Source organism: Jatropha curcas, chromosome 7, assembly GCF_041381405.1.
Source record: "Jatropha curcas cultivar XTBG-Jc1 chromosome 7, XTBG_Jcur_1.0, whole genome shotgun sequence".
NCBI classification, from domain to species: Eukaryota; Viridiplantae; Streptophyta; class Magnoliopsida; order Malpighiales; family Euphorbiaceae; genus Jatropha; species Jatropha curcas.
In genome coordinates, this window is record NC_143157.1 from 13533132 (window position 1) to 13677310 (window position 144179).

At 35.2% G+C, this 144179-nt stretch overlaps 2 protein-coding genes, 1 non-coding gene and 2 pseudogenes across 3 annotated transcripts; 3 read left to right on the forward strand and 2 right to left on the reverse strand.

The window, feature by feature from the left end:
- Positions 1 to 35491: 35491 nt before the first annotated feature.
- Positions 35492 to 65600, reverse strand: LOC105637275 (alpha,alpha-trehalose-phosphate synthase [UDP-forming] 1). Its single transcript, XM_012220705.4, has 18 exons — positions 65197 to 65600; positions 52571 to 53031; positions 52236 to 52333; positions 51729 to 52117; positions 49583 to 49697; positions 49321 to 49422; positions 48102 to 48252; positions 44714 to 44802; positions 43453 to 43501; positions 42105 to 42205; positions 41001 to 41188; positions 39735 to 39852; positions 38124 to 38300; positions 37915 to 38037; positions 37742 to 37829; positions 37514 to 37644; positions 37309 to 37407; positions 35492 to 36173 (listed from the first exon to the last, which is right to left on the reverse strand). The coding sequence occupies exons 2-18, from the start codon at positions 52956 to 52958 to the stop codon at positions 35772 to 35774; spliced, it is 2808 nt and encodes a 935-aa protein (XP_012076095.1). The 5' UTR covers positions 52959 to 53031; positions 65197 to 65600; the 3' UTR covers positions 35492 to 35771.
- Positions 65601 to 83658: 18058 nt separating this feature from the next.
- LOC149494705 (uncharacterized) lies at positions 83659 to 84309 on the forward strand. The gene has a single exon (XM_089724413.1). It carries the CDS (start codon positions 83659 to 83661, stop codon positions 84307 to 84309), a length of 651 nt encoding a protein of 216 aa, XP_089580539.1.
- A 14108-nt stretch (positions 84310 to 98417) lies between these two features.
- Positions 98418 to 99277, forward strand: LOC149494706 (uncharacterized; annotated as a pseudogene).
- An 18199-nt stretch (positions 99278 to 117476) lies between these two features.
- Positions 117477 to 119855, forward strand: LOC149494707 (uncharacterized; annotated as a pseudogene).
- On the reverse strand, positions 117909 to 118015 carry LOC149494708 (small nucleolar RNA R71). Its single transcript, XR_016321906.1, has one exon. It is a non-coding gene; the product is annotated as a small nucleolar RNA R71 (small nucleolar RNA).
- Positions 119856 to 144179: the final 24324 nt, after the last annotated feature.

Consider the following 144179-nt stretch of genomic DNA (forward strand, 5'->3'; position numbering starts at 1 on the left):
AACCTACTTAATTGACATGGAATTTAAATAAAATACCAAAAGTAAATTGAAGCTGGGAAACAGTCGCGTCACGCAGCTGTCCTACAAAGAACAGTCGCGTGACGCAACTCTCGTCTCTTATTCTGGAGCTTGTAACAGTTGCGCCACGCAGCTGTTCTACGAAGAACAGTCGCGTGAAGGAACTCTAATTACAGCCTTGTAGATTAGAACAGTCGCGTCACGCAGCTGTTCTATGAAGAACAGTTGTGTGACGGAACTTCTAGCCGCGTGACGGAACTCCTCATAGTTTATTCAAAACACGCAGACACTTCGATTATTTATTTACAGTGAAACACTAAACAAAGTATAAAAAGAAATAAAAACTGTGTACTTGAATAGCTGCGTCACGCAGGTAGTCTAATCCAAGATAAGGGATTTTTGGACACGAACAGTCGCGTCACGCACGTGATAGCTGCGTGACGCGGCTGCTCTGGTCCACAACTACCTTTCAAACCTACCCTTTTTTATGTATTCTTTTATTTTAAGCGTTTAGAACCAACCCAGAAGGGTTCAACAATAGGCAAACTTGTGTTTTATCAATAACAGTCCAGTCAAATAGTGTGAAAATGGGATTTTAAGAGGTAAAATACTAGAAATGAAAGAGAAAGGTTAAGATTGTTACCTAACCCTCAGATTTGAGGATTGCATACGTTGGTATTGATATGGAAGTAATGTTTCACAGTCACAGGAATGTAATCACCAGGTTCTTCTACGAAAACAAAACGATTTTCCTCTCTTTTCCTCTTTCTTTATCTTCTCTTTTTTTTTTTGTTATTTTTCTTTGATTTTAAATCTAGATATCTATGACTTGATCTATCCCAAATTTACTCAGACGAGTTCTTGAGAAAGAGCTTTAGTCGTTTTTTTGATACCTAAGCTCAGAAAATTATGTCTTAGAGAAAAACGAGAGAAAAAATCTTAAAAAATGTCCAAAAGTCCCGTTTTTGCTATGTAATGTAGTATTTATATGGCTAGGGCGACAGAGCAGTCGCGTGACGCGGGTAGAAGCTGCGTGACGCAGCCGTAAACCTGCGTGACGCGACTTACTTTTCGTACTGTTGCCGCGTATCCATACAAACAGTGCAGGCCGTTGCACGGGAGCGCGCCAGGGGTGTCAGACCCGTTAGAGCTGCGTGACGCAACTAACAGTGGCGTCACGCGCGTTGTAGCTGCGTGATGCAACCCTAACGTGGGTCAGGCTCCTTTAGACGGTTTGATTCAGGTTTTTTGGTTCAAACATTCCTGGTTAACCGTGAAACTTTATCCCTTGTCCTCATATCATCACCGGGTTAGGCGGGGCATAAAATTACGCATCAACATGCCGATGCAACCCATATCCTCCATTTGTCGAATCATGGGGCAGAGTCACAAATCCCCAAAGCCTGGGTCCTTGTTGAACAAGAAACCAGCTAATAAGTAGAAAACCAAGGCCCGCATTCTCAGCCTCACACGGTCTGGGTCGTCTGATTGAACCTCTGAAAATTCGTCAATCAGGGGCAGCAGAATTGCTTTCTGGTCACCAACAATCATGGCCCTAGCTTGTGGCCGGCTGAACTGAAACAGGCTTTCAAACGACCAAACATACCTAATTTTGACCTCATGCTTGACTAAAGGGGCATTGGGATTGCACCCTATAATAGCGCAGATTTCCTCAAAAAGAGGGCACATCTCCTCCATCATGGCCCCGAACCGAAAAACGTGGGCCTCTGGGTCCCAAAGTCTGATGCAGGCCCGTAGAAAATTCCAGTCAATTACCACTCCCCTAAGGGTAACGATAGGAGAAAGACCGTACCTCCCTAAGTTGATCTTTTCGACTTTGGAGAGACTCTTAGTCCAGCTGTGCATGCTGTGGTTATAAAAAGGGTTCATCTTTGAAAAAAAAAGAAGAAGAAAAAAGAGAAAAAGAGAAGAAACTGGCTGAAAACTGTTTTTCTGGCACAAATTTCGAGAAAGAATGAGAGAGTCTGGAAAAAAAATAGGGTTTTTATAGAAAAGCGTGCCCGAAGGCTGTTGCAACCGCCGTCGGAGGAGATCAGACCCGCCGTCGGAGGCGGTCACACCAGCCATTCGAGGCAGTCACGCCCGCCCTTGGAGGCAGTTGCGACCGCCCTTGATGCTGGTTTCTCCTGCTGCTGGCCCTGCTTCTTTTCTTGCTGTTTTTCATAAGATTTTTCTGCACTTTCTCAAGCATTTTTGGTTAAAATGTGGGGAATAGTGATATTTCCCTAAAAAAAAATTTTCACAAAATAATTTTTTTTCTTCAAAATAATTTTCTCAAAAAAAAAATCGAAAAAAAAAATGAGAAAAAAATCAAGGAAAAGTCGGAAATTGAAAATTAAAAGGAGAAATTCTGTTCTTTCTTAATTGAAGTGAATAAACATGCATACATATAAGTTGTTTAGTACTAACCAAATGCAGGCACAAATAAAGTACAGTACAGAAAATACAGGCAAAGAAAAGTACAGACAACAACAGAAAAGCCTAGCAACCATGGCATCAGCGACGGGGCATCCTCCTCCTCTGATCATCAAAGGCCCAGAAGTTCACATTTTGTCCCCTAAGGCCCAAAAAATTCTCAATTTGGCCCCAAAGGCCCAAAAGTTCACATTCTGGCCCCTTAGGCCCAAAAATTCACATTCTGGCCCCAAAGGCCCAAAAATGCCCAATTTGGCCACAAAGGCCCAAAAGTGTCCAATTTGGCTACAAAGGCCCAAAAGTTCACATTTTGGCCCCTAAGGCTCAAAATTTTCCATTTTGGCCCCTAAGGCCCAAAAGTTCACATTTTGGCCCCTAAGGCCCAAAAATTCCCAATTTAGCCCCAAAGGCCCAAAAATGCCCAATTTGGCCACAAAGGCCCAAAAGTTCACATTTTGGCCCCTAAGGCCCAAAAGTTCACATTTTGGCCCCTAAGGCCCAAAAAAAATCGAAAAAAAATGAAAAAAAAAATCAAGGAAATAGCCAAAAGGCGGGTCTTCTTGACGCGTCCGATTTTCGCCTTCAAAATTTGTTTTTCAAACAACCACCGACTCCCATAAATCATTTTTTATGGTTGCCGGTGGGGGGCAACTGTGAATACTCAAATTTTGAGGCTCAAAAAAGCATGTTTTCCCGGACTTCAAACAGTCCAGCCGGACTGGAGGCAATTCGGAAAGTTCACCGAAAATATGCCAATATCGTACTTGAAACGTCCGGAAAATTACGAGGATCGCGGAACTGGTCCCGGAATATTTTTCGGAGGTACGGAACTTCCAAAAAAGCCTTTGGAACGAAAAACTAGCGAGCCAACAGGATAGGGTGGCAGCAGCCGCCGTCCACGGCGGGAGCGCCCGCCCGCCGTCCACGGCGGCGGCGTCCGCCCTCCAGCCCGATTTTCCCTATATAAACAGCCCCGATGTGACTTTTTTACTCACTCAGTCTGTGTTGACGAATGCTCTCTTTTCCCCTACGCTCCTTGCGGTTCTTTTACTGCTTTTCTGCATTTAGTGTAGGCTTTTATTACTCTGCTGTTGTGATATTTGGCCACTTAATTGAATTAATTTTAATTAATATTTCCCCAAACGAGGAGCTTAATCTGGAATTTTCAAGCTGAAGCTAAGAAGCGGCCGCCGTTTGACTCAGGTAATAACGAAACCCTGTCTACTTAATTTCAGCATTTTGTGCATATTTCTCTTCTACTCCAATTCTGAATTAAACTGCTGCATAAATGCATTCACGTCATCAATTTGGCAAATAAACCACCTCAATTAAATATGATTAAGCTTAAATGCCCGATTAATTAATAATCGTGGTGTTAAAGCCTAAATCCGAACATACTGGCTAAAAAGCCTAGTTAATTAATAACTACGGTGTAATTGCCTTTATTTCGAACAAGTTCGGCTAAAAGTCCAATTAATCAATAATTGTGGCTAAAAGCCTTAATCAATCACATTTTGTGGCAACAAATTGCCTACAGTTTAATCAATCACATTTTGGCAACAAATTGCCTAAATTACACATCAATTTTTGGCAAAATGCCTTGAATTAATCAATCTTTTGGCTAAAAGCCTTAAATCAATCATTTTGGCGACAATCGCCCAATCAACACTTTTGGCAAACAAATTGCCTAAATCAACCCATTTTAGCTAAAAGCCTTCAAATAATCACTTTTGGCAAATAAATTGCCTAAATCACATCAACTTTTGGCAAACAAATTGCCTAAATCAATCTTTTTGGCTAAAAGCCTTAAATCAACACTTTTGGCAACAAACGCCTAATCAAATCAATCAATTCTTTGGCAAAATGCCTAAACTAAATGCACGAAGCATACACACACTCATGCATTAAGCATACCCATTCAAAGCCCTTTAAAAAAGGCCTATCGAACTACGTCGGCTTTGATCTCTCATTCAAACGAGAGTACGTAGGCACGTTCGGGATTTAACCCCGAGCGGCAAGTCGAAATCATCAAAATCACTTAAACATTTCATTGGTCCAATTACATCATTTACCCTGCAAAGCATTCATTCATTGGTTAGTTAATCAGCATGACATAGTCTCGGGATCTACCTTGGGTTCGTAGATTGTGCCTTAAACATTGGGATAATTAATCTAGTAATTAGGTTAATTAAAATTGGAGTCAACTTAGGGTTTTTTCCTAGTTTACCCTAAAATAATTAAACAAGGTGGCGACTCACACATTCACGTGCATTTCTGCCCTTAGTCATATTCATTATATGCCTATTTTTGGGGGAGGGGTTCACAGGCGCAGCTATGGAGATGTGTGGCGCATCTGTTCTTAGGATGCCAAACTTTGAACAGTTGCGTGACGCAGCTATAGAGTTGCGCGGCGCAGCTGTGGAGATGCGTGGCACATCTGTTCTTCAGGGTGCGCAACTTGGGTAAGCTGCATGGCGCAGCTTTGTAGACGCGTGACGCGGCTATGTAGTTGCTTGATGCAGCTACGGTTTAACCCGAGACTTGGATTTTTAATTTTCCCGGTCATAGAACAAAAGTAAATAATTGTCAGTATCATACTTATTTAAATTGAGAATTTTTCTTACACAGGTTGATCTGGGCAAGGCCCGCTCTGGTGGATCGTCCACTGACGCATTTGCATTTTGGGATCTGCTGGATCCACCCATGCGAGCTCGGGTCATTACTGCCGGCTTCGGTGACTATGCTATGGGGCTCCGCCGCACACAGCCTCATTTTCCACCTGCCATGCGGTACGCGCTGATGGAGCGGTGGAACGACTGCACGCATACGTTCGTGTTTGGCTTCGGTGAGATGACACTCACCCTGGTTGACTATGCAGCTATCACCGGTCTCAGGTTCGTTGGTCCAGTCGCTCCACTGGACGCTCGGTACCAGACCGCCACACTTGGAGCCCAGCTGGTCTGCTCTCTGCTCGGTGTGACCACTCAGACCAGGTACACCACGCAGGGATGCATGTCATATGAGGTGGTTTATCGGTTCTGGGCCGAGAGGATCAAGACGAGGCTGGCGGCATGGAGGGAGTTGCCAGCGGAGGCCCAGCCTGCTACCCCTACATATACTCGGGAGGAGAGGGACCAGGCTGCTCGGTCCTTCCTCTTCTACATCATATCGTCCCAGCTACTATGCACCTCCCAGAATAAGGGAGATCCGGCGGTGCTAGTATGCCTGAGGGACTTGAGCCAGGTCGGGTCGTTCGACTGGGCCACCTTAGCTTTGGCTCGCCTCTATCACGGTCTGGATGTGTGGACCCGTGGTAGCGGTGAGTCGAACTGGCAGTTCATCCGACCACTGGAGTTAAATTCTTATTCTCTTCACCTTTCTCTTTGTCATTTTATTTTCAACTGTTCAACTGTACACTGACATCACTGTAATTTTTACTGCAGGTATGGGCTTATGAGTACCGTATCTACCCAGGCGGTCCGAGCGGTGACACTCTTGCTGAGTCTAGGCGGATCCCTCGGTATCTGGCCCATTGTCACCACACCTATGCCAGTGGCGAGGATCCCGAGTACTGGAGGAGCTTCCTTAATGATAGGGAGCTGTCTGATGTAAGTACAAAAACCTTCTGAATAACTTAACTTTATTTCCCATCTCTTTTACTATATAAGTACTGATTCATCCGTTTTGCGGTTACTCCTGACTCCTTGGGAGGGGCATGCCTGGCAGTCTTATCCGGGTCGTGAGGTAGCAGAGCTGCATACCCGGTCGAGGCTCTTGATGCGGGGTACTGGGCTGACCGGTATTACCTTGGGGAGAGAGTTTATGACACTCCGGTGGCCTCGACGCGACGGTGAGTGCCTCATGCTCCTCCTCGCCATATGTGCTTACTAGAGGGCATGACCCGGGAGGACCTGGAGGAGGAGTATAGGGGCTTTTCTGTTAATGATTTCCTATCCGCTGGCGACTTTACCCTGTACTTCTCCACTCGGATGCAGGCTCGGCTTCCAGAGGTCTTGGAGTACACCCAGGTGATCTTCTTGTCTTCAACCTTATTTATTTTTCTTCAACTGTTTAATCAACTGACTAATTTTCTTCCTCTGTGACTTGTCGCAGGAGCGGAAGACGCATAAGACAGCGGCCCATTATAGAGCTGAGGCTGCAGCTGAGGCAGGGGCAGCAGCTGCTCCGGCTGGACCGGCGGGAGTCGTATTGGGCGATGTCCCGTTCCCACCGGGTATGGAGGTGGTGCTGGATCCTGGTCTGGGCCTGGGATCGGGCATCATCATTCCTGCTGACCTCGGGTGGGCTGCTCCACTACCGCAGCTGGATCCTGAGCATACCACACATGTGAGTAATTACTGAATTTACAAAGTTATGAATGTTTTACCTAAATGAGTTCTTATTGAACGTCTTCCTGTGCTTGCAGGTGCCTGCCCAGAGATATCTGGAGGTTTGCCAGAGATTCGGCTTCGCTCGGTCTTACATCGCCCAGCTCTGCTCTGAGCGTCACGAGAGGGTATGTATGATCTTCATGTGCTTTGTCCTCTTCTTTATTCATTGCTTACCTTTTCTTACATATTCCTATTTTTACAGGATCTGGAGATCGGGAGGCTGCGGAGGCACCAGTCTCGCCAGTCCAGTGCTGTGAGCCGACTCCAGGCAGAGGTGGATCGGCTCCGGGCAAGATTAGAGGTAGAGGGTATCCCATTAGACTCCTCCGAGAAGACGATGACGGCTCTTCTTCCGATGACGCACCACCGTCTCCACCCCCTCAGGCGGTTGCTGGTTCGAGCCGGAGGCGTCGGTAGCCCTGCTTCGGTGTCTCAGCCATTTTTGAACTTTTTTGAACATTTAGTAGTTTGTAGGATTGATGTACAGCTTGATTAATTTTATGATATTATTTACACTTCTTTATTATTATTATTATTATTATTATTATTATTATTATTTTACAGTATTTTGCTTTTATTACATTATCATACATGTTTATATTTTACAACTGTGAGGTCTTCTTCCTGCAATAACAAAACACAAACACCAAAAACACAAAAATAGCGGTGTCCCATTTATTTACAAAAGTGGTCCACCTTGTTAGCAGTCAATGAACTAATTTATTGTAAATGAATAAATGAAATGAAATGAAATAAATAAAGAATAAAATAATGAACTTAAAATGAAATACGACAAAAAAATCAATTTATAAACAGAAGTGGATCGTAGTACTTAACTGACAGGGCGGTTAATGCGGTCATAAAGACTCAACCTCCTTATTGTACAAATTGTCCTTCTTACTAATACAAGCTTAAATGTCCACCAATCGGAGCAATCCATACATAAATGCCTTTCCAACCACCATGGGCAGTAAACATCAGGTCAAATAATGATGGTGCTCCTCTCCCTAAACCTTTTTACTCTTCTATAAATGGAGGCTTCCCTTTTACGTCTCCTTCACTTCTAGCATTCAAAGCAGATCCGTTTCTTAGATAATCCTTTTCCATGGCCTTCAGAAACCAAGTTTCATCCTTTGTCCAATCCATCCCTAACGACCTATGGCAAATTCCTCCTATGAACCAACTCACATGGCTGAAATATTTCAAAGACTTAAAACCCGACCATGGTTTCTTGTCTTGGGTCGTTGCACATTTCAATCCCAACACCATGGTTTTTCGGTTTGAAGACTCTAAAGTAACTTCGACTTACGAGGACATGTGTGCCGCGATGGATCATCATCCTGAACAAGATGAAACTCCGACTTTACCCCCAGGTCCTAGGTATGATCTAGCCGAGATTGTGACCCTGTGTCCGGTTTACCTCCCTGATGGTATAAACACGGATCAAGGTCTTCCCTTTGAGCCTTTTCTGAGTAAGGTTCTGTCCATGGATCTAAACCCCTCTTGGATTCGAGCTTGCTGCTTCTTGCTGTTGAATGTGTATGCCATGAAGAATTGCCAACCTGGAATTGGAGATTCCTGACTTCTGACAGTTGTTCGTGACATGCAAATGTATCATCATACTGTCTTCATGATGATCATGGGACAGACGATGTGTTGGGTCAAGGATATTGCCCTTCACATCACCAACTTCAATGTTCATCATCGTGGTTGTCCAATGTTGTTGCAAGCCTGGGCTCTAGACAAGTTAAGCCTGATTCTTCCGGTTCCAGATCGTTTAATTCCAACCTATGGCCCCGCCAACTTTCGGTCTCGAACTCGAGGACGTTTCGATTTTGGGGATAACCCTACAATTTGGTGGACTTGTCCTTGGTGGAGGATCAGATTGGTCACCATCGGAAGCATGAACCTCAACTATGTGCTGTATGCCAATCTAGACCGTTCTATGGCTTATTTCCCAGATAGGATCAGCCGTCAGTATGGAATGATATAGTGTGTCCCCCGAATCCACAACTTTGAAAGTGGTCTGATAACTCCGCATCTGTTGACCAATTTGGCTGACTGTTGGCAAAATCGAAACACTAGGTACTTAGATGAAGGAACGATGCAGGACATTGTGACACCTGCATATGTCAATTGGTTCTTTACCCCATGATGATCCTAGGTTCTGTGAAAATTGGCATCTGATGATAGTCCCTACTGGAATAAAAATGTTGTTGTTGTTTTTCTTCTCTGTCTTCTTCTGTGCTCAGGCCATGAGCTTTTATTTAGTGTGTCTGCTTTTCTTTCAATTAATGACCTCGACGACTCTGTCTTTATTAATTCCTATTTTCTGCACACATGAATCAACGAAAGACAATAAAGCTTTTCTTTCGAAATCATTTGTTGTGTTAGTTATTTGGGCCTCCTGCCCCCTAGTTAATAAATGAAAGCTTCATAAAAATGAATTATTCTGTAAAGATAAAAGCTTACACTTGGAAACAAAAAGAATGGGGTGACTATTTTATTACCTGCACAGATCAAACAAAAACAACATATGTAACTCCTTTATGTATGCATGAACCTATATGAGTACTAAGGTTTTATTCATGGTTTTATGTTGATCTTTCCAGGGAAATTGCTGAGAAAATGGTGTTCGTCCTTCTAATCAATGTTTAAAAGAATTCATTGCTTAGGCACGACCAACAGCTAGAACATTTTCGTCATAGACGAGTCAATCTTGATCAGATAAGCAGAGAGGAAAGTCTTGCATTCTTTGACCATAACCCCGAAACAAAAGGAAGAAAAATTTTGAAATTCAGATCCTTTATTAATCTTATTTCTTTTCAACATTATACAAAAGTAAAGAAAACTTATTTTAATACAATGGTCATTTATTCTAACTACTCATTTTCCTATTCTCCTTCAAGTCAAGTTGATGGCGTTGAGCAACCAATCACACATCTATCACGAACGTATGGCATAGATTTCGCATTTAAACTAAGCACCACGCGTTGATCCCGAAAATTTTGCTTTTTATTATTATTTTTTTATTCATGCTCTAACTTTTGCCTAGGCCGCACTTTCGGGTTTTCAACCTAGCGAGCTCATTTCTTGCCTAAGCCGCCCTTTCGGGTTTTCAACTCAGCTGAATTTTTTTTTTCTAACGAAATCATCATTTCAGGCATAAAATCTTTTCATTTGATCCTGATTGACAAACCGGTTGACAGGCTTCCCTTCCATGGTGATTAATTCAGCGGCACCTTTAGCTAATAGCTTCTAAACTCTGAACGGTCCATGCCAGTTGGGTTTGAATTTCCCACCAGGATGATTCTGGGTTTCATGATCCAATAATCTGATCAATACCAAATCTCCATTTTTTAAAGCCCTTGGATGTACCCGTTTGTTGTAGAAATGAGCAATCCTTCTTTTTCTCATCTGATCCTGGAATCGAGCATTCAATCTTCTTCCATCTAAGAGCGCCAAATCTTCATATCTCTTCTTGACCCATTCTTCCTCGGTCAAACCAGCTTCTACCAAAACCCTGAGAGACTTCTTTTCAAGCTTTATCGGTAACACTGCCTCCATTCCATATACAAGTTCATAAGGAGAGGCTCCATTCACTGATTTGAAGGTAGTGCGATGCCCCCAGAGCGCGAAAGGAAGTTTCTCGGCCCAGCTTCTTGTTTTCGCCGAAATCCCAACCCCGGAAGGATTCCGAAAAACATCATTTTTATTTTGTTTATTTGTTTTGAAAAAGGTGATAAAAAAGTCATTTTGGATATGCGATGCCGATAAATCGGTCTTATAAATTATTTTGAGTCGCCACCCATTTTTTCGGCAATGGGACCGTTTCCAATTTTATTTTATAAAAATGACTCCATTTTAAACCCAATTTTATTCGAGGCCAAATTATTTAAAAGACTGGTCAGGAGAACCAAGTACGGTTCTGGGTAAGGGAATTGGGTACGCCAGCCCGTTGGAAGCCGACGCCCGGAAAACCGGCCTCTTTTAACCTACAATTTCTAATTGATTTTATTTTAGAAAAGCCAATTTATTTTATTTATTTAAACCCAACCCGACTAAATCAAACCGAGTTCCTATGTGGAAAATTAATTAATCATCCTAATCAAATCTAATTATCACATAGCAATTATTCAAATTAAAGCAATTAAATCAAAGCAATCAAACCAAATAAATAAAAAGACCCGATCTTGCCTTATGGTTCAAGGCGGGCAACAAACCAAATCGAAAATATTAAATCAAATAAATAAATGACCCGCTCTTGCCTTATGGTTCAAGGCGGGCAACAAACCGAACCTAAAATACATTCTATCTGATTTAAATCCAGCCCATAAACCCAAAATCATGCATATCTATTATTTAACACTAGAAATGCAAATTGTTAATAAACATGCAAATTAATCTTAAATATAAATAAATCAACAAACATAATTTTATTTTTCATTTAAACATAAATTGCAAAATTCATATAAATGAACACATAAAATTACATTTTAGTATTCTAAGTTTAATTAAACTGTGATCTGTTCATAATTGGGCATTTTCAAGTTTATTGAAGAAACTAGATTTTATTTTCGTATAAAATTTATTATTATTTTTTTTTTTTATTTTTGGAAAAATCGATGAACAGTCGCGTGACGCAACTGTTCTTGGATGAACAGTCGCGTGACACGACTGTTCTTCATGAGCCGTGAATAGTGAACAGTGAATAGTACATAGTCGCGTGACGCAACTGCACAGTCGCGTGACGCAACTATTCTTAGATGAACAGTTGCGTGACACAACTGTTCTTCCAGGAACAGTTGCGTGACGCAACTGTTCATGGATGAATAGTTGCGTGACGCAGCTGTTCATCCAGGAACAGTTGCGTGATGCACTGTCCTAGCCCAGAATTCATTTTTAAATGTTCTATTTACATTATTTCTTACTTAAATACGATTTAAAGACATATAAAATGGCCAAATATGAACAGAACATGATTTAAAGAAACTTAGATTACTAAAACCACAAAAATATTACTAAAATCACAAAAATATATAAAAAAAAATACAAAGAATGTTAAGGAAATTACTTAATCCTCAGATTGATGCTTGCAAATGGATCAAATCTCTTAACAAATGATAGCTAAGATTTCCAAAAGCCTTTCTTTCAAGGATTTAATTGTGGTTTCTTTATAGTGTGTTTTTTAGGGTTTCAAAATCGTGTTCCTCTTCTTTTTGTTCTTCTCTCTTTTCTTTTCGTCCCTCTTTTTTATCAAAATTGTGAGAAAGAGATGTATTTATAGGGTAGGTCAGGACACAGCTGCGTCACACTACTGTAGCTGCGTGACGTAGCTCATTTTCACAGTAGGGTGACGCGACTGGCAGTGGGGTGACGCGACTGGCAGTCGCGTGACGCGACTGGCAATTGGGTGACGCGACTGGCAGTCACGTGACGCGACTGGCAATGGGGTGCCAGTCGCGTGATGTGACTAGCAATGGGGTGACACGACTGGCAGTGGGGTGACACGACTGGCAGTGGGGTGACACGACTGGCAGTGGGGTGACACGACTGACAGTTGGGTGACATGACTGACCCAACCAGAAACTTAAAATTGGTTTGATTTATCCTTGGATTAAAAGACTTCTAGATGGCATTAACCCATTCATTTTGCATCCTCGTATCATCATTGGATCAGGCGGGGCATAAAAAACACGCATCAACAGTTTGCCCCCCCACTTTATCATTAATTGTATAAACGATTAATGTTAAAGTGGTCCATTGACACGCCTTCAATCTGGTAATCATCCTCGAAGCTCGGTTTAGTCGGTTCGAAAGATGTTGGATTGATTTGATCATCTGGCCACCTATTCAGCTCAGTTTGATCGGCTTTCATCGGCTCCAGTCGGGTATGTGAATGACTTCAAAACTCGGTTTGATCGGCTTTAAAGACACCTCCGAGGCTCGGTTTGATCGGCCTGAAGGATTTGAATGCCTTGGCCAACTTCGTAATACACCATCATTGACCAGGAAGAGAACCCAAATAGCTTCGTAATACACCATCACTGTTCGGTCATTGAAATTGTCCTAATCAGTTTCGCAATACACCATCACTAATCAGGATTTGAGTCAACCTCGAAATACACCATCATTGACTCGATTAAGGATTCCAAAGCTCAGTTTGATCGGCTTTGTTGTCCACCTCCTCAGCTCAGTTTGATCGGCTTTAGAGGATTTGAATAGAGATTGTCTTGATCAGCTTCGCAACACACCATCACTAATCAAGAAAAGGTCCAAGCAGCTTCGCAATACACCATCACGGCTTAGTGGGATTTGAGATTGTGCTGATCAGCTTCGCAATACATCATCACTAATCAGGAAAAGGATTGACTCGATCAGCTTCGCAATACATCATCACTAATCGAGAAAAGAACCCAAACAGCTTCGCAATACATCATCACTGCTTGATGGGATATGAGATTGTCCTGATCAGCTTCGCAATACATCATCACTAATCAAGAAAAGGATTGATTCGATTAGATTCGCAATACATCATCACTAATCGAGAAAAGAACCCAAACAACTTCGCAATACATCATCACTGCTTGATGGGATTTGAGATTGTCCTGATCAGCTTCGCAATACATCATCACTAATCAGGATTTGAGGATTGACTCGATCCGCTTCGCAATACATCATCACGAATCGAGAAAAGGATCCAAACAGCTTCGTAAACACAATCACTGCTTGGTGGGACCTATCGGCTTCGAAAAACCATCACCGGTTGACCTAAAAAATTGTTCAACAGAAAAAGAGCGATATCTGTGTACAAACAGACCTTGCCTTTTTGTTAGAAGAATGTTGGGACATCATATGCCCCCATGCATTAATTATAAATTTCAAAAGTTTGCATCAGGGCAAAAGATTATACTTTTGCCCCCAGTCCGGAATTCCGACTTAGGACCAAAAGTATCATCTTCTTAGGCAGACCTTCAATGTTTATTGTCAAATTTTGGTTTGAAAGGTTTGCAAAAATTTAGTAAAAATTTTAGGCCAGAAGAATTTTAAGCCTGAATTTTCAGGTATACCCTTCCTGATGCGGTGTTTGAGAGAAAACTTACCTGAGGGTAATTTGGGCAATTTGATGCTCCTCCCCCTGTGCGGTGAGTAGACAAAATCGCTGAAGTGTACGAACTGCATATCGACGTCAAATTGCTTGAACGGGTCACTATGGGCTTTAAACAGACCATTTGGGCCTTGTGGGCTTCACGAGTGTGATGGGCCCTTCCTTTGGGCTTGAGGGTTGTTGATGGGCCCAGCGCTTACTTATAAGTAAGTTTCTTCTAACCATTTCATTTAGCAATTGCACCAAATGTTCTTTTCTGTGCTTGCAGGTGCCTGCTCAGAAGTATCAGGAGGTGTGCCAGCGGTTCGGCTTCGCCCGGTCTTACATCGCTCGACTCTACACTGACCGCAACGAGAGGGTATGTATCTCATATGCGTTACTTTCTTCTTCTTTTGTCTACATACCCTTCTTACATATTTCTGCTCTTACAGGATTTGGAGATTGGGAGGTTGCGGAGGCACCAGTCTCGCCAATCCAGCGCCGTTACCTGATTCCAGCTGGAGGTGGATCGACTTCGAACAAGGTTAGAGGTGGAGGGGATTCCGCTAGACTTCTCCGGAGAGATGATGATGGTTACTCATCCGATGACGCATCGCTATCTCCACCCCCTCAGGCAGCTGCTGGTCCGAGCCGGAGGCGTCGCTAGCCAGGCTCCTGTTTTTTCTTTTTTGACCATTTTTGAAACATTTTTGTAGTTTGTAGGATTATATATACAGTTTTATTAATTTTATGACATTATTTTACATCTTTACAGTATATTTGCTTTTATTACAGTATCATTTATAAATGTATTTCTTAAAATTTGTGAGATCTAATTCCTGCATAAACAAAATACAAACACAAAAACACAAAATAGCAGGGTCCCACTTATTCACAAGAGTGGTCTACCTCGTTAGTGATCAACCAACCAATTTATTATAAATATGGAAATGAAATAAAATAAAATAAAAACAAAAATAAGAAAACAAGATAAGATAAGAATCGACCTGTAATAGTAAATGGATCGTAATACTTACCTGATAGGGCGGTCCACTCGGTGAATGCGAACGTAATGGCTCAACCATCCTTTCTCGGTTAATGCGATCATAAAGGCTCAACTTCCTTATTGTACAAACTATCCTTCTTATTAACGCAGGCATAAATGTCCACCAACTGGAGCGACCTATGTATAAATGCTCTTCCAACCACTATTGACGGTAAATATCAGGTCTAATAATGATGGTGCTTCGTTCATGAAACCCTTTACACTTCTATAAATGAAGGCTTCCTTTTATGGCCTCTTCACACCCAGCATTCAAAACAAATCCATTCCTTAGATAATCCTTTTCCATGGCTTTCAGGAACCAAGTTTCATCCTTCGTCCAATCCATCCCTGACGACTTATGGCAGATTCCCCCTATGGACCAACTCGCCTGGTTGAAATATTTCAAAGACCTAAAACCCAACCATGGCTTCTTGTCTTGGCTCGTTACGCACTTCAATCCTAACACCATGGTTTTCCGGTTTGAAGATGCTGAAATAACTCCGACCTAAGAGGAAATGTGCGCCGTGATGGACCATCATCCTGTACAAAATGAAACTCCGGCCTTGCCCCTAGGACCCAGATATGATCTAGCCGAAATTGCTGCCCTATGCCCGGTTTACCTTCTTGACGGCATAAACACGGATCAAGGTCTTCCTTTAAAGCCTTTTCTGAGTAAGGTTCTGGCCATGGATCTAGATCCCTCTTGGATTTGAGCTTGTTGCTTCTTGCTGTTAAATGTGTATGCCATGAAGAACCGTCAACCCGGAGTTGGAGACTTCCATCTTCTGACAGTTGTTCGTGACATGCAACTGTATCATCGTACCGTATTCATGATGATCATGGGAGAAACGATGTGCTGGGTCAGGGATATTGCCCTTCACATCACCAACTTCAATGTTCATCATCATGGTTGTCCAATGTTGCTGCAAGCCTGGGCTCTAGACAAGTTAAGCCTACTTCTTCCGGTCCAAGCTCGTTTAATTCCAACCTACGGTCCTACCAACTTTCGGTCTCGGACTCGAGGACATTTCGACTTTGGGGATAACCCGACAATTTGGTGGACTTGTCCTTGGTGGAGGATCAGGCTGGTCACTATTGGAAGCATGAATCTCAATTATGTGCTGTACGCTAGTCTAGACCGTTCCATGGCCTATTTTCCCGACAGGATCAGCCGTCAATATGGAACAATTCAGCGTGTTCCTAGGATCCATAACTTTGAGAGCGGTCTAATGACACTGCATCTGCTGACCAATTTAGCTAACCGCTGGCGAAGTCGAAACACCAGGTACCTAGGTGAAGGAGTGATGCAGGACGCTATGACACCCGAGTATGTGAACTGGTTTTTTATCCCATGATGATGTTAAGTTCTGCAAGGATCAGTGTCTGATGGTAGCCCTTACTAAAATAAATGTTGTTATTGCTTTCTCTGTCTTCTTTTGAGCTTGAGCTTTGAGCTCCTATTTAATGTATCTGCTTTCTTTGAATCAATAAATTTGCTGATTCTGCATTTATTAATTCCTCCACACATGGATAACACCAGACAACAAAACTTTTCTTTCGAAATTATTTGTCGTGTTAGTTATTCGGGCCTCCTGCCCTTGGGTTAATAAAGAAATGCTCATAAAAATGAATTATTTGATATAAATACAGAAGCTTACGCTTGGGGAGAACAAGAATGGTATGACTATTTATTACCTGCACAGATCAAACAAAAACAAGATATGCAACTTCTTTATGTATGCATGAACCTACATGAGTGCTAAGGTTTTATCCATGGTTTTATTGATCTTTCCAAGGAAATCGCCGAGAAAATGGCACTTGACCTTCTGATTGCTGTCTAAGAGAATCCAATACCCGGGCAGGACCAACAGCTACACATCTTCAAACCAAATGAGCAAATGCTGACCACATAGGCAGAGAGGAATGTCTTGTAATCGACGATCATGCCCTAGAAACAAAAGGGAAGAAGAATTTGAGAATCAAGCTCTTTATTGCACTTACTTCTTTCAACATTATACAGAAGTGAAGAGAAATTATTTCAATACAATGGTTATTCATTCTAACTACTCATTTGCCTATTCTCCTTCTAATTAGGTTGATGACATTGAGCAACTAGTTGCAAGCATGTCACAAATGCATGGCATAGATTTCGCATTTAAACTAAGCACCATGCGTTAATCTCGAAACTATTTATTTTTATCATTATCATTTTTTTTTATTATTTTTATTATGCCCTAACTTTTGCCTAGGCCGCCCTTTCGGGTTTTCAATCTAGCGAGCTCATTTCTCGCCTAAGCCGCCCTTTTCGGGTTTTCAACTTAGCCCTTTCTTTTCTTTTTCTTTTTCTTTTTCGCTTTTTTTTTTAATCGAAATCATCATTTCAGACATTGAATCTCTTCATTTGATCCTGACTGACAATCCGATTGACAGGCTTCCCTTCCGAAGTGACCAATTCAGCGGCACCCTTATCCAACAGCTTCTGGATTTTGACTGGTCCATGCCAATTGGGTCTGAATTTCCCTCTAGGGTGACTCTGGGATTCGTGGTCTAACAGTCTGATCAGCACTGAATCTCCACTTTTCAAAGTCCTTGGATGTACCCGTTTACTGTAGAAACAAGCAATCATTCTCTTTTCTTTTTTTCTTTTTTTTTTTTTTTTTTGGTAACAAATAACATGTCATTCCTACAGTACTGTCACTCAGGACATCCATATGTGGAAGAGGGAGATCATCTCTGGGCAAGGCTTTGGTCGACACGGGCTGTTAGTCTCCCCCTTTCTTGAGCATAGGGACTATGTTTGCTGACCACTCAGGGTAATGCGTTACTTTCCCAGAAACTTGCATCTAGCTCTTTCCGAACCACAGCCTTCATCTTGTTTTGCCACTTCTAGTTTGACCCGTCTCCTTTTCCGCTTTACTGGCTTGATATTTGAATCGGTAGGGACGACATGTCCTGTAATCGGCTTATTGATCCCCCGGTATATCAGCATAACTGTAGACGTTCTTGGAAATAGTTTTTGAGCTCAAGCTTAAAGTCTGATCCTATTTCGATTATTTTTTTTAGATTTTGGGCAGTGCTTAGGTTAAATGCAAAATGATGCAATGCATTTATGCCAAATATGCGTGTGGTATAATCAATGCTATAAACATAACAATCAGGAGAAGTAAGAAAATAAGTAATCAAAATTCATTCCCATTGATTGAAATAGTAAATGAAGTTCATTCAAATTGTTCTTAAAGCAATATTCAGAAAAACAAAAAGAAAGATTAAGAGCTTGATCAATTCGCCCATCAACTAACTTTAATGGTTTCTGGGCGCCGACTTATTATGCTCAGGAGGCTTGGTGATCTTCCCGCTATCTATCAAATCTTGGATATCATGTCGGAGCTTGAGACAATTATCAGTAGAATGACCTTTACACTGATGATATTCACAGTCTTGATCAGCGAACCTACCCTAAATAGGCTTAGAGGGATTAATTGGCAACTTTGACAATACGCCATTCTCAATGCAGGATCTTATGACTGCGCTTAAAGGCATGCCCAAATCAATGAATTCCCTTTTCTTTTTCTCCTTAACAGCTCTAACTGTATTGCTACTCCTTAATTGGTTTGTAGCTGCATGACCAACATTTCTGTTATGATTACTGCTGGAAGACCAGTAGTTACCAAACCCTCGGCTCTTCTTTTTCTTTTTGTTGTACAGTTCTTCAAAATTCAATTCAGCCCTCCGTATCCCCAGATCCAGGCCATCATATCTTTTCCTATAGTTCTTGTACGATGTCTGAGGAAATCCTCGCAACACATCCTCTTCACCGTATTGGTTCATCTGAGCAACACGGATGGACTCCGACAAATGGGACCTCGGGTCATCATTCTTCGCGAATAGGGTATGCTTCGAAGAAGTGGAATTTGTGGGCTTCAAGACATACTCTGTCACATGAAAATTGATGACTAGATCTTTTTCTTTCGAAACAGATATTCTCTCCACCTTGTCCTTTAGTTCTGCTATTTGCTTAATCAGCTCATTCTCAGTCGGACTAGCATTATCTGCTGATGCTTGACTACCCAAGGTGTGTTTTGGAGCCTCTCTTCCCTCCACTATAGGCTGATTACTTGAAGTAGGCGGCACTTGGTTCTGGGCTCTATCTTGAGCAAGGGCAGCAGCTATTATTTCAGAAACGGTCCTTATCTGGGCTGGAGAGAAACCCGTCTCATTCACAGTGTTATCAGCCATCCCAACCAAATATGAATCAGAAATTGAATCCGAAGAACTTGAATGAATCACAGGACTAAACGGAGCAGGCTCGGGGATTGGGATACTCTGACCAAACGTTGACCAGGGCGCCGATGCCAAGCTCTCGAGGTGATTTTCCGGGAAGGATCAATTCTGACTGACAAATATACACATCTGAGTTAAAGTAGGTCCTGCATATATGCATGAGAAATAGCAGCACATAGCATGAGAAATGCAGTTCTAATATGCTAATGACCGGTATGGAAATAAGATCTCGATTTCAACGATTGGACCCAAAATTCGGTGTGAATAACATGGCAATGACTTATTTTGTATTCAAACATTTTCGGCATTATCTATCGTCGACCGTCCCTTTTTGGAATTTACAGTCGACTATTTTCTCTCAAGTCCCTAACTTTTGCCTTGGAATGAAAGAATCTCCAAGCGGGAATTTTATTATTTTTTCGTGTCCTTAATTTTTGCCTTGGAATGGAAGAATCTCCAAGCGGGATTTTTCTTATTTTTACTTTTTTTTTTATTTTTGTATCCTTACTTTTTGCCTTGGAACATATGGTCCCAAGCAGGATCTCGTTTTGTTTTGTTACAAATTTCGTAATCTCTTGCTCACTTATTTTCAGATAATGCGAGAAATGTGACAATACAAAGGAATCGCAACCCCCTTATAACTCCCTTTTCTTTTGGGTATTGATTCACTATAAGTGATTGCATTATATTATTCAAAACGAATTTGAGGTCCAGTCTCAAAATCAAGGTCAAACGTCCATATCGAAAATTAGCTCTTATTAATGCATGGCTGAAAAAGAAAATGTTACATGGTGCATGAATGTCACAACATATGTACAGTTTATATCATACAGGGGAACGGGAGTTGGGAAATGCATACCTTCCAACCTTATTTCTCCCACACACGGATTCCATTGGTATAAATTTCGACATCTGTTTCCTAGGAATTGGTCTAATCTCGACAACCAACATGGGGTTTTGAGATTGACGATATAATCTCTCGGAAATGAATGCGGTATAACAACAGCAAATAGAATCGGGTATTTCCTTAAGGGAAGTAACTACGGCTTTTGAACTATATGCATTGGCTTTAGTCTTATTGGGCTTAACAAAGTCTGGGTTCCGCAAACAAGATTCGGGCTTTGTTAGGCCTACTCCTTTTGACACACCTTTAAGGTACTAGGCTTGCGGTTGGTAGTAATGTTAATTCTCGGATGGATGCGCCTAAAACGCAAGGTTTAGGCTAGATCCACCGTCAAATTTAACACCAGTACCGAAGGGTGATATGGGTAGAATGAGGTGAGAAGCAAGGAATGCAGAATGAATGCAAAAATCCTAGAAAGAAAAAGGAAAGCAATTAAGCACATACGGACGATTAACAATTTTCCATCGGCTTTTCTAACCAATTTTATTTAGAAAAAGTAGGCTTTTTAGAGTCAATTCCTAATTGCAACCACTAAATTATTTATTAAAAACAACTGGGGATTAGTGGGTGCAAAATCCCCAGTGAAGTCGCCAAACTGTTTTCGCCGAAATCCCAACCCCGGAAGGATTCCGAAAAACATCATTTTTATTTTGTTTATTTGTTTTGAAAAAGGTGATAAAAAAGTCGTTTTGGATATGCGATGCCAATAAATCGGTCTTATAAATTATTTTGAGTCGCCACCCATTTTTTCGGCAATGGGACCATTTCAAATTTTATTTTATAAAAATGACTCCATTTTAAAACCAATTTTATTCGAGGCCAAATTATTTAAAAGACTGGTCAGGCGAACCAAGTATGGTTCTGGGTAAGGGAATCGGGTATGCCAGCCCGTTGGAAGCCGACGCCGGGAAAACCGGCCTCTTTTAACCTACAATTTTTAATTGATTTTATTTTAGAAAAGCCAATTTATTTTATTTATTTAAACCCAACCCGACTAAATCAAACTGAGTTCCTATGTGTAAAATTAATTAATCGTCCTAATCAAATCTAATTATCACATAGCAATTATTCAAATTAAAGCAATTAAATCAAAGCGATCAAACCAAATAAATAAAAAGACCCGTTCTTGCCTTATGGTTCAAGGCGGGCAACAAACCAAATCGAAAATATTAAATCAAATAAATAAATGACCCGCTCTTGCCTTATGGTTCAAGGCGGGCAACAAACCGAACCTAAAATACATTCTACCCGATTCAAATCCAACCCATAAACCCAAAATCATGCATATCTATTATTTAACACTAGAAATGCAAATTGTTAATAAACATGCAAATTAATCTTAAATATAAATAAATCAACAAACTTAATTTTATTTTTCATTTAAACATAAATTGCAAAATTCATATAAATAAACACATAAAATTACATTTTAGTATTCTAAGTTTAATTAAACTGTGATCTGTTCATAATTGGGCATTTTCAAGTTTATTGAAGAAATTAGATTTTATTTTCGTATAAAATTTATTATTATTATTATTTTTATTATTTTTGGAAAAATCGATGAACAGTCGCGTGACGCAACTGTTCTTGGATGAACAGTCGCGTGACACGACTGTTCTTCATGAGCCGTGAATAGTGCACAGTGAATAGTGCACAGTGAATAGTGCATAGTCGCGTGACGCAACTGTTCTTGGATGAACAGTTGCGTGACGCAACTGTTCTTGGATGAACAGTTGCATGACGCAGTTGTTCATCCAGGAACAGTTGCGTGATGCACTGTCCTAGCCCAGAATTCATTTTTAAATGTTCTATTTACATTATTTCTTACTTAAATACGATTTAAAGACATATAAAATGGCCAAATATGAGCAGAACATGATTTAAAGAAACTTAGATTACTAAAACCACAAAAATATTACTAAAATCACAAAAATATATAAAAAAAATACAAAGAATGTTAAGGAAATTACCTAATCCTCAGATTGATGCTTGCAAATGGATCAAATCTCTTAACAAATGATAGCTAAGATTTCCAGAAGCCTATTTTTCAAGGATTTAATTGTGGTTTCTTTATAGTGTGTTTTTTAGGGTTTCAAAATCGTGTTCCTCTTCTTTTTGTTCTTCTCTCTTTTCTTTTAGTCCCTCTTTTTTGTCAAAATTGTGAGAAAGAGATGTATTTATAGGGTAGGTCAAGACACAGCTGCGTCACGCTACTGTAGCTGCGTGACGCAGCTCATTTTCACAGTGGGGTGACGCGACTGGCCGTTGGGTGATGCGACTGGCAGTCGCGTGACGCGACTCGCAGTGGGGTGCGCGACTGGCAGTGGGGTGACGCGACTGGTAGTGGGGTGACGCGACTAGCAGTTGGGTGACACGACTGGCAATGGGGTGACACGACTGGCAGTGGGGTGACACGACTGACAGTTGGGTGACACGACTGACCCAACCAGAAACTTAAAATTGGTTTGATTTATCCTTGGATTAAAAGACTTCTAGATGGCATTAACCCATTCATTTTGCATCCTCGTATCATCATTGGATCAGGCGGGGCATAAAAAACACGCGTCAACACTTCTGTACCTTTCACACATCTTCAACAGGATTCTTTTAATCTCCTTATTCGCAGCCTCTACTGCACCATTAGCTTGAGGGCGATAAGGAGAAGAGTGGTGATGCTCAACCTTATATCTATAAAGCAACTGACCAACATCTGCTTGAAAATGAGAACTATTATCTGTAACTATGTGATGGGGAACACCATAGCGACATAAAATGTTCTGTTCAATGAATCTAGCCACATGTTTGGCGGTTAAGGTTTTGTAAGATTGAGCCTCAATCCATCTAGAAAAGTAGTCCACTGTAACCAATATATACTAATGGCCGTTCGATGCTGCTGGCGTGATTTTTCCGATAATATCTATGCCCCATGCAGAAAAAGGCCAAGAGGGAGCTGTCGGATGAAGTTCAACAGCAGGTAAGTGGCTTTTATTATCATGATATTGGCAGGCTTTGCAATGATGCACATAATTGACACAATCACCTTCCATCTGTATCCAGAAATAACCTTGCCTCATGATTTTCCTTGCTAGGCTCATGCCGCTTAAATGAGTACCGCAAACTCCCTCGTGAACGTTCTTCATTATGTCTTCTCCCTCTTTCTTACTCACGCATCTTAGCAGTATCCCATCCCAAGCTCTTCTATAGAGTTCACCATCGGCCAAGACATAATTCAGAGCCATTTTTCTGAGAACTGCACGGTCTTCTCTCGTCGCATCATCAGAAAAAGTACAGTCTTTCATATACCTCAGAATATCCGTAAACCAAGGTTCTTCCTCTGATTCGACCTGGTTCACAAAATGTTCTTGATAGCATGGGATATTAGCTGTGGTAATGATAAATGGCTTCTTCAGGACTTTACTCAAATCCTGTCAAGCTGATGCTAAGTTTGCCAAGGCATCTGGAATTTTGTTATAGGTTCTTCCTATGTGAGTGAAGGTGATCTTATCGAAAAGTGCTGCCTTTTTTAACAAATACTCAACATAGGGCTTCAATCTTTCTTCTTCTACCTTCCATCTCTCGTTGGCGTGTTCAATAACCAATAATGAGTCTCCTATTACCTCGACTTCCTTAGCACCAGATGCAAGAAGAGCTTCCATTCCCATGATGCAGGCTTCATATTCAGCCATATTGTTAGTGACTGGAAACAACAATCTTTTGCACATTGTGGTGACCTCGCCATTAGGTGCTTCTATTACGATACCAGCTCCGGCTCCATTTCTGTTGGCTGATCCATCAAAGTACAATTTCCAAGCCCCTGTTTTGATGCACAGCAAGTGTTCATCTGGAAACTCCAATTCCCATGGTTCGTCATCTGTAATTGGGTTTTCAGCTAGGAACTCTGCCACAACCCGACCTTTGACCGTTTTCTTTGTTACAAACTCTGCATCCACACTAGAAATCTGAATTAACCACTTAGACAGCCGTCCTTCTAGAGTAGGCGTTCTCTGCAAATACTTCAGAGGATCAATTTTGGAAACGAAAGTGACCCTGAAGGAATCAAAGTAAGGCCTCAACTTCTTTATCGACCATACTACTGCCATACACGTTTTCTCCACCAGATTGTACTTCTCCTCGATAGGCAGTAGTTTCTTGCTAATGTAATAAATGGCCTTTTCTACTCCGGCGGCGTCCAGCTGTACCAACATTGCTCCAACTCCTGCATCCTCTATAGACAAATACAGGATCAGAGGTTCTCCTAGTTTTGGTGAACTTAACACTGGTGGATTCATCAGATACTTCTTTATGTGATCAAAGGCTTTTTGGCAGTCCTCGTTCCACTTAACCGGCAGATTCTTCTTAAGTAGCTTGAAAATTGGAGCACAAGTGATGGATAACCTCGAAATAAACCTACTGATGTACTGAATTTTACCCAAGAAGCTTCTTACTTGACGTTCTATTCTTGGCGGCTCCATGTCCTGAATGGCTTTTATTTTGTCGGGGTCAACCTCAATCCCGTTAGGTCCTACAACAAAACCTAACAACTTCCCTTTTGTTACTCCGAATACGTACTTTTGGGATTGAGTCTTAGATTGTACTGCTTGACCCGTGCAAAGAAATTTTCTAGCATTTCTGCGTGCTCTTCCTGCGTTCTTGTCATGATCACCATGTCATCTACATATACTTCCAACCCTTTATGGATCATATCATGAAATAATGTTGTAGCCATTCTCTGATATGTTGCCCCGGCGTTCTTCAGTCCAAATGGCATCACTTTATAGCAGAAGGTACCAAAGTCCATGGTGAAGGCAGTCTTGTGCTTGTCAACTAAGGCCATCAGTATTTGGTTATATCCGGAAAATCCATCCATGATAGAATAACATCGATTCCAGCAGCACTGTCGATCAAAACATCTATGTGTGGAAGTGGAAAGTCATCCTTAGGCAAAGCTTTGTTCAGGTCCCTGTAGTCGACACAGACCCTTATCCTCCCATCTTTCTTTAGCACAGGAACTATATTGGCCAACCATTCCGGATAGTGTACTACTTCCAAGAATCCTGCATCCAACTGTTTCTGGACTTCAGCTTTGATCTTATCCTGCCATTCTGGTCTGACCCGTCTCCTTTTCTGCTTCACCGGATTAACATTTGGATCAGTAGGAATGAAGTGCTCTGCTATTGTTCTGTGGATTCCTGGCATGTCAGCGTAGCTCCAGGCAAATACCTATGAATTTCTTCTAATGCATTCTTGAAGATCCTGTCTAAGCTCAGGTTTAAAGTCTAATCCGATTTCGATTATTTTAGGATCTTCAGTGGTGCTTAAGTTAAATGCAAAATGATGCAATGCATTTATGTCAAATATGCGCATGGTATAATCAATGCCATGAACGTGACAATCAGGAAAACAAGACAGCAAATAGTCAAAGTTCACTTCCATTGATTGAAATAACAAAGGAAAACCATCCATATTGTTCTCAAAACAAACATCAGAAAAGCAAAATACAGGATTAATTGCCTGCTCAATACATTCATCACAAGTGTTCTTTATTGCCTGAATTACTTCGTTTGCATCTGCATCTTCTTCTTCTTCCGGGGTAGCTTCCGCTTTCTCCTCTTCAAGCTTCATCTTCAGCGCCTTCCTCTCTGCCTCTTCGGCATCTTCAGTAGCTAGTACCGACTGGAGGATCTGTGCCTTGGCTTTCTGCTCCTGCACCATCTTGGAAGCTTCATCCCCAATCCCCAAAAAGTCTTCAAACTCGGATATCTTCTTCGACCATTCAGTTTCGGCACCTACTTGCGTCATACCCACCATGAACTCTGTTCCTTCAATCAGCTGTTCCATGGAAGGTTCGGGCGACTTGATCAATTTCTCCTCAAAGTCTGTCATGAATATCTCCAGGCCGGGGTAGGTCTTTCCCCTACTCTGAAATTCTCCTGCAGCTTGTGGGACAAAGAAGATATGATTCAGATTTGACTCTCTAACCGGAGACCGGATCTCATACTTCTCCTTCTTTCTATTCTTTGCATATCCCAGTCCGCGTCTATCTTGTTGTCCATATCCTGACGAGAGAGGTTCAAACCTTCCTTGTAGCTCCCTGCCTAGACCTTTGCCATACTGCCACTGCATCTTTTTCATCATCTTCCTTGAAAAAGGACTCATTCTGTTTACTGCACTCTTGCTCTCATTAGTGGGCGCATCAATCACTGGCACTTGGAAACCAGACAATGGCACTGCCATCTCTAAGCCTTCCACTGTTGCCACATTCAAGTCCTCTTGCGCCTTAACGGTCACCACCTCCGTACCCCATGGAATTTTTACTTTTCTGTGTAGGGTAGACGGAATTGCACCTAGAGAATGGAGCCACAGCCTCCCCAACAACAAAGCATAGTTGGCCAGAATATCAAGAACAACCACATCCACCCAGCTCTCTACAGCCCCTGTGGAGATCTTCGCTCTGAAAATCCCTTTTGCGTTACGTGTTGTATTGTCATAAGCTTTGACCACCATATTTGATGGTTCAAGTTCTAACTCCTCAATTTTGAACTTGGATAGCATCTTCAATGGGCACACACACAGGGCTGACCCGTTATCCACCATTACATTTCAGGTGTCACGCCCATTAACGGCAATCTGAATGTACAAGGGCTTGAAGTGGTTCCTTCCTTCTGGCGGGAGATCCGAATCAAAGAAAGTAATTTCGCCGATTCTGCGCTGCAGCACATTGATCATATCCACACTCTGGATCCGAGCAGGCACTCTGACAAAGGTCATGGCTTCCAACAAGGACTCTCTATGTTCTTCAGATGCTATCAGCAAATCCCATAATGAAATATCTGCCCTTGTCCTCTGCAATTGGCTCAACACTGAACTGGCAGTTACACCGCTGGGTGCTCGATTTTGACTGCTCTCACCTACCTCGAGAGTCTTCTTCTGCATTTTCACTACTTGCTCTTCCTTCTTCTTTTCTTTTGGCTCTTCTCCGCCCTTTTCTGTTGTCTTCTTTTTCATTCCATCAGCAACAACTTCTTTTCCCTTAGCCTGCACACTGCTATCGGGATTGTATACTTGCCCACTCCGGGTTAAGCTCTGAATGCCTACCTCATTCACATCCTCTTCGCTGCTATAATACCATTGCTCTTCTTGATCTGCTAAACTTTTCTGGATTGCGAGCTGGACCTGCTCGTCTTCGTCCTCTGGTATCTCGCCCACTTTCACCGTAATGCTCTTCTCAATCTCTATTTTCACGGGCATTTTTCATTCTTCATCACTGCTACAATCGTCCCATATATTTAACATTACACAGATTCGTTCTTCCCACTCAACCTCTGCCAACACAACTTCTTCCAGCAATCCACTTCCGATTGCATTGACTGATCCACCCGACTGAGACTTGCGGGGCAGATAGTTATACTGATATTGAGGGAGTGGATTGTTCTTGGTGCTGGGCTTGCTCCTTTCAGAAGGCTTGGTAATTTTTCCGCTGTCAATCAGATCTTGGATATCGTGCCTCAACTTGAAACACTCATCAGTCGAATGCCCTTTGCATTGGTGATAATCACAATTCCGATCCATATACCTTCCACGCACAGGTTTAGTCGGATCGACTGGCAGCTTTGAAAGTACTCCATTCTTGATACATGACCTCATTACTGTACTCAAGGGCCTTCCCAGGTCAGTGAATTCTCTCCTCACCCTTCATTGACTGCCCCCACTGTATTACTGCTTCCTGACTGATTCTGATTGCTGCTTCCGACATTTCTGTCATTATAGGAGGTCCGATAGTTGCCAAACCCTCTGTTCTTCTTCTTTTCCTCCTTATACAGCTCCTCTATGTTCAAACCAGCTCTTTGAACTAGAGCAAAATCAGTGAGAGGTTGGTTCAACATTCTCTCTTTAAAGAAGGGTAACAAGCTTCTACTGAAAATTTTGATTAGCTCTTGGTCCTTCGGCCTCGTCTGGACCCTGTATAGCTTAGTTCTCCACCTCCTGTAATAGTCAGAAAAGCTTTCATCTTTCCCCTGTCTGAGACTCTCCAAATCACGCAAGCCAAATTCGTCACTCTCATCAGTCTTAAAGTGCTTAAGAAAGGCGGTTTGCAGCTTGACCTAGTTCTTCTGAATCTCCTCATCTAAACCATCATACTACCTCCGATAGTCCTTATGTAGTGTTTGTGGGAATGCTCGTAAAACATCCTCCTCATTGTACCGGTTCATTTGAGAAACCCGAAGGAATTCAGACAAATGGGAACGGGGGTCGCTCCCTCAAACACAGTATGCTTGAATGTTTTGAACGAAGTGGAGCTGGTTGGGTGCAAGGCATACTCAATTATATGAAAGTTGGTGACTGGGTCCTTTTCCTTCACTACAGACATTTTCTCAACCTTGTCTTTCAACTCAGCAAGTTGCTTGATTACATCATTCTCAATAGGGATAGTGTTTCCCACTGAAGTCTGATTATCTGAAGCAGGTTCTGGGATTTGTCTCTCTTCAACCACAGGTTGATTGCTTGAAGCGGGAGGAGTTTGATTTTGTGCCCTATCTTGGGCGAGAGCAGCAGCTACAATTTGAGCAATAGTTCTTATCTGGGCTTGAGAAAATCCAGGCTCATTCTCCATATCATCAGCCATTTCCATCGGGTCTGAATCAGAATCTGAATCCGATGAACTTGAATAACTCACAGAACTGACTAGAATAAACTCGAGGATTGGGGATGTTCTGACTAGGCATTGACCAGGGCGTCGGTTCCAAGCTCTCGAAGCAGTTTCCCGGGAAGGATCAATTGTAATAAAAAATGTCTGAGTTAAAGTAGGTCCTGCATGTATGCATGAGAAAATGAAAGCACATAGGATGGGATATGCATTTCTAATGTGCTAAGACCAGTATGGAAATAAGATCTCGATTTCAACGACTGGAACCAAAAATTCAGTGTGAGTAATACAACAATAACTTATTTTGTATTTGAACATTTCGGGCATTATTTGTCGTTGATCATTCCTTTTGGATTTACGATCGACTATTTTCTCTCATGTCCCTAACTTTTGCCTCGGAATGAAAGAATTTTCGAGCGGAATTTTTGTTATTTTTATTTTATTGTGTATTTTTTGTATCCTTACTTTTTGCCTTAGAACATATGGTCCCAAGCAGGATTTCATTTTATTTTTATTACAAATTTTGTAATCTCTCACTTATTTTCAAATAATGCGAGAAATGTAAAAATATAAAGGAATCGCAACCCCTTTATATCTCCCTTTTCTTTCGAGTATAAGTTCACTACAAGTAATTGCATTATATTATTCAAAATGAATTTGAGGTCCAGTCTCAGGATCAAGGTCAAATGTCCATACCGAACATTAGCTCTTATTGATGCATGGCTGAAAAGAAAAATGTTACATGATGCGTGAATGTCACAACATATGTACAGTTTATAACATACAGGGGAACGGGAGTTGGGAAATGCATGCCTTCCAACCTTATTTCTCCCACACACGGATTCCATTGGTATAAATTCCGACATCTGTTTCCTAGGAATTGGTCTAATCTCGACAACCAATAGGGGGTTTTGAGATTGACGATATCAACTCTCGGAAATGAATACGGCACAACAACAGCAAATAGAACTGGGTATTTCCTTAAGGGAAGTGACTATGGTTTTTAACTATATGCATTGGCTTTAGTCTTATTAGGCTTACAAAGTCTGGGTTCCGCAAACAGGATTCAGGCTTTGTTGGGCCTACTCCTTTTGACGCACCTTTAAGGTACTAGGCTTGCGGTTGGTAGTAATGTTAATTCTCGGATGGATGCACCTAAAACGTGAGGTTTAGGCTAGATCCACCGTCAAAGTTAACACCAGTACCGAAGGGTGATACGGGTAGAATGTGGTGAGAAGAGAGAAATGCGGTATGAATGCAAAATCCTATAAAAGAAAATAAAGCGATTAAGCACATACGGACGATTAACAATTTTCCATCGGCTTTTCTAACCAATTTTATTTAGAAAAAGTAGACTTTTAGAGTCAATTCCTAATTGCAACCACTTAATTATTTATTACAAATAACCGGGGATTAGTGGGTGCAAATCCCCAGTGAAGTCGCCAAACTGTTTTCGCCCCTCCCGATTTAAAGTGTTTATTGGAGAGTTGAGGTCCCTTAAAAACCCTGGCAAAGGACCTCAGAAAACTTCTTTTTTATTTGTAATTATGATTATTGAAAAACGGTGTTAAAACCTTTTGGGAATACGATGCCAATAAATCGGTCTTTATAAATCGTTTTGAGTTGCCACCCATTATTTCGGCAATGGGACCGTTTCCAATTTTATTTTATAAAATGACTCCATTTAACCCAACTTTTTATTTATTTAAGGCCAATTATTTGAAAAACCGGTCAGGCGCACCATATGCGATTCTAGGTAAGGGAATTGGGTACATCGGCCCGTTGGAAGCCGACGCCCGGAAAACCGGCCTCTTTTAACCTACAATTTCTAATTGATTTTATTTTAGAAAAGCCAAATTATTTAATTAAACCCAACCCGAATGAATCGAACCGAGCTCCTATATGGAAAATTAATTAACCGTCCCAACTAAGTTCATTCATTGCATTCATCATAAATCACCATCACATTCATCATCCATTCATAGCAAAAATAATTAAAAGACCTGCTCTTGCCTTATGGTTAAAGGCGGGCCACAAACCAGGTTTAGTAATACAACTTAGACAATATAAATAATAGATCCTAAAATCCCAAAAGCATAGTAAATTAGTTTGTTTGATTTGATTAGAACACAATCTGCCCATTATTGATCATTTCTTGAATTAAAGTTAAACATTTATTTAATGTTATGAAATTAAAATAAAATAAGAAAAGTGTTCTGGAACCCTAGAACAGTTGCGCACGCAGCTGTTCTATGAAGAACAGTTGCGTGACGGAACTACTAGTTGCGTGACGCGACTGTTCGTGAGCTTATTAAAATTCCCAGTTTCATTAACTACTTATTTAAGATATAACATTAAATAAAAATATGAAAAAGAAATATAAACTATGTCCACGAACAGTTCCGTCATGCAAATGGTCCAAGCAAAGTCAAGGTCTTTCGGACATGAACAGTTGCGTCACGCAGGTAGTAGCTGCGTGACGCAGCTGCTCTAGTCCGTAACTACCTTTTTTACGTGTTCTTTTTATTAACAAAGGTTTAATATAACTCAGAAACACTCAGAAATGGGCAAAATGTTGTTTAACCAATACCAAACTAACCAAATACTAAGAAAATGAGATTTTCACAAATAAACAACTAAAAATGAAAAAGAAAGTTTAGATGATTACCTAACCCTCAGATTTGAGGATTGCATACGGTTTGGATGATTTGGGAACACTACTTCACGATCCCAGAAGTGTTTAACACCAAGTTTTAGCAATAAAACGTTTCTTTTCTTCCTTTTCTCTCCTTTTCTCTCTTTTTATGTCCTTTTGTATTTTTAAGTTTTCAATCTGTATATCTAATAGCTTGATCTTCCTCAAGGTTACTCACTAGAGTTCTTGGGGAAAACCCTAGCCGCAGTAGATTACTCTCAGCCTAAAATGCCTTAGTCCAGAGAAAAAAATGAGAAAAAGTCCCGTTTAGAAATGAAGATGTTGTATTTATATGGGTAGGGCAACAGAACAAAGCTGCGTCACGCAGGTAGTAGCTGCGTGACGGAGCCGCGAGCTGCGTGACGCAGCTTACTTTTCGTACAATTGCCGCGTATCCATACGAACAGTGCAGACCGTTACACGGGCGTGTCCCAGTGGTGTCAACCTGGTTAAAGTTGCGTGACGCAACTATGAGTGCCGTCACACAGGTGATAGCTGCGTGACGCAACCCTAACGCGGGTCAAACCCTTTGGACCGGTTCGATTCAATTTTTTGTTTAAGAACACTTCTGGTTGACCGTGATTCTTTATTCCTTATCCTTATATCATCACCGGGTTAGGTGAGGGCATAAAATTATGCGTCAACAGACATCCATATGCAAAATCTCCTACTTAAACAGATTCGGCTGTGCCCTAGCTTAAACATTTAAGCCTTTCTCCGAAAGCATGCAAGACCAGACTTTGCCTCCACTACCCAAATATTAAACAGGCACTCATATACAATCCCTTAGACACCACGATTATTCAGAACCTAAGACTTTTTTAGAAAGCACCTTAACCAGAACTGAATACACACTAAACTAGATCAAGAAAGCTTACCTGAAGCAAGATTGGGCTAGCCCCCCATCCACTCTATAAGCCTGGGGCTCAAAATAGTCTCGGCCAAAGTCATGGTAGCTATCCTGACTCCTCACTCCATCTGAAGGACTAGGTCAGTCACCCTCAAGTCACCCTAGCCAACTGAACCAGTCAGTACACAAGTTCTTACCAAGCAGAAAATTAAAGCTCCCTGGCCTCCTCCACAGACAAGCCCAATATCCTCATGAAACTCCTGAAAAATTCAGTCCTGGTCGGTGCAGCCACTGGAACCCTCTAAGGGTCACTCTGATTTGATAAAAGATTACAAAAAGGACCCAGAAAATCAACTGAACTAGAACGGCTCCAAATAAATATTCTAAAAATCAAGCAAGATTTTCACAAGATGTTCCAGACATCACCACGACTTGTCACATATGGTTCTCAGACCAAAATTCCATTCAGAAGTGCTGAAATCGGGGGTCCAAAAGGTCGGACCTTAATCAGCTCCGATCTCTCGGAGGGGGAAAACTGTTGACCATGATTTTAGCATCAAGCTTTAGGAAATTCTACTACTGTTCAAACGGAGCGAGAATCAGCTCGATCAGACATTGTTTGGGCTTCATACGGACTTCTGAAAGCCCAAAAACCCTAAAATCAAATACCAAAGGCAGGACAGTAATTTGCCCTGTTTGGTGCAAACCAGCTCCTGGACGACACCGATCATCCCCTAATCAATCTAGCTAGTATCGAACACCTCAATCGGTACCGATTCATGTCATATCAGTACCAATCTTGAGGTGGTTGGCACCGCTGTGTCCTCTGCCCAGTAACCCTTTAGCCTATAAATACGACACTTCCCCCTCATTTTCAAGCACCTCTTGTTGCTTGATCAAGCGCTTCACAAGCATCAACGATTCTCACTCTCCCTTGAACGATTCTAAGGCTATATAGTCCAACATTGCTCTTCTTCCTTAGTTGAGTTTAAGGCATGACATGGTACTTAAAAGTTAATCTTTTCGACTTTCACTCACACTTTGATCTTCCTTAGACCAAAGCTACTAGCTAATTAATTTATTACTAATTAATTTAAGAATTAATTAATAATTCGTTAATTAACAATATTATAAGAATTATACTAGGGTCCCGTGCTCGTCCTTTGCTTATTTGGAGGAAGACTCGATCTCTTTGGTCATTTTCCATCATGGAGCTTCGCAACCACACACTTGCACCATCCGACCTCTCAACCCCGGGACCTAGGGTATAAAAACTTTAATTTAACCTTTGTCAATTAAGCCCGATCCGTCTGGCACGTTATTAACTGTCAAGCTCGATCCGTCCGGCATATAACATACTTTGAAGCCCGGCCGTCCGACAAAACCAGTTTTTAACTAAGCCCGGTCTACCCGGTACACCATTTAAAGCCCATTCCACCAAGTGACACCTTCAAAACCCTACTGTCTTAATCAATGGTAAAACTTCGTGCGCCCTGATACTCATACAAGTGAGGTACAAAGGCATACATACAGATTTCAACTTAAATAGCGGACCCTCGACCAAACTGATCGGTCAGAATGTAGGGAATGTGTTACACGACCTAGAATCCTTGATAAACGAGGCTAAAGTCGAGCTCCCCTCCAAATTACACCATTAATATTACTTTTAATCATTATATTTCCGATATTGTCATGCATTATTAGTATGCTCATGCATCGATAATCTAACATTCATGCAAAACACTGATTTTGATTTCTCAATTATAACGCAAACCATTGATTCATTTTGAAAGAAACCGAAAACCTAGTCCCTGAACCCAATGATTCGAGGCTAGTGCTTTTATCCTGAAAAGCAAACTGAAAATGGAGTCCAACACAAGTTTTATTCCTTAGTCTTTTCCCCGAAAATAAAAACAAATTAAGTGGCAACTCTATCACACCACACACCTATCAAAAGCGCTCCAAAGAGCCAACCCGACATCACTTAAAGCGCTAAACCGAGCCACAATTTGACTAATCAATCTAAACACCTAAACAACCAAACAAAAAGGAATCATAAGGAGTTACTCCCAGTTTTCGTGACGAACCAACCAAGGGGCTCGACCGGATCAAAGGACTCCGTCATTCGAACATCCTTTTCCTCGATGCTCGGTCGGGGGCACATGTCGTCTCATAGATAGGTGACCCATTTATAACACGAATCCGTACAACCAAACAAAAAGGAACCATAAGGAGTTACTCCCAGTCTTCGTGACGAACCAACCAAGGGGCTCGACCGGATCAAAGGACTCTGTCATTCGGACATCTTTTTCCTCGATGCTCGATCGAGGCACATATCGTCTCATAGATAAATGACCCATTTATAACACGAATCCGTTTAACCTCAATCCTAATCTATTTATTTTGCGTAAAAGGCGAATTTTGTTCACATATCTTGACCCATTTTGGCATTCCTAATAATTTTTTTAATACTTACATCATTCTATCTAAAATAGAGAGACTCAAGCGTTAACAGAAATCATAAGGATTAATGATAATCAAAAATTAAAGAACCTCATAAATCATAAGGATTAATGATAATCAAAAGTTAAAGAACCTCATAGTTGGACTATAATTTTGAGAACTAATTGCTCAGTCAATTGATAACTAAGAGGCTAGTTTGAATGGAAAAACCAACATATTAATCAAATTATAAGTTAATGAAGTTAGATTTTCAAAGTAATGGTCCTCGTGTGTTACTATTAGTCTATAACTCAAGGATGAACTTATTTATTTTTTTCCTTTTGTCAATCAGATAAATTTTTTTACAATTAAGTGCATTGACCAAAATTTCTTGATAAAATATCAAAAATAGGAATAACTCGTCATACCCCCATCCTTTCATTCCATTTATTTGTTTAGATTGTATTTTTATCTTTATTTCATCCTTTGACTTCTGTTAATTCATTTTTGAAACTTATGAAAATTCTTTATATTTCTCTTTTTTAAAATAAAAAATTAAGACATATAAACTCTAAAATGAAAAAAAGATAAATAAAAATGGATGTTTATCTATCGCATGATTCACTAAATAAAATTGTAATTCTTGCCAATTATACTTAATTGAAAAAAAAAAAATTCTCAATTTAAACACTTGATCATAAAAAATAAACTTGAGATACTAAAACAGAAAGATTACCAAAGTTCAGGCACCAGCTATACAGTAAAAGCATTTTGGATAATATATGTAAAAATGAAATTCTTACGTTAGCAGAATATAAATGATGCAATTGGCAATAAAATACCTATTGGATCTTTCAATGATGAGTAATTACTGTGGTTTGATCATTTCTCTTTCTTTTAGAACTCATCAATTTTATGCTTTCAGTTGAGTAAGATTCCTGTTAAGGAGCGCATAATAGCTTGAAACATCTTGCAACTTCACCATGACTTGTCAGAAAAAGATGCATTGGCTAGTTTCTTTAGAAACGAGACAACATCATCCGATGAATGTAGTAAATAGCGAGCACTGGTTCGAGTTCGGCCAACAGCACAGGAGAAATAATTGTCTCCTTTGAGATCAAGCACATTCCATGAAATTTTTTCGGGTGACTGCCGCCGCGCACTCCCGCAACTGTGGTTGTTAGTTCTCTTCTCAGGATTTGGTGAAGGTCGCTGTGTCTTACCTTGGTACGATTTTGATCCACTTTTACTGGCCAGAAGCTTAAAAGGAGGTCGCTTTTCCCCAGGTGACTTTAATCCATCTGTTTGCTTGGTTCTTGTGATACCTATGCCATCAGAATTAGGTAACAACGGCTCGAAGAAGGTATACACATCTTCATCCTGAAACAACAGGGAATGAAAATCTGATCAAGAGCATGACAATGGAAAATTTCACAGCTCAAAGCACAAGCTTATCAATTCAGATATAGTTTTTTCTGCTTCTCCTCTTCCAAGAATCTTCATCATATGGTACCAAACTTAATTAACCTAGAAATGGAAATCGAACTATGCCTTTCAAGCATACAAGAAAAGCACAATCCAGTTAAAGTTATGATTTCACCAAATGATTCTAAAACTTAAAACCTTAACGCTTGCAGTTGCAGGACAAAGATGTATTACACCAAGCAAATATTTGGCAAAAGACCATGCTTTATTTTTCATTATACTGTAGGGATAGAGAAACTCATCTACACCATGGCAATTTGAATTTACTCTTTTATTTAAAGGGAATAAAGAGCATACAAAAAACTGTAAGACAATTCATAAAGTTGGCCATATTCATTGCAGGTTCATCGTGCAAATAATACAAGCAAAAAGTATAATCTATGCTTACCAATAATTAGCTTTTCATGATTTCAGTTTCCTATTTTAACCATCAATTTGATACTGTTCCAACTTCCTATATATGATACCCAATTGGAGCTCATTAAAACAAAATAAAATAAGCTTAAACTCAGATTGTCAAGATATATCCAACTCTGTTAACTAAGATTGACACCACGGTCTAAGATTATGAATAATGGTATCAATAAGACAGTATCAGTACTGGACTGTACTTAGCCATATTGCATTTGTTTCAACATGACCGGACAAAGCATATAGAGATTGATAGACACTTCATAAAAGAAAGGTTATTCATGGTGTTCTGAAACTCACACACATGTCCTTGGATAATCAGCTTGCAGCTGTCTTTACTAAAGAGCTAAACAGAAACAGTTTTATAACTTGGTTTTCAAGTTGGGCATGTGCAATATCTATGCACCAACTTGAGGGGGAGTGTTGATTTATATGATTTCAGAATATTATGCAATTATTGTAGGGAGATATTTGTTCTTTTTCTATATTTTTCCTATTTAGATTAGGATTCCTATTTAGACATAGACCTATGTATATGAATTATACACAATTGAAATAGAGTTCTCTCTCTCAAATATCTTTCTCTCTTCACTATCAACATATAAGTTATTCAAATTACCTTTCCAAGAAAGTGGCCAATACACAAAACATAATCAATTGGCATTGTCATGGATTTACTGTGAACGATCTCCCCCAATATTCGATCAATAGCAGCACCCTGACAAGAAATGGGCAGTCAAATATATAGACAAAAAACTCCAGTACATGCAATCATAAGTAAGTACTTTACATAGAGAATTAAGTGCATTAAACATGCATTTTACCTTTGTTACACCAACAGCTCTAACCTCAACTGATCGGCTGCCTTGGACAACATCAACGGATGCATTAGAAATTGGGCCTGTCCAGAGATGCTGCAACATATCCCTAGCTTGAAGTCTTCCAAATTCAACATCTACAGTCATAATAAGATGGGAATTAACATCAAGGCAGGGAAGTGAAAATACTCCTTCACAGATTAGCCCAGTCAATCCTCCAAAATGAGCAAGTACCTGCATACTTGTAATTCCATACAAGTGATGTTTCCCGAAGTTCATAATGTGAGCGAGGTGTACGTTCTGTGAAGTACTCAAAAACATGCTGAAAAACAAGTTAACAGAGTCACTTTATTTGTTTAGAGCTAAGGATGCATGAGTGAAAACTGATGCAATGTCAACAGAAGCACCTTCACACTATCAACCCATTCCATGTTCAAGTGTTCTGGCATTGTTGTCATCCATTCTCCCTTGGTAAGCCGTAAGAACATTCCATGTTCTGCAGCTAACCACATGTCAAACTCCCCAAAGTTCTGTGTAAGTGAAAAGAAATCTCAGCTAACTATTATTACACTTAAGGGTTAGGAAAAGATAATACAGATGAAACTAGGAAAGATACCTCATCTAAGACACTTCTGTCACTCCCGCTCAGAACAACAATGGTTGTCTTTGGATCACTGCACAGTGCAATTAGTGGTTCTTTCAACTCTGGGTGCAACTTAAGTTCCATTTCTCTAATTTGATCACCTCTTCTCCCAGGAGTGTCAACTGGTTCAGTCAACGTTGCATTGAATCCCTGTAATTTAAACACCCAAAAATGAAAAAGACAGCAGCACAGAAAAATCATTTACAAAACCTCAGAAAAATCAGATACTGAAGGCATTAATTGCCTAACGATTATAGTTAGTCTGGTTCTCTTTGCACCAAAACCAATAAAATAGGGAGAAGAAACCATCCTCTAGATTTCTGAGTTACAGACACTGGAAATACCAGGGGCATGCATACTTGGACAAGAAGAGAACTCAACCTAATTGTACTTAGGTCACAATTTGATTTGGAAGAAATAGCTCGTTATTGAGCATGAAGCTATTTGTTAACAAATTGTTGAATTTATCGCTTAGAACACAAATGGGTGATGCAATTTTATATGTAGGTAGGGTAAAGTGCAACCAATTTAAAAGCCTTTGCATAGGGTTTAAAGGAAAAGCATGGAGAATAGAAGAAGGATGGCTTTTGCCGTTTTTGAGGCTAGTTAGAGATGGATTTTTCCTTGAAATTAAATCTTTTATTTAATTGGTTTCATCTTTAAGAAAAGGATGAAAACATTTGCCATGTAATGCGTACTTAACTTCCTATTGAAGTAAGGTACGGAGGATCTGGTGTATAACCAAAGTGAAGATAGATGTAAATTTAACCAAAGAGAAGACTTGATACATTAATTTTGATGGCAACATACCATGCAAGTATCTGCTGATTGGATTGTCAGTTCTCACTCAGTGTTACCAAAATCACGAGTTGCTAACTCAATAAATCGTGTTAACTCGTGCTTAAACTGGGAAACTGGTGAACTCATGGTAAAATTGTAGCAAAATCGGTAAAAACAGTAAAATCGAATCGAGTCTAAACCCTCTGTGAAATAGTCCATTGGGCTGAAAGTTTTAGCCCAAAAAATGATAAATAGGCTATTGGCTGGTCTTATTGACAATAAAAATTGAGGTTTGGGCCAGGTTTGGAAGCCTGAAAATTAGAAAAATAATTGAAAAAATAAAATTACACAGTAATACAATTAGGGATCAATCACTTTCACGATCCCCTTCCTATTTTGTCTCTCTATGCAGTTTCCTTTCCTCCTTTTTAGCTCCTCTTTTACCTATAACCTTCGATCCTTCCTTACCATAAATAAACAGCAGGCCATAACAAGAAGAGATGAAAAGATTTAAACCATATTAAAAGCCCTGCAAGAAGCTAGAACTACAACAACTCCATCAAGATTGAAGTCTTTTTACCTTTTCTTGCTATCATTTTTGGTTCTTGACTTGTTAGGAATGTAAATATGGGGCTCTGTTATTGTATTTTATGTGGTTTGTAAAATCTCATGATTTTACAATTCGATTCTACGTTATGATTTTGTGGACTGCCCACCGATTCTAGGTAAAAAAGCGAGTTTGACAACCAATGAGAATCTCACTCGAGCAACTTTATAAATTATTAAAAATCAAACAGGACATACCAGTATGAGCAACCTATTATTAGAGTGTGAATAGCGTCTAATTGCATCTCCTTCTGGAAGCATAGGCGGAACTTGTCTAGTTCTCAGCTGAGCCTCAATAACTGTATCATTTAGTTCACTGCAGCAAAATAAAAGAAAATTTTGGATGTTGAGACATATAACAAACAACTACAAATTATGAGCTAGAGTGCTCATTCATACAAGTAGAATCGCAATTGTAGCAGCATGTGATAAAAGTGAGAGGACTCACTTATACTAAGTTGAACGATATTATAAAAAGCACGAAAACTTTTTTTTTTTTTTTATCATTTGATATTTGATAAACCTGCATTAGATCTAATACTTTACCCCTGTAGATAGAGTACTTCAACTTTATATCATCGAATAGATGTGAAGATACATATACAGATATATCACAACATTATATCAAACTTTTCTTTGATATAACTTAGGAAAAGATTTTACATACTTGTTTTGTCTGAATACTTGGGAATGATACAAAATACTTGCAGATATGGATTTGAAATTTGAAGTACTTGATTTATCTGAGTAGATTTTAAGTCTAATGGGTTGACCTGTCAAGGAACAGATCATATGACATGTAACTTACACTTGAGAGGAATCCTTCTCTTAAGAACATTTATATCTTGACCACCATCTCTCCTGAATAAGTACATGAAATGCAGATTTTTCATATGCATATGATGTACTATATTCAGACACATATGCTATGTCAAATCTTCTAATGGGAAATAAGCAAACAATTCTTGTCAAAGGCGTAGAACCAAAAAAGTAATAATAATTTAAATAAATATAGCTGATCCAAACTTTATTTCCTCCACTCTCATGGCATGCCGGAACCTAGCCTTACGACCAAACAGTAAGCCCAGTATTCCAAAGCTCAATCCCATATTTCAGAAGATCAAATATGTGAAAGGACAATACATGTAAATCTTCTTTATAACAAAATGTCTTAAAATAGACTTGCATTTAAAGGTTCCAATCTAATGTTCCTATGAAATTACAAGCGCAATAAACATATCTAGCAGAGATTTGTCCCAAGCTCCATTATTAAGGATAGACACAATTGCAAGCATAGGTCTATATAATTTGTAATCCCTAAAATTCAGTACTTCTAGTATTTTTGCTGAAGAATTGAGTGCAAATAGTGTGTTTTTTTTTTTTTTTTTTTTTGGCAAATTTGAAGAAATAAATCACTGCAAACCAATAGTTAAGCATACCCAAATTCATTTGAAAATACCATACCTCACAAATGTCTCAGCCCATTCCTGAGCAGTGTGAGTGGTCACATGTTTAAAGTTATGGCGATGTCTCTTCTCTCTGTCTTCACATGACATAGTCAAAGCTTCACGTATTGAATCAGCAACTTCAGTGATATTCCAAGGGTTCACAAGAATTGCTCCAGCACCCAGAGACTGTGCTGCTCCTGCAAACTAAGAAACAGATACACAAGCGCATTACAAGTCGAAAAGAAGCAGAAGCATTAATTACTATGAAAAATGTGAGTGCCCTCTTAAGTCTAAAACTTGAACACCATTTGCTTAGACTAGGAGAGGATGTCCTTTTTTTGGTTCTTTATGCCAATTATGACAAAAAAAAAAAATAGTAACCACTTATCTCTATCCAACCATCATCAGATAAATCTTAACTGATTACAGAAAATGCAAAATGCAGCATGCAGACTTATAAGATACAATGCATTATCTGCAGAACTCATATTAGGTCAACAGTGATGTAACACCAAAAATTTCTAAATTCTATCCAAAACAAGACAATTTAATTCATATTTTACATTTTAAGAGCAAACTGCAAGACCAAAATCCTTCACAACTCAAATCAGATGCTACAGTTCAAAAAGCATACCTTCCAACTTCGGAATTTCTGTTTCCCATATTGGTTTGAGTTAGAATTGGGAATTTGTAGTCCTCGATACTAAATGTTCATAAATGTCACAAAGGAAATAAAAATCTCCAATTTCTCCAAGTTTACCTAGTTATGGTTAGTCGCATGTCAAAGGAGAGGTTTGTTGTCCATAACTAGTCTGAAGATAAAAATTCACTACTTATTGAACTTACTAATTTCAGGAAAAAAAAAATGCTGACTATGTTTCTTAAAGCTGATTTTACATTTAGGTGACCTGATACCAATCATGGTACCAGATTTAAGCAATGAAATGCAAAATCTTTAAGCAAAATGAGAGATTCATCAAATGGACATAAAACCACAATTAGATCTTCAAACGATTCCTACCATGTCATTCGCATACATACATTATGGTTTTTTATCCATTTGAAAGTTCACAGAATGAGAAGGGGAAATAATTTCACACTTTAAATCTTGTCTTATTACCTCACTAAGAATGAGAACACCTTTCTTTGAATCTTGGCATGCCACAAACTCATAACTGACTAGATTCATTCCATCCCTTAAAGAAGTTACAAGTGCAACATCTGTACAAGACATGAGCAAGTGGAAGAGACAGTATTGGTCACAAACATGAACAAATTTCTTTTTTTTTTTTTTTAGATAGAAAAAAATATTAGTGAGAAAAAAGATAGAAATGAATGTACGATATGCAAGACAAGAAATCCTCTTAAGCTCAAAAACAGCTAAAAACCAGAAACATAAAATACAACCTAAAATGTAATGCCCTCCAACTGAAGGATAACAATCAAAAAGATCGCTGTAAAAAAGCTCTGGAAGCATCAGCTCACATAGAACCCAAAAACACCATTGTCTCACAACAAACTGATGGACATGCTCTGATTTTGAAATACATGCATCCTACATCCAAAGAGTCCATGTGACTGTAAAAAGAAAAGCACAATTCCAAAGCATATTGACATCTTTTGTGCCACCAAACCCTCTTAAACCAACAAAACTGGGGACACCCACTATGCTCCAAAAATTGCTAAAAGCCTACTCCAGATAGCCAAGCCACTTCATAATAGGTGAGAATGAACTCACTATGCTAAATAACACACTGTCAGGATATAAAACCTCATTTGACCTCTTTTGCGAAAGAGTATTAATATTCATCTTTTGAAGAATCAAAGACCAATAAAAGCTCTTATTTTGAGTAGAATTTTAGCTCTCCAAATTTTATTGGAACATTGAAATGAATAGTTTCAAGAATGGAAAATAAGCAGGGAATAGAAAGTTTTTTACAAGAAAATTTTTACAAAGGAATCCAAAGACCAAATCCTTCTGTCTACACTAGTAGATAATTGAACAGAATCAAACAGAACAAGCAGTGATTGAGATTTCTAAAGAAGGGAAAATTCCAAGAAAGAGTATAATTATCATGCACAAAAATTTGGAAAACATGAGCATTAAGCAAAGCAAAAATTCTGTAAAGATGAGGAAAGAGATGAGGACAAGGAAAAGGAAAATAAAAACAAAAATAATACACTCAAGGAGAATTAAGTTGCATAATAAACATGGCAATTAAAGGACTCTAGTAGTGTTCAATAAAGATTTCAGAAATAGATGTTGTTGCTAAAAGAAAGCTTTTTTCCCCATCTAAAAAGTAGGTTCAACCCCAACTAGTTTGGGACTAAGGCTTAATTGTTGTTGTCCCTAAAAACTAGGTTGAACTAGGAAGCAATATAGAAGAAAAGTTTGTACGCAAAAAAAAAAAAAAACAAAAAAAAAAAAAAATTAGTGAGCCTAAAAGTTGGAGAATGTAGAATAGTACCAGTTACAGCATACAATGCGCATAATGCATGGAAGTCAAGAGAACGATCCTGCAGGCACAAATAAGACAATTTTAGGAAACTTCCATTGTCTCTTTGGTGATAGTATCAATGTCAGACCTTAAGAAAGAAACAATAAGATCAGATCTTCTTAAGTAAAAATCACGCTTATAATATTGGTCATAATTCACAATAGTTAGGCACTTTGAACAATGCATAAGGTAACAAAACAATGTCCAATATTATGCTTTGCTCTGTCTAATTTACAGAATTACTTCTAGTTGTTGCAATGTTTTTCTAGCATTTTAAAATATTTCAAATATAATTATACCTAATATGCAACATGCATAGGATTAAATTCAAATCCTTACACCTAGTTTATTCTTTTGACCGTTCAAAGGGTAATTCAGCATTTATTGATATATGCTTTGCTTAATTATTCAAAGGGACTACTTAACCATGAAAATTAATTACTCAATTTTCAAATAGTGCCAGAATTTTGGAGAAGTTTTATATGAAAGAAATGATTTACAATGTTTTGAATTGATGGAACGAGAGAAGACTTTTTAAGAAGATGCAAATCTAGGTAAAAACTTATAATGGACTTAAATGCTAACCCATCTATTGGTTGTTATTTGTGCATGGACAAATCAACATTTGGAACTTATTTTATTGAGCTATAGCCACCTCCCTCATCAATAAAAGCACCACTTTGCATTTTTCATTTCGAGAGGATTTTCACTCATTTCTGCTACATGGCTAAGTCCTCGCATCCTACCCCCTCCTTTGCCTCTCTCCCCAAATTATCTCCTTTTCTTTTATTTTTGTAGCCAGAACAGGTAGTGGTTCCACTCCCATTAAAATAGCAATTGAGAATGCAATGGAATGGAAGGTATAATCCATAAATATTGACATATATTTTTTCAGTAAAACATAAATCAAACTCTATACTCTGAATTTTCCCAAAGTACTATGATAATTCAATCATTACTATTGTAGTTTAACTTAGAACTTCCACAAAGGAAGTTTGTGGAAGTTCTCCAACCATGTTCTACCTGAGCCCTCTAAGATGTCCACTCTTCTCATGTCCTTTCTACTTCATCATGCATTGCTCGTATGCTACATTGGTTTCATGCTTCCCTTAAGAAACCTGACAGGCTCGACCAACTAATATCAATCAAGCTGGACCATATGCATGGAATACAAGGAAGATGTCACAATCTTCAAACGCAAAATTTGCAGGTTGAGCAGTCAAAAACATACCAAATGATGTATTGGAACAGCAGTTAATGTTCCAAATCTACCATTAATGCGCCCAACAATTTCATGAACCTGGCTTGTAAGTTTTTGATCTGTGAGTAGGATAGAAAACATAAATCAATGCATAGTTATCTTGAAAGACAAAATCCACAATTACATAAGTGACAAAAGGATAAATAGTCAATTATTTAACCCATCGCAACTGAGACCAAACTCAAGCAAATTCAAATATAGAAAATAATGTCATTGCTTCTCTCATCAAAGATTAAATATCAAATCCACTTATTTGACTGGTCGTAACATCCCAACTTGTAGCAAGATAGTATCTGGTTTAGGAGTCTCAACGGATCATCCCTTCATGGTTTTGTTTTTGATTAGAGCCTTGTCTAAAAGACCTCTTGCTAGTCTAAAGCATCTCCACACTTAGTACATCACTTCGCCTTGTGCTTATTCGATGAGGGATCTTCCTGGCAGTGTCACATACACTCCCCTTATGAGACTAAACATCATTGCTGAGATTTGTGCCGCCACCAGACAGAGGGACAAAAGTTGGCTTTCATACTAATTGTTACATAATAGCTTGTCATAAGAAATTGTCAACTTTCGGAGGTTCAATGGTTATCCTCTCACAGATCTTTTTCAAGTATAGCCTTACCATTCTACCCAAAAAGCCTCTTGCTAGTCTAAAGCATCTCCACACTTAAGTACATCATTTCCTCTTGTGCTTACCCAATGCGAGATTTGCCTAAGGGAGTTAAATATTGTAATATCCCAGCATCTGTTTTGGAGTCTCAATGAGTCATCCTCTCATGGTTTTATTCTTAAGTAAAGTCTTACCATTCTACCCAAATGGCCTTTTTATTGTAACATCCTAGCCTTGATAGGTCACTACCCTCACAATTTTGTTTTCAAGTAGAGCCTTATCACTCTACCCAAAAGATCTCTTGCTAGGCTAAGGTATCTCAACACCTAAGTACATTACTTCCCTTTGTGCTAATCTAATGTGGGATTTGTATAAGAGTTTTACATTGGTATCCACTAGTAATAGAATATGAAATATCTTATTAATGGTTGAAATTGAATCACTTTTTCTTTTGCCATTCTATACAAAATGTCACAAGTCTAAGTTAAGTGAAAATTTTCAAATTCCTTACAAAATGTCTCTGTTAGAAATTCTAATTTGAGTACAAAATTCTCTTTATTTCTCTATTCATACGTGTTTTGAATCACTTTTCTTTTGCCATTCTATACAAAATGTCACAAGTCTAAGTTAAGTGAAAATTTTCAAATTCCTTACAAAATGTCTCTGTTAGAAATTCTAATTTGAGTACGAAATTCTAATTTGAGTAGAAAATTCTCTTTATTTCTCTATTCATACGTGTTTTGTACATTTAATATCATTTATGAATTTAGATAACTCTTAACTCTCAAGCATTGGGACTTACCAAGCAAATCACTTACTTTGGATGTATACACTTTGAGAATTGAAGCCTTAAAGATGTAGACCAAACAACATACCTTGTTACTCGACACTTTTCCTTGAGGATTTTTTTAATATCATTGTAGAAATAATATCATTTTAGTAACATTATCCATACACCATGGATAATATGAAATTTTTCTTTTCCCTATACCATACAAGTATTATATGACTGTGATTTTAATGATATTGAACAAAACAAATAGTCCTCAAGAAGAAGTGCTGAATCACAAGGTACTAAAATGATACTAAAAAATGACTATAGCAAATCCTTTTTTCTTTTCAAAATGAAAGTTTATTGTGAATAGAGTTCATATACATTTTGTTGGCAGCCATATAGGAATTATTAATGGAACATTTGATTGGGCTTATATACTGTAACACATAAACTTCTATGCAATCCTTTTACCACATAAACATAACTTTAGCGACGCAAATCAGAATGTTACTAAATTGATAATAGACGGAATTGCAGCTACTAAAATGATGTAACAAAAACTATATTCCTAAAGTGAAAAGGCATTAAACTGCAACACCTGTTTCTGAACTTTTATTTCGTAAAATAAAAGTTTAAGGCATTGACCAACAGAAAGAATACTTCTAAACTTGAAAGAAGAAAGTTCAACAAAATGATGGCCTGTTGGAATGAGGAGCTCTCCTTAGATCCCATTTTCCCAAGTTCAATACATGGATTCAATGACTCGCCCCATCGTTAAGTAAAACCTTGCTAACAGTAACATACTTGTTTCTTCAAAAACTTCTCCCAATAACATATTCGAACTTCAGGAACAGTCTTAAGCTCATTATCCCACCATTTCATCATCCAGTCAACATCAAATACACGTAAACATTCTCTTCCACCCCTTCTCAGGGTAAGGGGCATATCTAAGCCCATTGTTTTCTTATCATTTGCTAGTTATAATCATGAATTATTAAATGCCACTGCAACAACTTACTCCACAAAAATGAATGTTGTTTTGTCATAACGCATTCTACATGTCAGATATGTAACACCCTTCCGACAATACCTTCAATGTAAGAGAACTAAATCATGCCTATGGAGTAGCACCTATCCAAACACCCGAGTTGACATAGCATTTTGATAACTATGAACCAAAACAAACTTGATTATTGATACCAAAGATCCAAAATGAGTACGACCCATTTATTAAGCAAATAATAAAAGCCCACAATACTAACCACTCAAAAGTCCCACTTAACAACACAGCCTAACATAAACATTTTTTTGGCTAATTTTTCTCTCTTCAATTTACTTGAACATATTTTAAAAAATAAAGATCTACATTAATATCTTTAAGATTATGTTAAGTATAGCACATTAACATGTGAAAAAGCTAAAAGGTTGATTTTATTTGGTTAATTAAACATTTACTTTATCATGCCAAAGACATGTCATTATAGGTTTGGTTCGATATAATTTCATCTCATATTCTCATGCCAACATGAAAGAGTTAAAGCAAACGCAAACCATGTACTCACTTGATAGGTTATGTCTCCCCCTTAGACAAACAAGATTAGTTTCAAAGAAGAAATTAATAATAAAAATTATGCGACAAATGTGATTAAGGCAAAAGTTACATAATCTAATAATATAGGGCATATATTCCAATCCATGAAATGTACCAAAAAATCAAGACGACTTTTTCTTCAACAATTATAATTTCATCCTACCCTGCAAATAGAAATGGTCATGCGGACGTATCCATGTCTTTGTGTATGCTTGGAGGTTGCATGGGTTGTGTATGTTTATTATCCCTTTCTTTCAGATCCAATTGCTTAGGCAAGTTTCTTCATGTGCACAAAAGTTAAGCGAAAAGAATGTCTAATGTCTAATGCAAACTACAAAATAATAGTACTACTCATGAAAGAGGAGCATGTTAAGAAGCATACACTCAGGTACATCAGTACGTGTTGGCACCGCAATTTGTAACAGAACAACTTTATCTCGCCACTGAGAGTTTTCCTCGAGGAATTTTTCAAATGCAAGTATCTTTTGTGGAATTCCCTTAATCATATCAAGGCGATCAACACCTAACATTACCTGTTAATTAAAGAAAAATATCAGTAACAGATGGCCAATGAAACAGAACTTCAACACATTTAGTTGGAAAAGTGGTATGATTCAAGGTTTAGCTAAGAAACAAAAGTGCCGGGGAATTATAAAACATTCTTGTGAATGAATGGAAGAGTTCATATTAGCGCCATACAATTTTTCAGGTAATGAACAAACCACAAGTAGCGGCACTTAGTACTGCATTAACAATCATAGTACATTGCATTATCTTTAAAAAAACTCTCCATAATGTAAAATCAGCTTCATTTCAGAAGCAAATTCACTATCTTTATCCAGAAATATAATGAAAAGGGCATCCTGTGATAAAAATTATATAATTCAGTCCCTCTCTTGTAGAAGAACAGCTGACTTCAGTGATAATTCAAACCTTCGCAACTATAAAAGGTTATTTTAAAGCCAAATCAAAATATAAATATCTTCACCTTGCAGGTGGACTTGTTAAGGCCCGCAAAGATAAAAGAAACAACTGACTGTTCAACAGAACCTTAACATTAACAGAAATAAAAGCTAGTTTTATCGAAGGCCAATGAAAAGATTCAAAATATATGTTTTGGCAATGAAGATACTAAACATTGTTATAAACAATATATCAATACTCTATTATGAATTCAAGCACACGTAAAGCATAGAATGGAATTAGGAACAAAAACCATCACCAGATAAATCTTGTAGCAATTAAATAGTGCGAGAACTCAACCCAACTTTAAAACTGACCCTCCAGAATTAAGTCCATAGCAACATGCATCACATGCTATGAAAAGTAAATTAACACTTTAATCTAATATTTCCATTCATATATGAATATGATTAAATCAAGATCAAAAAGCATTATTTTTTATTGACTCAAATAGAAACCACATCATTAGAATAGGCTAGAAGTTCTATGATTTAAGTATAGCAAGAACAGAATTATCTCAAACTATACATATCATGAGCGAGGTTGAGAATATCAACTTAGTCAGACCCAAAGCAACTCACAAACATCAGAAGCTAAGTTGTATAAAATAAACATCATGAAGGAAAAATGATGTCTACCTTTCTGCCAGAAAATCTTTCTTTCAATTCTTTGATATGATCCTGGACTTGAGGGAGCTCTAGTGCTCTTATAAAACGCTCAGAGTCTATACCAATAGGGAACTGACATTACAAAAGAAAAAAGACCATTATTAGTTTAACAAGAATAACTATGTATTTATTCAACACAAACTGTTGAGTTTGACATGCTAGATGCAACAATAAAAGCAAGGGTGATGAAAGAAGGCAATGGCAAGCAACAAATGACTCTACTCAAACATACAGCTGCAACTCGAGTCAGCCTCCCTTGATCCTCAACTCCTTCAGGTGTGCCCTCCAGTCCAAGAATACGAGTACAAGCACTAACAAAATGCCTTGCATAGTCATAGGTATGAAAACTGGAGAGACGAATAAAACTAATTTTAGTGTTGCATGAATATAAAATAATACAAGCAGCGTTGGCAACTACAGGAAGAATGAATTTCTGAAAATTGAAATGATGAACCAACAATTAAATAGAGTATATCACAGTTCAAGCTTAGAACATCCAAGCAATGTTTTTAAAATTCAATATTCAGTAATCAATAATGAAAATTCAAACCAAAAAATGAAAGTAACTTCATATATACATATTCTCCTTTCTTGCTCTAAAACATATGCCCTACCCATGTAATAAAAATTTTCATGTCTCTTTGTGTTATTCTTAGAATAACACGGTGTTGAATGCACCTTCCATCAATGTCTCACCTCAATACTGAGACCAGAGCCTCAGCAGGGTGGGGTCAAGGGTTAAATTGTATAAAAGATCAGAAAAGGTTGTTCACAAATAACAATAGCCATACACAAAACAAAATGTATTTTTAAGCTTCGTGTGGTAAATTTGTCCTTCTTCTGTTCTGCTATTGTATTTTATAATGCGAAGTTCAGAAAAGGTTTCACCAACCAAAAGCCTTACTAATTCCTATCTTGACACTTTGACAACTTCACTTGTTCTAAGTGATGCTATCCTTTATTGTCTATGATTACTGGAATGTAATGAGTGACTTGCAGAAGTTCCAGGAACCTCATATTTGCGAACAATATCTGGAATTTATTCACAATTGCATGTCATTGAAAATTGAGATTCATGGTTTCACATAAAAAGTTGGCAATGAAATTTTCATGTCATGTGCAACTAGCAAAAGTCCCTGCCTGATATTTATCAATTTTTGGAATTTAAAAACAATTCCATGTTATTGAAAATTGAAATGCATGATAAATGTTCATAGTTTCTTTCAAAAAGCATCATATGAATCAGACTCTAGTTGCTGACAAGATAAACATGTTTTTTTTTTTTTTTCTTAGTGAGGAACCTACAAATGGTCCAATAAACAATAAACCAGACAATAGTAGTTATTTTTTGTTAGGTATTTCTGAGAATGGGTTATGCAAAGTTAAGAATTACAACAGGACGACATTCATATCCCTAGTTGTTTGGCAAATTTGGATATTCACATAGAAAAAACAGGCAGCAGAATACTGGATAGCCAAAGTGATTAAAAGGGCTTATTTATTACATGACCTTTTAGACATTTGCAAGTCAAGGTAGTATAGCTCTCTGTTTCCAAAGTTAGGTTCCTATCCCTACTCATATTTCTACCAGTATTAGATATGCTACGAGTTGCTATAAAGAATCTTCTGTACATATTTTTTTATTGTGCTGAAAAATACTACACAGATCCCAGCAGCCACTGAGCTCTTTTGAGCAGGAATAATTGTATAGGGACTCTAGATGTGATTGCCTAATTTTATCTTCATTATCTGTAACCCTCTCCTTTCTAAATTCCAAAGCCAAGCTGCTGAAAGCTAGTCACCTAGTTCCCGATGTCTACACACAAGACCTGAACCTCCAGTTTTTTTCCAATAAATGATGCCAAATTCTAAGGTGCCAGATCCAAATTTGTGGGATTGTGCAGGCATCAGCTCATGATTTGATCATATATGAAACATACAATCACTAATTACTCATTTCCTGTAGATTCCTTCAGCAACTGTAACAAACATAAGCTGAAGTTCAATATCAGACTTTGAACTTAATAAGGCGAGACAAGACAATCAAACCTTTTATCTGCTGTATGGGAGCCACTATATCAACAACTTATGCCCAAGTCATAGTTCACGACACGTCATGCATGTATCTACAAATTATAGATAAATACTGAAAATCAAGGAAATCCAGCATGCAGAAAAAACGGATCAATTAATACACCATCTAACATAGATGAGATATTTTCTTAAAAGTGAAGCATCTAAGAAAACATTCAAGCCTAATCGAATTATAAACCTAATAATCTAATGGCATTAGCTTGGTAGTATTTAACATGCTACAGCAGGTATAAGTGGCACACTGTACAATTTAATAGATATGCTGCATGAAAAGTGAAGCTTACCCAACTAAATCGGCAGCTAGAACTGAACGCAGTAGCTCAGATCGAGATGGCAGTGTCCTATGGATTTCAGAAGAAGGAAAGGGAGTGTGGAGAAACCAACCGACTTTCATGTTACCGTTGTATTCTTTTAGGCATTTTGGGAGGAACATGAGATGATAATCATGGCACCAAACAACATCACCCTCTTCATAGTGCTCATTCACCACATCAGCAAACATTTGATTAGCCTTCTTATATGCATCAAACTGAGACTGGAAACTTCTGGTTGTGGCCAGGCGATCTTCTTGTGGAAGTCCAAGATAATGAAAAAGAGGCCACAATATGTTGTTGCAATAGCCATTATAATATTGATGAACAATCTCTTCATCCAGAAATACCGGTATGCACCTCTAAAGCAATTGAAAGATAAGAGATTTCAGCCCATTATAAAGTGAAATGTAGTCAAGATATGTGTCTTACAAAGCAAAAATTATGCAGGATTGAAGTTTTGGATGCATAAAGATGCACCTTTTCAGCCAATGCTTTGGTAAGTGCCCTCTGTCCTATCTCATCGGGCACGTTTACACCAGCCCAGCCAATCCATCTAGCCTCAAACTCCTTGACACCTTAGATGACATCCAACATACATCAGGTTCCTTATTGCAAGTGGGAACAAGAAAATGTAATCAAGTGAACTTGTGAATAATTAACAAGAAGACGACAGAGTAGAAAGAGATATATGGATGAATATTCAAACAAAAATCTCAACTAAAATTAGCGTTGATCTCAGAAAGTTGGAATAATTTCTTTCTAATTAGGGTTATATTCTCCATGAATTAAAGAAGTGTAATTGAACCACTTACCTAGAAGAGCACTAACAAGGCCTCCTGCACTTATCTCCAAAGACCAAGAGTCTTCACCTCTTCTAACTGCAGAAACTGGCAGCCTATTAGCCACCACTAACAGCCGTTGCTTAAAAAAAGGTCTGCCATCCTGCTTTTCACATCCCTCAGAAGGTGTTCTTGTAGCTGCAACAGCCCCTTCTAGGTATTGCTCAATATATGAATTGTTTGAGTTGTCACCTTCTCTGAAGCGCGAATCGGTTTCACATTGTTCAGTAACTCTATGGTTATCGGTCACCTCATTTGAATGAGCAGCTTTGTTGCTTCGTTTTAGCGCTCTTTCTCTCAAGAGTCGTTGAGTACGACTTGTGTAATGGTTTGGATTACCGTTGCACCGGTTTCCAGACATGCGCTCGCTCTAGAATTCAACCTCCAGCCACCAACAGTATTACTTCTGGTTGTTCTTAACGCAATTGTATGTCCTACATTTCATTAAAATAAAATTAAGTCATCAGTGAAACTGATAAATCAACATTAAACCTTCAAACTTCCAAATTTCATGTCAGTGTCAAATCTTTATACAGTAAAGCATATTTCTACTGCAGTATAGAACTTAATCCATCTGTGAAGTTAAAACCCAAAAGCATCTTTAAGTATATTCATCAAACAAGAGATCAACAAAATGACACAACTTGCAAATAGAAAAAAGATAACACAAAAAATGGGATCCACAGAATTGCACGAGGTAACGAAGTGGGGACTACAGAAAATCCTGACCATCTAAGCCCAAAATCTTAGAGACCCACATTCACAAACAAAACTTGGAAATGGAAAATCCACCGTTCTTAGCAAATCCAAGGGAAAAACAGAGCAAGATATCGTCTGACAGCAGACAAAAAGAACATGAAAGAAAACTCTCTGCCTGTTGTATTTTCACACAGATAAAAAAACAAACACACACATTGCATGAAAATTCCACAACTAAAATCAACTTGGTCACAAAATGTTTCTTTTCATTTCCAGATGAAGCTAAACAAAACAAAGTTAAAATAACTGAAATAATAAGGGTTAATTAGCAACACTTACAAAAGGGTACAAAAAGAAGTAGCTTAGCACCAGACCATTCAAGCAAAAACCAAAAGTTTGCTAAGAACTCATTTTTCCACTAGTAATGCATGTAAAATTCTATTAAGATGAGATTTTACTCTGAGTTGAGAGCAAAGAGGGAATAAGAAAAAGGAGGGAGTGAGGGAGCAGCAAGATACTCGTGTAAGCTTTATAGGGTAAACCAAGCCTAAAATCAAAGCCATGCAGAGCAGGTGGCACAAAAAGATTCATACTTGAAATTGGAGAAGCATTATATTATATATACATATATAACCCCCAAACGAAGGAAAGAATCAAGGAAATAAATAAAATTCGGTCTAATTTCGTAATTCCACTCAGAAAGCGAATAATACCCATCGATCCTCTGCACCATTAAACCTTTTTAGAATAAAATTAATATTAAGTTTGGTGGAGATTATTAAATTTAAAGACGCGAATTCGCGAACATCGGAGAAGAGATGCATTTTTCCTTTCTTCAGAAAAGCAAAAGAAAATCTCTCCTTCTAACCACAACTTTTCCGCCACCATCAACTTTCTTCTGTATACCACTTTACATCAATAAATGTTTTCGATTTATTTTCTCGGTCCTATAAAAGTTGTCATTTTTCTTTTTTTTGCAAAATTTAACTTTAGTTATCACTTAAATCCCTATATTTTGAATGAATAACTAAATCATCTAACTTTTGAATATGTTAAACTATTGAGTCCTTCGGCATTTTTGCCATTAAATGGAAGACTAAATAGCAATACTACATTAAATATAAGAGATTAAATAGTAATACTTTTATTAGATGCGAAAAACTAAATAATCAAATATCACTTGATACAGTACAGAATGATTAAATAGTTTAACAAAATCCAAAAGTTATGATTCGATTATTTAGTCAAAATATGAATACTAAATAATAATTAGGGACTAACAATCATTTACCATAATTTAATATATACATGCACTAATAGATACATTTTTAAATTGAAAAAATAATAAAGAGTAAATAGAAAATTGAATTTTATAAAATGAACACATATTTTTAAAATGGATAGTTTTTTGAAAAAGAAATAGTATTAAGATTAATATCATGACCAATTATTTTAATAGTGTAGCATAATTTTTTATTATTTATAATATAGAGTATGTTTTTTATTATTTAGAATGGTAAATTGTTTTTAGAAAAAACTATATGAGTAAATTCAAAAGAGTCGAGGATTCACTTGTATTTTTATCAAAAACATAAAAGAAATAAGGAAAATTAAGAGGATAAGCTAACTTAAAATTTTAATGGCTTAATGATTAGGGTGTGGTAGCCGTTAGCTTTTTAAATAGTACGATTGAAAGTAAAAGTATTCAGTAAAAATAGTTATTTAATTGACAATTAAATTTTAAAATGATAAAAAAGGACATTGAAATGTTAATTTGGAATTTTCACCTATAATGATAGAATGTAACTCATTATATAAAAAAAATGCGCTAAACCTAAATTTTCAAAATTTAAGAAAATAAAAATTGAAAAGTTCATTATTTTATAAATAAAAGTTTCTTGTTCACTATTTTATAAATAAAATGAGAAACTTTTAACATTTTAAAGGATCAATATTTTTAATTTTTAATATTTGCTTGAATTCAAATGTAAATATATAAACAACCAATTTTTTTCTTTTACTATCAATTAAAAATTATGAAATTATAGTTGTTTAAACTTGAGACCAACTAAACAATATATATAACGTAAGTTAAATATAAAACAATTGTTTTTGGACCCATAATTTGACCTGAACAATTAGTCCGCGTATATGCATCTATATTCCCTTTGAATTTAGTCCAATAGATAATGCGTAAAAAATTTTCAATAAAAAGTTGTAAAACTTTAAAGGTTAGGGGCGGTAACATTTTAGAAAGCGATATCTATCTTTTCAAAGTTACTTATATATTAGATCACTGAACATTATAATTTAGAAAAATAGTGTTTTAATTAGGCCAAAACATTAAAAGTTATTCTAAATTACACTATCATCTAAGTTAATTGTTTAAGTAGCGGTTTAAAACAAAAATATTCTGTAAAAACAACCATTTGATTTAACTATTAAATTTAAAATTAAAAAAAAAAAAGTTAAGCAAAGGGAATGATTTTATATTACCGATGGAGCTGGGTAACGTGTAAAAAAGTAATGGATATAAATGTCTTCGAAACGCTAAAACGTTAACTGGAAAAACACTCTTTTAATCTTTAAAAGCTACTATATAAATTACCTTACCGAACATTACAATTAATAAAAATAGTATTTTGACCTAATCAAAACGTTAAAAGTTACATTCAAAACGTTTGACAATTTTATCCCTCCTCTACTGAGGTTTGGCAATTTCAACTCTTCCATAGGCATAAAATATAACAGATTTTTGAAAAAAATAATGTTTTAGAGAGCTTGTCCACATTAAAAAGAACCGGTTATTATTATCTAGAAGATCAATGTCTTTTATTAATATTTTCTCTAAACAAAAGATTTCAACTATTGTTATTTGTATTTCTTATTTCTATTATGAAATTTTATAATGTACTTAGTCTTATGTTACTTATCAATATATTACCAATATTTTCTAAAAAAAAAAAAAATTTATTTTCGCTTGTTTTTCAGTAACGAATTTAGTCAAGTCTACAAGTCCTTAAGTTGGCCAATGTCCTAGTGGCAGTTACATGTCCTTAAGTTGACATCATGACATAAATACTTTTTTAATTTATATATTTTATCCCTATAAATAAGAGAAATGATAGAATATATAAATTCATACTTGAATTTTTATGACACTTTTAATTTTTAATTTGACTCATCAAATATTTTAATTTATAAAATCATTTTTCAAACGCTTCAACTTGTAAAACCATTTTATTGAATACTTCAAGTTACCAAATTAAATCATTTAAACACCTATTTGAATGTAAAAAATATAAAATTATTATTCTTAAAGCTATATTAATCACACGTCAAATCATATTTTACATATAAAAAGCCAACAATTCTAAAAATTATTATTGTAAGTTTGAAACAATGCGCATTTTATTAAAATCCATACACTAAACCCTAATTTTAGGGGAAAGTACTATAAAATTAAAATAAAAACAAAATTCATTGATGAATTTATGTATTTGTCCCAAGAGAGATTGCACAATTACCTAAAATTAAAATGAAGGTCGACAAATTTCAGTAGTTTCAAATGTTTTCTTCAAAAAAAAAAAAAAAGTTTCATATATGAGGATATTTTAATAAAAGAATATTTAATTTATTTTTTTAGAAAAAATTCATAATTGTAACAAATCTCACCAACTAAATAATAATTTGATTAAATTTGATTAATAGTATGAGAAAATGAAGTATTTTGATATTCTAATTTTTAAATTCCTCTATGTTTAGTATGAAGTATTTTGGATGAGAGGTTTTAAATAATTTATTGATTTTGATTGGTCAAATACTTTTTTTACACAACAAAGTAAATACTCACCACCATCATTCATTTTGAGGATTGTTGAAATTTTACATGAAATATGAAATTTTTATAAGATCTCTCATTTTAATGAATGAGAAATGTTTAAAAATAATTATTTATAAAGTATCCTTGAAATCTATTGATTTAATCTCTATATCAAATATAAAAGAAATTATTCAATTAAAAGTTAATATTTTTCGTCTTATGAATTTGGGCAAATTTCATAATTACCCCCGATCCAAACATTGCGTAAAACTAACGTACGAACAAGCACATGGCAAGCACGAATTAAATGGACGCAGAGTCCTGAAACACGCCATCTCCTTTAACGGCCCTTTGCATCTTTGCTTATGTTGATTTTCATGCTAGTTTTGTCTTTCTTATTCTCCTTATTCAGTTTGACTTTTGAAGGCAATTAAGGAAAACCCTTTTTATTAAGTGTTTTTTTTTTTTTTAATTGAGCATGTGTCACACATTATTTATATTTATCGGTAATTTAATTTTTCATCTATAAATTTTTTATTAATTCTTTTATAATATAATATATTTTAATATTAAGATTTCTAATTTAATTAAAATATTTTTTCTTTTCTAATAGAATTAAAATATTCCTAACTAAGTTAAAATTATTTCACCTTTTTTTTTTGTTTTACAAAAATATTATAAATTCTAGTTAAATTTTGATATTCGTTCTTTATTGTTATAATATTAAATTACTAAGGATGTTTTTTTAATTAAGTTAAAATAATTGTCTTTTTATTCATATTTTGCTGCTAATTAAGTTGAAACAAAACTGATTGTGTATATGAATAATATAATAATACCATACAACCAACCTCATATCAATAAAAAAAATTCAAATTAGTATAATTCATCAATCGAAACAACAACAAAAAAATAAAGAAATTTATTCCAATCAATTAGAATTGTAGAATATATAAAAACTTTTCAAAACACTAATTAAAGAAAAGAAACAAATTGGTCTTTATAATATATCCTTAATTATATCCTCAATAATCATAAAAAGAATTTTATTTGAGTAGATGAGTAAATAAAGTAAGCAATTAAAGGATAATAATCTTCTCTCTTTTTTTAGAGAATAATAATCTTCTCTCTTTAAATTAAGAGTAATGTTAATTTCTATTAATTTATTATCCATCAATCACTACCATAGACATAATAAAATCAATAGCATCATCTATAAAATAAGACAAACAAACAAAAAATAGACCGTTTGAAAATAATTTTTTTTTAAAATACTATAATATTATTTTCATAATATTTTACCTGCTTCAAAAAGCTAATGCTTCATTCCATTGGCCTAACATGATATGTTTATCCATTAAAATAACTTCACATGTTTTTTTTTTTTTTTTTTTTTTTTTTGAAGAAAAACTTCACATGTTTATTAAATTGAATTGGTTGACATATTTACTAAATAATATAAATTTAATGTTTATATGCAAATATGTTAAATAAAATTCACATTAATTGAAATTTAATTAAATTAATTGAAATTAACTTGCCGAAATAAGAATTTATAAATTTCACTCTAAATTTTTGTTTAATTTAAATTGAATCTTTCAAATACTATTTATAATTTTAGTAATATTAAATTAAATTAATTCTTAGGTATCAAACATATGAATGAATGGAATTAAAAAATATATATTCACATAGCAAAAGTACTAAAAATTCATAATAAATTGAAGAAAAAAAAAACTTAGTACCAGGAGGTTGGACTTAAATATTAGGTCTGAATAGAATTCTAGTCTCAACTTTTGAAATGTTAAGCCCAAATTTGTCTCAACCCATTGTCACAAAAGTTCATCATGGCATGTACTCAGGAGATGTTTTTATTGTTTTGAAAAATTATAGTATGATTATTGTAGTTTGCGAAATAATTAGTTCATCCCTATCTTTTTTAAAATATATTAATTTATCTTTATATTTTACTTCCATTATATTGCTAGATCCTTCTGTCTTTTTTCGCATGTTTCCTGTTAAGTTAATAAGAAAATATAAAGATCAAATGAGAGATACTAAAATATTATAGCAAAAAAATTACAATACAATCCCTATAGTTTGAAAAATATAACTAATATGTTCCTGTGTTTTTAAAAATAAAAAAGATATTTTCGTTATTTTATAAGTTACTTAATGGAAAAAAAAACAAATATTATACGGAAAGACCTTATAGTTTGACGAGAGTAAAATATAAGGATGTTTTAATCTTTTTTTTAAAAAGATAAAGACGGATTAATTGTATTTTGTAAATCATATGGATCATACTGTAATTTTTTCTATTTTTTATATACAAATTAAATTTTAAATATTTTTTCCTAATAATATTACTTGTAATAAATACAGGTAGCCAAAATTTTGGAGTTGGAACCGCCGGTTCGAAACAAGTGGGAAACGGAACCGGTCTGAACCGAAATCAAGGGTCTGCTGTCCGATTTTGGTTTTAGCTTTTGAGGAATCATGAACCAACGGTTTCAAGAACTGGTTAGAACCAGCGGTTTTTCCAAAAGGTTAGAACCGACGATCCACCCGGTTTCAATAACTTTTTTTTTCCAAATATTTTTGTGAAATCTCCAAATTAACCCTTCTAATAACAATATAGCGACTAATTTTAAGGGTATTTGTGAAAAATTGATTTTTTGGATTTATTATAAATATCTCTTTTCATTTAAAACAAAAGTAAGTTCAAGCCGTTTAAAAAAAAAAAGTAAATTAAGTTCAAGCCCTTTTTCTAAAAAAAATAAAAATAAAAATAAGTTTAGGCTTTTTTCTAAAACAAATAAATTAAGTTAAACCCTTTTTAATTTTTTTCTTTAAGTTTTTTCTAAAAATTATTTCATAAATATTTAAATTTTAAATTTTTAACAAAAAAATGTTCTCTAAATTTTGATCTTATAATTATGTGATTTACCTGAAAATCAATCGAAAAATCGACCGGAACCGCCGATTTAGAATTGTTAAAGAACTGAAATCGAAACTGTAATTGTTCGGTTCCAAACCGTAACCGGAATCGTCAATTTTTGGTTCGATTCCGGTTCTAGATTTTTTAGAACTGGAACCGTCAGTTCCGAAGCCGTGACCACCCTAAGTTGAATTGACTTGGGTTGGCTTTTATAGATATTTTTTTGGATTGGTTTGGTTAAAGCCTATTTTTTTGACCTTCATGAAATGAAAACCGAACCAAAAAAAATTATGGGCTATTCATTCAAACAAAAAATAAAATTCATGTATAAAAATCGACTCAAGCTGGATTGGGTGGCTCTATCCAAATTATGCTCAGCCCGAAAAGACTAAACTTACGGATTTTTTTTTATTAAGTTTTGAAAATTTAAGAGCTAAATTTTTAAATGTTAAATTTTGTAATAACTAAAATTTTTAAATTATGAATTGTTTAAAGCTAATTATTACCATTAGTGCATATTTTAATTTAAAAATTTTAACTTATCATTTTAAATGAATTTAAATTTAGGTAAGACTTTACATTGATAAGTAAACAACCATTATCAAATAATTTAAAACTAATAGTTAGCTGAAAATATTAATTTTAAGTATTAAACTAATAATTTCCATATGGATCGATTATTTTAGGAAAATGTGGGTGTATGCTCTAATGCTTATTAATATTTGTTTTTATACTTGCTATCAATAGTATTCTCAAATCAACTTACAAATGAGACTAAATTACTTCATTAAACTGTTTGAAAACTGCACTCTTCTACGTGAAGTGCTGATCACATTTGAAAAAACCAGTGTATTATTCTATTTGAGAAAATAATTTATTCTAAAATACTTATTACATTTGTGGTTTCAAGAAGTAATAAACATTTTTTTTCATGTTTACCCTTTGTATATCACCAATAATTATTACTTCAATTTAATGGTTTTCATAGAAAATTAGTATTAAATTAAAGATAATAGAATCAATTTACTCAATAATTTATTATAAATAAGATAAATTTAATGACTTTTTTAAAAAACATGAAATTTTAAATGTGACAAGTACTATGGAACAGAGATAGTATTTTAAATAATCTATTCTACATCAATTTTAATAAAGAAAAATCAAAAAATTTTTTTTTATTTTCAAATCGAATCTTATTAAATTAAAAAAAATAGAATTTAAATTTACTTAATAATATTTAAAATTGAACCAAACAAATACTGATGCAATTATGTTTGATTTGACTTGATTTGAATCAAGCCAGCCGACCGCTCCATGTAAAACCATGTAAAACCGTTTATGATTAATTTACGGCTGAATATATAATTTAACCTATGAAGTTTACTAAAAAAACATTGTGGCACTATGAACTTTAAATGGACCTTATGGGACCCTCACTTTTCTTTTTGCAATAATCTCACATTTAGAAACAATAAATGTTTAAAGTTTTTGGATTTAATATGCAAAATATTAATTTGATATATGGTTAATATACATTTTGAAATAATAATTTTTATATTTTTTAAATATTTAATAAATATTTAATCGATCTAATTTTATAAATCAAAATATTTAATAATTAATTAAAATATTTAATAAATATAATTTTATAAATTAAAATATTTATTAAATTAAAGTAAAAATAAGTGTATAAAATATTTATAATTTTATAAATTAAACTGTTTTATAAAAAGTATATAAATAAATCGTGGTCGCCCCGTTAATGCACTACCAAATCGAGGCCCCATGATGGACCCGAGAAAAAAGAATTGACAATGACTGTCCAGAGCCAGAGGCAGCAAAAAATCTAATTCCATGCTCTAAGGAAAAAAGGTTGTCGAATAGACAAGTGGATTGCATCCAACAACTCACCAACTGCTGGCGCCAAAAGAATTTAGCCCATGCTGGAGGAAACACATGGGCCAGGATACATTTCTCAACTCTCTACTAGCAGCATGTCCGAAAAATCTCGAGGAAATGTGATATTTATTTTGAGCAGGGATGATAGTTTTACTAGACCTTAATGCTACTCTGATCCTATTTGATTTGATTTTGGTGAATTCAGATAGTAGATAAATGAGTTAGGAGCGGATTTAGATAATATTTTTACTATCCATATCAGATTCAGGTTTAAAGACTTAGTACTGGTTATGGTTAATCTTTTAAAAATATTTTAAAAACTTTTTTAAAGAGAATTATATGTACACCTTTTTACTTATAAATAATGCTATAATTATAATTTATATTATATTTTTTATTAAGTCAAAATAATAATTTTATAATTTTAACTTCTTTATTTTTGAAAAATAAAAATAAAAAAATATTTTTTTATGCTAGACGTAAATGGATTTAGTTATTTAAACGGGTAACTATAGTAGTTTCAGGATGAATTCAAGTACTAAAAGTGAATTTATAAATGGATTTCAGATGAATTTGAATACCTAATTTTATAATTAGGTTCAGGTAGTGCATCTTAATTGGGTTTCCGACATCCCAAATTTTGATGGGAAAAAAATTAATGAATTTGATATCATGCATTTTTCATCTAACCCCAAGGAGAAAAATGGATATCTCAAGTTATCATTTTTGAATGATAGAGAGAAATCGTTATCTCCCTCCACTAGTTCATAAAATTGGAAAACGTTTGATAAAGAACCATGTACTTGCGACCAAATTAATGAATACGCCAATAGATATGACGACAACAAAACGGATTTTTATTGGCAGAAAAGATTTGCTTGCTGTTTGTTTTTTCTCTGCTACACTAAAGCTAGTGGAGTTGGGACTAGTCGATTGAATGGATTGGATTCAGTTCAGTCCAATTTGATTTTTAATATATTCTCCTCGGTTTTAATCTTAATCGGAAAAAATTAGAAGTCTTTCAATTCAATTTGATTTTTATGAAACAAAAGAATAAAGTCTAAATCCATATTTCGCAAAATTAGTTGTTTTACCAATTATCAGTGACTAAATCATTAAAAATACTCTAAACTTTGCGGATATTTTTAATTATACTCTAAATCAAATTTTCTTCTCTTAGTAACTTTAATTTTAGTTATAATAACCTTAATTTTAAATTATATTCAATTTAATAAATAAAATATTATTTTCATTGGACCTAAATTCTCTCTTATGGTCAGGGTAACTAAATATTTCTTGTTTAAAATGCCTCAACAAGGAATTTAATTTTATAAAAATGAAGTAAAATAATAAATTTTAGTTAGTTATAATCATAAAATATTAGTTTAGATTTTTGTTGTCATTTTTTTAAGCATGACTTAGATTAAATCTCTTATAAAAATAGATTTTATTCGTTACGACGTCATTTTATTTTTGCAGAATCATTACTTGTTGTCAATATTATATAAATAAATAAAACTATTTATTTTTAAGATGAAGAAATTATTTTTATTTTCATATTTATTTATTTATAAACAATGATGGTGGGGAAAAGGTTAAATTGAGTTTCATAAAAATAATATTTTATTTATTAAATTGGATACAATTTGAAATTAGGGTGTTGTTATAACTAAAATTAAAATTCAAAGTATTAGGACAATAAAGTTGAATTTATGGTACAATCAAAACTACCTATAAAGTTTGAGGTATTTTTAATGATTTAGCTATTATTAATTGTCCTAGTAGTTTTTACCTGTTTTACTACCTTTTTTGTGAAATTCTAAACACTACACTACAAAACACTATAAATAAAAGAAATAGTCAACACATCAAACTATATATAAAAAGCTGCTGCCGAATATGGCATTAATCCATCCAATAACAATTAAAAATTAAAGTGAACCTATTTGATTCCATTCAATTTTATACACTATTTAATTTGATTCGATTTTCATATTAAGAAATTGAATTGTATTGGTTAGTTTGATTTTACCCAACGGATTGAATGCTAACTCCCAAGTGGAGTAGGTAGCAAAAACATGGGATTCTAGAGTAGAAGGAGAGGCCCGTGAAGTATAAGACAGGGAATTTGCAAATATGCCACAAATTTGTCACGCATGCAATAAGGGTTGAAGGAACTCAAAAATTTTTGTGGGTCCCCGTGGTAAAGATATGCTAACTCTTGGCCAACTGACTTGATTACGAACTGCTTCTTTCTAACCATTCAATCTCTGCTTCAACTTTTGAGGAATCATAATGTATTTTGAAATCTTTATGGCAACTTGGATATGCAATGAAAATGAAATAGATTTAAATTGAAAAAGTGTAGTTTTAAATATATTTTTTAAATAAATGCACATAGCTTGATAATTATATTAAGAAATTTAAAATAATTATTTGTTCTTTATAAATTAAATATTTATATCATATGTTTAATTTTAGAATAAACCAAACATGAACTTTTATTCTTTCTTCTCATATAGAGTTGGTCTTTTTCTTTATTTAATATATTAAAAAATTTTTAAATGACTTAGTCTAAATAATAGGAACGAAACACAAAATTCATTTTCTTCCATATTTCCTTCCTCTCAAACAAACGTAGCCCAACAGTAATAAGGAGGAAAAACGAAATATGCAAAAGTTCTAACAATTTTTAAAAATAAAAAGATAAATTAGTAAAAATCCTAACAATTTTTAAAAATAGCAATTCAATCTAGTGAATTGAGTCATTCCATTAACAATAAGTAATGCGGTGAAGTGAGGCTATCTATAGGCTGTCACGCAATAGGTTCAAATCTGGTAATTGCTAATGGAAAAATTTTTTTCCACCAAACACTGAAAAATAAATACAAAATAAACAAAGAAACATAAAAATTGATGGCCTTAATACAAACACACAGAACCTAATTAACATTTTAAAAAAAGTTTATATTTAACTGAGAAAAAGTTTTTTAATTAGTTATTTTGTTACAAGTTGTTATTTAACTTTGATACCTTAATCATCTTTAATTAATCGTTAATATATAAAATAAATTGGTTAAAAATTATCTTCTAATATAACAAAACTATCTAAAAATCGTTACTCCATCATTATCAGTAACCGCAGCTCTCTCTTCAGACTTAGCACCAAAATTGAAAGAAACCAAAATCATAACAGAAGACCTAAAAATGTACAGGGAGATAGAAAGAACGGCTAACCTTGAGATTGAAGTTGTGGCCGATCAATCTCTGCAGTCTGTAGAGCGGCGCTGCTTCTAATCGTCCAGAGAGCGAGAGAGAAAGATCGTACACTGATAGGTATACAGAGAGAGAGAGAGAGAGAGAGAGAGAGAGAGGCAGAGCGAAAGCAGAACTTAGAGGGAGAAAGAGAGAGATATTAATAGAGAGGCAAATTGATATGGAAAGGAATGGGAGAGAGATTTTAAGGATATATATACAGAAAGAAGGGAATCGAAAGATAGGATATTATTTTGGCAGGATCGTTCACCTTTTTTTTCTTTGGCGCGTAAAACAGAGACAGAAAAAAGAAGAGAGATGAGTCTTTGGGTTTTGTCCAGTCATTGGAGGGAATTTGTTCCTCTTTCACTAATTCTTCTAGAATTTGTTCCTCTTTCACTCATTCTTCTAGACCCACAGTTTTCCAAATAAATATTTGTTTTCACATTTATTTATGCCAAATGAAGGGGAAAAAAAAAATCCGATAATTAGCCTCTTTTATAATTTTGGTCATTTTTAATTGTATTCATCAATACTTTATATGAATTTATTTTTCACAGTTGCAGTCTCCATCCTACTTTCGTCAAATTTTTACTGACATGGCTCAAGTGAATTGCACAGCACTTAATCATTCGCTGACTCAATTTTTCACTATATAGAAATTTAAATATTTTTACAAAAGAAGCCCCAACTTTCATAATTTTAAGAATTATGGTAGAGTCTTTTGATTTTATCAATCGGTACCATTAATTTTTTTTTAAACAATTACAACATCCGTCACTTTGTTGTTCAATATAGACTGATGTGATCGCTAAACTGAATATGTAGGTATCCTTGCTTATAAATGCTAACACTGAATGGATTCACCTCTACCAATCTTGTTCATTATTGGTGTTCACCTACCTCGGCTTGTTCATCTTTGAAAAGTTCTCAACTTTCTCTCATTTTTTTTTAGATGAATCAGTCGTTAGCAAAAAGTGTTAGATTATTTTAATGGAATGATGATTAGTTAGAATTTTAATATCCTTCCTCTACCTTATAAAATAGATCAAGGAAATCAACAGTGTATGTTAAGAGAAAGTGACGGCTACCGCAAACATATAGCGGTGATAAATTGTTTAAGAAAACGTGAAAAGATAACTCTCGTTGTTGTTGATAATTTTCTGACCATTAACAGAAAACTTACGAACAGAAGGCCAGAGTGAAGAAATACAGATTTACTGTTATGGTGAGAATCGAATTGTTGCAACGAGGTAATCAATAGCTATAGATCAAGATACGCTTCCATTTATTGTGTAATTTTATTAAGCAAATTCTATGAACAATAAGATCTAGGCTATATTAAAGTATATAACATGTGGTATCAGATCCTTTCTTGTTCTAGATTTGTTTGATAGATTTTCTATTTGGTTTAATTAATAGAAATTAATTTCGTATTATGAAGTTGATTTTAATATGGTATAAACGAAGCCAAAATTATAGAAATTGAAAAACTATTTGTTTTCTTTATGCTTCATAAATTATTTTGTTGTCTTATTTATAAACGAAAGGTTATGACATCTTATTGTATAATGTCATTAATGTTTTGAGATCTTAATTCAATCTCATAAAGTTTAGCATAAATCAGTGTTTAATGAATGGAAAACTTGTTAGTCACTAAAGTGGCCTTGTTTGGATCAGTTTAGACATTTGATTATGCGGCTTTCAATTGTTCATATTCGTGTGATGCCTTAAATAACATGAAAGATAAAATTGAACAATTGAGATAATTGATTATAACGTTGTAAGGTTACCTAAAGGTAGACCATTACTTATAATTAATGGCATTAAAGAGACTCATCACTGTACTTGGTAAATATGAATGTATATCAAAAGATAACATGTATATTGTATGGAGCATTATTGAATAATTAAGGAGTAAAAATGTAACTGAATTCCAGAAAGGAGCACGGGCATGCTGCAATAAGCACGAGCGTGCTATGGACTCCGAGGTGTGCTGTAATGAGCACAGGCGTGCTGTGGATTCCAGAAAGGAGCACGGGTCGTGCTGTAATGAGCATGGGCGTGTCCTAAGCTCCAGAGAGTAGCATGGGCGTGCTGAAATGAAGCACGAGCGTGCCTTGAGTTCTAGAGAGAAGCACGGGCATGCTGTAGTGAAGCACAGGGGTGTCATTGATTTTGACTTGCATAAAGATTTGTAAGTTGCTCCGCATCAATGAAAGTCGATTAAAGTATTTTCTTCTTAGCATCATTATTAGTTAAAGCTATGTATTTAAGTATTACCCAAAGGTGAATTTAAATGCATAATTTAAGATTGTTATTTGTTTGAATCCATTTATGTTTTCTCAAAGTATTAACGTATGAGTATATGTATAATGTTGCAGCTTCTTCTAATATGTTTACTATGGGGACTGGGTTAATTAAGTTCAATGGATTGAAATATGCTGATTGGTCCGAACAAATCCATTATCAATTAGGAGTTTTGGACTTGGATCTAGCATTAGTCTCTGAAAAGCCAGCAGCAATTACAGAGACCAGTTCTGAAGCTGACAAGTCCCATTATAAGGCTTGGGAGCGGTCTAATAGGCTGAGCTTGAACTTAATGAGGATGACAATGGCTGAAATGTTAAGCCATCAATGCCCAGAATAGACAATGCTAGAGAGTACATGTTGAAAATTAAGGAATACTCCCAATCGGACATAGCTGACAAGTCCATTGTAGGATCCTTGATGAGTGAGCTAACGACTAAGAAGTTTGATTGGTCATAATCCATTCATAATCATATGACTGGCATGCAGAATTTGGCAGCCAAATTGAAGTCAATGGGAATGGATGTGAGTGAATCCTTTTTAGTTCAATTTATTATTAACTCACTTCCTCTTGAGTTTGGTCCGATCCAGGTGAATTACAACACCCTCAAGGAAAAATGGAACATTCAGGAAATCAAAGCCATGTTGATACAAGAGGAAGGGAGATTAAAGAAATTAAAGGAATACTCTATCAATCTCACATTTCATAATGGAGCTAGTAGCAGCAACAACAAATTAGGGAAGAAAGGCAAGAAAAGGGACAAAGCCCCAATGAAGGTCAATGAGGACCAAATCCGTAAAGAGTTGAAGTGCTACTTCTGTAGGAAGAATGGTCACTTTAAGAAGGATTGTCCTAAAAGGGAGATTTGGTTCAAAAAGAAAGGTATACCTTATGTTTCAGTATGTTTCGAATCAAATCTTATTGAAGTGCCTAATAATACCTGGTGGTTAGATTCTGGTGCAACTACTCATGTGTCTCATATTATACAGGAATTCCTTTCGATCCAACCCATAAACAAAACTGAAAAGTTCCTGTATATGGGAAACGGAATGAAGGCACGTATAAAGGGAATTAGGACTTATAGATTGATCCTCGACACCTATTATTATCTGGATATTGAAAAGTGTCTCTATGTTCCTGAATGTGCCAGAAATTTGGTTTCTGTAGGGAGGTTGGACAATATTGGTTTTAATTTTAAGATTTGTAATGGTGTTTTTTCATTTTACAAACATAAGTACTATTATGGTTTTGGTACTTTGATTGATAGTTTGTATCATTTTAATCTTGATGTTGAATTTGTTGAATCCCTGTTTAATGTTGATTACAATATAGGTAATAAACATAGTACACATAATGAATTTTCTGCTTTCTTGTGGCATCAAAGGCTAGGTCACATATCCAAAGAAAGGATTTTGATGTTAGTGAAAAGTGAAATCTTACCTCAATTGGATTTTACTGACTGAGACGTGTGTATAGATTGCATTAAAGGTAAGCAAACTAAGCACACATTAAAGAATCCAGCCACAAGAAGCAATGAATTACTTTCTAGAAAGCCATGGAATGTGATAATTCTGAAAAGTGGTTTAATGCTATGAAAGAATAGACGTAATCAATGAGTGATAATTAAGTCTTGGACTTAGTTGAGTTGCCTAAATGTTCAAAATAAGTTGATTGTAAATGAGTCTTTAAAACTAATCGGAACTCTAAGGGCAACATTGAAAGATATAAGGCTCGAATTGTTGCTAAGGGTTCCACTCAGAAGGATGGCATTGACTATAAAGAGACATTTTCTCCAATTTTCAAAAAGGACTCTTTAGGAATTATTTTGGCTTTGGTGGCTCATTATGATCTAAAGCTTCACCAAATGGATGTAAAGACAACCTTTCTTAATGGTGACTTAGAGGACGAAGTATATATGGACCAACCAGAGGGATTTGTGGTCAAAGGAAAGAAAAATTTGGTGTGTAAGTTAAAGAAGTCAATATATGGACTGAAGCAAGCTTCCCGTCAATGGTGTCTTAAGTTCAATACTACCATCACTTCATATGGATTTATAGAAAACACTGTTGATCGGTGTATTTATATGAAGGTCAGTGGGAGCAAGTTCATTATGTTAGTCCTATATGTTGAGGACATTCTTCTTGCTGCGAATGATATTGGGTTGTTACATAATGTAAAGGGTTTTCTCTCTAAGAACTTTGAAATAAAAGATATGAGTGAGGCATCCTATGTGATAGGAATAGAAATATTTCGTAATAAATCAAAAAAATTGTTAGGATTGTCTTAAAAAGCTTACATTGATAAGGTATTAGAGAGATTCAGAATGGAAAAATGATCCGTAAGAATAGTTCCAATTCAGAAAGGAGATAGGTTCAGCGAAATGCAATGTCCTAAGAATGATTTGGAACGTAAAGAGATGGAGTCTTTTCCCTATGTGTCAGTAGTTGGGAGCTTAATGTATGTTCAAATATGTACTCGACCGGATATTAGTTTCGCCGTGGGAATGTTAGGGCATTATCAAAGTAATCCCGGGATGGACCATTGGAAAGCTGCAAAGAAAGTACTTAGGTATTTACAAGGCACTAAGGATCATATACTCACCTATAGAAAGTCTAGCCATCTAGAAGTGATGGGATACTTACATTCAGACTATGCCGTTTGTGTAGATTCGAGAAAATTTACATTTGGCTACTTGTTTCTCCTAGCTGGAGGAGCAGTTTCATGGAAAAGTGGAAAACAATCTGTCATTGCTACTTTCACAATGGAGGCCGAATTTGTGGCATGCTTTAAGGCCACTGTTCACGCATTGTGGTTGCGGAACTTTGTCTTTAGTCTAGGTATTATTGACGGTATGATAATTTCGCAGCTGTTTTCTTCTCTAAGAACGATAGGTATTCTAAGGGTGCAAAGCATATGGATTTAGAGTACCTATCTGTAAAAGAAGAAATGCAAAAACACACGGTGTTAATTGAGCATATTGGTACTGATTCGATGATAGCAGATCCGCTAACTAAAGGCTTACCGCCAAGAATCTTCACTGGCCATATTGATAGAATGGGCATTATAGATAAGTCCATATTAGCATGATGTTCAAACTTGTATATATATATATATATATATATATATATATATATATATATATATATATATACACACACACACATATGGTTATTTTGCTCATATTATTGTGACACTTGGAAATTCAATTAAAGATGTGTTTTTGCTTATTTATGTGTTATCCACATTATAGATGTATACAATAATGGTTTGAGTGCGATAAAAATAATGTTGATTGTAACAATATATTGTTTGTTGAATCATTTTTCGATTACAGTTCTTATGAATTAAGATGGTCTATGATGTATGGAAAGAATCATGTCGATTAATGACTTGTGACCGCCATAATCCGACCACTTTAATTCTAATTAAGTTAACATGATAAATTCAAGAAATGCATATGGGCCAAGTGGGAGATTGTTAGATTATTTTAATAATCTATGTGGCCCATGTAATTAAAGGGCTGGTTCTAATTAAGGTGACCCAAAATGATGGTTATTAGGCTTAATAGAATGAGGACCAGTTAGAGTTTTAATACCCTTCCTCTGCCTTATAAAATAGATCAAGAAAATCAATAGCGTATGTTAAGAGAAAGTGATAGCTACCTTAAACATATAGCGGTGATAGTTTATTTGAGAGAACATGAAAAGATAACTCCCATTGCTGTTGATAATTCTCTGACTATTAACAGAGAACTTATATATAGAAAGCTAGAGTGAAGAAACACAAATCTACTGTTACGGTGAGAATCAAATTGTTGCAACGAGGTAATCAATAGCTATGGATCAAAGTACGCTTCCATTTATTGTGTAATTTTATTAAGAAAATTCTATGAATAATAAGATCTAGGCTATAGAAAGACGAAATTAATAATTATTAAGAAATAAAATTTCACAGTAAAGATTTGATTAGAGTTATAATAATAATATAAACTCAAGCTTTTTTTAAATTTTTTTATAAAAATGATCAAAGTTTTATATAGTGAAAAATCTAGTCACCGAGTGACTAAGTGTGTGTAGGACTCGAATAACTGTCATATCAGAAAAAATTTGACAGAAGAGAACGGATGCTATGATTGTAAAAAATAAATTAGTACAATATACCACTTGATACAATTAAAAAAATTAGCCAAAAAATTATACTTCCTTTCTCGACATTTTATTTATGTAGAGAAATTTACTTGATTTGATAATTTTGGAAAGAATGCTACGTCAAAATGTTTAAATATCCTTAATTTTGTTTTGAGATAAGCATTAATTGTGGGTGAATTACAAGATAATGGCAGATAGAAAAATAGGTATGCATTTAATGTGGAGGTATTACCGAAGTACAACTATTTTTAATTTTCATTCACGTCTTTGAAGAAAATATGTACTTATTCTTGTTATGAGCATTGATAGTGGCGCTCATCTTTTGAAATATGAACCTAATTCATTCCTAGACATAACTAAAGCATTTTTTTCTTACAATTAGAAATGACCACATAATTTAATTTCCACCACACTTTAAAATGGATTGTAGTTGACATTACACTCTTTTCAACACACATGCATGCTCTACTTTGGAGAAGAAACCACTGCCAAAGTCATTTAAATGTATAAAATGATCACGTTTAGTAAAATATTCATATGATTCGAAGATTAAAGGAGAAAACAAAGATTCTCTCTAAATGGCATTGCCTAACCTAGTTTTTATGCCCATTTTATCTTCCCCTGTTTTAGATAAAGGGTTTATAAAAAGAAAAAGTGACCTGACACGCATATCCCTTTACACCTCCATGCCTTCTACTCTTTTTTGCAATCATCAAATCGTTTTCCTTTGTTGACGCTGGTCTATGAATATAGATGTGCCCTAGGATAAAGAACCCGGCCGTTTATGCAACCAAAAAAAAAAAAAAGTGATAAAAGAGAGACATGCCTCATCCTCCAAATTCTGTTCTAGCAAGAAGAGAGTATGAAAACACATTACCAAAATAAAAGCCAGGAGAGTAGTGATGAATTTATTAATAGTTATGTGTTCATGGATCCTTCTAATAAGGATTACTACAACTAGAGATATTAGAACTTAAAAAAGCATTGGAAATGTAAAAGAGGACATAAAGTTATCTCTTTAATTGTTTTAAAAGGAGCCACCTATGATAATGAAGCTTTACGAAGGTAAAAGAGGAAAAATATTTTCTTTTTAAAAAAAAAAAAAGAAAATTGAAGCACTAAAAATGGATAACGTTAGCTATTCGAGGTTAGAGAAAAATTGGAAAAATAAATAAATTAATTAAAAGGATATCAAATCAGATAATATATGAATTCACCCCTCTATTTCGTTACTTTAATCTTACAGCACAATTTTTATTTTAATAATGGTGAATAATATCATTTTTTTTTGGTTGTTAATTATTATTTTATTTAATAATATATTAAATTTATTCATTTTTATTATTTTATAAAGACTATTTGATATTTATAAATTTTATATTAACTATATTTAGAAAGTATATTTAAAAACATTTTATATCAAAAAATCCGGTTGGACCGTATTGAACCCGGTCAAACCCTTTGGTTCAGTGAACCCCTACCTCTACTAGTTCGATGACTGGTTCGGTTCTCAGAACATTGGTAATTATAGTTAATTTGTAAACCTCAATATGTTTTTTTTTTCTTTTCATATTCTTTGGTTTCTATCAGTTTTAATTTATAAGTTAGTTTTAAATTTTTTTTTTGTTTTTTGGTTTGTAATTATATTTAATTTATAAATGTGAATAGTTAATTTATTATGTTTGTTTTGGTTAATTTAGAAATGTGAATGGTTACATTGTATGTTTCTTAATTTTATTGGTTTATTTGGTTTTAGTTTTAAGTTTATATGTATTTTGAGTAATGTTGTCTTTGGTTATGTTAATTATTAGTTTGTTAATTGGTTTTATATTGGTTTGTTTAGTTTTGTTAATTTGTTAATTAATATTTTACTTTGCTAAAAAAATTTGTCTAAAATTTGCAGATTGTACCTCAATAAATTTCTTGAGCAATCGCAACTCCTATTAGCTAATTCTTTATCTCTCCATTTATGTAGTAGGTTAAGTGGTATACTAATTGTAGCGTTTTAATTAGGAAAGTAACAAAAAAGAAATAGTATAAGCATAATTAAACTTACATGTTAAGTAATCGCAATTTTGTTAGCTAATTCTTTCTTTCTCCATTTTGTAGTAGGTTAAGTAGTATTCTAATTGTAGCTTTTTAATTAGGAAAGTTACAAAAAAGAAATAGTATAACCATAATTAAAATTATAAGCTAAGTAGTATACTAATTGCAGTTTTTAATTAGGAAAGTTATAAAAAAGAAACTTAGAATAACCATACTTTAAACTTAATAAGGCAAATAATGGAAGTATAAAAAGTATAAAACTTAATAATGGGAAGCATAATTAGCATATCTATATACTTAGATTTTTAATAAGGAAAACATAAAACTTAATAAGGCAAATATGAAGCATAATAAAGCATAAAATTTAATAATAGAAAGCATAATTAGCATATAACTTAATATGAAGCATAAAAAGTATAAAACTTAATAATGGAAATATGAGACATAAAAAGAATAAAACTTAATGACAGATAGCCTAGTTAGTATATAACTTAATATATGCTTTGTATATTTTTTGATTATGCATTGATGGTTGAAATTTATTGGATATTATGTATTTGTGGATGAATTGTGTTGATTAGAAGCCTAGTACTGGCTATTGACGTGGATGTTGACTTATAGATGTGTTTTCTTTTGTTTGTGTATATGTCAAACATTGTATGGATGAAATGTGTTGATTGGAGGTCTAGTAGTGGCCATTGATGTAGAGTAATAGTGTTGACTACTAGAAGTTTTTGTTTTTTTTTTTTTATGTTTCATAAATTTGATTTGTTAGTTTTTAAAGGGAAACACTACTGAATTTTTATCGTGAAATTTTGATAATGAGCCGTAATCAACCTAATTAATATAAATAGTGTAAGTAAAACTTAGTTGCACATTTGGTATCTTTCTTAATTCAGATGAAAGAGAAGACATTGAATTGTCTAAGTTCGACAATTTAGGAATGTCTTTTAGTACAAAATGTATGAATATATACAATAATTACCTAAACATCTTTTAGCTGATTTCAATTGTATTTTCTTGTTATGTTCTCGGTGTGCACAGTCCGATGTTAATATTTCACTTTGTGCACCTAGAGAACTAGGGGGAGATGCTGCCAAAATTTCATTAGATGCTTATTATAATGTTGTGGGTTTGTGCTATATACTTATAAGACATTTCGGAATGTGCTAGGTTCCCACCCAAATTTTAGGACGCATAATTTAATTCAAAATACACCTTTATTTTATAATAACAATCTAGCTACTCGTAACTAAACAAGATAAATGTCTGCTGATCAAATATGGATCTATCAAAGATACAAATTGAATTGATTATTAAGGAAAGAATTCATTGAGGGTTTAAAATCATGTATTCAGTAATCCATGTTGTATGGATGGAGGGAAGATAAGGTGTCTATGCAAACTTAAAAAGTGCAAAAATATGACTTTTTATGATGTTGAAACAATGAAGCTCCATTTACGCAAAATCCAATATTACAATTGCAAGATATGGTCATAGATGTGGCTGGTCCTGATTATCATTAGGAGAATATGGAGGAGTCACCAAACATGACGGCATAAAAATTGTTTGATATGCTATGTGTAGCTAATCATGAAGTGTGGCCAGGTTGTCAGAGTCATTCTTTGCTTTCTGTAGTCGCACGAATGTTGAATATTAAGTTAGAGCACCCCATTTCAAAAAGGTTTTATGATGATTTTGTGCAATTAATGAAAGAAGTGATGTCGTGTGATAATTCCATGGTTGATAACTTTTACCAAAAGAAGAAGCTGGTTCAGGATTTAGGGCTGCTGGTTGAGAAGATAGACTAATGTCATAATAACTATATGATATTTTTAGGGTAATGATAGTGAATCAAGAGCATGCAAGTTCTACAGCCTTTCTAGATATAGAAGGCGATGTCAAGGAACTAAGAGACAACAGAAAGAGAAAGCATATTAAGAAAATGTATTACTTTCTCCATGACTTCCCAGGTTATATGCATCTCATGCTACAGTTGAACAGATGTGATGCAATGTGAACATGAATGTGAAGCTGATGTAATGCATAATCCATTAGACTCTAAGCATGGAAACACTTGATGACAAGCATCCGTCATTTGCTACTGAGATTATGAATGTCAAGTTAGGATTGTGTACAGATGGTTTTTAAACATTTGGACAATTAGGCCAACAATATTCATCATGGCCTGTAATAATCACACCATATAATTTACCATTTAGAGAATGAAGAGTAGGACTGGTATAATAGATGGATGCATCCATTTAAAAGTTATATTTTAAATTTACACCATTTTAGTCACTTAATAATGAATGGTAATATGCATATTATGTTTTGTTTCTTATTATAGACATCTTCACATACTAAAGGAGAATGTAGGTAATAAGGCAAAGGTTGAGGGGTCGATATGCAACGCCTACTTAATGGAAGAAGCTTTCCCATTTAGGTCCCATTACTTTGCACAACATGTTGATACTAAGCATCGACGAGTCTCGCGAAATGATGGAATGGATGAAATGGAGGAGAATTTAGAAGGCAATCTGTCAATTTTCACCTATCTAGGACGTACAATGGGACAAGCAAAAAAAAAAAAAAAAAAAATGCATTTGAACGAGGAAGAGAAACATGCAGCTCAAACTTATATTTTGTTGAACTACAAATAGGTGATCTTATTCTTTGGATAAGTATATATATATATTTATTAAACCAGTTACTATATTACAAAGAGTAGTAAATTCGATGTGATATGATGCTACATTTTATAGGAAATATATTACTGAATTACGAGAATGAACTCTTGGTTTACTCGATGGTGTTGTTGATGCAAGACTCGAGGAGGAATTCACATATTGGTTCAAATGTTATGTAAGCATCAGTTCTGAAACATCCCTAATTTTTATTTTCAAAACTCATGAATTTTTTATCAAATCAAAAATCAGAAATTACGACTGCTTGGGCTGCAAATACTGTTTAGTCTGATTCAAGCCCAAGTTTATGAAGTTGGGCTCAAGCCCAAAGCACATTATCGAAATTATCGGATTGAGAACCTTTATAAATTTTTAATAAATAATATGGAGCCCTAATTGTTAATGTATTTTAAATATGTAAATGTGAGTGTGGTTACTACATGAAATAAATTATTGGGCCTGAAGCCACATTACGAATAGAAAATGAGTTTAACTAATATAGGCTTACTATGGGCTTCGGGGGCCTTAAGCCCACCCAGGTCCTAGTGCCGGTCCAGCCAACGGAGATGGGTCGTGACAGGTTCAAACCTACTTTTAATTACACGCTTAATGAAATTAATATTTAAATTATTGTTCCTATGTTATTTGTATAGATACGTAACTCAAAAAGTAATATTGATAATAAATTCATTGTTGATCTAGCATAAGGATCGTTGTCAATCGCAAATGCATACTCAGGTTACTTTGTTAATGGATATAAGTTCCACACCAAGCATTATGAGTCAACTAGAAAAATAGTAAATATTGGAGTATGTGTAAAGGATCAAACTATAGTGATCAATCAAGTGATTTTTACAGGATGCTGCTTGAGGTATTGGAGTTGGAATATCCAGTTATGCCAATAACACGAACCATATTATTTAATTGCGAATGGTTCGATCCAATAACCAATGTTGGAATGAAAGTTCATACAAAATAAAACATAATAGAAGTTAATAATAGAAAAAGATAAACAATGTATGAACCATTCATTTTAGAATTGCAAGCAGATCAGTTGTACTATGTTCCATATCCATCAATGACGCAAAATCGACTAGATTGGATGGCAGTGTGCAAGATTAAAGCTAGACCAATTGTAAAAGAAGTCCAAACTAAACAATTTACCTTAACCATGATGTTTGAGCCATTTCAGGTTCATGAGGTTGAATTACTGGTAGAAATAGTTGAAAGTTTAATAGAAAGACTAGATGATGAGGATGGGAGATATTGTAACATCCTCTTGAGTTGAGTCGGGTTGAACCAAACCCGGTTCGGATAGCATGAGATGATAAGTGGACTTATTTGCATGGAAAGTTTAGGCCTTGTTTGCAGCCAAACATACAGTGTGGGTATTAAGTTGTGTCTTTGTACACTTGAGGTACCAAGTAGATATGTTACACAGCCAAGTCATTTCTTCTAGAGACTACCCGTTCTTATCAGCTCACTTTCCCATTTTCATATTCTCTTCTTACTTTCCCTCCCGTTTCCTTGCAAGTTTCATGCACGTTAAGCACTAAGTCACCTCCAAGTAAGTAGAATTCCTTGAAGTTATATGTTATCCACTCTTTAATTGAGTTATATTGGAGATGAGTTATGAGAATTCTTGTGTATAGGAGAAGAAAGTTCCAAAGTTGCAGAAAAGAGAAGTTAAAACAGAGCCCCAGCTTTGTGGCAAGACAGGTTTGATATCTCATGTTGTCTACTATTTTCTTTGCATGTAAATTGTGTGGAGTGTTGCTCATGAGATGATATGTTGCTTGTTGTTGGGTGGAAGTACTGGAAATGATGTGAAAACAGGGGATGAATATATGAAGCGGAAACAGAGTTTGCTGGAAATGTTACCAGCAACTTCATCTTGATTTTGAACCCATATAATGATGGAATTAGGAATTGTCATAGAAGAGTTATTTGTTCCTTTCTGTGTTAGCTTTACATGGGCTTTTGAATCATTCAATTTGAAGTTGTATATTGAGAGTTATGGCCAAAAGAACACAGACTGCACAATCTGGAATCACGTCGCGCGCTCGCGCATACTGGAAAGCAAGTCGCGCTCGCGATTTCCCATTGCGCGCTCGCGACTTGAGTCAGGTAGCTCTCTGACTCTCAAATGGCACAACTCGCGCTCGCGACTTTCACATGCGCGGTCGCGACTTTGGCCAGAAGCTCTCTGACTCTCAGTGTGCGCATCTCGCGCTCGCGAATCACACAAGCGCGCTCGCGACTTCATCTCGCGCTCGCGACTTGTGCTGCGCGGTCGCGACTTGAGCCAGAAAACCCTCTGACTCTCAAATGCACTTCTCGCGCTCGCGAGGTTTGAAGACGCGCTCGCGACTTCTCTCTGGGAAGCATCTCGCGCTCGCGACTTGGAATGTCGCGCTCGCGACTGATGCTTTGACACTCTTTTGCTTTTCATTTGCTATGCAATCACATTCCTTTGCTCAACATGCATGCATCCAATCATTTTACAACAAAAATACAACATAAGAACATGGATTAAAACAACATGTAAGCATTTATATGGTGTGAAATCAAATCAATAGGATGAACTATGAAGTTGTAAAACCATTTATGTGCTATTGTGTTATATTGTTGATATGCTAATATGAAGCTCCATTGAGGTTGGGTAGAAACCATGTAGATAAGGCTATGTCGCGACATAGAATAGCAGATCTGCGCTCCATATAGTTTGGAACTCCGGCTACAGGCCGTTGAGTGGATATGATTAAACCGTGCGGTGCGAATCCGGTTAGGGGCACCAAAACGGACAATATTGGCATAGGCGAATCCGGTTAGGGGCCTATAGCATACAGTTTTACCCAGTTTCATACAGTTTATCTTATCACTTCGGTTTCACTATAACCTTATGGAGCCATTCAGATATCTTGACATAACATTTCATGAATTATACAGGATTATAAACAGTACAAAAGATAATCAAGATATCATGAAAGTATCATAATGTGTGAACTTATATGTGCCATATATGTTTCCATGGTTCTTTCTATATATGTATGTGTTTAATTGTTTCTTTATTGTTGAGATATCCACTGAGCATTATTTGCTCAGCGAGTTACCTGTTTAACTCACAGGTTTTGAGACTGGTCCATAGAGAGTCCGCGTACAACTGCTGCAGTTCATCTGTAGAAGACTCGGTCTTCAGGGTAGAAACTCATTTTGTTTTTCTTTTTATGGCATGTACAGGGCACACAGTTGGGCCCATTTCATTTTGTAAACTTGTATCATGTTTTGTAAATTACATTATTTTTGTAAACAGTACCAGCATGTTATTATATTCAATATACAGTATGTTTTCAGCATGTCAGACCATACAGTCAACCAGTTTGTAGCATCTCGACTCGGTTCATTCGGGTTTACGGGTGGACCGGGAAGGGGTGTTACAAATTTTGGTATCAGAGCCCTAGGTTTAATTTCCCCGGGCTTGAATGCATAAGTCAGTATATGTACATGCCATGACTACCCTGATGAACTAAGCAGTTGTTATTATTTTAGGAGGATGTCTCAAGAAGGAGAAAGTGAGTCACACGCCTCCAGAGCAGTGGAGGGTGAGGCCCCAGTAGCACCAGGTCAAGCTAGAACAGTGGAGGGTGAGGCTTCAATGGCACCAGGTCAAGAGGTGCTGTTAAAGCAACTTGCAGACACTTTTAGACAAATTGCAGGAGTGATTCCTCAAGCACCCGTAATAGTAGAAAGAGAGAGAAAGCCCCCACTGGAGAAGCTTAGAAAATATGGTGCAAAGGAATTTAAAGCTAGTAAAGATGATAGCCCAGAGCTTGCTGAGTATTGGTTAGATAGGACATCGAGAGTCCTAGAACAATTGCAGTGTACAGCAGAAGACAAGTTGATTTGTGCCACTTCATTGCTGATAGAGGAGGCATATACATGGTGGACCACTGTGCAACAGAGAGTAACAGCAGATCAGCGTACTTGGCAATTCTTCTTGGATGAATTCAAGAAGAAGTTCATTACCGAGGCTTACCTAGATGCGAGAAGGAAAGAATTCTTATACCTGCGACAGAACAGAATGTCCGTAGCCGAATACGAAAGAGAATTCACTAGACTTAGCAGGTATGGTAAGCAGATAGTGTCTACAGAAGCCGAAAGGTGTAAGAAATTTCAAGAAGGCCTGAATGATGAGATTCAGATGGGAGTGGTAGCTTCCAGATTCAGAGAATTCTCAGCTTTGGTAGAGGCAGCTCAAGAGATAGAGCGAATACAGGCCAATCAGCGTTCTAGACGCCAGCGGTCTCAGCAGAGAAGAGACCAGACTCAGAGTGCACCCAGTACACATCAGCCGGAGAGCAAGAGATTCAGAGGTGCAAGTAGTTCAGCTGGTTCTAGACCTTCTTTTAGCCAAGGCATAGCTAGGGGTGTTCATGCACCAGCAGCATCAGTTGTGGCTAGTTCTGCCGGTGGTATTCGAGGTTCAGGCAGAGGAACTGGTAGAGGCACCGGTAGAGGTGCAGAGTCAGCCGGTTATCCGTATCCACCTTGTGAGCATGTAGTTTATGCTTTGATTGATCCTGACTCATCTCATTCATACATTAGTGTACCTAAACCTTGGGTTAAAGGGTTAGCAGTTGCACATGTGAGTCAGGGTATGTTGGTTACCAATCCATTAGGAGATGTAGTAACAACTCATACAGTGATCAAAGACTGTCCAATTGTTATTCATGGAAAGGAATTTCCAGGAGATCTTATGGAGTTGCCATTTAGAGAATTTGATGTTATTTTGGGTATGGATTGGCTATCTAGACATAATGCTCTAGTTGATTGTGCAAAGAAAAGGGTGACGTTATCTACGCCAGCAGGGGAAGAGATTACAGTAGTCGGGAAGCGGCGAGAGTTTTTGAGTAATGTGATATCAGCCATGGCAGCAAAGAGATTAATTCAGAAGGGTTGTGAAGCATACTTGGTATGTGCGTTACAAATAGAGAAAGAAAAGTTGAAAGTGGAAGACATACCAACAGTGTGTGATTATCCAGATGTATTTCCAGATGAGTTACCAGGGTTACCACCAAGAAGGGAAGTAGAGTTTACCATCGATGTCTATCCTGGAGCAGCACCAATATCTATTGCACCTTACAGAATGGCACCAGCCGAGCTAAAAGAGTTAAAGATTCAGCTGCAGGAGTTATTAGACAAAGGCTTTATCAGACCCAGTGTATCACCTTGGGGAGCACCGGTATTATTTGTTAAGAAGAAAGATGGATCATTCAGATTGTGCATTGATTACAGACAGCTGAATAAGCTGACGATCAAGAATATGTATCCACTGCCTCGCATTGATGATTTGTTTGATCAATTAAAGGGTGCAAGTATATTTTCTAAAATCGACCTCAGGTCGGGATACCATCAGGTGCGGATAAAGGAAGAAGATATCGCTAAGACTGCATTCAGGACCCGATATGGTCACTTTGAATTTTTAGTAATGCCATTCGGTCTCACAAATGCACCGGCGGTTTTCATGGATCTCATGAACCGCGTGTTTCATTCATACCTGGATCAGTTTGTGGTGGTGTTTATAGATGACATTTTGGTCTACTCCAGAGACAGGGCAGAACATGATAAGCATTTACGGATTGTACTTCAAACATTGAGAGATAAACAGCTGTATGCTAAGCTCAGTAAGTGTGAGTTTTGGCTAGAAGAAGTTTCTTTCTTAGGACATGTGGTGTCATCAGAGGGTATCAGAGTGGATCCTAAGAAGATTGAGGCTATTGTTGATTGGAGACCACCCAGGAATGTTACAGAAGTTCGAAGTTTTCTGGGTTTAGCCGGTTATTACAGAAGGTTCGTAAAGGGATTCTCCATCATTGCATCACCTTTAACAAGATTATTGAAGAAAGAGGTTGTATTCCATTGGGATAATAGATGTCAGCAGAGTTTTGACACTTTGAAGAGAACGTTGACTGAAGCACCAATGTTAACTCAGCCAGTGTCAGGTAAAGACTTTGAGATTTACAGTGATGCCTCTCATACTGGGTTAGGATGTGTGCTCATGCAAGATAAGAAAGTGGTCGCCTATGTCTCCAGACAATTGAAACCACATGAGTTGAATTATCCAACCAATGATTTAGAACTAGCAGCCATTGTTCTAGCATTTAAAGTATGGCGGCATTATCTGTATGGTGAAAAGTGTTACATTTACACAGATCATCAGAGTTTAAAGTACTTACCAACACAGAAGGACTTGAATTCAAGACAACGGAAGTGGATGCAAATTCTGGCTAATTATGATTATGTCATTAATTACCATCCGGGCAAGGCTAATGTAGTAGCTGATGCCCTTAGCCGGAAATCCTTGTATGCTTTGAGCTTAATGAGAATCAGCATGGAGTTGCAACAGCAAGGAGCTATTCTCGCACAGATGCAAGTACAACCATCTTGGCTTCAGGAAGTTGCAGAAGCACAAAAGAAAGATGCACAAATAGCCCTATGGGTTAAACAAGTCCAGGCAGATCATGGTGGGAAATTTAGATTGGATAGCAATGGAGTTTTGTTTTATGCAGATAGAATTGTTGTACCACAGACAGGGAAGGTCAGACAAAAGATTCTGCATGAAGCTCATAACAGTCCATATACAATGCATCCAGGTAGCACCAAGATGTATCAAGATTTGAAGAAAGGCTACTGGTGGCCAGGCATGAAGAGAGACATCGGAGATGTTGTAACAAGATGTTTAACATGTCAACAAGTAAAAGCAGAACATCAACTGCCATCCGGGTTACTTCATCCAATAACAGTGCCAACATGGAAGTGGGATCAGATCACGATGGATTTTGTTACTGGATTACCTCAGACGCAGCGGAAGCATGATGCAGTATGGGTAATTGTGGACAGATTAACCAAGTCAGCTCACTTTCTACCAGTCAAAACGGACTATTCTCTCGACAAGTTAGCAGAAATTTATGTTGGTGAGATAGTTCGACTACATGGAGTTCCATCATCCATTATCTCTGATCGTGATCCAAGGTTTACATCAAAGTTCTGGGGTAAACTTCAAGAGGCATTAGGAACGAAACTGCATTTCAGCACTGCATTTCATCCGCAGACAGATGGGCAATCAGAGAGAGTGATTCAAATCCTGGAAGACATGTTGAGATCATGTGTTATTGAATTTGAAGGCAGTTGGGACAAATATGTATCTCTCATGGAGTTTGCCTACAACAACAGCTATCAAGCGAGCATCAAGATGGCACCCTATGAAGCATTGTATGGTAGAAGATGCAGGACACCTGTATGTTGGACAGAACTTAGTGAGAAGAAGATTTTGGGTCCAGATTTGGTGAGAGACACAGAAGAGAAAGTAAAAATCATCAGAAGACGGCTAAAGGAAGCAAGTGATCGACAGAAATCCTATGCGGATTTAAAGAGAAAAGACATTGAGTATTCAGTTGGGGATAAAGTATTTTTGAAGGTTTCACCATGGAAGAAGATCTTAAGGTTTGGACAAAAGGGTAAGCTAAGTCCTAGGTTCATTGGTCCATACGAGATTGTTGAACGCGTAGGACCATTAGCCTATCGCCTAGCCTTACCTCCAACTTTAGATCGAATTCATAATGTCTTTCATGTATCAATGTTAAGGAGATACAGATCAGATCCCTCACATGTATTATCAGCGGAAGAGATTGATATTCAGCCAGATCTCACTTATGAAGAAGAACCAGTTCAGATCCTAGCCAGAGAAACTAAAGAATTGCGGAACAAGAAAATAGCATTGGTGAAAGTTCTTTGGAGGAATCATAAGACAGAAGAAGCAACTTGGGAATCAGAAGACACCATGCGACAACAATATCCGCATTTGTTTACAACAGGTAAACTTCGGGACGAAGTTTTTATTTAGAAGGGGAGAACTGTAACATCCTCTTGAGTTGAGTTGGGTTGAACCAAACCCGGTTCGGGTAGCATGAGATGATAAGTGGACTTATTTGCATGGAAAGTTTAGGCCTTGTTTGCAGCCAAACATACAGTGTGGGTATTAAGTTGTGTCTTTGTACACTTGAGGTACCAAGTAGATATGTTACACAGCCAAGTCATTTCTTCTAGAGACTACCCGTTCTTATCAGCTCACTTTCCCATTTTCATATTCTCTTCTTACTTTCCCTCCCGTTTCCTTGCAAGTTTCATGCACGTTAAGCACTAAGTCACCTCCAAGTAAGTAGAATTCCTTGAAGTTATATGTTATCCACTCTTTAATTGAGTTATATTGGAGATGAGTTATGAGAATTCTTGTGTATAGGAGAAGAAAGTTCCAAAGTTGCAGAAAAGAGAAGTTAAAACAGAGCCCCAGCTTTGTGGCAAGACAGGTTTGATATCTCATGTTGTCTACTATTTTCTTTGCATGTAAATTGTGTGGAGTGTTGCTCATGAGATGATATGTTGCTTGTTGTTGGGTGGAAGTACTGGAAATGATGTGAAAACAGGGGATGAATATATGAAGCGGAAACAGAGTTTGCTGGAAATGTTACCAGCAACTTCATCTTGATTTTGAACCCATATAATGATGGAATTAGGAATTGTCATAGAAGAGTTATTTGTTCCTTTCTGTGTTAGCTTTACATGGGATTTTGAATCATTCAATTTGAAGTTGTATATTGAGAGTTATGGCCAAAAGAACACAGACTGCACAATCTGGAATCACGTCGCGCGCTCGCGCATACTGGAAAGCAAGTCGCGCTCGCGATTTCCCATTGCGCGCTCGCGACTTGAGTCAGGTAGCTCTCTGACTCTCAAATGGCACAACTCGCGCTCGCGACTTTCACATGCGCGGTCGCGACTTTGGCCAGAAGCTCTCTGACTCTCAGTGTGCGCATCTCGCGCTCGCGAATCACACAAGCGCGCTCGCGACTTCATCTCGCGCTCGCGACTTGTGCTGCGCGGTCGCGACTTGAGCCAGAAAACCCTCTGACTCTCAAATGCACTTCTCGCGCTCGCGAGGTTTGAAGACGCGCTCGCGACTTCTCTCTGGGAAGCATCTCGCGCTCGCGACTTGGAATGTCGCGCTCGCGACTGATGCTTTGACACTCTTTTGCTTTTCATTTGCTATGCAATCACATTCCTTTGCTCAACATGCATGCATCCAATCATTTTACAACAAAAATACAACATAAGAACATGGATTAAAACAACATGTAAGCATTTATATGGTGTGAAATCAAATCAATAGGATGAACTATGAAGTTGTAAAACCATTTATGTGCTATTGTGTTATATTGTTGATATGCTAATATGAAGCTCCATTGAGGTTGGGTAGAAACCATGTAGATAAGGCTATGTCGCGACATAGAATAGCAGATCTGCGCTCCATACAGTTTGGAACTCCGGCTACAGGCCGTTGAGTGGATATGATTAAACCGTGCGGTGCGAATCCGGTTAGGGGCACCAAAACGGACAATATTGGCATAGGCGAATCCGGTTAGGGGCCTATAGCATACAGTTTTACCCAGTTTCATACAGTTTATCTTATCACTTCGGTTTCACTATAACCTTATGGAGCCATTCAGATATCTTGACATAACATTTCATGAATTATACAGGATTATAAACAGTACAAAAGATAATCAAGATATCATGAAAGTATCATAATGTGTGAACTTATATGTGCCATATATGTTTCCATGGTTCTTTCTATATATGTATGTGTTTAATTGTTTCTTTATTGTTGAGATATCCACTGAGCATTATTTGCTCAGCGAGTTACCTGTTTAACTCGCAGGTTTTGAGACTGGTCCATAGAGAGTCCGCGTACAACTGCTGCAGTTCATCTGTAGAAGACTCGGTCTTCAGGGTAGAAACTCATTTTGTTTTTCTTTTTATGGCATGTACAGGGCACAAAGTTGGGCCCATTTCATTTTGTAAACTTGTATCATGTTTTGTAAATTACATTATTTTTGTAAACAGTACCAGCATGTTATTATATTCAATATACAGTATGTTTTCAGCATGTCAGACCATACAGTCAACCAGTTTGTAGCATCTCGACTCGGTTCATTCGGGTTTACGGGTGGACCGGGAAGGGGTGTTACAAATATGTTGATATTGGTATGTCAAATGAAGATGATGAAGCGGAACCCAAGTCTTAGGTACTTTAGAAGAAGAAGAAGAAGGAGATGAAGAAGACGAAGAAGAATGGGACAAAGAACCTTAAAACAGTTAGTATATGTTAAACCTAAATTCAAAACCTCATGCATAGTTACCATATTGTAGAAACTCGAAGCTTGAGCATCTATGGTTGGTGTAAAAAATTTCTAATATTCATGTTAACTACTATATTGTATTGCATATCAGCTTCTTTTGGTTTAGATGGATACAAGCAGGAGGGTCGAGGACTCTGTATGAGGGGGTCGAGGTCGTGGTATTCAAGGACGCAGTGGTTGTGCTAAAGGACATGACACTCATACAATCACACGACCCCCTTGCCTCTGCATCCTTCTATCTCTCTTTCTACTCAGGTACCTACTTCAGATGCTCCAACACCATCTGCACCAGCCCCTCCACTTGGTTATATTCAATATACTATTGTTCTTCCTTTATATTTTGAATAACTTATATTTTCATATGTCAATATATGATTAAGATAAGCATAAAGCATTTATATTTTGTATTTTTGCTCCTTATATAGTTAAGGGAGATTCTTGATCGAGATTGAAGATCGTGAAAGGACATAAGTCACAACAAGCAGTTACTGTTTATATATTGCCCATTTTAATTATAAGATAGAATTTTGTTGATAATTGAAAATACTTTTATTTTTCTTTACATTGTTTGACAGGTTTTTCATTCTCTGATGCCTCCAAAGCCAGAACGAGGATCTTCAAGCTTCATTTGGATAAAAATGGCTAGTGTTGGGGAGGTATATTAGCGGAGGCTAGGCAGTTTTATTGAGATGAGTTTCTAATAAATGTTCATACTTAAATTATATATACCTATAAAGATTGTGAAATATCTCATAAAAATGTTTCATTTTCTATTTTTTTACTGAGGAGTTTACATAGGACTCAAATGCTATAGAGGCCAAATTTAAGAAAGCAAGGGAGACACAGTCAGCAGAGCGTTACTTTGACTTCCTGTATAAGATGCGAAGCACACTAAAGAAGCAAAGGTGTGGCTTGACGAGTTATGGGTTAGCTGGCAGTAGGCTTGATCTGATCCTCAATATATGAGAAAACGAGAGATTATGGCACGTAATAGGCTTAGTGAGACAAATGGTTAGGGAGCTGGTTCGTCTCGACACATTGGCAGTTCCATTTCAGTGGCTAAGATTACTAAGAAATCGATAAGATAAGTCCACCTAAAGAATTATAGCTTCATTATTAAATGATTATAAATGTTTTACGTTTTATGAATTGCATTACATGAATAGAAGTACTGTCGTGAGCCTACCCTATGAAAGTCTTTACATATACACATACGAAGAACCATGACAGGGTCACATTCATTGATAGGCGTGTAGAGCTTGTCAGAGTAAGCTTACAAAGTAATTCTTTACTTTTCCATTACTAAATTTATATATTTTTGCATTATTCTTATTTTGTATACTATTTTCATTTTCAAGATAATTATATTATAGCGAAAGAGCGAGTGACTTCATCTTAGGCTTAGAGTGGTGAGCAGCCTACGATCAATGAGTTTCAGCTTTACCTCGAGGTTGTAAGAGGTGAGAAGAAGAGGAAAGTCTATGACCTTAATTAGCAGTCCTTGATTTTCTACAGCCACTCCCATGGGGCTTTAGTGAGTAGAGCCACACTAGCTAAGCCGGAGACACGTCATGAGGAGATCCAAGATTAACAACAGCATATTACACCGCTTATGTTATAGTAGCAATACCTGACAGATATATATGCTGGAGACTGACCTAGTGTACCGCCAGCTCCTTCTGCCTGACAACTTACTCTGATCCACCGGCTTCTTCCACTCTGCCTGACTTATTTGCTTCTCAAACTCCTATAGATCTTTATGATTCGCCACATTAGACTTCTTTTTTTATGTTTTATGTTTATTTTGTATATTTTAAATTATAACTTGTAAAATTTTTTGTACACATTAGTATTCTGTATATTTTAATGGTATTTTAGTATTTTGTTCATTAGTGGTATAAATTTGTGTCAATGATTTCAATTAGTATTATATATTTCCTTTTTTAATAGGTGGAATTTTTTTTAAATTAAAATTTGAATTTGTTTATTATAAGCTTTAATGACGGATTAGTGATGGACATGCGACTGATAAAAAATATTTAAAAATCAGAGATAGATTTAGTGATTGCTTTGTGACAAAATTAGTAACAGATTAGCGACCATTCTATGATAGCCTAATTAGGAGAAAGAGAGTGAGAGAGATAAAGCAATGGACAAAGGAGAAGGGATGGTTTATTTTATTGCGTAAAACGGTGCGTGTTCAGAGCAAAAAATGCATATGTAGGGGCTTGAATTAAGTTAACCAAGATTAACTCATGGACCCAGTAAAATATTTTTTTATTATAAACCCTAACCCTAAATGCATTCTGGAGTGTTAATATATTATGTTTTAGAACGAGGGTGCTTCGAGCACTAAGGTCAAAATAGAGTGATTGTGTAACAAGTTGTAAAATTGAGGGTACTTTTATAAGTTTAGTCAAACGAAAATAGGACTATATTTTGGGACATATGAAAAGAAAAGTGAGCCTATACATGGGATGGAAGGAGTATTTATTCAACATTTATTAGATTACAAAACTTTTGTTATTTTTTTTAGAAAGATTAAAGATTGTTTTTTATTTTATTTATATCAAGATTTATTTAATAATAATTTAATAGTTTCATTATTATATTTGTTTATAAAATTTTTTTTTTTTTTTTGAAAATACAAAGAAACATAGTTAAATAAGGCAAAATAGCCAAATATTACTCACTTCTAAAAAAAGAAAATAGGACAATAATTTGAGATGGATGAAAAAGAAAACTAAGACAAAAATTATGGGATGGATGATGGATTATTCAACGTTTTAATCCAAAAATAATTATCTAAATTTTCTATGCATTCAAAATGTGCATTGAACCTTTATTAGATTTTTTTTAAAAAAATTGAGTTAATAAATAAATAAATAAATAAATGTCCTCCCGTGTATTAAAAATCTTACTTATTTATCTACGGATTGTGACTCAATAGATAACGTAAATTGGGCATGTGAAAAAAAAAATCTCGAATTGATCCTTACCAAATGCAACGACAGGGAGAGATGAAAAGTCTGAACTGTGACTAAACTCCGAACTAGATCAAAATCTAAATATCGATGGTTTAAAAAAAAAATACAAATATTCAATGTCGGGCGGTGGATTGATAAAAAATATAGAGGGAGAATTAATTCTTGAAATCCAAAATTTTTTATCGTTCTTCTTAATCTAAATCTATAAATTAATAATTAAAGGCAAAATGGGTAAATCCTACCAAAATTTTTTTTTCCCTTTTTAATGGCCTTTTATTCTTCACCACTACTTTCTTGTACTAGTCTAGAGCTAATAACATTAATTTAATGACGAGTCAATACTACTTTTTAGTTTGTGCAAAGAAAGAATACTTGGTGTAAACAAAGAGCTAAAAAGGTTGTGGGAGATTTATTAAACCTCATTAATTTATGCATGGCGATCCAGTGAAGCCGACATGATTATAAGCTTTTTGGGTGTCACGTGAGTTCACTATCTTAAAGTTGTTTGTGCCTTTTTCTTGTCTATAATGCAAAATATTTAATTATAATGTTGCTTCTAACTTTCTCAAAGTATGTCAAAATACGTTTCCCCAGACTCCAATTGATTTGTTTAAAATAATAGTGAAAAGTAAAGTTTCCTAGTGCAAGATAATGGGTGTTTTTTGTTAAAAAAAAAAAAAAAAAAAAAAAAAAGGAAGAGCGTAGCTAAAGGGGAAAATTTTTATTAGGTCCCTGTATATATTGGAATATAATTATTCTATCCTTATTTTTTTAGAAATGCTTTTTCAAATTTTTATATTTTGACACCGTTAACTAATAGGTCCTTCCATTCAATTTTACAGTCTTTTTCATCAGTTAAATTCAAAAAATGATAGTCAAAAGGGAAATAATTAAATTTTATGCCTATTATACCCTTAAAAATTCATCTCAGGTTTTCCTTTCTCCCTGATCTCCTGACCTCTTTCTCTCTCTCTCGAACCCCATCTATTGCCTCTCAAACAAATCTCCTTGTACACAAAGTCCATCGATAATGGCGTTCTTTCTTTCTCCATTAGTATTTGTCGTCTCTCAATTCTCTATGGAAAGCACAGCCACAGCGTTGATGAGCTTGTGCTTGCTTGAGTGCTGCCATTAAAGCATTTAATACAAGCTTACTGGAGAAACGCAAATGGCAAGGTTGAAAGAGTACATCGTTGACCATGATTACGTAGCTTCTGCGGTTGAGTGATTAGAACACTGATGGGAATTGTATCAGAACCCAGATGATTTAGAACACCATCACGAAGGACCTTAGAGATCTAGCAATGTTTTTGACTCATGTGACACTCGTTTTACCACAAGCAAATGATCCAGTTAAAGAATCATGTTATTCAAGCTTTCATTCTTTTAATTAATTGAAAGGTACTTTTTTTGTCAAATGAAATGAATTATTTTATATAAATGAAATTATATTTCTTACCGATTTTCAGTTTTCTTCAAGAATTGAAATTTGAAAATTATTCAATATAATGATCTTGTTTGATTAATAATCTTGGCTACTGTCCATCATTTTTCTTAAATTTTTTTAATATTAGAATCAATCCTATAATTAGAAAAAAGAGTACAAGAATATAGTAATGTTGCGTCAATTAAAATTTTGGCCATGATTATAGCTGTGGCTATTGATGAACTTGAGTTAAATCTGCAGCAATGCTAATGATTGTAACGATGGAGGAGAGAGATTTGGATGTTTTGGTACAAAATGAAAATGTGAAAGGAAAATAGTGGCATTTTTGACTTTTCATTAGGCATTAATGGTAAACAATGGATTTTTTAAACAAAAGGACCTATTAGTTAACGATTTTAAAAGGTAAAAGATTTCAAAAAATCATTTCTAGAAAAGCAGGGATAAAGCAATTGTATTTTCATATATACGAGAATGTAATAGTAATTTTCCCTAGCTAAAAAGAATCTAAAGACAAATTTAGAGCACAACACCATATCAACATCATAAACAAGTCATTGATTTGAATCCATTGGAAAATGAAGAAGAAAGAATGCCTAGAGAAGTAAAGAATATAAGACTTCGCCATATTTACAAGCCTGTCTGCATATTGATTTGCCACCCTTTGGGATGGATAGTGGGGATTTATGTCAGTTAACTTTTTTTTTTTCAGAATTTTTCTAATATATATGTATACTCCTTTTGTTTTGTTCAGAATGAAAAAAATTGTCATTTTAGTTATTCTATTTAAATAGAAAAAATTACCTTATTTGGTAATTTTGGAAACAATGCTTACCCTTGTTTAATTTCTAAAAAAAAAAACTTTAAATAATGGAAAGAGTAATGAGATAATGGCAAAATCATCCCTGGATTAATAAAGGTGAACATTTCATAAAATAAACACTAAAATGAATGGAATAATCTATCTATCTATACCATATAAAGGTGGGAATATGAGGAATAATGAGATTTCTGATAGCGCTTTTAATGAAATTTATAATATCTTAAAATAACTTTAGTCATACGCAATTAGAAAATTACATTTTATTAGAATGTATTTATAAAAATTATTTTTTAAGCTAATCATGTGTAATCTGATAATCTTCTCACTTATGTGAGAAGTGAAAGGTCTCGAGTTCGAATCCTTTCGACCGCAAGTGTTTTCACCAATTTTGTAAGTAGAGGTTATTCCTTATTGTATAGCACACATTGTTATTTCGGCCCATTAGGCCTCCTAATGAATTAAAATAACTATTTTTGAGATAGATACATATAGATAATTAAGCATTTAAAAATTTAAATTTTATGTTTAGTAAATTTATTTTCTAATAAATATGGTAATGAGACATTTGAAAATATTTTCATATTTTATTTATCAAATATTTAATTTTTTTAGGATATCGATAACAAATAAAAAATATATATATATTTTTATTAATATTCTTTTTTCTTTATTTTGTATGATTTGATTGGATATATTTTTTAAAAATAAATTTTTAAATAAAATATATATACTCCCTCTGTTCTTTTTATATAGATACAACTAATTTTTCATCAAGATTAAGAAAGTAGTTTAACCAACTTTTTTGTCATTATTTCCCTAATTTACCCTAATATATCATTTATCTCTCCTATAATATCAATGCATGTCTTAAATTATGTTTCAATTTTCAACAAGGTGTTAAATGCTTTGTTGGATGAATGGAATACAAACAGTGACAAAAATGAAATTTATGCTCTAACATGTGGAGATGAATTCGTTTTTTGTCCTTTATTAAGAAAAGTTGGATGAGAATATGAAAATTTGTGTTCATTTAACCTTTCAACTGTCTTTTGATTATTGAAAACATACTTTAAATATTGCATAAGTTTTTAAATTTTCGGTGAAGTCCATAAAAATTCATTTCAATGTAGCCAACTTGAAAATTTTGTGGCCTTTTCTATTCAAACCATATTTTAATCAGTGTACATGTAACCTATATGAGCACATTTTTTTTTACAATGGAAATTGATGTAAAAAATCCATTCACCAAAATTTATTCACATTAAATGCCCATCTATACTTTTATCTGCTACTATCTTGAGAATCTCCCATACTAATAGCTTCACAAAGGACTAAAACAAGTATAAGATATACTTTTCATATTGGCATGGTTTTTAAAATTATCAAATTAGGCAAAGTTTTCTATATAAAAAGAACACATAAAAATGGAAACTTTTCCTATATAAAAAAAACGGAGGAAGTAATATTTTATTTATGAGAGATAAAAAATGAAGAAAAAAATATATTATTTTTATTAACATTTTTCTTTATATTTGTAAGATTTCATTGGATATATTTTTTAAAATGTAAATTTTCAAATAAAATTTACATAATTAAATTTAATAAACAATTGAAAATTTTAATTTAAAAATAGATATAATATTTTATTAATATATTTACGTGTCTATATAAATTAGAATATTTTTTATTAGGTGAGTTTTGAAAGAATTTTATTCTCAATAATAATTTTTCATTTTCTTTTTCGTTACTGAATAATTTGTAACTACTATCATTTTAATTTAGTAAGAGATTTATATCCCTTTGCAATAAATATATGGTCTATTGATGATTAAGCATTTTTAATTTTTTATATTTTTTTTCTCTTATATCCTAAATCTGCTTGATTTGAAAGAAAATAGTGTTTAAGAAACTGGAAAAAAAAACTAGAACTATATAGTTCTGTTTGGGTCACTTTTGGGGTTTCAAGAGTTTGTGTATATGTGCATATATTCCTTTCTCTAATATACTGGGTAAATAATATTGCTACCATAGCTAAAGTAATTTCCATTATTAATTCAAATCATCCGCTCATTTATTTTCTTTTACCTAGTAGTAAAAAATAATTTATTATTATTTTTCATTACAGTTATATATAGATATTGATTTGGGATTAGGGGCAGGGGTTGAAAATTGAGTGATAGCTTAATTTTATTTTTGGGCACCTATTAGGATTTTAAAAATCAACATAGGATTAGGTCTAGGGATTGGATTGAATTTTATTTTGAGAACACTTCATAATATAAAAATAGAATTAAATATATAAGAAATTGCATTGCAAGTAGTTTTCAAAGTGCAATTAACTACTTGTATTTATTTTAATCTAAATAAAACTTATGCTTTAATATTATATAAATAAAAAGAATGAGTATATAATGAGCATAATCAATGTGCAACGTACGTCACACAAAAGATTAGCACTATATATAAAAGTTGGAATGAAGGGAAATAATGGGATTACCTGTAATAATCTTAGTGAACCTTTAAAAATTTTAAAATATCCTTAGTCATTGGATAATTGATAATAGTTTGAGTTTATTAAATAACTTCAGTTTCTAATAATTGATAAATTATAATTTTTAATATTTTTTATTAATTGATTCAAAAAGCATATTATTATATTATTTTAATAATATCTTTTTTTAAGATAATATTATTATTTTAATATATTATTCTAATTGAACTTTAATAATTGATTATTTATGATATTAATAATTTCAAAAAATAAATTATTATTTTTAAATTTAAAATAAACTTCAAACTGCAATAAATAAATAAATAAATAAAAACATCTATTATTTCACATGTATATATACTTTTAAAATTTTGAATTTTTTTCTTATTTATATCTATTTATCTATATCTAAGTTTTTCATGAATTCAAATCAACATTGAATAACGTAGGATCATCTTATTTAGGTTTTTTTTTTTTTAAATATGCTAATTAAAGTTTAACCTTATCATTTTCAAAAAAATTGGTCTAACCTTATCTATAATTATTTTATTAAATACACTTGACTTCTAATGTTGTCCTATCATATTAAAATTAGTTTAAGAAAAATATTATTCGCTTATAATAAATTAGTTTAAGAAAAATATTATTCGCTTATAATATGAGTATTATTAATTATGTCTTAATATTATATAAATATCTAAACAATATAAGAGAAAAAGTATAACCATACTTAATACTATATAAGAATAAATTAATGAATATAAACAATGAGTAATATCCTAAAACTGTCCCAAAATTGTAAGACTTTTGACCGCAAGTATGCACAAACTTTGACATTTTTACCGTGTTAAAGTCACTTTGCCCTACCGACCATGTCACTTAATTCCACAAGCCAGAGTTCCATGCGTGAACTTAGATGTATATTTGATAAGTCAAATATCTTATCGATTAAGATAAAAGGACAAAAGGATGACAATAAATAATTTTTGACGTGTGAGGTGAAATAATAAAAATCTATTTTTCTTTGATTAGAGATTTCGAATTTAAATCCTGAATATAAAATCCCTTTAAATACTCGAGAGAGATAGATTAACAGCATACAAAAATGTATCAGATTGGCCAATAATATTTTATCCCAAACAAAATAATTAACAAGAATTGAAAAGGTAATGATAAATTCTTCATATGGCATGATTAGTTTTGACGTGAAATCCAAGCATTAAAGTTTTAGCTTCTATGATCCAATGAGGAATTAAAGCCAACACTAAAAATATACACATGCAAATCAAACCCGATTCCGAAACCAACATCCCAATTTGAAATTCTGAATCAGTTCTTTATTAATATGCACAAAGGGATCTTTGTTGTCTTGTTTAGTTATATTGATTTTCTTTTAGACCATGATCTCAAAGATGGAATTTGAGCTCCCAAAAGACCAAAAAAATTAAAAAGATAACTATTATTTCACTCCTCAAAATATAACATTGATCCTAAACAGATTGTATTTGATAGTGAAATTCTGATTGTTTTCCTTTTAATCTGGAATTATTTGAAATAATTGTTTAATTTTTATTTTTAGAGTTATGTAATATTATCAATGAACATGATGTCTGTTAGTATTTACTAACTTTTAATGTAAAACTTATTTTTGAATATTTTTAAATTTAATTCTCTTTTAATTTAGGCACTAATATAGCTGGAGTTAATATCAATATATTTTTAATGATATTAATAATATAATTTTTTATTTTTTAAATTAATTAAATTAATTGTGACATCCCAAGATTGGGGCACAACACCTTAGGCGAATCCCACATCGGCTACGCACAAGGTGGAAGTCCTATACATAAAGGGTGGCAACCTTAAACATGGTAGACGCGTTTTGGACTGGCAGAGCGGAGGTTTTTCCTGGCCCAAAAACAAAAACCGTGAGGGTTCAGGCCAGGTTTGACACCCAAAGCGGACGATATCTACCATGGGCTGGGCTGTTACATTAATAGTGTCACTGATATTTTTTAAATTGATAAATCAATATACATAAAGCAGACAAATTTTCCTCTGGAGTTGCCACATAGAATTTCAAAGAAATGACATGTGTAATGCTTAATCATTTGCTTTATAATTATGTGAATACAACATAAGATTCCAAATTAATGACATGTATAGTGCCTTAATTGTTTATCTTTATATTTATTTAAAAATAAATTCAATTATGATTGTTTATTGATTGAATTAGACCGTGTTAAATATAATTCATTAGTATAACGTTAAAGAATTAATAGCATGTTAAATAATAATTTATATAACTTTTAACAATATGAATAAATTACTTAATTTGTCTAATTTAATGATATGAACAATTATTATTTTATATTAACAAATTAAATAGTAATTATTTTTTATTAAATGAAATTATATTAAATATAATTGATTAATTATAGCGTTAGAGAATTAATAACATGATGAGTTCTACAACTTCTAATTATTTAAAATAAATCATTTTATTCATGGATTTTAATGAAATAAGGAGTTATGTTAATTCTAAAACAAATCAAATTAATGAATTCTCTAATAAATTTCATTTTATTTATTTATCTCTATAAATTTTAATATTTTCAATTTATATTTCTGAACACATGTCTATCTACTAATTTTTATTCTATTAATAAAAAATCAAGGCTACATTTTTTTTACTATTGAAATCTTTATTCAAAATTTTTAATATCATAATAAAAGAAATTTCACTTGTTATTATTAATTATATATTCTTTTAATTTTATTTTTTTTAACCATGCATAGAACAAGAATATTACTAGTATCATCAACATTAAAAGTTAAAAGTTTCTTTTTTCTTCAATAATTAATATAATTAATAATAACATTAATTGATATTACATTATTACTAAACTTGAAAGTCAAAGGTAATATTTATCTATTGTTTTGATCAAAACTCGTGTTGTAGACAGTATTTTTGAGTGATTCAATTGCATTGGAAATTAGAATCTAAAGTTTCCCAACGATATATGTCACGAGTTGCCTCCCTTTGGCCTAAAGCCAAGGAGGCATAAGAGTTCTAATGGTGCCCCATTATATATATATATAGCCAACGAAGTCGGTGGAGGAAGGGACTAGGCCAATCTCCATGATTCTAGAAAATTCTAGAGAGAATAAGACTCCAAGGAAGAGTCCAGAACTATGTGGGACGTTCTAGCCAAGCCTAGAGAGTGCTAGAGGGATATGGGGAGATCCAACGGGTTTTAGCATAATCTAGAACCAACCAGAGGGTTGGAGCATCATCTGGAGATCTCTAGAGAGTTCCAGCACTTGAAGGAACAAGGAAGACTTGTGGGAAGCCTTCCAGCACCATCCAGGTCCGCCCAAGGGCCTCTAGAGCTTTCTACCGAGATATAGGTCAAGACAAGCCTAGAAAGCTCTAGGAAGTAAGGGCATCAACCTTGTTAGGAGCCAAGGTCAGCTGGCATGCCTATTAATAGCAAACTCAACTAACTTAGGAATAGATAGAAAGGGACATTGTTGTATGTGAGCCACCACACTTCTCTAACTTGTGTATACCTTTGAACCAAGTTTTGTAACTGCTTGTATAACATTTTTACCACATTAATATAAGGTCTAGCCTTTTGTTATTTGCTTAGCATACATGTGGATCTCCACCTTATTTTAGCCTTAGCTTGGATAAATCGGGGTAGGAGGTAGGGTGACTAACGGGTCAAGTGCTAGTGCTGCACGGGGAAATTGGTTGGAGCAATAAGCAATAATCTCTAATCCCATGACAATTGGTAGCAGAGCAAGTCAATCCAAAGGAGGTTGTGTTAGGACAACCTTCTTCATTTAGCAACAAGATGTCTAAATTGAGTGACACTACACATTCTGTTGAGGGCCGAAACCCTGTGGAGGAGGAGCAGGGGACATCAAAGAAAAGGGGAAGGTCTAAGTCTCGAGACCCCAGGGTGTAGTTAGGTGATCTTGAGATTAAGCTAGCTAAGATCGAGATGCGGCTGGTCGATGGAGAAGACCAGTTTGAAGACCACGACACTAGGATTAAGGAACTCAAGAATGGGCAAGAAGAGTTCTGGGGAGAAGTCCAACAGGTCGTAGATGCAGCAATCGAGAAGCTTGCTAGTGAAGGTGAGACTCTTAGAAACTCCCTCCATAATGATGTAGATGAGCTTAAAAGTGAAAATAAGGCTTTACAAGAGGAGAATAAGCTCCTAAAGGAGAAACTTAGGAGCATGCTCACACAATTGGGGGAGATCAAGGATGAAGTGATCCTCCTCAAGAAGGTTGTTGCTCAAAAGGAAGTAATGCGACCACGTCCTCCTCAATTGTGACCCCTTTAAAGGTGGAAGTTCCACAACCTAAGGTGTATCATGGGTCAAGAAATGCTAAGGAAATAGAGAATTTCTTATGGAGCATAGAGCAATATTTCAAAGCTATTGGTATCACTAAGTATGCTAAAAAGATAGATCGTGCTCCTTTGTATCTTGCCGACATCGCCCTCGTATGATGGAGAAGGAGGTGTGGTGATATTGAGAAAGGTCTTTGCACCATTATTACTTGGGAAGAATTCAAGAAGGACTTGAAGAAGCAATTCTTCCTTCATAATAAGGATAATGAGGCTAGATCCAAGCTTAGGAGGCTCACTTAAAGGGGAAGCATTAGGGAATATGTCAAGGAGTTCTCCGAGGTTGTCTTGGAAATCCTTGACTATCCTGATAAGGAGGCCCTCTTCTCCTTTATGGATGGGTTGCAACATTGGGTCAAGACAGAGTTGTAAAGGAGAGGAGTTTAAGACCTTGCCATTGCTATCTCTGTTGTCGAATCCCTCAGCTTGACAAGCAACAGAAGCTGAAGGTAGTCAAGGGCAAAAGTAGGGGAGAAAGAAGCAATATTAAGGAGAGTACCCCCAAGCCATTCCACAAGCCAAAGACAAGGTCATTCAAAGGTAAAAAGGAAGAAAAGAGTAGCATCGATCACCCTCCTTTGAAGTGCTTCCTTTGTAATGGGCCACATAAGGCAAGGGAATGCCTTAAAAGGAGTAAGCTTTCCACCTTAATTGAAGAAAAGGAGTAAGCTTCTTGTCCGCAAGAAGGCTCAAGCATGGGGTCCTAACAATTTGGTACCGCCTTCCAAGCAAAGAAGGAAGTCCCAAAAGCTGAGAAGAAGGGTCGCATGAGCCAAGCCCTCGTAGATACTAGTGCTTCCGACAACTTCCTCACATTGGAAGAAGCTAAACAGTTGGGCGTGTAGCATGAGAAAAGTGAAGTGAAGGCTGGCTCAAAGCCGTGAACTCATAACCAAAGAAAACTTACGGTGTGGCCCATGATGTCAAAGTGGACCTTGGAGATTGGCATGACCTAACTAATTTCTCCATTGTGGACATGGATGGCTACTCTTGTGTAATTGGCATGGACTTCATCGATAAGGTAAGAGCTATGACTATCCCTTTTGCTAATACAATGTGCATCTTAGAGGAAGGCAATCAAGGCAGAGTCCCTTTAACCCGAAGGAGGCTAATTGAAGCAAGCTCACTATCTGCCTTACAACTATCCAAAGGCATCAAAAGGGACAAGCAACCTATTTAGTAGCTTTAAAGGAAGATGTTAAAGATATCCACATAAAATTATTTTAATAAATTAGTCATATATGTGGATTCATAAACAAAATTTCATTTATGAATTGTTCGATCTTCAGGCTGAGAAAAAACTTTACATTCCCAATATTTTTCATCTCAAACTCTTCTTTTGAGGAATTTATAATCTTTGAAAACTCTTTAGGAGTTTCAATAATGTTTATGAACTAACCAATGACGAATTCATATTCAAATCTCTTTATAAAATTGCAAGAACATATAACAATATTATTATAATATTTTTTCAATAAATATTCACTAATCAAGGGTTCACCTTACTCATGATAATATATAAAGTAAATATCAAAAGTATGAAAATATGTAACTTTTAATAAAAGGATATATATAATATTATCATAATATAATATAATATTTTCTTAGCTATAAATATCATAAAGGTGATTATACCATATGTATTGAGATTTCTTTAATTCATATAGAAATCTTTAATATATTTATCAGAGACTCAATTTGTTTGCTTCAAGCATTTTCAATATTTCAGGGATATCATTATCCACTAATCCATATAGAGCTCTATATAATTTAATTGAATAAATTTCTTGAGAATTTATTTTTATGCTTCAAGCAACTTAAATCCTTCAAAGATTTTTATATAGATACCTACATCAAATTAGCTACATAAATAGACAGTCATTAATTCATTAGACGCATTTCAATTTTTCATAAATTGCTAGACTAATCACATATCAAATTAAATTACATCCATCACATGAGAGTATTTATCCTTATAATCAATGTCAGTTCTTGCAAAAAAACTTGTGCAACAAGTTTACTTTATATCTTATGACCCTATTTCAATTTTGCACAAATATATATTTGTATTCTACTAGCTTGACATCTCTTGATGCACATATTAAATTTTCAAATTTACTTTTCAAGTAAATTAAATATCATATGCATCGTTCTATTATGGCCAATCAATTCTATGTCTATGTTTCCCAATAAACAATACACAAGATGCTAATTTTTTCATAATATCAAGCGCTATATTATATACAAAGATATCGTCGATACTTATTTTTATATCAGTTCAACCTTTATCTAGCCATGACATAATTTATTGAGATCTCATCATTTTCAATGATTTCAGGTACCTGAGTTTCTTTTGGAAACTTATTATTCATATTAGGAATTTCTTCTACAATTTGCTCTTTTAGAGCTTAAGCATCTTGAATATTTACTCCTTTCCTTTTTTAGAATTTTTATCCTTGAAATTGATTAGTCTGCCACGCTTCAGGCGTGTCTTAGAATCATTAGCACAGGTAGTTTATCCTTCAGGGACTTTAATTCTAATAGGAGTATTTTGCAGCTAGAATGTGAGATTTAGTTATCTCCTTTTGGATCAGAAATATATCTAGCAACTAATTTGCAATATTTTAAAATGAATTATCTTTTAAACTTTTAAAAATCACACTGCCTTATATGAGGATCAAGATAGAATAATGATAATTCTTTTCCAATCAATTTATTCTTCTAGCCACTTATTTTCTCCCCCTAATATTGGTATCCATAACAATTCGCAAATTTGGCCATAAATAACTCTTATTTGAAAGTTCTAAATAGATAGATTTAAATCCATACCCGACATATTTTTCAACCTCTTTTGAGGACCCATCTTAGTGTCTTTGTTAGATACAAATTCAAATGGCACAACAGAATTCCACAATTAGTGGATCTGATATCAATGCTGATATCAATGTAGTTAGTTGTTGTATAATGCAAATCTTTTCTCTAATACTCTTGTATAAATGTCATATACTATTAATGAAAATCAATTGAGTTTTCTTCCAAATCATTCTTCTTCTTATCTTAACATGGTATTAGAGCCTTTCTAAGGTTAAACAACCAATATGTCAGAAATTCCTTTAACTACACAAGCTGTCCTGGCTAGTCCCTTGCTGCCGACCACTCCACCTGTTCCTTCCCCCTCTCCTCTTTTATCTCATCTACACACTCTTCCTTTTTCATAAAGCTTACTATAAAAAACTATCTTGCTTGGAAAACGCAATTTGTACCTCTTCTTAAATATCAAAATTTACAATCAATTCTTCATGAATCACCTCTATCTCCTACTATACTTGATGATCAAAGCATTCCAAAGCCGAATCCACAATATCAAGAATGGTTCAAAAAGGACCAAATGTTACTTTCATTGCTCTTCTCTTCCCTCACCGAAGAAACTTTCCCATACATTACTAGGCTCACCTCCTCCAAACAAGTGTGTTATGCCCTAGCCTTCACTTTTGGCTCTATGTTGCAGAATAGACAACTACAATTACACATAGAACTCTAAGAATTGAAAAGGAATCACATGCCAATAGCTGAATATTTACAAAATGTAAAAGCAAAAGTTGATGAACTTGGTGCAGCTGGAAAACTGCTCACAACGGCTGAATTTAATGTTGTCATATATCGAAATATTGGTAGTGAATATCATTCCATCATCACTGCATTAAATCTTCAGCCTCAACCTGTCTCTTTTTTTGAGTTATATGGTCATCTCACCGCTCATGAGCAATTACTTCTTAGTATAAGCCACCCCCAGGCTAACATGGCACTCAGGCCACCCTCCACATCTCCAAACAATTACAGGCCGAATACTAACACACCCTATACCACACGACCTCCCTCCTCATCTTCTTTCCATCCACGTGTTCGTGGCCATGGCAATGGCCAAAGATCTAAAGGCCCTTGTCAAATTTGTGGCAAGTTGAATCACACCGCTGCTGTCTGTCGAAGCCATTATACACCACATAATCAGTTTCAGCCATTTTATTCTATCATCACAAGCTAATTATGTGCATGCCAATCCTCAACCATGGTATCCCGACACTGCTGCTAATTACCGTATTACTCCTGACATTCAATCTCTTCAGTCTGTTCAAGGCTACAACGGTAATGACAACCTTCATGTTGGTAATGTACAAGGTTGGTCGATAACTCATACCGGTACTACTTTCTTATGTGTTCCTGCCATTGTTAAAAATTTTCTTTCTGTTCAAAAATTCACCAAAGATAATTCCTGTTTCTTTGAATTTTGGTCTACTCACTTTGTTGTTAAGGACCAGGTCACCAAGAGGACACTAATGCAAGGCCCAAGTAAAGATGGTGTTACAGGCTTGGCACGCTCAAGCAAGCACTAATGGCTTATGTTGCGACACTGGATGACTGGCATGCCCGGCTTGGCCATCCGAACATTTCCAAGTTACAAACTTTGGTTCACAATAAAAATATTTCAACCTCATCTAGTAAATTAAATCCTTATTCAAGTTGTCTGTTAGGAAAAATTTCTAGGCTTCCTTTAGTTGCAGTTGAGCATAAAAGTCATTTTCCGTTTGATATTGTTCACTCTGATGTTTGGGGCCCAGCACCCGTTTTATCTTGTAATGGTCATTGTTATATGGTACTGTTTATTGATGATTTTACAAGGTATACATGGATTTATTTTTTAAAACAAAAGAGTGCGTTTTCAATGTTTTCTTACAATTTGAAAAAATAGTTCAATGATAATTTAATTTAAAAATAAGGGCATTTCATTTTGACACGGATGGTGAATACCGAAATTACATAAACATTTTCACGATAGTGGTATTCATCATCGAATTGCATGTCCCTATACACATGAAAAAAACGGCACAGCTGAAAGGAAAATTAGACATTTAATCGACATTACTTTAACATTGCTTGCACATGCTTCTCTTCCCTTAAAGTTTTGGAACTTTGCTTTAGAACAAAGTGCTATGTTAATTAATATTTTTCCAAGCCATTTTGCGTCAAAGAAAAGTCCTTTTGAACTTCTTTTTAATTGCAAGCCGAATTATTTAGATCAGAAACCATTTGGTTGTGCTGTTTACCCGTGGCTCCGACCATACCATTCCTATAAGCTTTCAAACTGTACATTTCAGTGCATTAATCTTGGTTTAAGTCCTAATCATGCAGCTTATACGTGTTTTCATAAAGATACAGGTCGAATTTATTTTGCAAGACATGTTCGTTTTCATGAAAAAATATTTCCATATTTTGCAAGTGTGGCCAGTCAATCCAGTGTCACTCATCCCTCCACACCGTGGCTACATCTTCACCATCTGTCTACATCTTCTTCAATTTTGGATCCTCAAATTATGTCCACTCCAGGTTTGACTCCTTCGTCACTTGGTCAATCTTCATCTCTGCCATAACCAATTTCCTCTTACCTCGGCACCTCATCTCCAACACCCTTAAACCAAACCCAAATATTCCATTCAGCTCACCCTCTCTTCCCCCTCAAGCCACACAACATCTACCCACACAATCCTTATCTACAACTAATTCCAATTTAATTTTAACTCCACCTCAAAATTAAAACCTCTCCTCCTCCACTAACATTATTTCATCTCAACCACATCCCTCCCAAATTATTCCCTTACCCTCTCTACAACAATCTGACTCACCCGAAACCCCACTACCAACCCGTATTCATAGCAAGCCCCAACCACCACCACCCAAACAAACCCATTCTATGGTCCTCCGTCCTAATTCGAAACCAAAGAAGTATGCCCATGCCGTGTCTATCACACCAAATTACCTCTCCCTCGAACCTAGAACATTTAAACAGTCCATGACTATTTTAGAATGGAGAAAAGCAATGCAGGAGGAGTTAAATGCACTCCTTCAAAACAAGACATGGAGATTGGTTCCTCAGCCTCTAGACAAAAACATCATTGGCAATAAATGGGTGTATTGGATCAAACACAATTCTGATGGGAGTGTCCAATGCTACAAAGCACGTTTGGTTGCGAAAAGGTATGCTCAACAACCGGGTATTGACTATACAGAAACATTCTCCCCAGTCATCAAATTCACTACTGTCTGTAGTGTCCTCTCTCTAGCGGCCATTCACCACTAGCCTGTTCAACAAATTGATGTATCTAATGCTTTTCTGCACGGTGAATTAAACGAAGAGGTTTACATGGAACAACCTATGGGATACCATCATGACTAGTTTCCTCATTATGTCTGCAAACTGCAGCGATCACTGTATGGCCTCAAACAGGCACCTCGTGCTTGGTTTAACAAGCTCACTGATTATCTTCTTCACATGGGCTTCACAGCATCTAAAGACGACACCTCTTTGTTCTTCATCAATCAGGGCAGTCTAATTTTCTATTCTTAGTCTATATTGATAATATACTCTTAACTTGTTCTGATCACGGAAAGCTAGCATCTTTTATTGGTCAGATTCCATAGACCTTTCCAGTCAAAGATTTAGGTCTTATACACTATTTTCTTGGTATTCAGGTCACACGACATGCTCATGATATGGTTCTCACACAACAAAAATATCTCCAAGATCTTCTGATAGAAATTGGTATGGCCAATTCCAAACCATGTAGTACACCTATGTCCCCTGGTGTTCAACTTTCAAAACACTCAGGAACCTTGATGCCGAACCCTGAAACCTACTGGCAGGTCTTAGGAGCTCTCTAATATCTCGCATTGACACGACCCCATGTAGCCTTCCCGTTCAATAAATTAGCCCAATTCATGCATTGCCTGACTGATGTTCATTGGCAAGCTGTTAAACGCCTCCTGCGCTATCTTCGTGGCACTCTTACCCATGGTCTTCATTTTACACTCAATCCTAGTATCCAATTACAAGCCTTCTCTGACAGTGATTGGGCAGGTTGCCCCGATGATAGATGCTCAACTAGTGGATGCCTTGTTTACATGGGTGACAACCTTACTTCTTGGTCTTCAAAGAAGCAACAGACGGTGGCCCGGTCCTCCACAGAATCAGAATACAAGTCCATTGGGAATGCAACAGCCGAATTGTTGTGGCTAGGGTCTTTGTTTCATGAAATTGGGTTCTCTGCTTGCTTTCCGGCATAGTTGTGGTGTGACAACATTGGGGCATTTTAGATTACTGCCAATCCTATTTTTCATGGTCGAACGAAGCACATTGAACTAGATTTCCATTTTATTCGCGAACAAGTTCACCTAGGCAATCTACAAATCAAGTTCATTAATAGTTCAGATTAGTTGGCAGATGGTCTTACAAAACCTCTTGGATCTCGGCTTTTCAACTTTTTTGGGACAAACTTCGTCTACACGCTGCTCCGACATCCGTTTGCGAGGGCATGTTAGATACAAATTCAAATGGCATAATAGAATTCCACAATTAGTGGATCTGATATCAATGCAGTTAGTTGTTGTATAATGCAAATATCTTCTCTAATACTCTTGTATAATTGCCATATACTATTAATGAAAATCGATTGAGGTTTTCTTTCAAATCATTCTTCTTCCTATCTTAACAGTCTTGTGGTGGAGCAATTATGTAACACCCACCGACCAATCCTGGAGAAACAGACGGCGAATGCCATAATTGGTGCTAGAGCACCGTCTTATGTCACTTATTAAAGCTAGATCACAAATTAGAAGTGGTTAAATTTTCATAAGGAGGCAAGTAATTAACATTTTATTATTATTATTATTATTATTATTATTATTTTTACAAAATAATGTTTCAGGACATTCCTACGAAAATTTCGCAAGAGTTTCTCTTAAAAATTAACTTGCCACACAAAGAAAATATACACACTTCCAATTTTCTCCAAACCCCCAAAACTCCACTTCAACACAACATGCCACAAGCACTTCTAAATATCTATCAGCATACGCATAATATTTCAAACACATTCTTTTCAAGGAATCTATAATCATCATACACCAAAAATATAATAAGATGTTATTCCCTTAAAAAATCATAACTCTTAATACATTATAAACTTATTATATCCAACCTTCACAACACAATATTTATATACATGCCAAAAATCACCATTTACAAAACATCCTACCCAAAATGTGATATCTACTCTGATGCTACTCCTCTGGTCTTGAAGAACACCCTCCGCTCCTAACCTGCGCGTGATAAAAATCAACGCGCTAAGTGGAAGACTCAGTGGTGCTAAATAACCAACAATTTAATTAATAAGAAATAGCCAAGGCAAAACTTAAATTACTCAATTATATAAATACCGAAATCGCATTCATTTAATTCAAATACTTTGAAAGCAATGAGAAGATTATAAATACAAATATGTCTTCATTCTTTTATAGCAACAATAAATTTCATTTTTTTTTTGTTAAGGCTCGTACTCATGCAGAATGAACATAAGCAGATTTGATCGTGGCCTATATTAGCGCCACCCCCATCACATACTCGTGGCCTATGAAAGCACCACCGTGGCCTATGAAAGCACCACCCTCATCACACAATCGTGGCCTATGAAAGCACCACCCCATCACACAAATAAGCGCGTCCGCCTATTTATAAGGGCTGATAACCTTAGCATATGATCATAGCTTCACAATAACAAAATCCATCTCATCATACCACGTCTCAATCATGCATAGTAGAGCCCAAATCAAAATCATTCTTTCACAAAAGCAATAATTCTTAATCAAAACCTCTTCATTTCTTAATACTCATCAGTTCAAAATTATAGATATATATAAACTTAATATAGTATAAAAGTACATAAATCAAGAACTTTTCAGCATTTTCATAAACTTGCCCTTTGCTGGGTTTTTAACACATAATTTGAGTTATGGGTCTCTAAATTGAATGAAATCAGATACATTAGAAAGCTAAGACAAAATTGTACAAATGTTCAGAAGGGACCAGAGCCCAGATCAAATGGTAAAATAGCAAACAAAAGCTAGGAACACAGGCCAACAGATCAGACCTGATTCAACAGAACCAAGTCCAATGTTTCTTGAATTCCTACTTAACCAAACACTCAAATGAAACCAATCCAGAACGAGAGAAGTCTCAAGACACAGGGCAACAACTTTTATGAAGAACTCAAAACCTAATCTTGTCATTATAGTGGTCAAAATGGGCACTCAATTTAGTGATGCATGTGGCCCATCACAACAGAGTCAGTTTGGGTGTTTCAGCCATAAGTTGAGCTATGTATCTCCAAATTGGATAAAAGAGGATGTATCTCCAAATTGGATACAAGAGGATGGGTTGAAAAGATAAGAAGTAAAGATACAAATTTTATGAAGAACATAAGACATTATTTTGCCATTTGAGTGGTCAAAATGGACAATCATTTCGGACATACAGGTAAGACACCATAACAGAACCAGTTTTGGTATTTAAATCATAAGTTGAGCTACAAGTATTAGAATTAGACATAAAAATATGTTTTGGAAAGCTGAGAAATAGAGCTACAACTTTCATGAAGAATTCAGAAACAGATGGGAAGTATAAAGGGGTCGAAAATGAGTTCCAATCCCACAGCAGAACATATCTCACATTAAAATTCATCAATTTAACCAAAACATACAAAGTTCCCAAAATATATTCAAAACCCTAATAATGTAAAAACAACTTAAACAAGTGAAAGTATTATTGCACTAACCTTATTAACAAGCTTGAATAAGCTTGGAAAGCCTTACTCCTTGGCTTTCTCTTTACCCTTTGAATATGGTTCTCCAACCTCTTCAAAGTATGAGAAATCAACATTAAAAGCAAAACTTGACAAAAGAAATAGTTGGAGCATGATTTAATGCATCAATAACATGTATAAACCATGAATTCTACTTAACAATTCTCAAAACTCAAAAACCACAATTTACTTGCTTCAATAGTAACTTCACTTCTCTTTGCTTTTAATCACCAATCTCAACTTCTACTATTTAATTCTTAAGAATTAAGTCCTATTCTATGGTTTAATTAGGTAGTTTGGTGGTAAATTTGGAGGTAAGAAAATGAAGAAAATGAAAGAACAAGGAAGAAGATGGAAATGGCGTGGAGAAAGAGAAGAGAAGAAAGAAAAAGTGTTGTGGTGTTACTTTAAGTGCCAAAGTCAAATTTGACTTCCTAAAATCATGCCAAATGTGTGACTAAGATCAAGTCCTAAGTAATCTCATCCAATGGCTCTAAATAGTCCTCAAATAATGCTCTTCTACTTATTATTTAACTCCACCAATTAATTAAATTAACTCCACTAAAATAATTCCTCATTTAGGTGGTAAATTTGGAGGTAAGAAAATGAAGAAAATGAAAGAACAAGGAAGAAGATGGAAATGGCGTGGAGAAGGAGAAGAGAAGAAAGAAAAAATGTTGTGGTGTTACTTTAAGTGCCAAAGTCAAATTTGACTTCCTTAAATCATGCCAAATGTGTGACTAAGATCAAGTCCTAAGTAATCTCATCCAATGGCTCTAAATAGTCCTCAAATAATTCTCTTCTACTTATTATTTAACTCCACCAATTAATTAAATTAACTCCACTAAAATAATTCCTCATTTAGTTCTTAATATACCGCACTAGAAATATTATGCATTTAAGACATAAACTCTCCAATAATATTAAGTAAAGTTTTGCTACCCGCCTAAATCATGCAAACATGCTCCAAAAATAGTAAATAAAATATTAAATAGGCATAGTAATTTTTCCGGACTAAAATAATATCAAGTCCCGGACCGATAGTACTATTCACAGACCGGTAACTTACTATTACCGACACGAAAAGAAAATCAATCTGTTACAAATTTGAACATATAGCGACATTTAAAAATTCATCAATGGGTATTTGTCTTTTGATCTAAAACCAATTATAAAGGGGAGAACATACAATAATTAATTGGCCTGATGCAAGTAAATGCTACTACATATAATAGCATGTCCCTCTATGAAAATAGGGAGCTTTGTTCTCATGATAATTGTCTTGCAATTATAGGCAATCATTTTATAAATGATTATACTAAATTATTTTGAGCAAAAAACAAAGTTGCCTTAAAATTATTTCAATCCATACATGTCACAATCATTAAAAGCCTGATGTATAAATTCATCATCATTCTCAAGATTATGTCATAATCTTGTTTTATTAGCATAATCTGAAAATTATGTGCTTAGTCGAATTATTTACGTAAATAATCTTGCAAACTCCAGGTTGCAAGTTAACAATAACATTTGCAAATTCCAGGTTGCAAGTTAATAATATGTAACTATCATTTGGATGCATCCATAAAATATTTAAATAATCCACATGATGGATGAATTGATCAATGATTTTCCTTTATATATTCCAAAAAATGCAAGCAGTTGAATTTGAACTCTATTTGGTGATTGCTCAATGATTAATTTGCTTTGAAAACAAACTAAGTATAAAAAATTCAGTAGATTTGAAGGAATTTCTGGTTTTTCAATAAATACCCACATAAAGATCTAATTTTCCTTTTCGCATCATTATTGATCGGGATAGTCTAACCAATCATGCCAAAAAATATAAATACTTAGATTTGTAAACTTCTGTTTTACAAACATATTTATTTCAATCGTCATCTTTATATCATATCCATTTTAATGAATATCTTTGGAATAATGTTATGCATAAAATCCATTCCTCTAGATAGTAGTACTTGCTCTTCTTGAGCCTTTACATATATTCTTTTACTACCAAAGCCAAATTTGTCTTTTAATATTTTGGTATATAACAAGTACATAACCAATATTCATATATGCCACATTATTTGTACCACTTTTGGTGGTAAAAGATATTCTTAATTATGTGGTCACTATAACTGTTAATATCATTACTTCAATTGTGATCTTATTAATATTCTCAATGATAAGTATATCTTTTTCATTGTTTATGTCCACACCCAATGTCATATATTATTATATCCACTTCAGGGAATGCATCAAATCTAGTTAGGTGGATTTCACTACTCCCATGTCCAGTATTCTAAATTTAAAACCTAAATATATAATAATAGTATCATTGTTATAACTAACAAATAAGGTAATTAATCCTCAAGACTCATATCAATTCTATTATCAATTACTAAATCTAATAGATCAAGAAATAGTGATGATTATAATAATAATATTAAAACATACAGTTGCAATTTTTGTGCTATTATTACAAACCAAACAACATATCGGCATCCAAAATAAAAGAAAGGTGTTGGCAAATTAAAGAAGAAAAAAAAAAACTATTCGATGGAGAAATATATAAGATGAATTCAAGATTTGGGTTTCACCATCTCATAAATATTCTTGGCATGAATAAGAAAATCTCCAAAAAAGTTTTTTCTTTCTTTAATTATTAATTACCTTCATTATGTAACGATTTTATTGGCTTCATTGTTAAATAAATTCAAAAACATTTACAACGATTCAAAAGCAACATTGGATCTTGTTGCCTTCATTATTAAATAAATTCAAAAAACTATCACAACAGTTTTTATTACATATTTAACTACTCAAAAATATTGATTTAAAATAAATAAATAAATAAATTCAATATCATATAGCAATTGAATATCAATACACAATGAATTATTTGATTAAATAATTCTAGCATTAAGAAAGGGTATATGGAGTTACCTTTTAAATACGAACAAATTTGAATTATACCAACATTAATAGGTCGATAGCGTGTTATAAAATAATAAAAAATAGAGAGAAAAATAAATAGAGAATAAGGAGAAATACCAAAGTTTTATCATTCTTATTGATGAGAAGCCATATATATAGGGACATAAATAGAATCCTAATAAAGTCCTACACAAATTAGAAAAATAGAATTTGCAATATTTAGAAATACAGACTGTCTAGCCCATATAACACATCTATGTATTTCATAACAATTGTTGGTTTTTTCCCAAGAGAATGAACTCATTAGAAAATTTCAATAATCACATATCAATTAGTCAATTTATGGCAGTTGGTCATTCTTGGCTATCATCATAATTATTATTTTATTTATTCTTCCTCATATTCAATAATCAATAAAACAATATATTATGTTCTTATAACTATAAACAGTTTTGTAGTTTTATTTTTTAACTGCATATGTGAATTTTATTTTTATAGTATTAGGTATATAGGATAATTTTTTATTTATCTTTTAGATTTTTATTTAATAGATGGAATAGCTTTTATTTCATTATTTTTTTGAGAGGTATTTTATTACTTATTAAAATGGATTTTTGTTTTATTCGGTTTATATGAGACGATTTATATATGAGTATAAACAAATTTTTTTTGTTATATATCATTTGTATTATATATATTTTCATAATAATTATTTCTTAAAGATATACAATCATTAGTATGTATTATAAAATAATTTAGTAATTGCTCTAAAAAATGAGATGGTAATAAATTATATAAACATTTCATGGTTATATGAGTATATTTATGATATGATATGGTTTGTGTGAATTCAAAGTCTTATTAAAATATTCTGCCAAATATATAATTAAACTCCCTTTAACTTTGACAAATAAATTTTATGGCATCTTGAATTTTATTTTTTAGTAATTTTACTCCTTTTTACACTAAAAATAACGATTTTTAAGGTTTTTGGTTTTTAAATATAAAATATTAATTTGATATGTAGTTAACACAGTTTTTGAAATAATAACTTTCACATTTTTCAATTATTGGTGTCCAATAATCAAATTAAAGTATTGAATTATTCAATGGGTCACAAATACAAATTAAAGGTAGTACAAAATTTTGAAAATTTATATATTAAGGCATTATTATTGTGATTCCAAATTTGGCAATTGATATCATATCCCTTGAGCCAAAATTCACTGTCCCTCTCTAACTACTAGACAGGCTGAGTAGATGTACACACTTGAAACCTATTAGCCCTAGCTATTAGTACTCTAAAGAGCTAGCATGAGATTGATACTAACAGCTTGACAGAACGAGGAAAAAGAATCAGCACATGCTATACTCTTTCTGGACATTTGAAATATGAAATGGAATATGGACAACGGACAAGTGTGAGTTTCCTTTACACATGGACAACAGACAACCTCATTGTGTAGAGCAATATCCACACATCCTCGTGCCTTTTGTTGACTTACAAACACTGCGCCCTGTCCTTCAATGTGTTTGGGTCACATGTTAATGCAGACTGAGACAGCATATAAATATTCCTTTTGGATCATGCTGAGTGGCAGGGAGAGCTAGTTTGAGCCGTTTTTTAATAAATTAGTTCACAAGCACATTCTGTAAAATAAATTGTTAAACATTATCCCATATTTTATGCATATATAACACACACGAGATTTTTCAAACAAAAGAGGAAATTAAGTCTTTGTAATCGGCTCTAATACAAGCAATTAAAGGAGTTTAAACGACTAATAAAGTGTTAGTTGATGTGGTAAGCAAACTTAATTTCGTAAGACTAAAAGTACAAGTTCAATTTCAGAAAGCGCACTTTACTAAGAGGACTTTACAGCCTGAACGAGATTACACCTTTTAGTTATAAAAGAAAAAGAGTTTAAATAAATATTAGGACACAGTTAATTTAGATTTAGGATATATATGTTAAGAAAACCATTGGTCCAGGTGAAATTTTGTAGTAGAGGTAAAGAAAAAGAAATTGCTAGAAGGAAAGTAAAATTGATTTCAAAAAAAAAAAAAAGCTTAAGCTAATAAAATTTAGTTTGATTAATGTAGGAATTGTACCTTTCACATTGTACAATTACAAACTAGTTATCGGAATATTTACTGTTATTTTAGTGATTATAAATACTTTAGTAGCTAGCTTGTTACAATATATATACGTAGTGTTGTGAATATTGTATTTTCTACTAGAATTATTTTAGATAGCTTATAATTGCAAGATGTTTTTTTGAGCACGACTTGTCTAGAATTTTCTGCAAGACCATACCCTGTTCCTTGATCAATATGAGATACTGATTATGGAAATAGCGAGTCTTACATCATACATTCATAGAAAATAAGTAGGTTAAACTTGTAATGTCGAATGATGATAAAATGGAAGTTTACTAATTGTCAATGATTCATCATCCAAGTCACAACTACACTAAAGTGACACATTTATCTTACATATAAATAGTTAAGATTTGATACTTCAAAAAATTGTTGGTTTTAGATAGAACAAAATAGGGAGTGAACACAATAATTTAAAATTTTAAACCAACAACATCACATTTAAATGGTTAAAGCAGTAAATAATTAATTTAGAATAATATCTTTTGTGAAATATTTGGTAAGTAGAATTATAAACTTTTTGTTTATGATTCAATTATCGCAAATCACAAATCATTCAATCGTATGATCTCTAATAATATCCACAGAATTGACAATGGGAAAAACTCTAAAATTATTTTAGAGAATTTGAATAGCAGAGAGTATTTTTAGTGCTAGTTCAAGATATGTTCTTTTGTTTTGATGGCTATCCAAAATCTATTTTCAGTGCTAGCTTAAGATATGTTCTTTATTTTGATGGCTATCCAAATCTAGTCTTCAATCTATACTATATAGAAATGTGGGAAATAGAGAGGAGATAATAGGATTTCCGATAGCGCCCTCAATGAAATTTGAATATTCTAAAATGATCTTAGTCGTGACTAATTAGAAAATTATATTTTATCAGTTGACTTGATATGATTTATATAAAAGGCCATATGCATTGGGATGCAATCGGTCATAATGTAACCTTAGTTGTAATTTGCTAATTTAACCAATTAAACAAGTAAATTATTGTTAATTTACTAAAGTTTAAACTAGCTTATATTTAAACCCAGTAACTTTTAGAAACGTTTATATTAGTCCTTAGTTAATATTTATGTCAAAATTATAATTCTTATAAAATTATAATTTTGCCCTAAATGTCTTAAAAAATTTTTATAATCAAGTAATCCAACTTCATATAATTTTTTCATTTTTAATTTCTTACATCAATCCTCATCTATGTGATCCATTAGGTTCTAAATATATTAACAACAATTATAATTACTTTAATTTATATTTGAAGGTCAAGTGTAATGTTTAGCAACGTGCTAAAGCTACCTGTGAGATCCCGACCTGAGTGCCAGGTCCAATCCGCTAAACATGATTGAAACACTCATTTGAATGAAGTTCACGAAATTATTTTTGAAAATTGCCACTTAAATTTTATTATTGAGGTAAAATTAAAAAAAAAAGATTTAACTCCATTTAAGAAAAATACACTAATCAACGAAACTAAGGAGGATTTGGGAACTAGATTTTCGGGTTGAATGATCAATTAATTGGTCAATTATTAATGGTCAATCTAAAATGAAAACATATTTTAGGGTTGAAGAAGAATGACATCATATCAAAATAATAAATAAAGCATTTAGGGAAAAACTGTAAAAGAAGCTAGAAATAAAAAAAAATGAGGGAGTATTGTCTCTAGCCTCTTGATGGGGATATAGGGCAATCTAATATGTGCATAATTTGTTACTTTTATTCTCAATATTTTTGGTATTTCTAAATTATTTGTAAGTTTAACTTAGTTGGTTAGATGATTTTTATCAATTAGACATGATCTTAGATACTTTTGGAATAATATCATTAAATAAAGAAATTTCCAGCATTTTTATTGTCTTGACCTTTGTTTGGTTTTTCAGGAATATCTGAAGTTGTAGCATCCAAACTAGAATCTGTTTGATTCATTGGAAAGATGAAACAAAACTCTACAAATGTCTGAAGGATCAAAATCTAGTTTAGCCTCAAAGTTGACCAAAAGTAGATCGAAATCCAAGAGAAAGGTTTAGAATGAGCATGCACAGCAGGTTTCAATGTTTAATTCATATATGGAGTTTTAAATGTCCAAATAAACTCAGCCCAGCCCCATTTGAATGTTAACAACCAGCTCTACAATTGTTCTGAGGACCAGTAAGTGAAATGATGTCATTTTGAGTGTTAAAAATGACAGATAAGTTGATCATTTTGCTGTAACGTGTTTCGGGTTTTTTTTCATATCTCAAGCTGTGAGTATCCGTTTTGGGCGAATGATAGGTCGTTAGAAAGCTGAGGAGGAGATCTTCAAGTTGTTGAAGAATCAGAGAGAGATTCGAAAAGAGAAGGGCTAAAAAGAAGGGAGAGAAATCAGAATGAGAAGATTTTCAGTGGATTGCTTTCAAAATCCCTAATTAATTAGGATTTTCTGTTGTCTTTGAGAGGCTATAAAAGGAGTGGTTTTGGGAGCAGCAAAACATCAAGGTTTTTAGTTCATCATCTATTTTGAGTATCTTTCTTTATTCTTTTGTTTTAGTGATTGTAAGTCATGGGCATGAATGGCTAATTTTTTAGTTCAATTCAAGGGATTCAACATCCATTTGTATATTTGTGAGACATGTTCTTACGTTAAATTGATTCTCTTTGAATATCTATTGTTTCTTGCATTTAAGGTGTTAGTTCTATTGAATGATTTGCTAAAAAGGCTTATTAGTCAATTATTTGGTATGATTAAGTGCTATTTCATCTTCATAATCTGTAATTGTTGTGTAAGATTGAATGTTAGTAGCAATTAGATTTTAGTGATTATGTTCCAAGTTTTCGGTAATAATCTAAAGAAACAATGGGGTTGAATTAAACAATTTATGCTTTTTAAATTGTTATGCAAGTTTAACTACTTCCTGCTCTTAAAGCTTTTATTAGATTGAAAAGGAATGCTTTATTCCGGTTCATTTAATAATTAGAGTTAATGAGGGTGCTGGGCTCAAATTAACGATAATAGGGAAGTCTGGGCATTTATCGTGCTTGTTGATAAGTTTCAGTTAAGTATTCAAAGAATAATTAATTCATAATTTGTCTGTGATCATTTATGCATTGGATTACAAATCACCTTGAATTGAATGTTTGTTAGATTGAATTCCAATTTAAGTTTATTAGTTACTTTTCTTTTGATTGCTTTGATTGAATTTCCACAAACCAACCCTTTTTTTTTCTTACAAAATAACACAAAATTTAAAGATTTCAATCTCAAGGTCATTGAGCCGGGATCGCTAACTAATACTAATCGAATACTAATAGAAAATACTAATAGAATAGAAAAGAACTGTCTTTTCTGTATACTTTCCCCGGTTCCGTTGCTACCGCGTGCTTTACGCAATCGATCGGATCATATAGATATCCCTTTAACACAACATAGGTCATCGAAAGGATCTCGGAGACCCACCAAAGCATAAAAGCCAGGATCTTTCAGAAAATGGATTCCTATTCGAAGAGTGCATAACCGCATGGATAAGCTCATACTAACCCATCAAATTGGGAATTAAATTTAGTAATTAATTTTTGGTGGAATCTACAAACATCAAAATTTTGGCGCCGTTGCCGGGGACTGAAAGTCGATTACATTTTGTGTTTTGATTTTTTTTGTTAGGATATTGTTCTTGTCTCTGTGTATTGTTGTGGTTTTCAAGGAGTGGTAAAAATTAAAGTATTGTGTTATTCACTGGAAAATTTTAGTCATTTGGTTTATGACAAGAAGTTCTCAATCTAGTGATATTCTCTTTGATCCTTAAGTAGAGAAAACAGCTAAGCGTTTGAGGAAATTAGCTAAACAAACTAATTTGAGTCAAGCTTCATCTAAACAAATGGTTATGAATAGTTTAAGCAATTCTCCGAGGGAATCAGTTTCAGAGTCAAATTCTGAAATTGAAACCATGGTTGCTAGAACTTTAAAAGAATTGGCTACACCTGATCTAAACCAACAGCCTTTGTGTATTCAATTTCCTACTTTAGATGTTGCTTTTGAATTAAAGTCTGGACTAATTCATTTATTGCCTAAGTTCCATGGTCTTTCAGGTGAGGATCCACATAATCATTTGAAGGAGTTCCATGTGGTGTGTTCCAGCATGAAACCTCAAGGAGTTCCAAAGGAGCAAATTAAGCTTCGAGCTTTCCCTTTCTCATTGGAAGACACAGCTAAGGATTGGTTGTATTACCTTCCTTCCGGATCCATCAACTCATGGAATGAGATGAAGCGAATGTTTCTAGAGAAGTATTTTCTTGCTTCTCGGGCTGCCAACATAAGAAAAGAAATTTGTGGCATTCGGCAGTACAATGAAGAGAGTTTGTATGAGTATTGGGAGAGGTTTAAAAAGTTATATGCAAGCTGTCCTCATCATCAAATTAGTGAGCAGCTTTTGATACAATATTTTTATGAAGGACTTCTACCAATGGACCATAGTATGATAGATGCTGCTAGTGGAGGCGCTTTGGTTGATAAGACACCGGTAGATGCAAGGAGGCTGATTGCTAAAATGGCAGCAAACTCCCAGCAACTTGGAATGAGAATGAATCACACACCCAAAAAAGTTAATGAGGTAAGTACATCTAATATTGAGAAGCGAATTTCTGATTTAACTTCTTTAGTGAGGCAATTGGCTATAGCAAACATGCAAACTATTAAAGCATGTGGAATTTGTTCTGTGACATCCCAGGTTTGGGGCACAACACCTTAGGCGAATCCCACATCGGCTACGCACAAGGTGGAAGTCCTATACATAAAGGGTGGCAACCTTGAACTAGTGTGACGCGTTTTGGGCTGGCAGAGCGGAGGTTTCCCTGGCCCAAAAACAAAACCGTGAGGGTTCAGGCCAGGTTTGGCACCCAAAGCGAACAATATCACACTAGGGCTGGGCTGTTACATGTTTTGCCTCGGGTCATGCAACTGACATGTGTCTTACACTCCAAGAGAATGAATTAGTGCAGCATGCCAACGCAGTAGGTAATTTTGGACAGCAACAACGTAGGTATGATCCCTATTCTAATTCGTATAATCCAGGATGGCGAGACCGTCCGAATATGAGTTGTGGGAATCAACCGATACAAAATCGATACCAGCAGCAGAGGCCACAAGTAAATCAATCGCCCTCCTCTTCCCAAAATCAAGGTATGTCACTTGATGAAATTGTTAACACTTTGGCTAACAATACACAACAATTTCAACAAGAGACTAGGAATAGTATTCAGAACATAGAGAAGCAAATTGATTAGTTAGCTTCAACTATGAGTAAAATTGAAGCTTATGGTTCTAGTAAGCTTCCATCGCAAATAGTGATAAATCCCAGAGAAAATACGAGTGCTATAAGTTTACGAAGTGGGAGAGAAGTTGATCATCAAACTCTACGTGAGTCAACAAAAAAGAAGCAGCAAGGTGCAGAGGATTCTGAAGTTCCTGAAGTTGAGGTAAATTCTAAACTTAATGTGAATGATGCTAATAATTATGTTATTCCTCCATTTCCTAGTAGGTTGGCCAAGACAAAAAAAGAAGACCAAGAGAAGGATATTTTAGAGATTTTCACGAAAGTAGAGGTTAATATACCTTTATTTGAGGCAATCAAACAAATTCCCAGGTATGCTAAATTCCTTAAGGAATTATGTACTACAAAACGCAAATTGAGGAATAATGAAAAGTCAGTGTTGGGGAAAATGTGTCAGCATTAATTCAACAAAAATGACCCCCTAAGTGTAAGGATCTAGGTTCATTTTCTATCGCCTGCAAAATAGGTTATTCTAAATTTGAATGAGCAATGGCAGATTTAGGAGCATCTATTAATGTTATGTCATTTTCAGTTTTCCAAACCTTGAATTTGAATACTTTGAAGGAAACTAGTGTTATTATTCAATTGGCTGATCGTTCTAATGCTTACCCAGTGGGAGTGGTTGAGGATGTTTTGGTGCAGGTTGGAGAATTGATTTTCCCAGCAAATTTTTATATTTTAGACATGGGAGGTACTGTTCCCACATCAAATTCAGCTTTGATTTTATTTGGAAGACTTTTCCTAAAAACTGCTAAGACAAAAATTGATGTGCATGATGGTACCTTAACTATGGAGTTTGATGGAGAAATTGTTAAATTTAATATTTTTGATGCCATGAAGTGTCCTACTGACGTTCATTCTATTTTTCCTATTCATGTAATTAATACATTTGTACAGGATGTCTTTGAGTTAAGCAAGGAGGATTAGTTAGAAGTGGTGATTAGTCAAGGAATTCATGAAGATAGTACCAATCAGCCACTAAGTGTAGAGGTTCAAGATGCAATAATGACATTGCAGTCATTACCTTTAGTTCCAAAAAGGTATGAGGTTTCTAAGATTGACTTACATGATCACACAAAATTATTGCCTTCTATTGTAGATGCACCAATTCTTCAACTCAAACCGTTGCCTGAGCATTTGAAGTATATTTACTTGGGAGACAAAGAGACACTTCCAGTTATCATCTAGAGTAAGTTAACAAAGATTCAAGAAGAAAGATTGACAAGAGTTTTGAGAATTCACAAAGAAGCTATTGGATGGACATTAGCTGACATCAAGGGTATAAGTCCATCGGTGTGTATGCATAGGATTTTGTTAGAAGATGATGCTAAACCAAGTAGAGAAGCTCAAAGGAGGTTGAACCCACAAATGATGTGTGAAGAAGGAAATTTTAAAGCTATTGGATGCCGGGGTTATTTATCCCATTTCAAATAGTAAATGGATAAGTCCAGTTCAAGTAGTGCCAAAGAAATCAGGTGTCACTATTGTAGCAAATCAAGATAATGAGCTTGTTCCGACAAGGATTCAAAGTGGATGGCGAGTGTGCATAGACTACCGCAAGCTAAATTCTTCAACAAGGAAGGACCACTTTCCATTACCATTCATTGATCAGATGCTTGAGCGGTTAGCAAGTAAGTTTTATTTTTGCTTTCTTGATGGCTTTTCGGGATATATCAAGTTGTGATTGCACCAGAGGACCAAGAAAAGACTACCTTCACTTGTCCTTTTGGAACTTTTGCATTTATAAGAATACCGTTCGGACTTTGTAATGCACCTGCCACATTTAAGAGATATACAGTGAGCATATTTTCAGATTTTATTGATAATTGCATTGAGGTGTTCATGGATGATTTTACTATGTATGGTCATTCATTTGATGTAGGTTTACATAATTTAACTTCTGTTCTTGAGCGATGCATTGAAAAAAATCTTGTTTTGAATTATGAAAAGTGTCATTTTATGGTAGAACAAGGAATTGTTTTAGGGCATGTTGTTTCTAATAGTGGTATTGAGGTAGATAAGTCAAAGGTTGATTTAATTGTGAATTTACCTTACCCCACAACTGTGAGGGAATTGCGCTCTTTTCTTGGTCATGCAGGTTTCTACCAAAGGTTTATCAAAGATTTTTCTAAGATAGCAGTACCTCTATCTAGACTCTTGCAACAAGATGTTACGTTTGAGTTTAGTGAAGAGTGCAAAGAGGCTTTTGACAAGCTGAAGTCTACATTAACATCGCCTCCTATTATTCAGGCTCCTAACTGGACTATACCATTTGAAATTATGTGCGATGCGAGTAATTATGTGGTGGGAGCAGTCTTAGGGCAGCGTGTTGGGAAGCTATTTCATGTGATTTATTATGCATCTAGAACATTAAATTCAGCTCAATGCAATTATTCCACTACTGAAAAAGAGTTTTTAGCTATTGTTTTTGCTTTAGATAAATTTCGGTCATATTTGCTTGGTTCTAAAGTGATTGTGTTTTCGGATCATGCAGTTTTGAAGTTTCTCTTGGCAACGAAGGAAGCAAAACCAAGGTTAATTAGATGGATCCTTCTTTTGCAAGAATTTGATCTTTAAATTAAAGACAAGAAAGGTGCTGAGAATCTGGTAGCAGATCATTTGAGCAAGTTAGTGATACAAGAGGATCCAATTCCTCTACAAGAATTATTTCCTGATGAGCAATCGTTCAAACTGCAAGGTATGATGCCTTGGTATGCTGACTTGGTAAATTATTTGGTTACCAAGACTATGCCTCTGATTTAAGCAGAGCTAAAAAAGAAAAATTGAAAAGTGAGTCTAGATGTTATGTGTGGGATGAACCATACTGTGGAAATTTTGTTCTGATCAAATTATTAGGAGGTGTGTTCCTGATAATGAGATTCAATCAATTCTTGCTTTCTGTCATGCATTTGCATGTGGAGGTCATTTTGAACCTAAGAGAACTAGTAGGAAGATAGTGGATTGTGGTTTTTATTGGCCTACCATATTTCGTGATGCTTATATTTTCTATAAAAATTGTGAACAATGTCAAAGAACAGGAAATATATCACGTAGGAATGAAATGATTCAGACCCCAATACTTGTATGTGAGATTATTGATGTGTGGGGTGTTGATTTTATAGGTCCATTTCCTTCTTCTTTTGTTTTTATTTATATATTACTTGCTGTTGATTATGTTTCTAAATGGGTGGAAGCTAAAGCCACCAGAACTGATGATCCTAAAGCTATTGTATATTTTATCAAGTCAAACATTTTTAGTAGATTTGGAATTCCTAGAGCTTTAATCAGTGACAGAGGCACTCATTTTTGTAATAGAGCTGTGGAGGCATTATTAAAGAAATATGGTGTTTTTCATAAAGTATCTACAGGTTATCATCCTCAAACAAGTGGGTAGGCTGAGGTATCTAACAGAGAAGTGAAGTCTATCCTATAGAAAACAGTGAAGCCGAATAGAAAGGAATGGTGCCTCAGACTTGATGATGCTTTGTGGGCTTATAGGACTACCTATAAGTCACCCATAGGTATGTCCCCTTATAGGTTGGTCTTTAGTAAGATGTGTCACCTTCCTGTTGAGATAAAACATAAGGCTTATTGGGCTGTTAGACATTGTAATTTGGATTTGGCTACCGCTGGTGTGGAAAGGAAGTTACAATTACAGGAATTGGAAGAAATTCGACTTGAGGCTTATGAGAATTCTAGGATTTATAAAGGAAAGACAAAGGCAATTCATGATAAATTGATTTTAAGGAAGCAATTTGTGGTTGGGCAAAAAGTTTTAATTGTATAATTCTAGATTAAAGTTAATGCCTGGTAAGTTGCGTTCTCGTTGGATTGGACCGTTTATTGTTACTAATGTGTTTTCTTATGGTGCTCTTGAAATTCAAAGTTTAGGAATTAACAAGGTGTTCAAAGTCAACGGTCATAGACTCAAGCCATTTTATGAGGGGTTTCAAGAGCATTCATTGAAGGAGATCAAATTGAGTGACCCAGTTTATTTGTATTAAAGAGTTTTATTGTCGAGCTAACGACGATAAACAACAGCGCTGCTTGGGAGGCAACCCATGGTGGCTAGCCGCCACAATAAGATTTGTTTTCTTTTTTTCTCTATTTATTTATTTATCTTATTTATTGGGGACAATAAATGAACTAAGTGTGGGGAAGAGGATTAGAGTTTGAAATCTGAAATATTAGGTGTTGAAATTTAATTTAAATGACTGATTGGGTGGCTAAATGGGTAAATTTAAGAAATTTTGACTTGGTACAATTCTTTAAGAAATTGAAAGACTTTCTTGATTAGTTTAGTAAAATTAACCTGATTAGCAATTATCTCTTGTGCATTTAGAATAACTTGTTGAATTTAGTGATTCTTTTTGACATAATATTTGAGGCTTGAATTAAAAATGGTGAAATTTCTAAATTGCTTGATTATAATTCATAACCATTACCTTTAGAATTCTTGTATAAACTGCTTGGGCATAGAAATGAGCATTGTGTGTGTGTTCACCTTTGAATTTAAGAGTACTAAATTGTTAAAAAAAAAACTAGAAAAATACTGAAAAAAATAATAAGGAAATAAAATGAGCAGTTGGTTCACTCCGCTGTCCGGTAATGGATAAAGAGTAGTGTTAGTAGCCACTTGAGTTTGTGACTCTAAGTAGCCGGGTACGGGTATCACCAATATGCATCCTCGTGCCGAAAACATGATGACATCTCAGGCAAGACAATAATGCTCAAAATTAATTAAATAGTAATAATAATAAAATAAAAAATTTCGGCATTCTTATTTAATTTTTGTGTGATTTGTGAGACTTTCTGTGAACTAGCAGGTTATCAAATAATTTTTCAAGTAATGGTTTAATTGATATGAAACTTTTAATTGCATGCTTTAAATCACAATGTTCGAGCCTCGCCTTTTATGTTAGGAAGAATTTAACTTTAACTCTTTATTCTCCATGAATTTTAGATATGCTTATTCAACTTAACTTTACTTTATAATTAAGGTAGTTTTTTTTCGTTTTTTTGAGGATTGTGAAGAGTTGGATGAATTTTGTTTTTCAGTAGGTTGATAAGTTGAGTCATGCTTGAGGACAAACATGGAATAAGTGTGGGGAATTTGATATGTGCATAATTTGTTACTTTTATTCTCAATATTTTTGGTATTTCTGAATTATTTTTAAGTTTAACTTAGTTGGTTAGATAATTTTTTTCAATTAGACATGATCTTAGTTACTTTTGGAATAATATCATTAAGTAAAGAAATTTCCAGCATTTTTATTATCTTGACCTTTGTTCGGTTTTTCATGAATATTGAAGTTGTAGGCCTCCAAACTGGAATCCGTTTAATTCATTGGAAAGATGAAACAAAACTCTACAAATGTCTAAGAAGGATCAAAATCTAGTTCAGCTTCAAAGTTGACCAAAAGTAGCTCGGAATCCAAGAGAAACGTTTAGAAGAGCATGCACAGCATGTTTCAGTGTTTAAGTCATATCTGGAGTTTTACATGTCCAAATAAACTCAGACTAGACCCATTTGAACGTTAACAGCCAGCTCTTCAGTTGTTATGAAGACCACTAAGTGAAATGATGTCGTTTTGAGTGTTCAAAATGACAGATAATTTGATCATTTTGATGTAACGTGTGTTGAAGACCTGTTTCGGGTTTTTTTTTTAAATATCTTGAGGTTTGAGTATTCGTTTTGGACGAATGATAGCTCGTTAGAAAGCTGAGAAGGAGATCTTAAAAATTGTTGAAGAATTAGAGAGAGAGAAGGGCTGAAAAGAAGGGAGAGAAATCACAACGAGAAGATTTTCAATTGATTGCTTTCAAAATCCCTAATTAATTGGGATTTTCTGTTGTCTTTAAGAGGCTATAAAAGGAGTGGTTTTGGGAGCAGCAAAACATCAAGGTTTTAAGTTCATCATCTATTTTGAGTATCTTTCTTTATTCTTTTGTTTTAGTGATTGTAAGTCATGGGCATGAGTGGCTAATTTCTTAGTTCAATTCAAGGGATTCAACATCCATTTTTATATTTGTGAGACATGTTCTTACGTTAAATTGATTCTCTTTGAATATCTATTGTTTCTTGCATTTAAGGTGTTAGTTCTATTGAATGATTTGCTAAAAAGGCCTATTAGTAAATTATTTGGTATGATTAAGTGCTATTTCATCTTCATAATCTGTAGTTGTTGTGTAAGATTGAATGTTAGTAGCAATTAGATTTCAGTAATTATGTTCCAAGTTTTCGATAATAATATAAAGAAATAATGGGGTTGAATTAAACAATTTATGCTTTTTAAATTGTTATGCAAGTTTAACTACTTCCTGCTCTTAATGCTTTTATTAGATTGAAAATGAATGCTTTATTCCGGGTCATTTAATAATTAGAGTTAATGAGGGTGCTGGGCTCAAATTAACGATAATAGGGAAGTCTGGGCATTTATCGTGCTTGTTGGTAAGTTTCAGTTAAGTATTTAAAGAATAATTAATTCATAATTTGTCTGTGATCATTTATGCATTGGATTACAAATCACCTTGAATTGAATGTTTGTTAGATTGAATTCCAATTTAAGTTTATTAGTTACTTTTCTTTTGATTGCTTTGATTGAATTTCCACAAACCGACCCTTTTTTTCTTACAAAATAACACAAAATTTAAAGATTTCAGTCTCTAGGGTTCGACCTGAATTCATCACTTCTACAGTTAGATTTCACAAATGCATATTGTTATTGTCCAACTCATTGAGTTTATTGCTCCATAATGAAACTTACCCTTTTAATGAATCAAAACAATAGGCAACATACATTGCTTATAATAACTAAATCAAGATCAAAAGTAATAAATATAATTTTTAATGAATTTGAGAATTTGTTTTATTTAGTCCGTACAAAAACACTTATTCTCTACTTGGTTCATGTTCAATACACACAATATGCACCAACACAAAAAGTTGAAATTAACTATTCCTATAATCAAGATAAATTATATGTAATCATGTGCTACAATCATACCGATGGTTTGTCAACTCCACCTTAGATTGTGAACAAAACTTTATATTTCATATGAACAAATAATTTAATATTCTATGTACAAAATAAACTCTATACATTAAACCATCTACTAGTATAAGATAAAAGATAAATAATTATAAATATACCATAAATAATTTATTAAATGTAAATGTAAATCTCAGTTTCAATAAAGTAAATAATTATTCAAAAAGTTCTCATGTTACAAAAGCATGATTAGTGGTATAAACTCTATCATGTTTTAGGTTTAGTTAATTAATTAGCATGCTTAGTCTTGTATCTCCGGTACGAAATGTGGCACCTATTATCTAGTCCTATGGGACCATATAATGGATGTTACATGAAAAGTCAAAAGTGGTTAATCTTTCAATAAATGGTCTCTCAGTATAATTAATATTCATTCATCAATAATATTCCGATTTATTCATTTGAATATGAAGTATGTCTATTATGTTAAATATATTAGTTCTCTTAGCAATAATTATTGATCCTTTAGATGAGATTCCAAATCCAATTTGCTAATCTCATCCCACCTTGTGCAAGGATTTCATGATTAATATTAATAGAGAAAAGTGGAAAATTTTAATTTACCTAGGGTGATGAATCTCATCTTGATCTCTCAAGTCGCTTCATATTGTTTTTGCTATATCCAATCATTTCCCATTTGTTACCTATAAATAGAGTAATGTATAGAAAAAGAATCAAAACATAGTAGTCCTTTTATAAGATAACTTAGTGAATCTCAAGTCGAATGATCACTTACATAACCATCACTTGACTATTCCATAAACATAAGTAATTTTCCATATAAAATCCTCGTGTAGGGTCAGTTCAGTGAATCTGTCCTTATGACAGTCACCTACATGTTGGTTTTAGGTATCTCATATACCTCAACTTATGAGAACAAATGCTTCTATTCATAAAGGAAAGAACATAAGATGTACTGTTATCAACGACTCTGATCATTTGTCCAATATTGATGTAGCATGAACTTGGAATATTTAGGAACATTACTCTGATTTAATAAGAATCCCATAATTGTAACCCATTATAATTTTTTTTCCAAAATAGTATTGTCTCATGGACATTATTTTTACTCGAGATTCATTAATTGAATTTTAAAGATAAACAATATACTTTATTAATTAAACAAAATATATAACACAGAAGGATGTAATGTCCACATGCAACCATCTAATTGGCTACAGAGCATACACACTACCAAAGAAATTATTCAACGTCAAGAGAAATTGTACAAGAAAAGATAGAAATAGCTTTTATCTTCTTCTTTAAACCCTAACCTTTCTCCACCTTTCATGTTGAGCTCTAATTTTTTTTTTTTTTTTGGCAACTTGAAAAGGCGTCCAAGCTCATCTACAAGTGGCTGAAACTTAATTCATAATAGTTTGTGATGATCAACAAGAGGAACCACATGTGGGGTATTTAGAAAACTAGAAGTCTTGAAGAAGTTATTGTACCTGATGTTACACTAGGAGGCTAGTCTTCCTAATAGAATATTTTAAGATGATATGATTTATATTCTTAAATTAATTATGATTTGTGATATCTATTATATTTGGTAAATAGATTATACCCATTTAACATTGGATATGTTTTCTTTATTCTCTCATTGTTTTCTTATATATGAACATTATTGATACCAATATAAACTCCAAGACTGATATTATTCACCTGATATTATAGTCCTAAAAATGGTTTTAAAATCACAAAAATTTTAATTTTAATTCTTTAATTCCACAATTATAATCGCCTCAGAAATTTCTCTAACATATGCCACAACATGAACCATTGTTACTTCTGCCCCTCCTATAGTAATCTCATCACCTATAGTTTTGTCCTTACACCTACTAAACTCTATAAATTTTTTGAACCTTTATTTATTTTCAAAAAATAGGATTTGGCTGAGGATTGCCTATTTTCAATCAAGAGTTCCTTTGAATTTCTTAAATTGGAAAATATAGATTCTGCTTATTTTTCATGGTACATATTTTAATAATTGTTAAACTCTCAGAAATTGAGGTGTAGTAAATTGTGAATTAACTCCTTTAATGGGGTAATTTTGAGTATATATAGTGGACTTAGGACAATTGTATTAAGATAAGGATTACGAATCATGTATTATTTATTAATTTGAACTTAATTAGGAGTCTAATATCATTATTTTAATATTATTTATTATTGTATCTTAACAGTAGTCTCCTCCTAGTTTTTGGTCATTTATGTCCAAAAAAAGGGTTTGAGTAAGTGTATTTTTATCACCATCTTTATTGCATTTTTATTACTTTATGTGTGCCACTTATGTCAGAAAAAAGACGACTCCTTTTATGCAGGGAATGGGGGGTTGGTTCGTTAGCCAAGGGATATTTAAGAGGCTTTTGATGGGTGTGACCTTTTTGTATCTCGCCCCTCTCTATATATAGGGATCATGATGCCTTCATTTGCTTTCACCACTTGATTTTCTGGCTTTAGAGCTTCTCTCTCTAAATTGCTTTTCTCAGAGTTTCTCTCTCTATAATTTTATCCAAAGTAAGTTTCTTTCTCCTGTCTTTCTTTTTGCCTGGGGGGACTATAGATTCATCTAGTGATGAAGAGATGCCTACTCGAGCTAAATTTTTTGAGGATGAGATTATCGAAACCAGCAAGGCCAAGGGAGGTGAGGCAAGGGATAGGGTGGAGAACATCATAGTATTTTGATGTGTGTTCGAACATTAGTGAGGGCAAGCTCCTCGCTATTTCTACAAAGTAGGACCTCGATTCCGAGTATAAACCATCTCACCCTAGGCCAGATATGCGAGCCAACACCCCTTTGGATGATGAAGAATCTATGATACTGTATGAATAGGATCCTCACTCTAGGGTTCGGTTTCCTCTCATTAAGCCTCTAAGGTCGTTCTTCAATGAGCATGGGATCACTGTCAGTCAATTGCATCCCAACGGCCTGAGGCTATAATGTGGGATTGACGAGCTGGCGTGCTGAGATGGCACAACACTAATGGCCCAAGGTAAGGACATACTTTATCGATTGCAACATCGGCCGACTAAGGATCATTGCTTCCTTCAAGCTAGCAAAGATTGCAACTTATTTTATATCTCTTCCAAGATATCGCCTTTAAAGAATTAGAAGCATAAATTTTTCATTATTCACCGAGTTAGAGGTTCGGTATTCCTACCCAGTGGTCTGGCGAGCTCACAAGGCACCACCCTGTTTCGCCTACCTCAGATGATTTGAAGCGTGCAGAATTGATTAAGTCTAGGGGGTGAGAACGGTGAATTTGAAGCAAATTATTGCCAAGGGCTACCAAGTTCGCCCTTATAGTGGACCCGTAGGACCCTAGTCGTTTCTGGTATACATTGGTTCTGTTTGTTTTAAGTATCGCCCTTATACTAACATTCTTTAATTTTCATTTTTTCTTTTTCTTTAATGTAGATATGGCTCTAAAGAAGTCAAAGGGTTCTAAGCTGGCTAAGGTTGTCGAGGCCATGAAAAAGAAAGCTGTCGCAGAGAGCTCAGGAAAGAGGTGCCTCTAGTGGTGCTCGACACTCAACCAACTGAAGTTGATATTCCTGCAAGGGCCCCCCATGCCGAGCGTTCCCCTGTAAGTCCAACGGCTGAACCTCCCACAAAAAGACACAGGGAAACACCTAACCCTACTGCTCCCCTTATTCCTATAAGGCCTTTGGATATCCGAGGCTATTTCATGCAAAAGTATTGGGTAAGCTGCACCCTTCAAGAAGATGGGCCTAGCTGAGAGATGTCTCGGAGTTGTCTATTTCCCTGTCGATGTTCGTTACTACGATCATCTAGACAATTTGGCAACCAAGGATTTGCTAAATCAATGTTTATTTCAAGCCATAAATGCCAACAGTATGCAGTTTACCCGGTTATCTAAGTTAAAGTCGGGCTATACCGAGATGGAGGCGAAGAAAAACCAGATGGAGGACACTTTGAAGGATGCTGAGGTCTCCATAAGGGAACAAGAGCTAGAAAGCAAGGTGGGGGAGATGGAGGGGGAGTTGCAAAGGTTTTAGGACCAAGAGGGGACCCAGGAGGAGGATCTGGCTAAGGTGTGTTTGAGCCTGAGGTCGAATGTTATGACCGAGCTATAGATGAGGCAGCCTGGAGTAGATTAGAGTTGGGTGAATGAGATTTATCCGGACGAGGCTGATGAAGAGGTTGGGGTTGATGTTGCATCATAGGAGCTAAATAGGGAGGGTTTGCCCCCCAACCAAAAAGGGACACGAATATCCATGATATCTCTTCTGAGGGGCAAAATAATGATGTAGCATAGGCCCACATTTTTTGTACTTAACTGATTGTAGTAACCTTTTGTATTGCTCATGTAGCACGTTTGATTTTAATGAACAAGCAAAAAAAGGCTATTTTCTTTTGTTCAAGTGTTGTATTTTTCTTTTAAGTGTTTTATGAAGTTAGTGTTCTTCTTTGCCGTATCAGCACTCATACTTTGTTTTGTGCATGAACGAACTGTGTGTGTCCGAACTATGGATTTAGCGAATAAGACCACTTAGGGCATTTAGGCGAGCTAAGTATGTCAGAACTATGGACTTAGCGAATAGGACCGCTTAGGTCACTTGGGCGAGATAGGGATGTCCGAGCTATGGACTTAGTGCTTAGGTCACTTGGGCGAGCTAGGGATGTTCGAGCTGTGGACTTAGCAAATAGGACCGCTTAGGTCATTTGAGCGAACTAGGTATGTCCGAGCTATGGACTTAGCGAATAAGATTGCCTAGGTCACTTGGGTGAGCTAGTGATGTTCGAGCTATGGACTTAGTGAACATACCGCTTAGGTCACTTGGGCGAGCTAGGGATTTCTGAGCTAAATAGAGGAAAATTTAAGTAAGATCCTTCAGGAAAACTCAATGTATCATTCCCCTTGTATCTTCAAAGGGCATGATACATTGAGTGAAAAAACCTAAGGTCTTATTGTTATTCAAATATAAAACTACTTTACATATTATTGAGTAGAGATGCAATATGCCTTTTTTAGATTATTAGCATTCCATGTCCGAGGTAGCTCGACTCCTTTGATCTTCCTCAGCTTGTATTTGCTTAGGCCCAACTGCTTTGAAACTTCATAGGGATCTTCCAAGTTTTGTCCTAACTTGCCTAAACTTGCCGAACCTTTAGTGATTTCTGTCTTTCGCTACACTCTGTCTCCTTCTTTGTTGCCTGAATTGAACTTGCCTGTTTAAGTATCTCCTAACCCTGTGCTTGTATGCCTGAGCTCGGACTACAACGTTTTCTCTAAGCTTCTCCACAAAGTTTAAGTTGATCTTTAGGCTTTCATTACAGCCAAGTTCCTCATACTCTCATGTTCGTTTGCTGGGTATGCCTATTTCTACTGGCACTACCGCTTCCGTCCTGTATACTAAGGAGAAAGGGGTTTGCCCTGTTGCTTGCCGAGGCGTAGTTTTATAGGCCCACAATACACTATTTAGTTCGTCCGCCCAGTTAGCCTTTTCTCCATCCAACCTCTTGTTTAAGCCTTGTAGGATAGCTCTATTGGTGACTTCTGTAAGGTCATTGGTTTGCGGGTGAGCTACCGATGTAAAGTGGAGTCTGATATGCCATTCTTCGCAAAAATATTTGAAAGCTCCTAAATGAAATTGCTTTCCATTGTTAGTAACAATCTTGTGGGGCACAACACCTGAATATCACATTGTTTCTGAAAAAATTGATAACCCAAGTTCGGGTAATGGTGTTTAGGGCTTTAGCTTCTACCCATTTAGAAAAGTGATCAATTACGACTACCACGAACTTCCTTTGCCCAGTTTTTCAGGAAAAGGCCCTAGAATTTCTCTCTTCCATTAAGCAAAAGGCCAGGCCAAACCTAAAGGTTGTAGTTCTGAGGAGGGTTTTCTAGGAACCCGATTATAGTTTTGGCAAGCATTATAATGGCGAACGTGTTGGTGAACATCTTTCTTCATTATTGGCCAGTAGTATCCTTATGGCATAATTTTTCTAAGTATAGCATCCGAGGCCTCATGTGCCCCACAGACACTCTCATGGGTCTCCCTTATGATATAATTGCCCTCTTCTTCGGTTACACACTTCGCCCTAGGGTATGATTTTGATCTCCTGTATAGCTCTCCGTTTTCCATTGCATTGTTCGCCGCTTTTTTGCAAAGTTTGATCACCTCTTATTTATCTCTTAGTCGAACATCATTCTGTAACAAATCAATGATTGGGCTCATCCAACTGCTGTCAGGTTGTGATACCAGGACTTCTCTCGTGTCATAGCTTAGGCAAGTTTAGTGTTCAATCATCACTTCTCTTGGCAAATCATCTTCCCGAGTTGTTACTTTGGCTATAACATCTGCTTCCTTATTGTTCAGTCGTTCTATTTGTGTCATCTTCCAAACACAACCTTCATCTTTGAATTTGTGTAAGAGAGACAACGCTAGAGAATGATACTTGATTAGATTCGGCTCCTTGGCGGTGAATATACTTGTAACTTGTTTGACTATCAGCTGTGAGTCTAGGAAAATAGGGAGAACTGAAGTTTGCGCCTTGAGGGCCAATTTAAGCCCTGTAATTAAACCTTCATATTCGGCACCATTGTTAGTTGTCAAAAAGTTCAGGCGCACAACATATTGTATCTTTATCTTCCCTGGCCAGTGTAGGATTACTCCTGCTGCTGCCCCCGAGCTCCCTAAGGCCCCGTATATCTGTAACTACCAAGTACTATAGTTGGGGCTTAGTAGCTCAACTTCATGCTCGCAATTCTCATCTTTGCCAGAAAACTCGGCCACAAAGTCTACAAGTAGCTGCACCTTCATTGTTGTACAAAGGGTGTACTTGATATCAAATTCTCCTAACCTGATCGACCATTCCACCAATCTCCCAAAAGTTTCAACTCAGTGTAGGATCTTTTTCAGGGGGTGGTTAGTCCGGACGATTATAATATGAGATTGGAAGTGGTGGCGCAATCGATTCGCCGAGGTAAGGATGGTGAATGCTAATTTTTCACCATTTGGATACTGCAACTCAGAACCCTTGAGGACCTTGCTAACATAATAAATAGGGTACTGTTCACCCTTGTCCTCTTTGATCAATACTGAAGCAACCAAGTTTTTAGTAGCAGCTAAATACAAGTATAGGGGCTCATCTTTCTTGGGTCTGCTCAGAAGGGGGGTGGAAGATAAGAAATCCTTAATCTTTTCGAAGGCGAGTTGGCATTTTTCATCCCATTGAAAACCTTTCAGCAGTTTTAGGGTTCAGTAGAAGGGCATACATCTCTTGGCCAAGCAGGAAATATATCACCCTAAGTCTATAATTCCACCTTTCAACTGTTCAACTTCATGGATGCCGGTGGGTTCTTGCATCTCCAGAATTGCCTTAATCTTTTCAGGGTTTGCCTCAATCCCCCTTTTTGATATCATGAAACCCAAGAACATTCATGCCTTAAATCAGAATGTGCATTTTATTTGGGTTGAGCTTCATATGAAATCTGTTTAAGATTTGAAATGCTTCCTGTAGGTCTCTAGGATGGTCAGTAGCTAGGATGCTCTTTATCATCATATCATCCACATATACTTCCACGGTTCGCCTAATCTGGTCTTGAAATATGCTATTGACCAACCTTTGGTACGTGGCTCCCACATTTTTTATTCCAAACGACATGCTTGATAACAATAGATCCCCCTGTAAGTAATAAAGCACGTCTTTTCTTTATCCAGTTCATTCATTCTTATCTGATGGTACCCCACCGCTGCATCCAAAAAACTATACACTTCATAGCCGACTATTGAATCTACCAATTGATCTATATTAGGCAGAGGGTAAGGATCTTCGGGGCATGCCTTGTTCAAATCGATAAAGTCAACACATAACCTCCATTTTCCATTGGACTTTAGTACCAAAACAACGTTCGCTAGCCATTCTTGATAATTCACCTCCCTTATAAACCTTGTTTGCAAAAGTTTATTTACCTCAGTGGCTATAACCTGCCGTCTCTCTAGACCATGGTTCTGCTTTTTCTGCTTTATCGGCTTGAAGCTCGGGTTAATGTTAAGCTTGTGGGATATGGTATCCGATACGGATCCACCATCACCAATCACCTATGGAGCTCAAAGGAACAAGGAGCACAACAATGGCAATCCATTAGTACTTCCTAGTGGACCAATTACAAGGAGCCGTGCAAAGAAATATGGAGCAACCATGTCCTTATACATTCAAGAACAAGTTACACAAGAGCTCCATGACCTTGCTTTCAACAAGTGCTTTGAAGAACTTCAAAGCACACCTAAGTTTCTCACATTGATGGAAGCACATGTTGAGATGGAATCTGAAATTCTAGCATATGGCACGCCCAGACCGTGCTAGATTAGCACGCCCGTGCAAGGTAGCATGCCCAGGCCATGCTAGAGTCTGACTTGCAGAGGAGAATCAAGTAACATGGAGCACGCCCGTGCCAAATAGCATACCCAGGCTGTGCCAGAGTCTGACTTGCCAGAGGAAACAATCAACATGAAGCACGCCCGTGCGTAATGGCACGCCTAAGCCATGCTAGAGTCTGCCTCTAGCGAGATTAGTTAGTCCAATTATGTTTATTTTGAGTTTTAACAATGTTAATGGGTTGGGCCTCCTATAATTCGGCCCCCCCCTTGGATTTTATCCTTAATTTGTTTAGATTTAGCTAATCTTTAGTTGGTTTGGATTAGTTAATCCTTATCCTTAAGTTGTTAAGATTTGTTAGTCTTATCCTTAGTTAGTTTAGATTAGCTAAATCCTTATCCTTAGCTAATTTAGATTAATTATTTTAAATCCTTCAAGGATCAGGACCTCTTAGATTTAGTATAAATAGTTTGTTATGTTGTTAAACAAAACACAATTCAATGAAATAAGAAATCTACAAATTATGTTCATGATTAGGCGTGTTCCTTTGATTAGAGTGATTGTGAGATTGCATTCCTCTAATTGCATCAAGAATCAAGGTAAACTTATCAATTTATTTGTGGCGTTTATCTTATTCTTTTACTCTATTATTGGTGTTCTTGCTTCTTTAAGCTTTGGGTGCCATAGAGGGGAGTTTAGTTTGATCTTTGATCTATTCCAAATCTTGTCATAGAGTTCTTGGAATTAATTTCCATAGGGTTTCGCGTCAGTATCAGTATCAATGCCAACTATATCTTTCGCGATCCAAGTGAAGCTGTTAACATTATCTTCTAAAATTGCCTTAATACTATCCTGTATTTCCCTCAATAGATCGACCCCCAGCGTTAAGCTCTTCACCTATTCCACCTCCCATGTAAACAGCTCGCCCGCATGTGTTGGGTTGGAGTCTACACTATGTCTGGGGATATTAAAGGGTTATTGTTCAATTAGTTTTGTCGGTGGTTCCTCTTCTGGCATCCATATGATTGGCAAGGCAAGAGGCAGCCCTTTCATTGCTATCATATATGCTTCCCGGGCTACTTGCTAGTCTCCCCTAATGGCAACGACCTTGCCCTTATTAGAGTAAAATTTCATGGTGAGGTATCTAATACATATGGTAGCTTCCAGTTCATAAAGGGCTGGCCTGCCTAATATTTCATTTTACGGAAAGTGAATGCCTACCACCATAAATTCTAATTTGAGTTTCTTTGATGAAACTTCGGTTCTGAGCTTTAGGGTTATATCCAGGACCTAGACAACTGCATGGGCTTTCCCACTAGGCCAACTAAAGGGGTTCGGACATGTTTAAGTTTCACCTAATCTAGTTTCAAAGCTTTAAATACCTCCATGGTCAACGAATTCACTGCACTACCTTAATCCACCATGATTCTTTTTACTAGGAAGTTCTCCAAAATCCCTTCAATTACTAGGGCATCATTGTGTGGGCTATGTACAAATTCACCATCGGCCTCAGAGAATGATATGGGAAGTCTACTACTTGACTTCTATTGGGGTAGAATAGAATAGATCTCACTGGCTCTCCTTTTTCTGGCCGAATTGTTATCTCCCCTTGATGAGCCACCAAATATAGTATGGATTGTTCCTAGGATGTGACATTCTTTCGATTGCTTGTCCTTCTGTTCACTTTCTCTTCAAGCTGTCCTAACAAATTGCTTCAGTTCACCTCTCTATATAAGGCATTCTATCTCTTTCTTCAGTTGCCAATAAGCCTCAGTCTCATGGCCTACATCTCTATTGAACTCGCAGTACTTACTTCCCTGGAGCATGGGGTTCGAATAGAGTAACTAGCCCGTGGGAGCCGAAGAGGCGATCTCCTTCTAGGCGATCGTATCCTTATCGAGGACGAGTGTCTCATGGGTCTATACTTCTCTTCCCTAGGTGATTTGTGTTGTTGGGCCTCATAGGCTTCGTCTATTTTTGTGTAGTTGTGAGTTTGCACCATAAGTTCAACAAAGGTTAGTGGAGGGTCTATACTCAAACTTTCAAACAATCTGCTATACTTGCAATTTTTTGCCAAAGCGCTAATGGCTGCCTCATCATTCAAGTTCTCCACTTGCATTGTCATTCTCTGAAATCTGGATACATACTGCCTTAGGGTCTCTCCCTCCTCTTTTTTCAAATCTACCAAGTTAGATCATATTTTCATGGACGATATACATGCTATGAATCAAGTGCGGAATGTTGTGGCCAACTGGGAGAAGGAATGAATGGATCTTGCTCTGAGTGTTTGGTACCACTCTTGAGCTACTCCTTTTAGGGTTGTTGGGAAGACCTTACACATCAAATCTTCTGAATTGGTCTGCAGATACATCATAATTGGGAAAGACGCCAGATGACTCTAGGGATCAGTAGATCCATCATAGGACTGGAAAGTAGGAAGCTTGAACTTTAGTGGAAAAGCTTCTGCTAAAATATCAACTGATAAAGGTGAGTCCTGTCGGAGACCATAATCTCCTGCTTCTCCTGTCTCTCTACACTCCCAAACTAGCTCTTTGACAACATTCCGGAGATTAGCCCTGTTAAAGATTGGTTGGGTGTGACTTGGTTCTTTGCTATTGCGGGTGGTCATACTAGGGTCTTCCTCTGATTCTGCCTCATGGTATCGATTAGATACCAAGTGATTTCGATGTTTAGGTGAAGTTGGGGGTAGGATATGCTCCTGGTGAAGAGGGTTTGCCGGCCAAGAGGCATTTTTAGCACTATGGTAAATTACAAGTAAGCATGAGCTAAGGCAGCTGCAACTTGGGGGTCGGTGGTTGACGGAAGAACGAAAGGGGATTGTTGGTTGGCCATCAAGGTTGAGGCGCTCAGTGGGATCGATGGCCATGGGGATCGAGAAAAACTGTGGGGTTTTTTTTAGGATTGAAGGTGTGTTCCATACTCACTGCACCAATTGTTAAACTTTCAGAAATTGAGGTGTAATAAATTGTTAATTAACCCTTTTAATGTGGTAATTTTGAGTATATATAGTGGACTTAGGATAATTATACTAAGATAAGGATTACGGATCTTGTATTATCTATTAATTTGTACTTAGTTAGGAGGCTAATATTATTATTTTAATATTATTTATTATTGTATGTTAATAATAATCATGTTGTTAATTTTTGAAATTTCTCTACGAAAAAAATCTAACTGATGATACTCTCAATCCTACCTAACAATTGCAAATCAATATTATATAGTAAAATTGACGTAAAGTGAGGTTTAAGATGCAATATAATTAGAGATTTTACACATTAAATTGAAGGAAATGATAAATTAATGTTTTTAAATTATTAATATGTTGATAGATTGATGATTAATAATTGTAAGCCTTTGTCCTGAACTTGTTTATATATTAATTTAATTAATTTATGAAATTAATGGTGTAAGTGACCGACTAAGGGCATTTGGTAGTGCTTATATTGTAAAATACACATCTTAAGTTTGAGATGGAACTTATAGTTGTTTTTATACATGTTATGTGTTAAAATTCTTGATTTATAGTAAAAACCATAGAGTCTTTCATGTACATAATTTATTTAACATATATTGTTGTACTTGCAAGTTGTTCCACTAGGGAGCTTATGCAAGCTAACATACTTGCGTAATTGATTTAAGAGGTCAAATATTTATTTTCAGACTTGGCCTTTCATGAAAAAATAGTGCTATATGTCAAGCACCTTATAGAATTTCGGTACATTTTTCTAAGTTATTGAAATTAGCCTTTAAAGAAGGTCTTTCTTAGGCTGTCAATGCTAGGGCACTGCTAGGATAGTCTTATTTGAAGTGGCATTTGGGGGGACAAACAAGAATAAATTCAAGTGATATTTATTGTGTTGAATTTATTGCGAAGTATATTTTTTGTTGTAATTTATGAGAAATTTATAAGTTGTGGATTAATTACAGGATTAAAAATGGTAAAAGCCGTTAATTTTGGTTAAATTAAGAAAAAAGGTGAAATTATATTCCAATTCATGTATCATTGTACTTCATGTATCATTAGCCTCAATAGGAGTGTCTATGTTGGAGAGAGCTCTTTTGGCTCGCTTTAATTCAAGCATTTCTCTTAGGTCTCTCCCTCTTCAGCGTTTCGAACGGTGGGACCAAGACATGATAGAATACTCCTATATGGCTTAAAAGGAAAATATGTTACGTGATGCATGAAGAAAAACACAGATCAATATAAATATATATAAACAAAGGGACGGGAGTTGAAAAATGCATGACCTCCTCCCTTATATCTCCCACACACGATTCATGGTCAAAAGTCCATCTAAAACCCTAGGACAAAATGGTTGGGCCCATAAACTATCACGGAGTTTTGGACCAATGTCTTTCGCACTTATTAGATGAATGACACAACATTATTTTATTGTGTTAACCCTAAGGGAAGGAACTAGAGTCATTTACATGAGCTTTGGTCGGGTTAAACAAGTCTTGAGTTCCTCCCATTTAGCTTTGGATCTAAGCCAATAGTGATATCGAATTGTGCTAATTCTTTTGATATACCAAAAGATACAAGGCTTATGGGTGGTGTATATTAGTGGCGGATCTCAACAATCAAGTAAAGTGAAAGGACCACATCCCCCAATATCACCTTAAGGGTTTTAGGTAAAAAAGAGATTAAGAAGAGAATAATGCATTAATATCAATTATATATACAAAAATGTAAACTCAGTTTCAAGTTAATGATATTATTAACAATTGTGAATGATAGAACAACATTGGACTCAACTCCTTTCTCGAACCCATAATTCAAAAACCAGAAATTCTGGATTCGATCCCCAATAGAGTCTCCAAGCTGAGGATAACGGGAAGGGGTTTTTTTTATGGCTAAAAAGTTAAGGCTTGGTTCATTTTAATTTATTAAGTCGATATTTCTTTATTAGACCAGTTTATTGATCCTCAGAAAGGCAACCCTTTTTTAAAAAGGGGTTTTGTGAAACGGCTCTTACTTTGGTAAGAGATTTTATTTGGAGTCGCCACCCTTTTTAGGAAAAACATCACGAATTAACTATTTCTTTGAAAATAATTAATTTGATTTTAACCAAAGACTGAGTAAGGGAGTTAGGTACGGTCTTAGGAAGGTGTTAGGCACCCAAACCGCCTGATTAGAAACCGACCTCCTTTGTTGTTCATTCATTAATAATTATGATAATATTATCAACTTTAACTGAGGTGTAAAATATTTTTGTGCAATTTTTAAAACTAAAGAATAAAGAAAGGGGGGAGAAGAAAAGAACACAATTCATCTCCTAATTATACAATCTACCCATAATCCCCATATAATTGTTCAAACCCAATAATTTATTACAAACAAGCAATTAATAGGATCCATTAAGGCCCTTTACATAGTGCTAAACAGTATGAAAGCAATAAATGCTAAAGGAAACAAACACAAGTAAATATCCACATTCATAGAATACTAATAACAATAACATTCAATCGCAACATTTAATATGATGGGAATGTAAATTTTAGAATGATTAACACAAGAGTTAGGTGGGTTAGCACAAAAATAGTTAAAGAGCACTAATGTAAAATGCATAAAAATGTAAAGGATAGAAACTTCAAGTGTATAAAAGTAAAGGCAATAAATTAAAAAGAACTTATTTAAAGATGACAACAAGATTTAGATTTAAGACTTTGATGTTCATCACGGATGATGAACAAATATGCCTATCACCATTGATTTCTTGTTATTTATTTGTTCTTTTGGCCATAATGAGTTATTTATGCTATACAAAGCAAGATTGCTCAATGCATAACTCGAAAGGGATCTTGAATCAGAACCGTTTTATTTATTTTTATTTTTTAGTCTCTGAATTGAAGGTTTGTGCCCCACTTTTAGTAGCGTGCGCCACATGTGGTGGCGTGTACCACTTTTGACATAGTCAGAAGCTTTTGGTTGAATTCAGATTACTCTCACAACCAATGTAAAGCGTGTTTTTTTAATACATCAAAAAAGTGAAAAAGATGCAGCAAAAAAGTTAGGACTCTCAGGAGTTACATAGTTTTGAAGAAAATCCCAAAATTTTTGGGAAAATGAATTAAGAAACCCAAAAGCTTTGATCTTGGATGACCAATCTGAGTTTAAGTTAAGTGAGTATGTTTGTGGGTCTTTGATCACTAAGTACAAGGGGGGTATTTCCCGATATAAATGAATGAACTTCAAAGTCCAAGTTAGAAACATAAGTTTCAACCTAGATTCAAGAATGAAAAATGAAAATGCAATAGTTTCCCCTTAGTAATCAAAAACCTCCTCCTTTTCTCTTAAACCCTTGCCCTATTTATAGGTAAATGGGGAGATGAGGTGGCCTATTTCTAAGGCTTAGGTGGCAAGTGCCACTAGTGGGCTCCAAAATCGGCCTAGGCTTGATTTTACTGAATCGATCCAGGTGGCACGCAAAATGAGGCAGCGCACCGGGACGCGTCCCAAGTGAAACTGGAGGCACTTCCCGGGCTCGATTTTGCTGCGAAACCCTTGGAAACCCAAAAAAGTAAAAACGGTCAAACAAGTCATTTTTCTTAAATGCAAACCATCGGTCCCAGAATTAGAGCAATCGGGCATCTAATCTTGTTTTAAATAAAAAATAGGTTATCATCATTGAGTCCTCTTTAGGGGCAAAAATCGAGCATCAACTCCCGTTATATTCTTACCTTCATTGATGACTACTCTAGGAAGGTATGATCTTATTTTTTGAAGCACAAGAATTATGTGTTTTACCACCTTTAAATAATGGAAGGCTTTGGTAGAAAGACAAACATGCAAGATTAAGTGACTTCATACAGATAACAAGTTAGAGTTTCGTGGTAATAAATTTAACAAATTTTGCAAAGATGAGGGAATTGCAAGACATCTTACATTCAGAGGAACTCCTTAACAAAATGGTGTTGCTGAACACATGAATCAAACTCTATTGGAAAAGGTCTATTGCATGTATCTAATTTTGATTTATCTAAAGATTTCTAGGTAGAAGCAGCTTCGACAACATGCTATTTGGTTAATCGTTCTCCATCAACAAATATTGGTTTAAAAACTCTAGAACAGGTATGGTCAGGAAACCCTCCTAATTATTCTAATTTGAGGGTATTTGGTTGTCATGTTTATGTCCATATAAATGAAGGAAAATTGGAGCTTAGATCCATAAAGGGTTTTTTCATTGGTTACCTAGCTAGTGTCAAAGGGTTTAAAGTGTGGCTTCCTATTCACAAGCCCCCCAAGTCAGTAATCAGTGGAGATGTTATTTTCAATGAAGTCGAGATGATTAATTCGAAAAGGGAATCCTCTACTTCATCTGAAAACTCTAAAAGATTTAGCTAAGAAGGTGGAGTTTGAGGTGGAAAGTGTACCTCCACAAAATGATTCTTTAGAACAAGACCTAGTTCAGTTGCCTTCCCCAATTTAGACAAAAACATCATCACAAGAGGATCATCGAAGGCCAAAAAGACAGAAGATAATCCCCAAAAGATTGCTTGATACAGATTATATTCCTCTTACATTATCAAGTGGCACAAGAAGTAGACGTTATGGTGAGCCATCTACATATTTATATGTAATCTTTTGTGATGATTCACGCAAATGGCTAGTTGCCATGTAGGAAGAGGTGGAATCTCTTCATAAAAATCAAACTTGGAAATTGATCATACTGCCAAAAGACAAGATCATTAGATGCAAATGGATCTTTAAGAAGAAAGAGGGAATTCCAAGTGTTAAAGATGCTAGATACAAAGCTTGATTTGTTGCAAAAGGCTATAGTCAGTTTCGAGGAATTGATCTCAATAATATTTTCTCACCTATTGTTAAATATGGCTCTATTTGAGTCTTGCTTGCATTAGTTGCTATGTATGTGTAATAGCCTTAGCCCATCAAGATATTGTCCGCTTTGGGCCCACGAGCCTGCACGGTTTTGTTCCTGGGCCAACGAAACCACACTTGATAGCCCAAAATGCGTCTTGGCATCCTAAGGCCTGCCACCCTTTATGTACATCACTTCCACCTTGTGCTTAGCCGATGTGGGATTTGCCTAAGGTGTAGTGCCCCAAGCCTGGAATGTCACATACACCCCCCTTAGGGACTCAGCGTCCTCGCTGAGGTTTGCCCCACCACCGACCAAAGGGACAAGGCTTTGGTTCTGATACCAAATTGTAACAGCCTTAGCCCACCAAGATATTGTCCGCTTTGGGCCCATGAGTCCTCACGGTTTTGTTCCTAGGCCAGCGAAACCACGCCTGATAGCCCAAAACGTGTCTTGGCATCCTAAGGCCTGCCACCCTTTATGCACATCACTTCCACCTTGTGCTTAGCCGATGTGGGATTTGCCTAAGGTGTAGTGCCCCAGTCCTGGGATGTCACAGTATGTTTTAGAGTTAAAACAACTGGATGTCAAGATTGCCTTCTTGGTGGTGAACTTGAGGAGAAAATTTATATGCAACAACCTGAAGGTTTTGAAGTTGAAGGTAAGGAAGACCATGTCTGCTTATTATGGAAATCATTGTATGGTTTGAAACAATTTCCTTGACAATGGTACAAAAGGTTTCCTTTATGGTTCAACACGACTTTTCTAGAAGCAAATATGATAGTTGTGTATATTTCAAAAGCTTGATGATGATTCATTTATTTATTTATTGTTGTACATTGATGATATGCTCATTACTCCAAGAATATATCTAAGATCAGTAAGTTGAAAGAATAATTAAGCGGTGAATTTGAGATAAAGGATTTAGGAGTAACCAAGAAGATTTTGGGTATGGAGATGTAGAGGAACAGAACTACAAGTACTTTGTATCTTTCTTAAAAACTTCATCAAGAAAGTTTTGAATCGTTTTGGCATGAAAGATGCTAAATCGATAAGTATTCCACTTAGTGCCCATTTTAGACTATATGTTGGTTTATCAGTATAGTCAGAGAAAAGATAGTGAATATATTTCACATGTGCCTTACTCGAGTGCTATTGGTAGCATAATGTAGGATATGGTGTGAACTCATCTTGATATTGCATATGCAGTCAGTGTAATCAGCAAATACATGTCTAACCCTTGAAAAGAGAACTAGCAGACAATGAAAAGGATTTTGAGATATTTGCGATGCACTACAGACTATTGTTTAATATTTAGCAGAAGCAATAATAATGTGATCGGTTTTATTGATTCAGATTATGCAGGTGATCTTGATAAAAGAAGATCCATTACTAGTTATGCTTTCACACTTGGTAATACTACTATTAGATATAAAGCTACTTTACAGTTTACAATTACACTATCTACAATTGAAGTAGAGTGTATGGCAATAGCTGAGGCTATAAGAAAGCTATTTGATTAAGAGGTTTATTTGGTGAATTTTATTCAAATCAATAAGTGACATTGTCCACTGTGATAGCCAGAGTGTTATTCATTTAACAAAAGATCGAATGTTTTATGAGAGGATAAAGCACATTGATGTTAGATACCATTTTGATTGTAATATTATTTTTAAAGGTAATATTTTTAGTTAAAATAATTGGTATTGTAGAAAATCCACCTGATATGATGTCTAAATCTCTTCCAATGAACAAGTTCAAGCATATCTTACTTGGTTGCTAATTCTCAAAATTCAATTTCGCCCTTCAAAGGATCAATGGAGAAGGTGAAGAAATTCTACTAATTTTTTAATCTAGAAAATTCAAGTCAATGTGGAGATTTATTGATTATGTCTTGATTTTCTTTGTCTTCAAGCTAAAGTCTTTGTATTGCTTTGCTTGGGCACAAAGCACGAAGTTAACTTACCTTGGGTGCAAAGCATTATAGAGTCAACAAAGTTATATG

What these genes read in the sequence shown, in the direction of transcription:
- LOC105637275 (XM_012220705.4), bottom strand. Translation starts at nt 52,958, where the DNA reads ATGTCTGGAAACCGGTGCAACGGTAATCCAAACCATTACACAAGTCGT. An exon ending in CTAGCTGCCGATTTAGTTGG is followed by an intron (nt 49,698 to 51,728) that starts GTAAGCTTCACT and finishes TCGTCTCTCCAG; the next exon opens with TTTTCATACCTATGACTATG. An exon ending in TTGGCCACTTTCTTGGAAAG is followed by an intron (nt 36,174 to 37,308) that starts GTAATTTGAATA and finishes CTGTTGTTTCAG; the next exon opens with GATGAAGATGTGTATACCTT.
- LOC149494705 (XM_089724413.1), top strand. Translation starts at nt 83,659, where the DNA reads ATGGCACCCTATGAAGCATTGTATGGTAGAAGATGCAGGACACCTGTA.